Source organism: Pagrus major, chromosome 18 (genome assembly GCF_040436345.1).
Source record: "Pagrus major chromosome 18, Pma_NU_1.0".
Lineage (NCBI taxonomy): Eukaryota > Metazoa > Chordata > Actinopteri > Spariformes > Sparidae > Pagrus > Pagrus major.
In genome coordinates, this window is record NC_133232.1 from 33,237,679 (window position 1) to 33,381,857 (window position 144,179).

The 144,179-nt window shown below is 40.6% G+C and overlaps 1 protein-coding gene across 3 annotated transcripts; it reads right to left on the reverse strand.

Annotated features, from left to right (window-relative positions):
* Window positions 1-3,715: 3,715 nt before the first annotated feature.
* hs3st1 (heparan sulfate (glucosamine) 3-O-sulfotransferase 1) lies at window positions 3,716-70,093 on the reverse strand. Of its 3 annotated transcripts, XR_012180434.1 has the most exons (3): window positions 70,044-70,093; window positions 15,502-15,600; window positions 11,264-11,361 (listed from the first exon to the last, which is right to left on the reverse strand). XR_012180434.1 is itself a non-coding variant. In XM_073487141.1 (2 exons), exon 2 carries the CDS (start codon window positions 5,217-5,219, stop codon window positions 4,302-4,304), a length of 918 nt encoding a protein of 305 aa, XP_073343242.1. In that variant the 5' UTR covers window positions 5,220-5,357; window positions 70,044-70,093; the 3' UTR covers window positions 3,716-4,301. The 3 variants fall into 3 exon arrangements, 2 of the variants coding, with proteins under 2 accessions (XP_073343242.1, XP_073343241.1); XM_073487141.1 differs by lacking the exons at window positions 11,264-11,361; window positions 15,502-15,600 and adding an exon at window positions 3,716-5,357; XM_073487140.1 differs by lacking the exons at window positions 11,264-11,361; window positions 15,502-15,600; window positions 70,044-70,093 and adding exons at window positions 3,716-5,357; window positions 6,245-6,429.
* Window positions 70,094-144,179: the final 74,086 nt, after the last annotated feature.

Sequence of the window (144,179 nt, forward strand, 5' to 3'; positions counted from 1 at the left end):
GACTGAGGAAGCGTCATCGCTGTTATTAACGATTTAAAAAGCTTCACATGCAGGACGGTCTGCACCAGCTTGGGCTACAGCTTTCAACTGCATCGTTTCCCCCCCTTGTTCTTCAAGCTATGAGAATTAATATTATATTAACAGTGGATGAAATGACGATGATGTGTAGTGTGAAAGGGGTCGCCTGAGGTTACAATCCACAGAGATTTACCGATGTAGCAGTGTAGCCAACAGTTCAAGGACAAGAGGAAGAAGTGTTAAAAATGTTGGATCGTTATGAGGAGAAACATCTGTACGTCTGGAGATTAGACGGGAATTAATGTGAGATAAACGGTGGCGGAGGAAAAGATGAGGTTCGTGTGAGACCGATTTGACTCTGAGCGGCGCCCTCTGGTGGTCGTACTGCTTAAACATCCATGCCAACGTGCAGGACGCATTGAAGTAAGAATTCATTTTGTACAGCTGCTCTGTTGTTGTTAGCTGTGCTGGGTCGGGCGTGTATGAGCTGACCAATCAGAGCAGAGTGGGTTTTCTTAAAGAGACAGGAGCGCTTCAGACAGAAGGAGAACTGTATGTTCTGCGTTTCTGAGCAACTACACTTTGATTCTTGTAAGTAACATAATATAGAAGTGGAATTATAAACTAAATAAGTAATGTACAACTACCTCAAATTATACTTCAATTATACTCATCTACTCGGTCTCTTTCTTTTCTTCAAGCACCAAGCTGCCAATTATTTCCAAGTATGTTGTTTTTTGTTTATTGTTCTCCTTTTGTTGCCATCTGTGGTGTTGAATCGAAAACAGGTTCATCTGGAAATTGCATCCGTCCCTGTTTGACCCAGAGTGACACCGCCTGCTCTATTCTGGATTTCAAGTTAAGAAAACTGCATTCCTGCGGGTTCCTCCAGACGTAACCGCTCTGACGGACCGACTGGAGACCCGACACCTTCAGAGCAACACTAAAAGCCGAACATGCCGGTTCTGTGTTATCGCTGCACACGTCGAAATGACGCAAGCAGCTGTCTGATAATCTCAGATCTCCTCCACACGCTCTTTACGTCTGCAGCCAAACCGGTTCTGCTGATAGACGTTGACAGTCTTACTCAACGATATCACTCTGAAAAACACATGTACACTGCAGGCGGATCAGGGAATAGTACTCCTGCTCTCCGAGGGCGAAAAGATTGAGCGAGATAGAAAGAGAAATACTGCTTGGGTTTGAGTTTGAGGGGCACCGAGGTTAACATCCTGTCTGCAGAGTCCCAGTAAGCCCCTGAGTAAATCTAGGCCACATTCAAATATGAAACAGCTACTGTAGGTTTTCACCAGCTTAATGTCTCTGAGTCGGTGCTGCTGATGTTTTCAAAGTAGCAATAAGATTTGAATAAATAATCCTTTTCCTCTCTAAAAAACTAGAGTAAGAAGATCACACCCTTGGGCATAAACAACTTCCTCTTGTGATTTCTCATGGTTGGGGTTGTGCTCGAATTTGAGTTTACCTATCTGCCCACTCCCAAATCTCTCATCCTAATTCATGATACTAAAACGTAGTCGCCCACCCCGATTATTAGAGCAAAAGTGTTAAAGTATTAACGGCTGGAGGGGGCGAGCGCAAATCAGAAACACAACAGTTTTATTTTTGTTTTTTTTAACTACGCATTGTGATCTCCCTTGTGCTGACAGAGGTGAACCAAACAGGAAATTCAAGACAGGAAACACCGCACCATTGTTTTATGTGCACGTGACAGACAGCACCTAGTCAAGTGTTTCAAACCACCTGTGCATGAATGTAAATGTATTGTGAAAGCAGTGCGATCCACAGAGGTGGACGTACACCAACACATGCTCGTGCCTGTTAACTCTCAAAGACCGAGAACAGTTTTGGGACGACTGACTCTCCCGTATGTTTCTGTTTTTCCACCTTTATTCTAGAAGTCACCATCGGTTGCTTTACACCATCTGATTCAGCAGAAGTGGAAGTTTCAGTCCAGCTCGTTTAAAAATAATTTGGTGATTTTTCTTTTGCTGTGAACTCAAAACCACAGAAAGTTTAGGGTTTTTTTTAATTAAAGGCATGTAGTTATATGTTTTATTTTTGTCATCATTTGACCTTTCCTAAACAAGATACAGCCATTTATTATAATATTAGCTAGTGTTTTTTAGTAAAATACTAAAAACAAATCAGGTCTGCCTTACAAAGCCAAAGCGCAGCAACTGAAATTTAACTTTTGACTTTTAAATGTCTGTTTTATCCAGTGATGAAGAACAAATACTTTGTTACTGTACTTAAGGAGATTTTTGAGGTATCTGTACTTTCCTTGAGTATTTATTTTTAGGAACAACTTCTCACATTTACTCCCTACATTTTAACACAAACATCGATTATTTACGACGCTTTACCAAACCAAAGTGTCGCTATTTGACATCCTGGGAATGAAATCAGATATCTTTGTGGGGCATTTACGAACAGCTCGGACAAATCCTACTGATTCTACTGAATTACCCAGAAATGGCCGGTAGAAACGTCCTTCTGAGGGAAACTCTCAGAGCCTGTACTTTCTGACTTTCACTCGAAAGAGGACGTTGAATCAGTACTTCTCCTTTTACCAGAGTCTTTTTTCACACAAGTATGTGAACTTCTACCTCAGTGAAGAATGTGTTGTGTATTTTTCCACCTCTGGTTTTATCTTTTGACAGATTTTCTCAATCTTATCTATATTTAGTGTATATAGATCTAATCTATCTTGGAGAAAAAGCGATGTAAAAAATGGTCTTGGCCTTGTTTTTTCTGAGCTGTGACTGCAGTCACTGCGGTCTGTGACGGCTGTCTATTAATTAATACAGCGACTATGAGAGCATGTAAATCTAAAAATGGGTTCACATACATTTTGCAACTACGCAAAATCTATTAAACCATGTTAATGAGTTAAACCTCACAAAATGTTAGTCGAGGATTTACGAGTGTTTCTCAATCACTCGTCTGTCGACTGTTTAAACATTTGAACAGTTAAATACAGAAATAATCATAAAAATAAGGAAGAAAACAAGACGACTAATTACTGCACTTCCTGTATATCTTTATCAGATTACACAAAGAAGGTCATAACTGGTCATGATTTTTAAAGACATGAAGAATACTTATCTTATAAGAGCACAGCTGCTGTTCTACTTCTAACTCAGTTGGCTGGACAAAACTTTGAAGCCATTTTTCTCAGTTTCACAGTTTGCATTGTTTCTGGGGTTAGCCTTTTGCAGGTGCAGAGGTGTGATCCTACATATCATTTACTGACGTGGCCAAAAAAGTTCAGAGAGTAAACGGGACGGTTATTAAATCATAACAGGTCCTACTGACGACAAAAGTATCTTCATAGTATCTATAACCGCTGCCCGTTGGCCCAGAGGAAGAACCTACGTGGGCTTCCTTGACGAGTCAATGCTGCAGAATGTGATGGCATAATCACGTTCACTACGGAGGCCCTGAATGACCGAAAAAAGACTCATGTGACTCCACTGAAAAAGCTGACAGACTCCACTTTACATGAGATTAGTCAGTGGATGTCTTTAGGTCTTTGAGGGTTAACTAAGTGGACATCGTGAGCGGAGTCCGTCTCCTCTCCGCTTGTCAAAGATCTGAAGACAAACTGCACAGCAGACGGAAACATAATGGATGAACGAAAATAGAAAAAGCGAGGAAGAAAAAACATCAGACATGCTAAAAATAAAAATACATCTTTATTATGGTATTAATTCTTCACTTTTTTTTGGAGAAAAAATTATTTACAGTACAACCGTGATGATCGGCGAATGTTTGATGTGCACAGAGGAGCATTTATATCACCGACTCTTACATAAAGAAAAAGGAACACACGTCAGTTCGGCTCGCGCCTGAAAGTGACTGAGGAAATCATAGCAGCAGGTAAAAGGTCCTTCAGAGCTCTGAATGCAGTCAGATGTTAATAACATGAAGGTGTGACGGTATTAAACTGCCTGGTACCTATCTGTACGTAACACATTAACTGGCACAGTCTAAAGTCTGAATGTCTTTATCAAAGTCGTCTGCTTGGATCAACAGTGACGGGACAGTAAAAATGCATATGTTGACGATGCGGAGGAAAAAAGGAGACATGCACTCACAGAGCACGTCGTGAACTGTAGTCTGCCCTGATATTTGGCTCCATCATTAACCTGTAACAAACGTACTAGTACAAAAATAGATTTAGTTTTAGATTTACATTAGCGTCGTCTCTTCATCTACACTGTTAGTGAGGAGATCGTCCCCGAGCGACTCCACGCTGTCGTTCACTTCCAGCTGAACGTTCGACCCACCAGCTCAAAGAACTTCTTGTTGGGTTCGTGAAAGAAGTGGTAGAGTTTCTGCAGGATGGCGGGCGCCACGTGAGGGTGAGCCCTGCCCTTTGAGTCATGTAAACAGCGCTCTCGCCCGTGGTCTCTCAAACAGTAGAATCCTTTTGTTTTATTGAAGTAAAAGTTTGAAGCGTTTATCTGCGGTTCCAGCTTCAAGAACCTCTCCACCTTTTTCATCTCTGGGAACGGGTCCCTGATCAACTCGTCCCCGTCCACCACGTGGATGCTCTCCAGCGGGAAGTATTTCAGCCAGTTCTGCATGTGAACATAGTACAGGCTGCGATTGAGCGCCTTGTATCCCAGGTTGATCTCGCCGTCCTTCACCAGGACCGACTCGATGGGCTGGTAGCGCTTGTGCTTCTGGAGGCGGTTGTAAAACACCTGCGTGTAGTCCGACAGCACCCGCTCAGTGGGGTCTCTGAGGATGAGCAGCAGCTTGATGTCAGGGTTCATCTGATGGATGCGTTTGGGGACTTTGCTGGAGGTGAAGTAGGCCGGCGTCTTCTCCACCGTCAGCTGGTCGGGGAAGGCGTAGGGCATCTGGCTGAGATACCAAGGCAAGCCCTTCTGAAAGTGACTCTCCCAGTCGAAGAAGTGCACCTCGTTCTGAGCCGCCGCCACCGCGCTGTGCAGGCTGAGCATCTCGATCAGCGCCCGCGTCCCCCCCTTCCTCACGCCGATGATTATAATCTGAGGGAGCTGTTGCAGGGTCCCGTTCGGGTGGCCGGTAGTCCCGTTGTCGGTGGGCGACTGGGTCGGGGTCGTAGGCGGTCCCTCGTCAGCCACGGGCCTGGAGGGGATGGGGGGAGACTGCATCGCAAAGAGCAGCAGCCCGAGGAGCACGGCTGCCATGAGGGAGGTCCTGACCCTGGAGGATTTCAGCCTGGCGAAAGCACCAAAACTGTATCCCACATTGAAAGAGCAGCTGCCTGAAGACAATCGTCCAATTGAAAAGCAAAATAAGTGCCTCTTCTGTTCCAGCAGCAGTGACTGAGGGAAGAGAACAGCTGTGATTAGAGGATACCTGGCAGAGGGACAAAACACCTCTGGAGACAAACCTGCCATTACACAGTCTGGACCACATGTATGCAACACGTCTGATCATCACACGCTCATCACCACAAGGTTAAAGGAGCACTACGCAGTTTTTTGGGAAGAGATTTTCATGCTTACACAAACTAAATAATCAAACTCTTCATTTTCATGACTGAATAAACAAACTGACCTTAGAGGACAACACAATGTGTACCGTTTTACTTTGTTTATACGTGGCGGACCCTGCCACCTTTACCTTATTTTCCTGTGAGAACAGCTTGTTTATTCAGTTATGGAAATAATAAATATTTCTGTGTTTCTGAATGTCTTTTCTAAAACTACATAGTGCACCTTTAAAGATTACTGACATGATTAAACTTTAAACTCCTCCAGATGATATCTAACAGGGAACAAACCACACATCATTTCAGCCAGCAGACGTGATTTAAGGAGTATTAATCTTAAAACAAACATGCTTAATGCTTTCATGGCAATAAAAAGGGACATATCACCTTATAAAGGTGCATTTAATCAGAGGTCATCTGGTTTGAATCTCTGCCTGTGCTGCTTTAACAGATCCATCAAGGTAAAATAAATAAATGTGCTGCAGCAGTGGAAACATCTGCCTTCACCGGAGGAGGACATGTCAAACTGAAACACGCAGGTGTGGCGGATACTGCGAATTAAAAAAAAAAAAAAGGCTGGACAACAGGACGGACAGAAACTAGAGATTAAAAACGATTACGCACGAAACAATCGCGTGTTCTGCGGCTGCTGCCACGCACATTTCCAAGAAAACGCACAGTCTCAGTTTGCCCCCTCCAGAGCAGAAGATCTCTTACCTTTATTCAACTATAATCGTCCGCTTGAAACAGATTTCATTTCGTGCAGCTCTGTCCTCTCTGTACTTCCACAACAGCAGCGGTATGATCCAGCTCCGCACGCCGCCTCTGTGGCTCTGTTTTCCGTGCGCGCACAACTCGCCACGGACCGGGGCACAACTTCACCGGAGCGCCTCCTCTGAGCTGTTTGCTCCGGAGCCAGACGGTCCTCCTGCTTTTTGAGTGTCAGCTGTTGTACGGAAGCCTACGCCTACATTACGCCTGCAGGACCACTCCTCCTCCCCCCTCCCTCCTCTCTCTCTCATGTGACTCACGTTGTTGTAATGTTATGGTGTTTGACAGATAACACTGGGACTGGAGCAGGTGAGGCTCACATGTGGAGGAATTTTGGGGCCAAATAACAAGTAAAGACAGAGAGAAAGTGCAGAATAAACCAACTCTGACACACAGCAGATAAGTGATCCAATCAAGCTCTGATTATTTATCAAGAAACGACCCCAAAAATATTCAAATCAAGCAGTCTGCAGTTTCTTTGTAGAAATTTGTAGCCCATCGAGAGCCCCGCGTCTTCTCAGGCTTTGGATTGAAAAAGGCTTTTCAGCAGAGCCTCCAGGAGTCCTCTCTTCACTCTTCGCTTTCAAGGGAAATCAATGAAAGAGACAGACCAGTTATTCATCCCTGGCATTCTTCTCCTCCTTTGTCCACAGAGCAAGTGCATCTGTGGGTAGTCGTCGAGTCCAAGTCGCAGAATCTCGCCACCTGTTGAGCTGCATTTCTCTTTCTCTCCTTCTTATTATTTTTTTTGTTTAATCTGGAAACGTTCAAATCCTTCAGCAACAACCAACCGATCCAAAATATCTTCTCCGATCCAAACTGCAGATTTTTTTACTGATTTTGGATCGAAGCTCTGCGGAGTTTCACAATTTCCTCTGAGTCACCTCTGAATGTTACAGTCAGTGTGAGAAAGTTAGAGTGACCTCACAGAGTTGATGAGTAAGTGGCACATCACTAATGTCAAATGAATCGCCAGTGTGTGCCACCTGAGCCCCGCGGGGATGAGACAACAGTGAGGAATTCAAGCCAATCGACAGAGGAAGTGTTGGCAGCGCGTGTTTCTGCAAGAGAAGGACCGATGTTTCATTTCACTGATGACGGGCAATAAACAGGAAAGTGTCTCAAGAGCAATTCTTGAAGGGAACAACAAAGGTGCAGCCAACACTGCTGCTGTATTAAATCTATATAGAGGGAAGATGCTGATGACTGCTCTGAGACTACGCTGGATTACTGAAAGGTCAATAACTTCAGGGTCGTAGCGTGTCCAAAGACGCGGCTGCTAATCACAAATACTGCGATCGTATCGACGCACGAGATTCAGCTGCGAGGTAACGGACCAAACCAAATGCAGTGTGGCTATAACTGTGGAAGTGTTTTTGTTCTGCGAAGTGGTCGAAGTAAATGAAACAATGCAGACACACACATGGCTCTGTGAGTGCTTCTGTCATTGATCTGGAGTTTGAGCACACTGAATTATTTATCCATTTTTCTCTCCTGAATTTTTTAAAATAAGCCTGCAGATGACTTATGAGTATCTGCCCCTTTATTAGCTGGAGGAAATATCCAGGCGCCTGAGAAAAACACTGCTCTTTTGTGACCTCAAAAAAAGAAAAAAACGTACTTGAGAGCAAACAGGAGCATTAAACTCTTTAAAATAACTGTGGGCATAAGAAATAGTCAACAACAAGTGATTAGGTGTCAAAGAAAACAACCTATACGCAGAGAAAATTGCAGAAAATGTCGTGAAATTGGCCTTTAAACCAATTTAAATCACACATATATTCACGGATTTGACATTGGGAGGCTGGGGTGTAAGTGGAGTGGGTCTCCTGTCTATGAAATCCCTCATTGGCGGTTGCAGGGCACAGGACGGGCATATAAGCTCCTAACTGGTCATAAGCCACAGATATGTTGAAACTTAACGTTTCAAGGTCATGTTACGGCTCACTGGGTTCTGTTTTCACAAACACGGCTGGTAAGTGACCCGACATCTTGTTAAAAATACCACGTTCTCAGCTGCAAACTGTTGCAACATCTCAACAAAAGTACTGTTTCGTTGCCACAAACGCAGCTGGAACATGTCTTGTTGTCATATGAAAAAAAATATTGAGTGGTTTCATGCTTACGGATGTCAAAACACCGTCTTGAATTGTGGTTGCTTGCTTGGCAGCCAATTAGCCTGTATGTCATGCCACTGCCGTTCCCCTCCTCCTCCTGACATGTAATCAGAACGTGATATGACATAAATTGTAGAAAGGTTGACATGATATGTAGGTAACGTATTTATTTTGGTGACATTATGGTAATATGATTGGAAGAAAGTGTGACAAAGTCTTCACGATACGTTCAAGTGAATCCTGTTTTTTATTTACATTTGCCGGCTGTAATTAGACTGAGGTATAACTTGTTTCCCCTGCTGATATTCAGCCTAAAGCACGGAAGCCTTCAGGGCTTTGCGATTGAATATGTATGTATCCGATTTTACTCATGTTTGCGAAAAATTTCTGCTGTGTAGGTTATTTAAGCGAAGGCTATTACACACATTAAAGTAGAGCTCTACCTGTGCTGCGCGGCTGCACGCTGGAGGTTTGGTGCCACAGCGAGAGGTCAACCCCACTCCTTAAATATATCCTCTTCTGCAGAGAGAATGCAAACGCATGTGCTTTACTTATTCAGCGAGCAAACTATAAGTGCTGATACGGCCGAGAGTTTCCTCACATTGATTTTTATATGCAGTTGAGTAATCCTCAGATTCTGCCTCCGTGTGTGAATTCAGCGGAGTCTCGGAGCCGACTCGTACAATATAATCCCGCTTTGAGGATCATCAGAAGCGTCCGACCACATTAACATGACAATAGGACATATTCAGAGAGCGTAAATACCCTCAGTGCCACCTCAGTGACTCCCCTGCACCCTCAGCTCTAAACAGGATGAAATAACAACAAAACTTCCCCCGTGCTTTCACTGCATCACATCCGCTGCGCACTTCATCTTCAAAGTGCTCAAAACTCATTCTTATTTAACACTCCCAGACAGGTCTAAAGACGGCACAGACAAATTAAGTGTTGCCGCTCACCCAGACGAGTCACTTTAACTTCTGAGGTAAGTCAGACACATCTTGCAGTGTTCCTACATGATCAGCATGCTTGAAAAAACATTTTCTTAAGCGTCCGTGCCAACTGTGTTCAGCATTAAGAAACAGGTTTTATCTGGTGCCGGCAGGCTGAACAGATTCCAAAAGGGTACACAGATTGTTGTGGGTAAATATATGATATGCACGCTTACGTGTGTGTCACGGCTCTGATACCAATCTGTCTTGTGAAAATACAATAAAATGTTGTACCCACTCACATAATAAGATATTTAATGCCACTACTCCCTTGTGTTTTTTCAGAGGACAGCTGTGCATACTCTAACACAGAGCTGCAGACGTATTTAGTATGTATGGCCTTGTGTATGAAATATTTCATTTTAGGAAAGTATCAGTAGCTTCGTTTACATGAGCCGAACATTCCAGTTATAATCAGAATAAAAATGCCTCATGTAAACGCCTCGATCGGAGGAGACTGATCCAATCCAGACTGATCTGAGTGCATTTTCGATCAAATCAAGAGTGGTGGTGTAAAGCTTTGATACTCCGATCAAAAGGAAGATATTAACCAACACTATTCTGATTCTTTTTCTCTGGTTGGGACAAATCATCATCATTTCTGCGTATGCTTGTTGGGAGTAACATCACAGGTGACGTTGCCTCCAGAAGGCACAAAAACATGGCGGGAGCAAAACAAAACTGCTTCTTTGCTGGAGGTCTTAAAGGAGTTAGAGACCGTTGATGGTTCGAAAGGCTCGAAACAACAAGTTGTTCAAACAAGTGTTTCAAGTCAAAACAGCAAAAAGTGGTTCCGACCCGGACAGGCTTATCGATGATCTAACGGGAGAGCGACGATTGGTGAACATGGTTTGTTTGTGGAGTTTGAGGATAACTCGTCTGAGGCTCCTGTTCCTACTCAAGAGGACAGCAGCCGTACTGCTAAGTTCAAACTCACGTCTCAACATTAGCTAATGTTACCTCGATAAACACGAATGTGGAAAGTGTAACGACAGCCGGCGCAAGTGAATGAATAAACTGAATATTCTCAATAGAGTTGGTAAAAACACGTCTTTTTTGTTGAACTTTCTGGCAGATAAGACGCTTCCCAGTGGGCGGAGCCAACAATAAAGTTATATTCTGATTAAATGCTGGTGACATGTAAACGAACTGATCTGATTTCAGTCAGATTGAAGAAATATCGTCCATGTAAACATCTTTACTGATGATCTTTTTCATTTACACAGAGGTAGAGGTGTAACATTACTGTTTTTCTTCTACTAAACCATTTTCTTATTATTAGTTTTTGCTGCACCCTCAGGCTGCAAACGCTGATGTTGCTTTGGCTTTTATTCTCCAAATGAATATTCTTGAGGCAGAAATTAGATTTATTGTAATGCTCAGTTTTTTCTATAGTTATGTATTAAATATTATTCTTCTTTGTTCAAACACCTGAGGAGGAACAACAGGTATTTTTACACTCTGTAGCTGTTATATTCCATAACCTAATTCCACTGTTTAATTACATGCGCTGTGAATCATCATCCGCAGACCGCCCACCCGTGGCACACTGCAGGTCAGCGAGCTGCTTCTATAGCTGCAGCTATTTAATTAAACACTGTACTTTGTTCAAGTGGGTTCACTGTATGGATCATTACTGCGATTATTAATGGTGATAATACAAGATGATGGCGAACGACACAAATGATAATAACAGAAAATGAAGCTATGTGACACAGGGAGTGAACACTACATACAGAAGGTAGATGATAACAATAAAAAGAAACACCTGCAAACTCAATGATTCTCTGAAGTTTTTCTTCTTTATTCGACTTGAGTTCAGTTGTGACAGAAACATAAGAAGAGTGTTTTTCTTTGTCTTACAGCAGAAGTTGGCACGCTCAGGTGAAGCCAATTTCAGTGCACCTGGTGCAGCGTCTAGGGTTGGCTCGCTCAACGAACACTGTGGACATGTCTGGAAAAAAGCATAATGGAAGTGTAACACTGTAAACTGAATAACAAGACAACAACTGAAATGTTATTCCACTTGACTGATACATTTCTCAACAGGAGATGAAAAGTTTTAGCTAAACTCTCATGCTTAAAGGGCAACTCCACCAATTTTACACATTAAAGTGTGTTTACAGGTCTCGGGGAGTGCTACTGCATGTGTGGAAAAAGTAGCATAAAGGCTTATGTTGCTCCAGAAGAAGCTGCATGTATAATCTGATAAATTACCTTCATGCTGCATTGTGGGTAATGTAGGCGCCAGGTTTTGAAAAGCAGTCCTAGTCTAGCATTGCACTCCTTTAACACTGTTGGTCTCATTATAGACAGTTTAGAAACAAACAATAAAAATCAATACAACAGAACCAGAGATATCACCTTTTTTTATTCCACACATTCTTCTTCCTTTTCAAATCATTGTGCCTACATTACCCACAATGCAGCTTCTCCATTGAGTGAGGCACTTTATCAGATTACAAGCAGCTTCCTCTGGAGTCAAAAAAAGGCTTTAAACTACTTTGTTCACATGTGTAGTAGTACTTCTACAAGTAAAACTGGTGGAATTAGTGGCTGAAACCAGGAAATGTTTGACATATCTGCTTGAAAAATGACTTAAACAATTCAAAAATACAATAATTCAAATATCTGCAGGTTATTTTTATTCTGAACGACTGATCATTGCAGCTCTTCTACTGAGCTCGCATGATAACATCAGTGACGTGGTTAAAAGCTCCTGAAAGAAGTTTGTGAGTGAACCTTGAATGCTGATAAATGTTTGTATTAACTGTCGGTGCGTTGGCCGCGGTTTAGCAGGAATATAGAAATCTGACATATGACTCTTATTTATATTTATAAACATAGCAGCTGCTCCGAACACATGGTCCTGCTTCATTTTAAACCTAAAACATCAGTTTAGTAATTTGATGACGTCCAGGATCCTGGAGATCCTGTGAGTCACGCTCATTCATACGTTCGTGTAATGGCTGATTCACCTCTCCTGAGACTTTTCCCAGGCTTAAAATCTGCTCGGGAGAGAACAGAGCTTTTTTAATGTAGTCTGGGTTTTTGAAGCAGTTCACTTTGTGTCTGTAATATTTTATTCTTCATTTATTGAATCTGGTGGAAAACAACAGCGTAGGTACCCTGCAGCTGCTCGGCTTTGCTCTGTTTTTCTGAAGAAGTCTGTTGTTTACAGTTTACAACGTGTGCAGCTGCAACGACAGTAGTCGTCAACTTTTTTAATTAAATGCCAACTATTTTGAAAATTGCAGTCGAAATTCTCTTATTCCAGCCTCGTCAATGTGAATATTATCTAGTTTCTTTTCTCCTCTATGACGGTAAACTGAGTATCTTTGGGGTGAGGACAGAAACAAGACATTTGAGGATGTTATCTCAGGCTTTGGGAGACACAGAGCAACCTTTTTTTCACCATTTTCTGACGTTTTAAATTAAACAACAAATCAAATAATCGAGCAAATACTCCCTCTCTGCTGACTGTCAGTGCCTCACATACAGTATAGGCCGGAGGTGGATCATCACACCCTCGTTGATCGTAACTCTCTCCTTTTTAAATCAAGATCTTTATACATTTTGATATTTTTGTCGCTCACCGTCTTGTGTGGCCTGCCTTCCTCCAGTTGTCCTCCTGGAGCCACTTTCTTCATGCATGTATTTTATAATCTACGTGTATTAGATATTTTGTAATCTGTATACTCTGTGATGGCTGGGTGATGATAGAGATCCCTCCTCTGGGGCTCCTCCTGAGGTTTCTTACATTTTTTTTTCCCCTGCTACAGTTTTTCCTCACTCAAATCGAGGTGAGGACAGATAGTGTTGTACACTGTACAGACTGTAAAGCCCGCTGAGGCAATGAGATTGTGATTTCTGGGCAATATAAATAAAACTGACTTGATTTGAACACTTTTTTTGGATTATCTTCGACGTGAACATTTCTTCAAAACATATTGCAGATATGTTCTGTGTGAATGTCAAACTTCCCTCCAAAATGCATGTTTTGTAGTTGCACACAATGATAATCCTTCCAAGAAAAAAGCCTGACTGGAGCCAGAACTGAGTGAAAACCCAGTCTGAGTGTCTGGCAGGTTGGGAGGAGTGTAAAGGAACAAGAATTACGGCTGGATTAAATCAGTGTGTTCTCAGGATGAAGTTATTAAAATCACATGATCCGTTTCCAGAAAACAAGAACGCACATCCTTTTAAAATCTGTTGTAACGTGTCAACTGAAGTAACAGAAAAAAAGTTCTGTGTGATGTTTTAATTGATTCATTTGTCTGCTGGTACGTTGCCTGTGTATCACAATTCCTAAAAACCCTATCTTTTGTAAGACGAGGCGAAAGCGGGAAGAAAGGGGGAGGAGGTTCGGGCTCGATCATCATGCCAGGACACGCTCTGTGACGTAAAGTCATGGGAAAGCAGCAGTGGTGCCACATGAGAGACGGGAGTGTTTGGTAATGACTCATCTGGGCTTCCATACGGACGCGTGCAGGCAGGGAATGTGCAGTAAACTCTACCAGTTTCCTCTTACACCTTCTTCGTCATGTTCGACATCAATATTATCTATTAAACTAAAGAGTTTGTTGATCTCTGACAAGCATTTTGAATGAACCGCCTTTTCCCCGTCACTCCAGCTGTCACTGTGCTTGTTTTTAAACAGCTTTTCATTGCTAAGATCTTCTCTGCTCAGGTTTTTACTTTATTTACTGGGTAACACCGTATCTGCACTGTTATTTTAGCTCCTCATCACCAATTAAACAAACAGATCATGAACTGTGTTGAAACAAATAAGCCTCGCTATTTGTCGACATTTATGCACAAAGGCGGAGAGGAAGCGGTTGTTCTGTAGCGGTAAACATCATTATCAGTCAGGCGCTGAAGTGCTGTAGATGCTGCATTTTCCGTGGGTTTACAGATGTGCAGAACGACGAGGGATTACTATTTATAACCCACAGTAAAGGCTAAAGGTAAGAGGAATCTCTCTGTATCGGTAATTACTGCAGAATGCGGCATCTTTGCCAGGTGCAAATCCTTGGAAATGGCCTTCATTACGGGGAAGCTTGCAGACTGTGGCTAAGAAGTGAGGATAATGACAGTGTGGGATTAACCCTGCTTTCCAACTCTCTTTACTCGTCTTCCTCCGAGCCCTCCCTCCACCGCCGCCGCCAGCCAACCCCACCTCGTCTCTCAAAAGAGGCCCTTCTCTCAGACAATGCAAAAGCTTGCCGAAGGGGGTTTTGATCATCCTGTGATGCGGCGCTGTGTGACAGGCCTCAGACACAGATATTTAGTTTCCCACTCAAAGATCCCCAACTCGGGAGATTAGTGGAAAAACTTCTGACACAGCTGCAGTTGAAATATTTTACTACGCTGCAACCAGCCGTTACCTCTATCTCCACCTCAAAGAGGGAACGGGATGCTTGGATGTGTTTGAAAGTGAGTGGTGCTTGTGTGTGTCTGTGCCGTTTAAAATAAAAAAATAAAAAATGTTTTTCATCTCCTCTCGTTTTTCACCGGTACTTATGCCCCCCCCCCCTTCTCAAAGTCAGGCCAAGGTTTATTATGAGGTCTGAATCAGCCAGCTTTTTCTATTTAAATCGAAGTTTTCAAGCATATGAAAAGGAGGGATTAGCGGTTATTTGGTGTGGAAAATGTTTTGGAAAATCCACTTGGGTGCTTTCTAAAACTCTCCCTCAATAACAAGAAAAGGAAATTTAAATAACAGGTCTCGCATCTGGGCATTTTGAAAGCAGCGAAAGACTTTTCTATCTCTTATCCAACTCTGCTTATTGAGCATGTTATGTGTTCATTAAAGTACAATCCTGCAAGAGTGTGCTGTCATAATTAAAGGTGAAGGTTTGTATTGTACCTGGATCAGGTTACTTAAAGGTTTGTTTGTTTTGATTTTTAGAAAGATAATATGGAGAATGTTTTGCTATAAATCAAATAATCCACAGTTTTGTAAGCAGATGATGGTTTTACAGAAACAAAATGTTGGAGGAAACAAATTACAGTCCCAAAAAAGGGGTCATGCAGAGAATATAAGGTGCTCTGAAAATGTGTTTACAGGTGTTTCAGTTCACAGTGTAAATACCTGAAAACATGAGTCGACCTGTCAGCTTGAACCCGGAGCAGATGTTGAACTCAGAAGTCAGATGTTCAGCGTCAGCGTGGTCGCCTGTAAAACGCATTTCTGTGGAAAAATGTGGAACACCTCACGACTGTGAAGTTTGAATACTTTTTTTTATTCAACTTATCTCTTTAAAGCGTTATTTGCATAATTTTGTTCCAACGAGAACAAAAGACTCAGCCGAGAGCAGCCACAGCACAGTAAGTCACTGTGTGCACAGCGATGAAAAACAACAGCATGAAGGAATTAACACACACATCGTATGAAGTTGTATTAAACCAAAGTCTTGGTTCATATTACGGTACTTTGAAGTGCTTGTACTGTATATATGTATATTTATATTTATATGTCTAAAAGCCCAGCGCAAGCAGCTGATAACACAAATCACAAACGGATCAAAACAAAAACAAAATATTGAACACAAATATTTGAATCATGGAGCGCCAATAACGTCATGTGAAGTCAGTATTATTTTTTATTTGTTCTCTTCATCTGACAGGTAAACTTAGGGGCTTTTAGAGAATATTACAAATGTATTGCATTAAGTTACAAATACAAAATCTTCGGAGAAAAAATGTAAAAGTCATCTTAGATGTGCTTGAACGTCAGATGTTTGTATGAATGTGTGTACCAGGCACAAGGCCTGCTGTTACCTTCCACTCAGTATGTTATATTTTGTCTGTTTTTATGTTTTTTGTTGTTGTTTTTCTGTCAAAACGTTCTGATGTTGCGCTGAGCGTCTTCTACCCCTCACTCAGCTAATCGCAGATAAACCAATCTAAGTACGGAGGGGAGATGGTGACAATTCACGTGTACATGTTTACTTAAGGATTTGTAAAGAGTTTATCTACCTGATATTGTTTTATAATCCAATACAAGGATGATCACTTCTAGGTTTAAATGTTCTGGTGAAATAAAAGCAACTGAAAACAATTAAAACTCCAAGCAAGCACTGAAGGTTTTGAGTTTAACAGAATATAGAGTACCATTGTTTTTTTTTAAAACAAGTTCGTAGCAGGTTAAATATAAGTTCAGGAGCATCGTGCAAGAAGCTATGTTTGTTTTTAATCATCCCTCCTGTCTGCTAACATGTCTGTTCCTGTCACAGGTATTAATAGTTCCTTAACATGTAACAGATGGTTGTCGGAGGCAGATTCAAGTGGAGGAATAAAGCTGGTTTTTAAAGGATCATGATCTACGCACAAGTGGGAGGGAAGAGTCCAAACCGATGTCGGGTTGTTCTTGTTTTGTCTCTCGTTCAAAATTCCTCCGCTCTACTTTCTCCCCCTCCCCTCCCCCGTCATCATCATCATCATCATCATCATCATCATCATCATCATCATCATCATAATGTTTTAGCAAAACTTTACATAGTGTCGCCATGCTGTGTGATACTTCTGCTAAAGCACTGTGGGTTGCACTGCAAAAAAAAAAAGCCCGTGACTTTCAAGGCTGCCTGTTTTTTAAAGGGCAGGAGGGTGAGTGGGGGATTGTGGGTACTTTCTCTTTACATTAAGGAAAATGTCTGTAACTGAAATACAAAGTTGTGGCTTTTAATGTTGTTCTTTTTTCTCCTCATAGAGTGTGAATGTTGAGGACAAACACAGAAAAAAATGTTTCCATGGATCGTGGAGCTTCTTTCGGACTATATTAATAAATTACAGACTTTTCTTGGCTGTTACTGTGTGTCTTGTCCCTTTTATTTTTAATGGGCTCCTAGTTCGCTTCACATATGATTCAGAATGATATTAAAGTACTTTATTTTATTTTTGTATTGCATACTGAATATAAGCACAGTCAGCCAGCTAAATACACATGATCCATCTATTATTGCCCTAGAAATTAACAAGAACAACCAAAAAACAAAACAAAAACCCACCCTATCTTGCAATGTTAAAGAACTTGAGATAAAAATTCCTGAATCTGTCCCAGATTCACTATAAATGCCCCTTTATCCACCTCATTCTCATAAAAAGTTTGTTTTAACACGTTTGAATTCTGAGCTCTTCAAGTCGGACATAGAGATTGTAAAAGTCCAGGCTCATGGCCCTTCACTTTTTTAATATCTGGCCCGTCTAGAGAAGCAGTTGAATTGGCCCGGTTTATAGGATCTATTGTGTTTCGTGGAAATCCGTTCAGAAGTCTTTGTGTAATCCTGCTGACAAATCAAACAACCAACCACACAAACAAGTGGACACTGATGAAAAGGATTGAGGTTTTTATTCGCACCCCGAGGGCTGGGTGAAAGTTCAGTATTTTTAAACGCCTACTTTCGGTTAAACGGTATTATGACATTTTAATCATATCATGTTGTTTCTAAAATAATTCTGTTGTCCAAATGAATTATTTCAATCACAGTAAAACCTAGTCCACTTAATTAAGGTTTTGTTTTTGTAAATTTGTGAAGACTTTTGTCATCACTCTGAACATTAATTTAGTTAATTACATTTTTTATTATGTGCAGTAAATACAGATATTGGAAGAATATTCTTATTCATCACGGTTTTAATTTCAGCCATATTGCCCGGCCCTGTTCATGCAGAACTCATGAATTATGGCTCACAGAGGGAGCACCGGGTTGTCACATTCATATTTCCTCCACACACTTCATATTCAGCCACATCTTTACATGACAGCTTGCTTTGTTACCCTTCATATCATAATTACATCTTCTGTCGTATGCTGTTTACTGCTGAACCGCCGCGGCACAGTCATTGGAGTCCTTACAGTATGTCCATGTACGGATGTTTATTTGATGCTTATCAAGGCCTCAAAGATGCTTATCACGGCTTGTGATAAAAAAAAAAGAAATAAAAGAAATGTGTAGGTAAAGCTCATCTGCCGCATAGCTGACATGTCTTTGCCTGTCACTGCATATCAGGTGGATTGCTGGTTTTAGATGAGCTGTCCGACTCCCGTCATTTAAACAATGGATTCCTGTCACATGTTCTTTCATTGTTTCATCAGTCCTTCCTTCCATCCATCTACTCATCCATTGTTTAATTTCTGAAGACATATCCTGCTAATTAAGACATTACAGGTGTCAATCCACAGCTGTCACAGTTGACGGAGTAATGTGTCGACAATTGTTCTTACAATTTAACATGAGGACACGTCAAACGTTCACACAATGAGAGCAGCGGTATTTTGGGACTCGCTTCCCATCCACTTTATGGTAATGGTATCAAGCTGTTTCACATTGCTTGGTACTAATGGCTAGAGTCTGTGGTAATTGCAAACTATTTTTGTAGGAGCAGGGACTGCCGGGGTGGGAGGTCCAGTTCAGATTTGTGCTAAAAATGCATTAATGCAGTGATGTGGGGAAAAGATGAGTGGACATGCAAAGAGGACAAGACGAGCCGCAACAATTAATAGAATGACCAACTAATAATAATAATAATAAATTAAACAGTTTGAGTACGAAGAAAAGTCGAAATTCTCTGATTTGAGCTTCTTAAATGTGAATATTTTCAGATTCTTTACTCCCTTATGACATTAAACTGAATATCTTTGGACATTTGAGGACATCATCTTGGGCTTTGAGAAACTCTTTCCACATTTTATAGACCAAACAACTAATCAATTTATCAAGATAACAACCGACAGATTCATCAACAGTGAAAATAATCTGTAGTTACAGCCCCAGACAACATGGCCATAAAGCGGCACAAGGGAAGAGGCTGTCCACTAACTTTGTGCATAACACGAGTGGTAAAGCTCGTGGCCACCAGCTTCAACACTGACAATATGTTTGTGTGATGTGTTTTGACTCAGACTCCACTTCCTCGGGAGCTCGCTGTCAGTTTCAAAAGATATTGCTTGAATGAAACAAAAAAGCTGTGTCTGTGCATGAAAGCAGCGTTGCACACTGTGCAAAGATGAATTACAGCCTTGGATTGTCAAACATATCAGTCAGTGCGGCGTTTTGATTGAGAACTGAAAAGGATCCTGTGAACAGCTGAAGGTGAAGCATCTCTGAATAATTTTTGTCTTGACATGTGTTAGGATGTAGGTGTGATGAAATTTTTGGGGTACGTGAACATTTTTGCATTGCAAATATCTTCAAAATTAGTCAGAACCGAGTTTAGCTCCAGAGAAGCAAACGGAGGAAAAGTCAGTACAGTGTGGATTTTTATAGAGGCTCACACAGGACGACTGGTTGTGCTTCCTTTAAAGAGTTTTACTGTACACCTGGAGGCGACAGGGCAGGAGCAGCGTGTGAAATTGTCCACATCTTTGAGCAAATAGTGCGGCCACGGAGGGCAGCAGTTAGGAGTCCAGCGAGGCCACTTACAAAGGCCAGCTGTCATACAGAGGTGTGCTGAGACGGGAGAGAAAATCAATGGCCATAATTGCTCGATAACAGTCCGACGATGGAGCAGTGGGCAGGGGGGAAATGGGTCACAGCAGACACAGTGACATGTATTTGCTCAGTGTATCAGTCCGGTTTGCATTTACAGCACAGCCACTACCTCTTTATTAAGCAACAAACTATTAGAACGAACATTATCAGCCAAATTGCTAGAATAAAATGTTGGCAAGTCTAATCTCAGTAGGTAGTTCATTCCAGAGTTGTGGGGGCCAAGACTGCAAAAGCCTGATCTCGTTTAGTCACCAGTCGGACTCTGGGAATGACTAGAAAGCCACCATCTATGGCTGAAGATATACTTGCTTTTAACAACACGTTCGGGTAGGCATGAGGGCTGGCTCGCGTGTACCCTGTGTCCGTTTGCTGTGCACATCCTCAGAAATCAACGCTAAGTGTACGCAAGATGCGATATGCACATGAACTGTAGGAGCAGTGTTGGGCTAGTATGGGGATGTGACAGAAGTCAGGAGTCAGTAAGGGCCAACAATGGGACATCAGGCTAGCGTGTGTCATCTAGTGGTATCCTCCGGCACCGTAGTATATAGGCAAGTATAAGAACAACTACATTCACTACGCATGTCGTTCAACAGCAAGTATATCTCCGTACGTTTTCAAATCAGTGTGAAAATGAATTAGAAGCCAAGTTGAAAGAAACATGACTGAACCATCTTTAACTGGTCAACAAAACAAAGGCTGTAAACTAGAAAAAAACTCAAACTTCCTGCAGGTGGCAGCGTTACAGCTGCACCATGGCAGCCAGAGCTGATCCCTGCAGTTGTAGACAATGCTCGTGTTTTCAGAACCGTCCTTGAAGCGGCTCTCCGCTCCGCTCTGCTGAGAATTTGCGCTGAGTCGATTTTTGACGAAAGCGCACAACAGCTGCACCGAGCTCCATGGAGCAGATCGAGCCAGGCAGGAAATCAGTCAATGGAACGGCATGGAGGAACTGGTCAATTTTCAAAATAAAGCGCCCTGCAGGATTGGGATCTACAGCGCCACAAAAACAGAAAAAAGACTAAAACTATTTAACTGCATAGCACTCACGCATGGAAGATCAAGGAAACATGATAAAATAAATGCAATCTGAGCTACTCAACAACTTCAGGCATCCACTTGGACGACTGACAGACGATACATAGTCTCTTACCACGATTCTAATATAATTATAACTTAAGATTACATTAAGATCACATTAAGAAGGGATCTCTTAATGGCCGGTGTGAACAGAAGGACTGACTATAAGGAGAATAAACTGTGCACATTAGCACCTCGCTGTGTTAAAGCAGACCTGAAACATTGCCAGCGTCTCCTTTCAACTGAAACCAGCTGAAGGAATGTGGTTTTCCTTTTGCATAAAGTTAGGAGTTACTTTTACGTTATTACCACAGCTTGTGTTAATTTTTCACAGCCGTCTGCGCCACCAGTCACCCTGATTTACTCCGGAGCCAGAAGAACTGGTATCCTAGCAACAGAAGCAGATATCCCTACTTTGTTTGTTCTGTCACACAATGTGTGTGTGTGTGTGTGTGTGTGTGTGTGTGTGTGTGTGTGTGTTGATGTACATGGTGTGCGCGACTGTGTGTGTGTGTGTGTGTGTGTGTTGATGTACACGGTGTGCGCGACTCTGTGTGTGTGTGTGTGTGTTGATGTACATGGTGTGCGCGACTGTGTGTGTGTGTGTGTGTGTGTGTGTGTGTGTGTGTGTGTGTGTGTGTGTGTGTGTGTGTGTGTGTGTGTGTGTGCGTGCGCGTGCTTTGGTACAATGAGCATGTGCATGTCTGTATGCATACAACAGAGCGTTTGCATATGCAGGAGCTTCACTATAGAAACTTGCTGTTAGGATGCAAACCGACACCTCGCTCCTGCCTGTAAAGGCTCAGGATTTATCGGCATGTGGGGAAAAAGCTGTTTACAAAGTGCCCTCCGCTGTTACCAATGGCCATGATAATGCTGTCAGACAAGGCTTAGTGAGCCCATTCCTCTGTCTCACCTCACTTGATAGTGTTTACGCACTAACTTTAAAATGTGCTCGGCAGCACTGCATGCCAATTCTGATCCGGTTCGACAACAAACCTCCCCCAGGTCACTGGTGGAAGCACGCCTGCTGACCCTATACAGAACATTTCAACATTCCCACTGCGGATGTTTAAATCCACCGAGCAAGAATTTGGAAAATCTAATTTACAACAACTGGATCTAATAAAATGTAGAAGAATGGATGGAAGGCATCCAGCAGTCCCTGTGAGGGATGCTGTGTGCTTTTCATTCAGTCTAATTAAATTACTGATGTACCCTGTGGAACCTCTTTAGATGCCTCAGAGCTGCCCTCATGTTATACATAAACCTCCTCAAACATGATTTAGATTTATAGTATTAATATTCAACCTCGTACGTGGTTTCATAAGCCGACTCGGCTCGGGTATGTTCTTTATATAAGACGGGGAAGTCGATATAAACTTTCACAAGGCAGACCACTTAAAGACGTAACTCATGTCAAGATAAAGTGAAACAAGGGTGTAACTGTTACAGTAAAAATGAGACTCGCTGCTTGTTTATCACGGGCACGTTGTGGTTAAGACAGTGAAACCAGAGATTACATAAAATGAGGGAGATGTGCAATAAAGGCCTCTGTCCAAATTCAAACTAGGGACACTGATGCTGTTCTGTTGATAGCGGCGCCAGGACGGAGCATGTGACGTTCTGGAGGGAAGTAACTTACAAATAACAACATATTTAGGCCAAACCATTATGTTTTCCCGAACCCTAACCAAGTGGTCTTTGTGCCTAAATATAACCAGAGCACAAGCACAGCTATGTGATGAGAGAGAAGTGGAAAATTGATTCCAAACAAAGGTAAAGTCGCAACATAAAGAAATGTACAGCGTGAACTTATCTATGGTTTTGCAGGAACATACTTTGTTACATTTCTTCTGGCCATTGGGTCGGAACCGGAGGCAATTCCGACAGCGTCAGAGATGCTGGGTTCATTTTCTTTTCAGAGATCCTTCATTGATTTGTTTGGGAAGAAGGTTTACTATGGACAGATTTGGGAACAGGAACTTTGTATGAAGCTGAATTTCTAAGTCAACAGGATAAAGTCAGGCTGCTGTTGTAAAGTATGCCTGAATTTTAAAATGTCAGGGCATAAAAACAATGATGTGTCCAGATTCGATAGTCTGAAAATAATCTTTAAATCAAAATCCAAATTGAATGGTGGATTTGGAGAATGTGTTGGACCACACCCATCTTGGATCTTGGCCTTTATTTTGATCTCAACTACACACCTGTAAAGATTATTGATTGTATCTTGCGCCTGGCAAGTACAAAAGCGCTTCTGTGGTAGTTCCCGGTTTAATTGGTGTCTCCAAGACCACATTTTGCCACGATGAAACACATCTGCACAGACTCCCAATATGAAAAACACAGCCACACTGTTGCGTCTGGTAGTAATTACCTTACACATGGTGATCCTGCAAGCATCAGTGGCCAAAACATAGCAGAGAAGAAACAGCTCGTACTATTTACAAACTGCAGAACCAAATCCTTGCAAAAAAACAAAAAACAAAACAGGGTTTGAGAAGATTTGTGTAACCATAGAAACTATTGTATGATGTGTATGTAAATAGCAACCATGGGTAACACTGCTAAACTGATACTACGCAGCCGTGTCTGCTGTAACCAAGTAATAATGACTTCGATAATACATCAACACGAGCAACACCAAAAACATGTACATGAAAGTTGCCCCAGTCCTCAAACTGAGCGGCGTTCCTCTTTAAAGATGGTTTCCAGATAAAGATGTTAACACAGCTGGAAAACAGCCAGCAGGCATCTCTATTCACTTGGACCAGTCGTCTGTCTCTATCTCCAGTGCCACCCTACTCCAAATCCCCGTCCTCAACACAGAGTTTGTCCTTATAATTGAAACAGTGTGAAGAAATGTGATTTCTGATAAGGTTAATCTTCACAGTGATTAAGCTTCTATAATCTTACTGATGGACGGCGATCACACGTTTGATGCCTGAGATAACGGGCTAGCCCACGTGTTGTTGCTTTTTTTATCCGAACACACCCACAGTGTGAGTGAGTGAGGTGATCTCGCTTAAAATGTAGCAGGGCATGCACAGTAGGATTGCTAACATCTGTTCTTGTTAAATTGCAAAGAAGTTTTATTGATCTGCTGCTGGGGCCACATTCCTTTGCAATTTACTGCAAGGGGAGGAAAAAGCAGAGGGTGTTTGCTTTTAAGGAGGATCACTAGTTCAGGTAGTTAATGCCCATGGTCTCTTTTATTCCCCTTAAATCTACCAGGAGGGGCATGTGAAGGGAATTCAAATGAAAACTGACTCCTCGCTCTGCCTCCTCTATAGTCCAGTCAGCAAGGTCTGGGAGCTTTGCGTGATTTAAGGATCATTGTGCAAGGGCCAAATTGGCTACAGATGGGTAGGGGGTCTACAGCTTCATAACCTCACGGCTTATATGTATGGATTATCTGAGGTAAGAGCACCATAAATTACGCATGGGAGCTTTCTTATACTTGTGACCTGGCAACCCCGACCATGCCTGGTGTAATGGGATAGCTTGCAGAGCTGGTGGTTTCAATTAAGGAATGCTGGCTTGGTGATATCATTCTTCTACCACAGGACTCGTACCTGACTCCTAAACAGGCCCAATGCATGTGAAGTGGCTGCTTCGGTTGAGTGTTTGGCTCATGAGGACTGGTTTCTCATTCATGGATTGACTGTGTGTTACTAACATCTTTCAGGGGGAAAAAGTGCCTGAAGGATAATTTCACCTACTGTTTCTTCTTTGACGCATAAGTATTGTGCATTAAGATTAAAACCAAATAAAATAACAAGTCAAACTTTTTGTGTAAGAGAATATAAACTGCATAAACTGCAGCTGATGCACATATTCTTCCATTAGGATAAAACCACACTTTTGTGGAGACGGGCTCTAAGCTTCAGGCGTCATGGAAATTAATTTTTGAGAATGTGAACATCTATCAGTCACTGACAGATAAATGTTTAAAATCACCAGCCACTCTATAGTAAATCACTATGTTGTGTCTATAATCAACCAGCCGCTTTCACATTTTATCAGCAATTGGCTGATGGCCCACCCGCCCGCCCACCCTGGCTTTTGGCCTCTGGCTGGGCGTCTCCCTTTGCAGCAGCTGACTGACATTTAAGAGCCAATGTTGCTCTTAAAATACGCTGTCAACGTCTGTGGTGAGCTACTGACTGAAGCACATGAGAGTTACAATACTGGAATTTGTAAGTTCAATGCAATGCCTTGAGAAATGTTAAAAATTCGATACCATTTTTGATACCATGGGAATAAACTGAAACAACACTGAGGGCATAGAGTTTAAGTTTGCTCTGATGTCGATTAGTTTAGCTTAGCTTTGAGAATTAAAGATCGCTGTTGGTCCAACAACAGGACAACACTTTTATCAACAGCAGTTCACTGGGACATCTTGTTAAATACTTAAGTAATGTTGAAACTGTAACTGTCACAAACCTCAGCGTGTCAGTCCTCCAGGTGTTTTGCTTAACTAGTTGTGCTAGCACTTTTTGTCAGCACTGATCTGTAGCATTGCTTGTATATATGGGCATGCTTGTTGTATCCTTTGTTTTTCCTTGTTTATTTGCCTTAAATGTGAAGTATTTCCAAAACAGCACTGCGGCTTGTTTGCTTTGTCAGCCAAAACCGGTAGTGGAGGCTCTGCACTTGCCATCTTTAATGAGCTAACACTATAACAAAATGGAGCGAGTGATGAGAAGATGGTACTTTGAGTATGTGAAAGGATGTGGTGCTGTGTGGGCTCGACAGTGTGTGTGTGTGTGTGTGTGTGTGTGTGTGTGTGTGTGTGTGTGTGTGTGTGTGTGTGTGGGCACGATGGTGTGTGTGTGTGTGTGTGTGTGTGTGTGTGTGTGTGTGTGTGTGTAAACTCGCTGTCGGAGAAAAATAGAGACAGAGAAAGTGCAGCTGATACGAGTGTATCAATCCTGTGGAAAATGAGGAAACCATTTAAAATATCATATTGAATGGGCTACAAATTATGATCCAGGACATTTTGCCCCCGGTTGAACCAGTCCATGTAGTGTAGAGGGCCACAGTGAAACATCCAGGTTTTCATTAAAGGAAGGAAGGAGGAAAGGAAATCATGGAAAGTATAACCTCAGGAAACGAATTTCATTTATTTCATAAAGACAGATGAAAGCTGGTGGAACAGAGGCTGCAGCTCTCTGTAGAGAAGAAAAGGGTTTAACTGTCTTTTTCATGGTTCCAGATGTGTTGACAAATGACCAGACTGTCAAAACTCACAACGACGGGGAGTCCAGCAAAATCAGCACTCTGCAAGTTACCCCTGTGATTCCAGTCACAACATGGTAGTAACATGGGGAGCACTCAAATCACAGATGGGACCAAACAAGGCTCAAACATCGTCCAACCTCCCCTATTTTCAGTCATTTTCTAGTGCCTGGCAGCACAGATTTTACACCACTTAAATTAATACCAACGTTGCCAGTTGGAACAGAAAATGCTCCCCGGAGAACACCATGTAGGGGGTGCTGTCAATGCAGAAAAATAGATCATTTCTTGCTAATTGCATTTTGACCGAGTTGGTACACAAGTCAAAATGAAACACTAATGATATACTTCTTTGCAAAAATGTATTTAAATTTCAGTTTGTCTACAGTGATAGGTAAATCAGCGATGATTGTTTGGGTGATGAGGACGACTGTGGAGCAACATGGGCCTCATTTTAACAAACACGGAGCCTTATCAAGGAAGTTTAGGAGGCGAGCCAGACAGCCCATGTTCCTGGTGCGAACTGGGCGCTGGCAATAAATCATTGGACTCCTCTACCCAGTTTGGGTCCAATCATGCCAGGAAACAGTTGTTTCCTTAAATTCTGCTCAGTTTGAAGCAGAGAGAGGACAAACTCTTCCTACTGCCAACAGCTACACTCAGAACACGGCACCAGGAGTTTATCGCAACGATTTGTTGAAAAGAAAAATATTTGCAGGAGAGTGATGAAAAGGTTACTGTGAAAGGTTGACACACAGGCGAAAGAAAACCGCAATAAATCTGAAAGCTCAGAGCAAACTTTTCACAGGTTATTGCAGGTTTTATGGCAATGTTTGCTTAATTGGATTTTCTCAAGGTTCATTCCAAACAGCATGTTTGAACCAAACTTCTGTTCCAAATACTTGAAGTTTAATTGGCACCTTGTGTTGAAAGGCATTTGATGAATTAGTAAAAATACCTTGCATATTCACTAAATGCCTCTGAAAATTCAGTTCAGGTCACTGTGTTATTGATAAACACAACCTAATCAGAGTATATATAATGGAGGACTGCATAATCTAAAGTGAAAGTGTTCTTGTAAGATCAAGGTGCATTATCCAAAATTAACTGTTTTTGTTTGGAGGACAGCAACGGCTGGAGCCAAACCCAGCTGACATTGGGCGAAAGGCGGGGTACACCCTGGACTAGGGGTGTAGCGATACATCGATCTGGATCTATATATCGATTCAATGCTCAATGATCCAATAGCATCAATGCAAAGTGAAAACATCGATTTATATCGCTGCCATGGTTCAGACACGCCTTTATTTTTAAATTGAAATTGAATCGAATCAACATCGTATCGTGGCAGATTTTGTGATATCAGCAAATATCGCATCGGTGTCCAAAGAAAAAGCGATTTACACCCCAACCCATGTCTTTGGACTGCGGGGTTAAGCCGAAACACCCGGAGGAAACCCACACAGACACAAGGAAAACATATGAACTCCTAAGATCAAGGTGACAGGTTAAACTTGTATCATTTACAGTAATTGCAACCACAGCCTAGACTCGATAGCTCAGAGCAAACATGTCAGCCGAAGTGTGTGTCTGCCTCATTATGTATGATGTGCCAGATGTCATGAATGTGCAGAACATTTTCGGAGGGAAAGGCATATTTTTTTTATCTCTCTGTAGAGATGTGTTTAGCAACACTTGGCATAAGACTAGAAGAAGAAAGGGGGGAGCTCCATTAGAGCTGTTGTGCTCCAACAACAAAGCTGTTTGTAGTAAATGTGTAGAAATGAAAACAAGCCTCATGTTTTTAAATCAGCACTACTTGGTTTTTATCTGATTTCTTGAGCATGTTAGGTTAGGGGTGGGTGACATCAATGCAATACTTTCTCCTTTCTACTATTCATACGACTCATACTAACCAAACGTTCAGTAGATCTCTGCAAAATTACAGAAATTATTCCTATGTAGGCTGTCTGGCTCTGAAATCTCCTAAGATGTGAGTTATTGCAGGGATAGGACTGTGGAAACGTGAGTAAGAGTTGGAGAGAGGAGTTCGTAGTTTACCTAGAAGTACAGCCAGCACAAATTTATTCAGTCATGACTGATTGTTTAACTGATTTTGACAATCTAGATGAGGCAACAACTGTAATGTGCCACAAAAGCCAAATCCTGGAGAGCGGAGAAGGAGCAGCTGTGTGGATGCAGGTAGCAAAAAAAAAAAAAAACATTCATTCAAATGTTGAAGAAGAGCGGCTGCCTGAGTGTGGCTGAGAACACAAAGACACACCACAGACAGACGATTAGAAACTTAAATGCGATGGCCCGCACCCCCGAGCCACAGCCGCCCTTATCTAAACAATTAAACGATAGATAAACTGCTTTAATTGTGCTCCATTTAAACCTCATTCGCAATATTATCAATTCCAGGATGAGACTGGGATTTCAGGATTCACGTAAATGTTATTGATATCAATTTCATTATTAATTCTCCTTATTGAGCCCTGATCAATTTTGGTCCAGCTGGCTGTAGCCCTGGAGCTAGCTGTAGCATCGGTCTGTAATACAAAACAAAAACACACTATTGTTGCGGAGTGAATGTGGCTGGAGTCTCACAGCCTGGGGAAAGAGCTGCTGTGTAGTCTGGTCGTATGGCAGCGTATTTTTCTGTATCTATTTCCAGGTGGCAGCAGGGTGAACAGACTGTGACTGGGGTGGGTGTTATCTTTTAATATCCTTTGGGCTCCGTGCAGACATCTCACTTTACAGCATTTGTTTTCATTTAGATTTTTTTCGTCAAAGAAAAAAATCTGCCCTCAGTAACGAGCGTGCTGCTCAGTCGGGGAGTAGTGGTACTCAGGTGTAGAGTGTAGGTTTGGGATGATGAACGATGCCATCATCCATCCTACTAATCCCTGACCATCGTAACACCATGATTCAAAAAGGCTTCCCACCAGAGAGCACAATTAAGTGGAGTGTCCCCTCAGAGTTGCCGTAGGGAAAGAGTTCTTGTTATTTGTGATGTGGGGAGACTAAATGAAAAGAAGTATGTTACTGCTCAGTGCACTAACATCACGTCTCCATGTCACGTGTGTTTATTATTTTCTTATTAAACCAGCTCAGTTAGGAGAACCCAAGACACTCGGTTAAATTTAAGGCAGCAGTGTTTCTTTTCCTGCTGTTTCTCTCAGTCATGCCGTTTTTATACAGTTTTCTTAGCTTAGCTTCCTTGGCTAGTCGGCCAACGTTGCTTTATGCATATGAGGCTGAAAAAAGCTAAGTTACGGACATGTGGTGCAGAGACAAGGACACTTTTAGACCTGGCACAGGGATGTTTGTCGGTGGTAACGGGATTTAGTTTCCTCTGCAGGGTGAGACAGTTGGAGATTCATGTCAGAGCAATGGTGGGAAACAGCGGCGGCTACAGTGGTGAGCTAATATGCAACTGCTGCCTCACGACAACACTGAGGGGACACACTGCCTCAAATTCGTAAACAACGATGTCATCATCCATCATGTTTCCACTTTTTCTTGAAATGATCAATTTACTGACATCACAACAAGAACTGCTGTCATCCCTCTTTTTTTCTCTGCCTTGTTTTTGTAAGTTTCCAGTCGCGTGGACTTGAGTTTGATTTCATTGTTTTGCAATGCGCAGCTGTCAGAAAAAACATGCCTCCATTGATTAATGGTATTGATAAGCCTGTGGGTGTACAATTCCAATTCCCAATCCCCACCCTTACGCTCTCATTGTAAGGAAGAACGTGGTTGTTTATTTGTGCATCTGGTGAGTCAAACACTATAACTGTGCTAGTAATCACCAGTCAGACCACTGGGGATGTCCGTCTCTTTCATGGCTGAGACATTATGATGTAATACCTCTTTAATGCATGCATGCATGATGTATGTGGGTGCGTCTGTGTGTGTGTGTGTGTGTGTGTGTGTGTGTGTGTGTGTGTGTGTGTCACATTCGACTTCAGGGACAACAGGCTGTAACAGCATGTGACGTCTAATTTATGACGAACAGGGGCGTCGTGATACTGAAAGTTGGATTACATCATATTCCTTTCTCTAGAGATTCAGAGCTGTGAGCTGCAGAGTTTGTGATTACAACACCACAGAGGAATGTACTGACATGCCCTCAACCTCTCCTCGTCCACAGTCAGTAAATTAAAAGAAAACAAAGCTGCAAAAGTATGTCACAATACAGACATGTTGTTTTGTACAGATCCCCCACAGTGAGTACTGCATAAAGTGCAGTGCTGCAACATGAAAGAAAATCAAGATTAGGATGCCGCTCAGCACACAGGTGTAACAAGATTCAAACTAAGCAGTTGGCAAAAGCGCTCAACTAATCATGTTCATTTTAATAAAACAAGTAGCTGTGGGCTGTGACATCGCATGTGATTTGTCTCCGTTACAGTGATGGAGCGTTCGGAAAATAAAAGGTCAGTTTCGGTCGGGTGATCATTTAAATCTATGCAAACTGAACACGGTTTAGAAAAACAAAATGACATCCTAGCCAATTGCAATCAATGTTAAGAAAGTAATCAGCGCGTGATTAGATGTAACGCTCCTGGTATTGATCCCCCCCTCTGCACCAGGAGGCCGCTTCAAGTGCTCTGAATGAGAAGCGCTCAATCACCCGGTGAGGTTAAGCACAGACTGTTACCACAGAGTGAATTGCCTTGGACACGCGGGGGGGGTGAGATAACTGCCTGTGATTCCTGGCTGCATCAACGTTTACCCTTTTCTGCCAACGTGTTGCTGATATATCCGTCGGAAATGCTGTCAGGTTTTTCTCTTTATTCCCTTTTCTGTGTCAAAATTGATTATTTTTTTCAAGTGCCTGGCAGACAACGCTTTGACACAGAAATCTCACTGCTGCTGTGATTTGACAAGACACTGCAGAATAAAGTCTGGCCAAAAAATAAATAAATATTGCTGTTATGTTTTGATGCTCCTGGATAGAATGATTTACACAAAGTAATTCACTGCAGCCGTGCTGTCATAGCGGCAGGTGTGAGACACATTAAGCTCATACATGGCAGTTTCAGGCTAACAGCTTCTCACATGGTGATATTCATCACATTGTTCATCCCGTGGTTCACAAGCTTGTGTCGGTCCTATTGCTTATAATTAACAAGTTTCTTATCCTAGCCACGAAATCACACCTTTATTAACAAGTGACAAAATCTGTCAGTGCAGGGTGAGATGACTTCGCTTTTTCTCTTAAAGGAAACGTTGAAAATGTTTTTCAAGGCCTCATTATTTTAGAAGAATGTCACTGTTGAACGAGGTAAAACTCCTGCGGGAAGAAAAGTGACAGAACATCTCACCCCACTGCCGATTTCATCCACTTGATTGAACGGAAATACAAATAGTCCACATTGATTTAAATAATAAGTGGTGTAAAATCACCCCATTATTACTCAGTTAATGCAGCAGCCTTACAACATCACACATGCATCAACTTGATGATGGACTAAATTTGACTACAGCTGAAACAATTAACAGATAAGTCACTTTAAGTGGCGGTATAGATGGTGGTGAACTCGCTGATTGGTTGATTCATTCAGACCTAACCAGTTTGTCATTAACAAAAAAACAAAATGGCAGGCACACACAGACAACTGACAGGAAAACATTTTTTGAAATATTTCCCAGTCGCTCAGTTGGTAGAGCACGCGCCCCACGTACAGAGGTGTTGTCCTTGCTGCAGCGGCCCAGCGTTTGAGTCCAACCTGTGGCCCTTTGCTGCGTGCCATTTGCAGTTGCATCAAGTGACATGAATTCATGTCATCGTCCATGAAACATTGTTATCAGAAAAATAAGCTGAAGAGTAGCTTAAACCTTTAAAGACAGGACAAACCACCCAGAAGACAGCTTCACCAACTTATCACAGGTTTGGTGGAAACCAAAGGCCAAGAATTGGTTGCCAGTATCTCAAAGTAATTGCCAATGACAATCTCACTCCCAGCGCAGTGCAGATTGCAGTTTGCTTGTTTTATTTCTCCCGCTCACACAAGGTTCTGGCTCCGAAGACTAATCAGACTGAGAACAAATGATTTGAAAAGTCAAAATCCTTCTGAGTGAGTGTCCACACCAGCTGACCCAGAGTGGAGCAGACTCGGCCTAGTTTGGATATGTTATTGAATGTATGTTAAAGTTATTAAGAAATTTAAGCCCAAACATTCAAATAACTAACATAAAGGGGATGAAGAACAAATTTTCCACATTGCTTCACAGTTTAAGGTTATTCCTGAGAGTTTACAGTCTTTAAGTGTATTAAAGTGTACGGACACGAGAAATAGCAGGTAAACCTGTGAGCCACTCTACACTTCTAAGCCGATTCTGTTGAAACTCCTGATCTTGCAATCCTCAGGACCTTGTTCAGACCTCATCAGCCCCGACACACACACACACACACACACACACACACAGAGCATGACAACCCGCCCCTCTTCAAACGGCCCATATATGTCCCCTATAAGGCGAGGCCGTTCACCTCATCTGAGAGATTAGAGCAGGCTGCAGAAGTGGGATTGGTCTGGGGGAAAAAACTCACTTTTCTCAGTTTGAGGTTGAGTCACTGCAGTTTATGGAGTAAAAAAAAAAAACCCTGTGATGGTGTCTTTGAGGGGTGTCCACTAGCAGATGGCAGCATGCAGTGGGGTGCCATTTGCCTCGTTCCTATCTTTGCCCTGCACAGGTGGGTGGTGGTGCAGATCTCTCTCCCTCTGCTTTCTCCTCTGGGGAATCTTTAGCTGGCCGAGGTTTGATATGGCAGAGCCCCAGCCAAATAATCACAGCTCAGACAGAGGGGGGTGTGCAAGCCTTTACCCCCAGCATCCAGGGATTTGGGAAAAGTTGTCTCAAGGGAGGGTGTGGGGGGGTGGGTGGAGGTTGGACGCCTGGCGAGTATCGTTTCATAGACAGATGATATATGTGGAATGGGATCAAAAGGGAGGATTTTTGGCCGAGCGGTGGTTTTCACAGTGGTGTGCGGCTGAGTGGCTCAGCTTCTCAGCGCGTCTGTGTTTCTGTCATCTTTTTTTATCTCGTCTTCAAAACTCTTAGTCTTTGTGATCTCTTCCTCAATCCACTCCTTTTCATCTGAGTTATTTTTCCTTTTATCCTCGCCCCAGTTTTTTGTCTGTGAGAGGCGACAGTGTCGGGGCTCAGGGTTTGTCCACGGGCATCAAATCAGCTTTACTCAATTTTGCTGACGGCTCACTCCGAACTGTCAACAGTTGCTTTTCTCCTCATCCAACAACACAGTCAGTAATTACCCTCATCATCGCCCTCACTATTATTATCATCAACGCTATCGCCATCATCTTCAATCATCAGCCCTATTTTGGCCATTAAATCTGTCTTTCTTTGAGAAAATCCAAGCACAGTCATTTTCACAGTATTACAGACTGAATCTGACTATAACGGCTCACAGAATAACAGGAGGCAGAAATGCATTTCCAGATCTCTGAGCACCGCTCCAGATCAAAACAACAACAAAATAAAGGGTTGTGTGCAAATTGCAGTTTTTAGCAAGTCTAGGCAAACACTTTTAACTACTCCACACTCAACATGTGCTGCACCTGTGGAATCTTTTTACAGCTTTCAGACCAGCAGTCGAGATGACGAGAGGTGAAATCATTTGGCAGTGCGGATAAAATGGCACGTGCTTTCGCTTCGTGCTGCACTCTGCGGGCAACGGCGCGAAAAAATTAACAAATTAGCTCTCTGTTGTTGCCTCAGGTATTTTCCTGCTCGTTTACAACAAAGCTTTGTGTGCCATTATAGCGCCGGCTTATGGGGGAAACTGCGAGACATTAGTTGCTAATTTAAGACTGAGCCTCATCCAAGGCTGAAATGGTGCATAATTGCACAGTGGGGAGTGTTTTAGCAGAGAGAGAGAAGCAGCTCTTCTATCAGAGCTGCCCAGCTGAGATCCACATAGTGACATTTCACTGTGGTGTCGTATTATGAAGGATTTATGAAACCTTGAAGTTCATTTATGGCATCCACATACAGGCATGCATGCTTTTAAATGTATTAATTCATTATTTAAAGCTGTTGACTTTTAAAATGAAAAGGCTGCAGATCATTCATATTGTATTTCAACAGATTACGGACACCTGTGAATGTTTTAGCACACAGTACACCGGAGCAAGACACTGAAAATAGTGCCTCCTTTTTGAATTGAAAATTGATTCTGTACTCAACTGGACACCCGAGAATCAGAATCAAATTGAACAGTGAGATTGAACAAAGATTCACACCCCTACATACAGTACCTCCCAACATTACTGTTTTTTGCTTGAATCTCCTCCGATTGGTTATTTCTCCCATTAATCTCCCAATTTCATAGTAATAGAAATAGAGTTTTGTTGTCTCTGTGTGGGATATGTGTCGTGGTACCTGGCAACCCAAAACCAGATGTCTTAAACTGAATTCCAAAGTGGTATCAAAAATGTCTCAAAAAGTCTTTTTTTGGTGGAAAACACTGAATTCTCTAAAGAAAAGGCCGACAAAACTGATTTTAAGCTTAATACACCTGAAATAACACAAGTTATTGACATTTCTGTTGGACTGCATGTGTGAAAAGTTTTGTCTGACCCTAACTAACAGAAACACAGAGTTGTCCTCAACATGACAAAACTCGAGCTTCACGTCCATCAGCAGATGGAGTCAGCTCAGTTGTCATGGAGATTGATCTGTCATCACATGAGCTCAGTAGCTGTTTGGACTTCATCCACACCGCATGGGACTTCTCATCCGTGTTGAGTTGAAAGTAATATGAACCTTGTGGAGTTTTTGACCATGACCGGTGCTTTGGAGCAATGTTTTTAGGGTCGGGTCGCCCATTTTGAAAATATAAGTATCCGCAATTTGTCATAGACAGAATTTTATAAAGCTTCTTCTCAGTCAACAACTCACAAATTCGAGTGATTTTAAAAAGGGAGTCTGTGGAATTTCTCTCTCTTCATGTCCTTGTTGTTGTTGACTGCATAGTTGTGGCTGTTTGCAAAAAAATGTTTTCAAATTGTTGTTAATAACTATTAGATAAAAGTTGTCCTGGTCTGTCAAATTAATAAAAGAAACATGAACGCTGCGCATCATTTACTATGACGTCCTTATATATAGACTGACCTCAGCACCCCCACCTGCGCCTGACTTCCAGCGTCCCAGCGGATCAGGATAGGGGCCAATAAAACTTGATTGGTACGTCCCTAAATCCAAGTCAAAGTTCACTTGGATTTATATTCCAGTCATATCCCCGGGCCCTAGAAATAAAGTAGACCTTTAATGGGTTTACAAGAAAGAGATGCAAGTGGATACCAGGAAGAGTGGCCTGAAACACTGAATTCATTTTACACAACTGCAAACAGGGGACGTTTTTCATACTGTTTCCATTGTAAGAAATGATCATAACAATTTGTGTTTGTGAATAAACAACAGGAAACGCATGAGAACCCTGAGCTAGCTGCCGAGTTGTACTCAACACCTGTTGTTCAACAAAGATGCATGAAATCACAAAAACAAGGTGCGAGCGGGAGAGAAACAAGCCACCAGGTAACTGCAGAGCAATTCAGTGTTGTCTGCAGCGGCAGCCATTCCCTCACTTTAGAGGATAGATCATTTGATATGGCAGTGTTTTAGATAGATGTGGCTACACAAACAGGAGGGAGTCATTTTCCTCACAGCGGGGAGGCTCTCACTGCTCAGAGACCAGCACTATCCATGTGAATAATACGTCTTCATTAGCTGATATATGTATCTGTGCCGGACCATCGCCTCGTTCACATCGTGGGCTCGTCACGGATGAACGATGGGGGCTTTAAATCTGGTCGTTTCATAAATATTACTCGGGAGTGATAATATGTGTATTTATTGTGGATGTTGATATAAAACAGCTCCTTTTATGCACAGGAGGGGCACGCTGCGTCTTTACGAGGCTGCACCGCTCGTCTCTGTGATTAAGGACATTAGACTATAAACTTTTACGGCTCAGGAATAATTGCCCGCTGTCTGTAGGAATATGACATCTCTCGAAAGAGATCTAAAGAGTAAACTGGCCCAGAGAATGAACCTGCAATGAACAGCGTCACGGCTCAGAGCTTTGTGATTGTTTGCTGCAAATTCCAGACATACGTCACGCAGCACACGAAAGCTTCTTTAATGTGGAGAGTTTATGACACGCCGTTTATTTCATAGGATATCAAAGACCACTTCATTATTGTTATTTACACAGTATTTGCTGGTAACTGACAAACTGCTCTCATCCCTAAAAAAGACTAAGTTGTCCGATTTAATCCTCTGCATCTGACTGTACGGCCCCTGAAAAGATTGATGGAGACGCACCGCATCATTCAGGTGTATGCTGATTACGGTTTGACTGTCTTTTGTTGCTGTACTGAGGGAAAATATTCCTCCAAAATGATGTGAGACAGCTCAAGAGTTACAGCTCGTCTGATCCCCAAGATGAAAAGAATCTAGTCCTCACAAATTGCTTAATCCCCAAAAATCCCTTGAACTTGTTTCATTTGGCGATCATTACATGTAACCAGATGACTGAGCTTCAAACTGTGTGCTCAACGGATCCTCAGCCTGCTCTGTGTTTAGACTCGAGCGTGCACAATAAAATGACAGAAACAACAGTCAATTCAAAACCTAAATATTTGGTCTTTGAAACTTTTGAGTCACAGTTGGCAACAAATTTCCTGTTGGCTCTAAAAATATTATGTCTGCAGAGAAAAAATCTCACGTTGTGGTTTTGCTTTGACCGAGAAAACAATACACTTTCATTCATGAATGGAAAAAACGTCCCATTTCATAAGAGCGTCATTTCTCTTCAGGGTGCAACCACAAGCGGGAACTTTGAACTGTGTTGGTGGTTTATGGGTGAGAAATCTTACCTGGTGAATAGAGGAGGACATATCACACAAAGAGTTACACGGTGCTGACATTTGCGGTGCAACACGGTTAACAACAAGCTATTGTCTGAGTCACAGTGAGCGAAGGCCCAGCAGTCTTTGCATACAAACAATAGTTCTGGCAGAGAATTACATCACGGACAAGTTGATGACAGCAACTGAAAAGCTTCCAACAAAATGTTTGAAAACAGCACTTTCTGGACAATGAGTCGCTTTCATTGTTGGTGCTGAAGTTTAGCTTTGAAGTCATTCTTTTGAAATTTGATACTTGAGGGTTTTTTTGTGAAATGATAAATTTCAGTTCAGGCTTTGCTCGAAAATACGAAATGAATAAAGGCAAGAAATAGAGATTGACAGGAGAAAAAACAGGATTCCAGTCGACAACTGAATAATGAAAGAATGGTTTATGCTCACGCTGTCCAAAAAATCTCTTAATACTTTGCTCACAGACAGCTGTCTTATTTGGATCAGTAGTTCTACCAATTTTTGTGGCCAATACTGATATTTAGAGTTTAAAAAAAAAAAAATAGTACAATGATTTTTCTCTTTCCTTTGTCAATAATAGGACAAACTCTGTAGTGTTTCTAAATAACATCCAACATATCTTTGGCATTTCTGCAGAGCTGCAAGTCTATTCATCATTTAATCGCCAACGTTTGATAAACCATTAATTGTTTCAGTAAGTTTTCAATTATAAAATGTCAAACATTTTCGTTCCTGCTTTTTAAATGTGAGGATCTGGTGAGTAAATGAAGGGTCTTTGGGTTCTGGACTAGAGGTCTGACAAAAGAAGCAAGTGAGCACTTTGTCAGGACTTTTAAAAACTGAATCGTGCAAATAATCTGCAGATTTATCAATAATGAAAATAATCATTTCTGCACTGTTTCTGCATAACTGCTACAAAATATCTGCTTTGGTAATTGTGTTATTTGACTGTTCATTCTTGAGTTTCTGTGATTCTTCTCATCTCTATGACTACACATCCACGTTGGCTTAAAAGTTGAGCTTGATAGTTCTTTCTATCGAGTTGATTCTTGGAAACAAGGGGCCAGATGCGTAAACAATGGATGAAACCGTCTACAGTCTGTGTCATTATGAGCTTTATGGATTAATCATTGATCATCTTTCTCATATTTAATAATCATTACTGATGAGCGGGCGCAGCGCTATAAATAGCTACAGCCGTGCGTAATGGTTGTGTGTAATGACAGCTGTTCTGCTCTGGTTGAATCGTTGATGAAACACAGACGGTTGAACTGCACTACACTCCTTGTTTCCTTGTTTTCTGTTCGAGGTGTAATGAGTGGTGGAAAGGGCTCAAGTATACGACGTACAAACGGACGTTAAGGGCCATCTCTGGATAAATGTGCGAGTGGAAATGAAGCTCGTACACGTGCGCTCGTCTCCACAATGACTCGGATTAGTGAAAAAGAATCAGGCGTTCACACAGCTTCATAAATCTGAAGAAAGGAAAGCGTGTACACTTCTGTCTTTGTGTGCAGTGTGTAGTTGTGAGCTCCAGAACAAGCGAATCAGTCGACCTTGAGTTAAGCGTGTTTTGTCAACAGCTGCTTTTTTTTTTTTTTTTTTGACTACTTTAAGATAGTTTTGATTCAGGTAGAGCAGCCAGCAGAACAAAATGAAAAGACAGGGTATTTGAAGAAGAAGCTGTTGTTTATCATTTGTTCCAAGAAATGTACGTTCCCTTCTCCATTATTTATCTTTGAATGCAGGAGTCCTGCAAAACCCCTCCCCTCCCCTACCACTTCCCTTTGTCTTTGCTTTTCTCTCCTGTTACATACACCCAAATATTTTAAATAAAAGATTGTCACCAGTATTTACCTACACAAAAAAATAAAAGTAAAACATGAATAAGGCACGTGTGTTTTTGTGAACACTTTGCAACACGAGCATGAATTCAAAGCTGAAGGAAAAAAGCTGCGATTAATGAATCCATTTGAATTCCACTGGTGCAACGTGTTGTACTTAAAAACTTTTAAATGGCCGTGTTGTGTTACAGACTAAACACAATAAACGTGTCACAGCTCCACATGAAGAATATTGCATGACACGCACTCATTTGTCTCCCTATAGAGACGCCTCTAAACAGGTTGCAGACAAGCTGCGGTTCTTCTGCGGTGCATCGCCTGGGACGCCGCCATCTGTTTGTGCATACGAGCTTGTATCTCTTTGTTGGAAGACAAACTGGTGCCAGAGATACTTTATGTTGTAGTCAGTGTCTGTATAAAGCTAAACAACTAAAAAGTCAACAGAAACTTCTCATTTTACTGAACTTGCATTAAATCCAGTAACTGTCAGCCTCATCACTGCAGAAATGACTCACCAGGTGTGTTTTCTTAAGATTACATTTTTGCAATGCCGAACATGTTTCTGTGCACAAAAATATGGAATTAATATTCTTTGGTGCAACGCCCAGCTGACCTCATTTCACACACCTGGGATAACAAGTTTCATTTAACCTCTATTATGTTTATGCTAATAAAAGTGTAACTCATACTCGAGCTGCATGACCAACCGATATTGGGCTAAACCTGTAACTAGAAAAGCAATCAGTAGAGCGCATACCTCTGCCAAGACCCATCTCATTCAATCAAACCTAATCCAATTTCAGATAACAAATTTAAATCTGCTGGATCCGGATTTTTTGTTTAATCAGGATCGATGCATTATTCCCAGAGAAATTAACAAAAATGTCGACAATCTCACAATGTCAAAGCAACTGAGAAACAATGTGCAGATCCGTCCCTTCATCCAGATCCGCACCAAAAGATAACGGGGTCTGCTGAGCCAAGGCTCATCCTCCATCCAAGTTTAGTGGAAAAGTCCCTCAGTAGTTTTTGTTTTATCCTGCTGACAAATCAAGATCAAGTATCAAAAACAACTTTTTATCAGCAGCGATCTCCAACTCTCACTGCAAATGTTTTTGGGAAACAAGCCTTGCCTGTGTATCAAACCTCTGCCCCTGGTACAGAGTGTTGTGAGTCTAATATCAATAATGAAATACAGCTGAGAGACAGTTCCAATAATTACCTTCACCCCACTTCTTATTCAAGAAGCCAGTTCTATAAAAAGCCTGCTGTCATTTTCATCTGCTGTCATGAAGTCAGAGAGGCAAACCTCCATTTACCACCAACCTGAGCTTGATTTTAGACTTTACCTGCTTCTCACATTTATAAATCTGTGACCTTTAAACATATTAAGCTCCATTACATTCATAACCCCGTACACTTCTGTTACTGAGTGCAGTCCATGGTTTGGATTAACCTTGTTTTAGAGCCACATGCCAAATATTTGCTGTTGGGCTCCCTCGAGTACAGTACAATGCATGCAGCACACTAGACTGGGAAACTTCGTGCCCCAGCTTTTCTCTATATCAGTCACTGACCCAAGTGAATGGACGGACGGGCTTGCATTTCTATAGTTCCAGTCTACTGACAGCTCAAAGCACTTTACAACACTTCCCGCATTCAACTGCTCATCAGGAGCAATTTAGGGTTCAGTATCTTACTCAAGGATACTTCGACATGCAGCTGGGGGAGCCTGGGGATTCACACAAGCGACCTTCCGATTACTAGATGACCCGCTCTACCTCCTGAGCGACAGCCGCCCTACAGTGCCTCAAAGCTTTTACCGTTGCCATGGTAATTGATGTCTAAATTACTCGTCGAAGGAAGCAGTCCTGATGTCGGCTACACTGAAAAAGAGGCAGAAGACTGATAAAGAGAGCAAGAAATGTTGCTCCTCGCTGCGCACATACAAGATAAAATCATAATGCAGGACCCAGTCGATGTTGTACTTTAAATGCAAATTCACAAACAAATTTGCAAAGTAAACAGAAGACAGAAAAACCAACTGCACTTTCCACAAATACACTTTACCTGGGCAAGCCGCCCAGAGTCTAAGTATATTTGGCGACCCATTTAAGCATTTTATAGGATACTTTTTTTGTTTGTTTAATCCGTCTGTGAGAATGACGCTATCTGCGATCAATACAGGTGACAATCTGCCCTCGCTCATCCCCTCCTGTCCACTGTCAATCACACATGCTCTGTAGACAGAGGCTCCCTGGTATTACATCCCTCCTGTGATGTTACCTCTCCTACATACAGTAATGAAGACCTATTTATGCTGCCGTTTTGTACAGACTTGTACGTCCACCTGGTTCTTGCGATGTCCTTTGATCGGCTTCATAATTAACAAGCTTCCTCCACACGTGGTAGAGAAACAGAAAGGAGAGGCAAGCCAGTGTGCATGCATTGAGGTGGATAATTAAAGCAACACTATGTAGGAATAATATAGGCAAACTCTTAAAGCGATTGAGAAGAAATTAGATTTTTTTAGTTTAACTCTCAGGTCTGAACCTGAGGCTTTTTGGCAGTTTTGTTGTTCAGAGAGACACGGTTTTCCAATTTTAAAGAAATGAAACATTTGTCATGGCAGGAAGACTTACATGGCTCATAGGAAACTGAAAAAACATTTATTTTTAAGTGTATTTATTATGTTGAGACAGAAATAAGTCTCAGGGTTTTTATTGTGGAAGCCTTGACATTTTTGTGGTCGTTTGTGGTTTTCTGCTCTTGAGATTTTATGTTCTTCTCATTATGTCAAATACACTAAATGAAAAGCTCTGCTGCTCGGGCTTGCATTACTGCTCGCGGCTGGAAAAATAAGAGTCTGTCCTGTTTTTGTTTGAGTTCAAGGTAAAATTCAGTGATGTTTCAGTGCTTTGACTTGTGTATTGCAATACATTTGTTTGAATGTACAGCACGGTTAATTTATTTGATCAGCAAACATGTAGTTCAAAGTTAATTTAAACACTGGCACACAAACCTCTCACATTGTGCTCAGACAGACATATTGTTCAATAAAAACATTTGTTATATAGATGCATACCAGAAATAATCTACTATATTTCCACACTGCAAATAATCAAATAATACAGGAAAGCAAAGAACTACACATCTGCATAGGCCACAAATAGACTGTCTGACTTGATCAGCCATAATCAGGTCAGAAAGATTTTTTTGGGCACATTTACATCTAAAACAGACTTCACAATATCTTCACATCACCTCCCCTGGTCGACCTGTTTACTATAAAAAGATCACAAACAGGCAGATGTGCTACATGACCACTTCTTCTCCTTAATGAAGGCCGCAGGAGTGAGACAAGGTGGGGGGAAAAAAGGGAATAAGTTTTAAAAAGCAAAAAGAAGAAGCACCTCATCAGCACTGTTCTGCACCCGGTAATGACTCCATGAAAGATCACACAAACGAGAGACGGCCCTTTTTATCAGATGTTTCAAAGATTCCTGAGATACTTGTGGTTGAAGCAGACATCTCGGTGATAATTCATCATAATTCAAAGGTCTTTATTTGATCTTTAGGAAAATGCCAGAATGCAACACCCTCTTTTTTTAAAAGGCGCCCTCATTTTCAAGTCTGTATGCCATTAACTAGCCTTTTAGGGGAGAAAAGGAGAGAGTAATAAAGCTGCTCCAGATAAATTAGGGAGATTTTGGCCTGTGCATTGCAAAGTATTGATGAGGTGGTAGTGATGAAGAGGTCCAATCAGTCTTTTGATCATTTACAACTTCCTGTACACGGAGAAGATCAGTTAAAGCCTTTCTGGCTGTCTGATGGTTGGAGTTGATTGCTCAGTGGATAAAGGGCCTTTTTCAGAGAAGACATTTTGAAATGTCACAGTAGAAAAAATACAACTAAGAGTTATCAAGTTAATGATGTCTGAATTCCATTTACACTGATCAGCCACGACATTCAAAGGAATTGAAGTTAATAACATTGATCATTTCGTTACCATGCTGGGAAACCTTTTGTCCTTGGCATTCATTTGGGTGCCACTTAATGAGCACCACCCACTCAAACACTGCTAAAGACCCAGTAACACACCCAAACGACAATGCAGTGGATGCCCCAGCAGGACAATGTGCTCTGACACAACACAAAAACTGCTCAGGAACGGCCTGAAGAACATTTCAAAGAGCTCAAAACTTCGACCTGGCTTCCAGATTCTCAAGGTCCCCATCTGATCAAGCATCTGCGAGCTGAATACATCTTTAAAACTCAGGCTTCATGTTTCCCTGTGACCATATTCAGTCGGTCGCATACTCCCACAAGTAACCTGTAAGCTTGTGCCAGGCGAACAATTTTTATTGGACCGAATGCCTAAATGCCAAACTATTGAACAAAATTAATTTGGAAAGGTTTAGCATTTCTGGAAATTTGGCTTTGCTTTTTTGATCAAACTTATTTGGATGATGGACAGTTGAAGTGTAGTGTAGGGAGAGATGACCGACAAAATGATGGCATATTTTTGATTTCATCCCAATGCTGATAGGGAATCTGATAATCTTAATGAGAGAGGAGTTAGTTACCTCACTGAGAAGTGGGTGGTGTGCAGCTGAAAATGACCGTTGTTTTGCTCTGTAGGAACGTTTTTGATGAACAATAGTCAGCTGGATTTCTGACTATCAGCTGGTCACTACACTGCCCACAGTCCAGAGTGACTTCCACTTCCATTCTCTTACTCTACAGTCATACATCCATGATTTTCTAAAATGTTATGTTTATTTGCAAAGCTCTTGTGGCAGCCGAAAGACTGGATCTCACATTTGCTACCCTGCCATTTCAATCTGCTAGTTTTTTAGTTATGTCTCATGAACTGCTCCAATGCATAAAAAAACATAATGCAACAAATAACTACAACAAATTATTATAATAAATCAGTGAAGGACATGTAACAGAGCAATGGAAGTCGGGGCACACAGAAGTAGATACAAACAAATTAAGACAAATCAAAAAGCTTGTAAATGTAAAATGCACAAAAAAACATCATTCAACTCCCCTTGATAGTCATAAGTCCTTGCAATTAGAGATTCAAATGTACAATTAATCCTTTTTTTGTTGAAAACACTTTTAATCCTTCACATACACAAATAAATAAATGTATTTTTTATTTCAAACATGTAGAAACAAAAGAAAACAAACGGTAAAATCAAAGCTTTCAAAGACAAAGAAAATGAAAACAAACCGTGAACCTATACAACAAACTCTTATTTAATCCTTCCCCTTCTCCACTATAGTTATCTTTTATAATGTATACAAAAATAAAACTCCTAAATTATCTCATAATCTTTTATAAACATATATACAATCCATATATTAAACATATACACATTTCATATGTATACCTGCACATACAGTACAGTACTCTTTCATAAATACATATTTAACTTACTTAGCTTAATCTTATGTTGATATATATTAACTCAGCGATTTTTTTTTATTTTATCTAATGTCAATATATATATTGCTCATTAACTAATAATCTTCAGGTTCAGTAAACATCTTTTCCACTTTGTTGCTCCACGTCTGAGCCTCTCTGTGACTTTGTACCAGCACTCAGTGTTATTTTCCCTGCTGGCTGGAATCCACCAGAGGATGTTATAGGAGTGAACACCTATCCTGTGCATAACTTGGCTTCCTCTCATTTACTGCACATGAAACATTTTTGATAACATTTTTTATCTTTTCTCCTCTCACAAGTCGAACACAGCCTTGTTCCTCTCAAAGGGTACCATTAGGATGAAGTATTTGTGTTGCTACATCCCTGTAACTGCAGTGACTTTGAAAAGTTCCTAAGTTGTTTATGGCATTCTGCTCGAAACTGTATCTCCTCTGAGCCTCTGCAAATGAAAAGAGAAGGTGAATTATTGCACTCAGGCTGAGTTTTATAAATCCACGGACTGCCAGAGTGTGATGGCTTTCTCTTTTGTTTTCAGATCTATTTGAGTGATTACATTATATTTCACGCGGCGTCCTTTGATGCAGGGTCAAGGAACGGCACAGAGGAGCCCGTCTTTCCTCTCCAACTAAAGTGGGCTCAGTGTATCCAGCTTTTCATCGCGGATGCATCTTTACTAATGGAAACACCTCTGACACATTATTGTATCTCATATCACCGTGGTGGCAGACTGTAAACCATTAAGTAAGGGTCACAGTGTTATTTATACTCTGAGCACTAAGAACAAAAGCAGGGGTGGGAAAGAGGGTTTTCAAGGTGTCCTTAATGGCCCAAACTCGTGTTCACTCGACGGTAACTTTAGATAGGTACGTTTTGCTGCTAATTGAATTAGTTTTACTCGCACCCACGGCTAAAAAACAAGTCAATCTCTATACAGTTAGTGCTGCAGGGGGGAGAACAGAGAAAAAGATATCTCTCTGCAACCCTTTAAAAGCCAATATCTGGCATCCCACTGATAAGTTCATGTCAGAAGTCACTCAACATATTTCCTCTGTAAAAAGCAGTAAAGTAAATGTGAACACAGTGCATTTAGGGAACTAGGAATGTCTTTCTGTAACTTTCAGTCATAATTTGTTATTCATCGTCGGTAAGATAGCTCTGAATGGGCGTCAGACAATGGGAAGTAATTTCTCAGAGAGAAAGAGCAGTAATGACCGAGGCTTCGATCGGCAGCGGTGGAGTGTCAATGTTTTTCCTCACTAACGGCTTCCTATAGTGTTGTTTCAGCAGTCCCTGTCCTGTCTTATCTACCTCACAAGCTATTGACCAGACGGGAGGTCAAATAGTATTTTCCAATAACTCTCAGTGTTGGTTTTAGATTCTCTGGAGTAAGTGATGGGTTCTTTTTGCCAGTTTAAAGCATGTAAGAAAACTGAGAGTACATAAATTCATTTTTCTGATATACTACAGATTTTTTTCCAAATGTTCTCAACACCTATGAATCATCATTTTTATTTCCTAATAAAAGCATACCCTGTAATCTTTTGTTGACACACAGTGAAGAAAAGACGCTTTCCTTCCTCATTTTCTGACACCTTTCTACTAAAGCCCGACCGACTCACAATTTTTGGAGGCAATGCCCATACGAATATTTGTAAGTAAAAAATGTAATATATCTGCAGATATACACACATTTTTTGTGACGATCCCTCAAATGTGGTTGTAAAACACTTGACAAAAATATGTAACAGAGGCTAAATGTTAAAAATGACCCCAAGTATCATATTTTGCATTATAATCTCTACAAAAAAGTATTCATATTAGCGCATATCGGACAACATGTGCACCGATGCCGATTATCTGTGAAAGGCCAATATTGGCTCATAATATTGGACTCTACTTTCTACTATCTGCGGCTCTACTGCTGCAAGTCTGGATGATTGCACCTCTGCTCAGGTTGACATTGGGTACAACTTAAGTCAAAATTATGTCACTAATATTCTTTATCAAATATGCGAAGGTGTATTTTGCTCATTTGCTTTCATGTGTGCAGAGTAAACAAGACAATCAGCTGTCAATCAAGCACAGTCTCAACATGACCGTGCAGCACTGAGAAGATCATTCAGTTGTAATGAGTGAAAACACCTGTGTGGGTGGACCAAAGGTATGTAGGGCCTTTGAGTGTGTAACAATGTGTATGAAAAACACACTTTTGTTAATTATGTGAAAAATTATTTTGGCTTTTTCTGGTTGGATTTGAAGTGACTTCCAATTTAAAGGGATATGAAAGGTGAAAAAAAAAAAAGTTAATATACTGCAGCTCTGCTATAGTAAACACCATGAGTCCTTAATAGAGGCGATTAATTGACAAGTCGATTGACAGAAAAATAAGTCACTTATTTAAGAAATGATGCCACACTAGCTTGTTCCAGCTATTTTCTCTGTTAATATTAGTGCTGCACAATCACTCAAAATATAACTGAAATCTCAAAATAGCCATGTGCGAAGAAGCAGCCATTATTTGAAAAAAGTAAAGAAAAAATGTGTGACAAACAGCCTTATAATGAAGTACTGCAGTGCTGCAGAGACTCCCAGCCCACACTGTTTGTTCTCCAGATGTAACAAAACATGCTTGTTTGGTACAGACCCCAATGACTCATCATCACGATTTTAATAAAATAAAATAAAAAATTGTGACGCATAAATCTTCATTGAATCATGTCACAATCAAAATATCTGTCAAAATAATCGAAATATGATATCATTTTTAAAGTTTTTGGTTTTTTTGGCAGTTGATCTGACGAAATAAGCAGTTTGACGTCACTTTCAGCTGGCTCATTTTTCACCATTTTATACACTAACTCCTCAGTTTATGAAATAAATCATTTGAGTCTTTGATAATGAAAACAATTCATAGTTGCAGCACTAATCCTGAGTAAAATGTTAACAATGCTGCCTTTAGCTCCATGAAGCGGGAGGGTCCATATGGACTTGGGAACTGGAGGGCGGCTGGTTTGACTGCAGTCTGTACGAAGGCGGTAACTGGAGAGGTGCCAGTTCACCTCTGACGGCACCACCGCTCTGACATCTCTCAACAGTTGCATGAGTTTCTGTGTGTGCGCTCAGACTTGTGTTTATGTGTGTGTAAAATTACTAATCAGACGGAAAACAGAAATTTCCCCGAGGGGACAAATAAAGTAATTATTCATATTATTATAATTATGATGTTTTACAAGCCAGACTGTGTCTGATCCAGTGTCAGACAGTTAATCTATTATCCATACCGAATGGACGTCTATAGAGCTTTCACTATGAGAAGATGAGTCGATATTGCCTAATACTCAAAACTGCCGACTCATGTTTTAGTTGTCTGGTTGTCCTATCAGACGAGAAATTACTCAGAATTTCACCTGAGGCTGAGAACGGATGTGTTGGCACGTAAATCTATCTGATGACGGATATTTCATTACAAATCAGCTCAACCTGTTCTCACATTATCGGCTGCAGTGGAGGTGCAACACAAACAGCGACACTTTTTGGAGATGATTCCTGTAAATGATGATAATTTAACTCGTCTGTAAGGAGGAACGGAAGCTTTGAGAAGTGAGATCCTGTTATGCACTAATCCAACCCCCGGGGCAGAGGAAGGAATTGAGGCACCTTTGCCAAAAACTCAGCTCAACCAGATCATCTTAGGAAAGACGTATCGTATTTCTACTCTTCCCCCCCGAGGGAGAGTTGTAATACATTTTCATTTTTCAGTATTTAAGCTTTTAAAATGCTTTCAACCAATATTGACCTTGGATTAAATGTACGTGCGTTTGATGTTTTTAATGGTGTGCGGCATGTGACACAGGCCACTTACAAAGGTACTGAAACATGCAAAATATGTTCAAGGACTGCTTCAAGGACTCGGTCTCTTGGAGTGTTCCTTTGTAAATGTGCAGTTTGGGGTAAAAGTACTTCCTCTTCTCCAAAAGTGTGCTCTTGTGAACAAAAGTGTTGTTCAGGGAGGTTTCTGCTTTATTTTGCTTTCAACATATTTACAAATCTACATGGAATATCAGTAAATACTGCGTGGTCTCTCTTTTTAATGACCGATTTGACGTCTCGTCGTAAGTCCAGTCGCCAGAATAAATGTTACCAAGTACGTTTCTGCAAAACCTCAGATTAGTTGAAACTGAATTTTTCTTTATGATGCAACTTTGCATTTATTTAAGTTGAATCTTGTATTTCTCTCCTGTCACAAGGCTGTGCTAATGTTTTGGTGAGGCACAAAAACCACTTAGGGTTAGGAAGAAATCATGGTTTGGCTTCAAATACGTGTTTTGGTCATCACAATCCTGGATGTAGATGGTCTGACTTCCCATTTAAAATAGCCAGTTTTGGTCGCCACAAAAACATCTGGAAATGTCTGCTGGTTTTCTCATTAAACACCTGGTTTTGTCGCTACAAAAATGGCTGGATCTCTGTCTCAGAAACAGCTGGAAACGTCTGCAGACATCATTAAAAATGTCAAGTTATATGACTCGAACAGCGGTCGGCCCTTTGCAAGCCTTGTTGGCTGGTACGTGTGAAACCATTGGATATTTTGTGTTGGTACAGTAACCACAGCTTTTCAATGTTTGTGGCGACAAAACAAAACAGATATTTTTGAGGGGTGACCAAAACGGGTATTTGAAGCCGAAACATGCTCTTTTCCAAACTCTAAACAAGTGGTTTTTGTGCCCAAACCTAACCAGAGCGGATCATAGCGCTGCAGAATATTGGTTGGTGATATTATTTACTGTTTATCATCTGAAATGTGCAGATGGAGTGTGAACCTCTTCAGCCTTTTCATGTCACATTAAAAATGATGTTTAACGTGCACAAGAAATATCAGTCGAGGCAGCTGTGGAATGTACCGGTCTGTTTGTTTAGTATATGTTGGCGTGTCTGTGTCTGGGCCTGTGTGTTTTGAGTGTGTGTGTGTGTGTGTGTGTCAGAAGTGCTTTTCAGGCTGGCGGGAGTGAACGGCTGGGACCTTTCAACACAGCCCTTATCAGGGACACACACGCTCACAACAGGTCCAACGAGACTCTGAAAGCTGTGGGTTCTCCAGTTGCCATCCTTCTGCTCTCGTCACATTCTGTTCCTTAACGCTGCCTCACAGTTTTTCAAACAGCAGTAAAGTTTGAGCCACAAACTAAACACCAGAAGATCAGCTTTAAAGATTTACAAGGAGAGTTGTCCCAAATCAACCTCTAAATAATTGACTAAACAATGATTCACGCACTTCAGGTTCTTGGCGATTAGATTATCAGGATGGATGGGACTTAAATAACTTCAGGCGCTGAACTCTTGAACTCAATTGAATTATTCTCATGTCAGCCAATTTATTATTACCTAGTGCCTCAGTAGGCGAGATTTTAACAACAGCTTCGCTCTCCAAAAATATCTATATTTTTCATCCTCTGCATTTCATTACTTAAGAAGAAATAAGCGTATCCTCTAAAACAGCACTAAAATAAACTCCTTCATCTCATTTGCCGTCCCTTTTTTCTCTTCGTTCCATTTTCAGCACACAGTGAGCCGCTTCAGAAAAAGTTCACTTGATGGTCAAAATGTACACAATCTAATATCTCAAACTCATATTCACACAAGTGTGACTGTTCCAGCCGGTAATTGGAATGAGCTATTTTCATGTGATTAACCCAAATCACACTTGTTTCAAATTCTATCAGAGAGTTGAGGAGGAATATATTTACAAGAAACCTGCTCATGTAAATAATAACCTTAGGGGAGTATCTATTGTTGGCACTGTAAGTGTTGGCAGAGCGTGGACTGGTTAATGCACAGCTGTGGCCAATTAAAAATGTAACAGTGTTTTGCTTCTCTTTATTTTTGCTTGCATGATCACGGAGGACGACACATTCCCTGGGCGGAAAAAGGCGAATAAACACTTGTGCAGCGTGCAATTAGATTAGCTATTTCTGAAAATTGTGCACAACGACCTCCGAGACTCCCAAGAAATGTCATTAAAGTAAACATTGTTTAAAATGTTTAAGTGACAAAGCCCTCTGGCTTGAGCAAAGGAGGAAGTAGTTTGATGTTATTATAGAACAGGGTAGGTTTTGGGTATCGGGTTGTCTGTCTGTCCGTCTGCCTGTCCCATTCTTGTGAATGTGATATCTGCATTATTTGGCACAAACATCTACTTGGACTCAGGGATGAACTGTTATAGGTCATAGGTCACTCACAAAACAGATATTTGCCAATAACTCAACAACTCAACAACTCAGATGAAGTTCTGATATTTCATATCCGTAAAATGTCCAAGGTCAAATTCACTGTAACATCGTAATATTCTGCATAAAAATGTCCTGGCCATTATCAAATGCCATAGCTCAGGAACAGCAACTTGATTGGTGCACAGAGGCATATATCCCTTATCACCATTATAGACCGATATCACAAGAGAGCTGACATCTGGAACGGCGCTAGTGTGTGGGCGTGTTTGTGTTGTGTTTTCACTCAGGTGTCGCCCTCGTTCTCCCCCCTCCTCCTTGCCCGTGAGTGGAGGTCCACACCTGATCCTACTCACCACTTAGGCCCGGTGATATAAAGTGCTGCTGGTGCCAGTGTGCTGGGTGGCTGTGGTGTGCAGGAGCCAGAGTGACTGAGCTACAGACCACATTTTGTTTTGGAGACAAATCTTTTGTTGTTGATTTTTTGAGATTTAAGTAAAGGTTGAATTAATGAATGAATTTCTGAACCTTAACCAAGATGATCTGCATAATGACAAAGGTTCCCTAACCTTATAGGAGCTGTAAATGGAGTTGTTATCATAATAATGTATCAAACGACAATGTGACATGTTTTTTTTGTCTTCGTGATGTTCATAAAGAAAATCATAAACCAAATTTACAGCTCTCTTGGACTTCTTGAAGCTTAATTGCAGGTTTCAGCTCATTGTTTAGCAGCTGCTTTCAAGAAAACTCACTGTGCACTACCTGCTCAGCACAAAACAGCAGACGGAGATGTTAGTGACTCGCTGGTGAACAGCTTGGAGCATTTAGCAGCTAGAGAGTCAAATATTTCCCTTTGGGAATTGGTAGAGATCAGAAGATACATTTGTGGAAATGACAGATGGGTGATAAGGATCGTATTTCAGTTTTAAAACCTCCCAGACTGTAATCTAGTCTCTTCCAGCCTTTCTTCGGCACTCCTGAACATACTTGCTGTACTGATTAGCTACAGGGAAGCTGAACACTCAGCACGCCCTGTAGACTGATCCGACCCTCTGACTGCTTTTCACTTGATCTCTATCTGACAGTGCTTTGAGCTGAACGTCCTGGGATCGTGTAATCCGCTCATGTCAGGCAAGAAATACTCGCTGTCAACTTCGAGTCATTTTCTGTTGAGTATTTTTAAAAGTTTTCTTAGATGAACTTAAGACAAGCGTTCTCATGAGATGCAGTCTGGAAAACAATCCCAGTTAGCACCTTTTTAATGGCTTGTGCATTTTGATAGAGCTCTTTTGATAGAAAACACTCACTGCAAAAGTACAAAAAATGTGATGTCAAGGTTCTGGATGAAATCAGCAACAAGGTTCTGTTTGGTAAGAACAAAATCATCAGTGTGGAAACACTCTTCATCTCAGTAACAGACCAGTCTTGTAACTACTGGTAAAAGATTAGGCAGAATTTGTTTTTCTGCACGACCAAATGACCCAATTTAGGTACAGGTAGGTCTTCCTATACCCCTTTTCCACTGGTCAAAAATCCCACTTCAACCCACTTAGATCAGGCTTTTGTGTGTAATGGGAACGTGTAAGCTCTGCATTTACACCTGGGTCAGTTGACTCTGCAGTAGGCCTGGGTTTTTCTCACCTCGGCTCGGCTTTGATCTAAATGCAAGACCGCTTGAAAGCATATTCCTTTGAAAATCAGTACAACTTGTACTGATTACCACCCAGTCCACTGTTCTACGATCAGACATATTTGGAGGTGACGAGTTGTTGCTGGGGAAGGAAAGCAGCTCAGGGGGATCTGCTAATGAGAAGTGAGGCTCGCTCTGGAGGACCAGCAGAAATAACTTGAGCCCCATGCTCAGCTCAATAAAGATTGTATTCTTTCACTGATTCAAGTCACTTGAGATCATCTAGTTGATCAATTCTTTCCTGTTCAGTTGGAATGAGACTGTCAAGTTGTCACGGCAGCACAGCAAAATGTATATCATTGATTTACTCAGGACAATTTAGACTGCTATCTGAGAAACCATTGACCAAGGCCTTCCCTGCAAATTATACCTTTATAAAATAGATAAATGATATACTGGATCATTAAATTGGAGCCTTTAATGACTTATCAATAATGCTTTGTATTCCATCAATTGACTTGGGCTGAGAAAGAAATGATTAGGCTTCAGGTGGATAATCAATACCACATTACATCCATGACATAATTTTAATGAGCTGGGGAACAGCTCTGAAAACTTTTTAATTGTAACTGCAGAATTGTTCTGTTTAATAATGTTCCTCTGAAGACAAAAACACAATTCAGTAAAGTCATTCAACATTTAAAGTTCCTGAACTCGTGAGAGAAATATTCAAAGATTTGTGTTGAACGCCTGTTAAAAGGCCAATTATTTCTTGTAAAACGTAGTTATACCTCGATTCATATCATTTCATGAAATGAGCATGACTCTTCAAAATGCATTTAATGTGTTGGCTAAATTATTACATGGAGGTGCCATGACAGAAAAAAAAAAAAAACTGGCAGCAGCTTGACATGTTAATTATGAGGTAGAAAATTGTCCTCAGTTCATGCAGCCTAGGTTCCAGTTCCAACTCGTTAAAATACATTTTATGCACAAAGTTTTCATGTACAGCTCTTATTTTTTTATGATCAAACTAATTTGAGCCATTTTGTTCAGCTATAGTTTTACTAATTATTTGAAAATCAATCTCCTAATCTGTGCTTTTGTCAGCTACATGTATTGTTGAGGCTCAGCTGCAGTTACCGTCATGGTAAACGGGTAACTCTCCAGCCGTGAAAACAATAATATAAATATAGATATCACTGTCTTTGGTCTGTGGCACAGGCACATGCAGTTTTATTCATAGCATATTGTAGCGGCACATTAACATTTGGTTGCTTACACAGTTGCCTTTGGGCCTGAATGAATCTGTGGACCCTGCTGGACATGAACAGCTGTACATGTGGGACGCTGGGACTTTGGGCCTGAGTGCCATGCACTATATTTTCAGTGGCAATTCTCAGTTAAAATGCAGTTTGGCTTGTTCTGTTCAGAGCTGTGTTTACGCTGCGTGACCTCAGGCAAAAAAATCAGAACAAAACAAAACCTGAAACCAAAACCCCTGCGGCTGTTTACCTGAAAACACAAAGTTATAAAAGATTTAGTGAAAATTAGAAATAAAGACCAAAAGCAGTCCTAATCCACCTGAAGTACACACAGCTCAAAGGCTGATTTCAAGCTCCTGCTAAATTCCCAGAGACTGTGATGAGCAAAACTCCATTGTGTGGTTAACTGACCTTTTTTTCCCCACTTCTTTCAAGCTTCACTCCATTACTGAAAAAGAGTCATTTAGACCAATTCATGACTATCATACCAATATCCAACCTTTTATTAATAAAACCCTTGTATGATGTGTGCCAGTCTGGTATTAGAGTGAATAATAAGACTGAAACGGCTGAAAAAGTAGTCAATTATCAGCAGCAAATCAAATCAAAAACCTTCACTGAATCCTTGTAGAGCCCATTCGGCATATAAGCTTTGTATGTTTCAAACTAAAATTCAGGCCATATCTGGCAAATAGCCTCTTTAATAATTCCCTTACTCTGAGGAGGTGTTAAATAGCTCATACTACATGTTTAACATCACAACAACTGCAGCTTTAAAGCCTCTTTAATACATTATGTTTAATCTCTGAAACATATCACTAATTCTCAGGCACAGATTTCTCTCGCAGCAGCCGTCAGTCATTTGCCACGACTCTTTAAGTCTGCATGAAACAAAATAAGTTAAAGCCCAGTCAGTCTTCATAACTCACCTCAAAACTTCCTAAAGTCACTCAAACTCGTGTACAGTCTGAGGAGAAAAGTAACCTTCAGTTGCATCAGTCAATCAGAAAAAAGATGGAAACTTCTCATCACAAGCAGTGATTGGGGTCGTAACATGTGTCCGGTTTGAAACACCAATTACACAGAATCTGTACACAAACAGCTCAGGGGAGAAATTTAAGGTGAGCAAAGCCAAACTTTCTCCCTCCAACAGATACATTTGAAAACACCCTTCGAATGCCAAACTCTTTCTGCACAGTGAAGGTCAAACACTGAATTAACAATAAGCAAAACACATTTTTACATTTATTTTTTTTTAGTGGAGGGGGACTTTAAATTTGAAGCTGCTTGAAAGGATGTTGTTCGAGGGGGATATGAGAATTTGAGGTTTAGCCGAGGAAGCATTATGGTTTGAAATTTAAAGTAGAATGGTGCTCAGTAGAGCAAATACCTCCGCCAAAGCCCAGCATTCCCCTTTAATTTATCAAGCCTAATCCAACATCAAACTCGATATCCCTGTATCACTGTAAATTTGAAACTTTCCCATAACTGCTTAACCATAATTTAAGTGCACTAGATCTAGGATCTGCATTAAATAGATACCAGCCACTTACATATGCCAGGTTTTTTTCGTGTACATCCACGCATTATTCCATGAGAACTTAATGAAAACGCCCTTTCTTGCATTGTTAAAGAAGGTGAGAAAAAAGTCCTACATCCATTCCTTTGTCCAGATCTGCACCAAAGGTTAATGGGGTCTATTCTGGGCCGAGACCCAACCTCCATCCAAGTTTCGTGGAAATCGTTTAAGTAGTTTTTGTGAAATCCTACTGACAAACCAACCAACCAACCAAAAAAACAAATGGACACGGGATGAAAACACAACCCCCTGGGCTGAGGTAATAAGGTGCAGCACATGTAGATTATTAATAGAGGGAGTGAAAGTTCCCCCCTCCTCTCTGCCTGATGACACTGATGTTTGTTGGTGTCTGTTGTGAAGCTCGGCTTCTCAACCTCTAAGTCTGTACAGCGGCAGCAGATGCAGACACACAGCTGATGCTGCACAGACTCACAGCTGGGTTTCACATTGACGCTGTTGCTTTCCGAATGAATCAGAAACAAACCGGAGAGCAGATCATCTGGCATCAGCTCAGGTGAGTTCAGAACAGAAAGCAAAAACATCCGGATTGAAAGTAATTATGTGAGAATAAGTGTTCTCAATCAGTGATTCACAATCTCTTTGAATTGTGACCCAAGAACTAAACCATTGTTACAGGTTACAGCCTTATTACAGACGTTAGTTTTAAATATTTTGAGTGAACACTTACACCCCTTTAATATTTTAAATATCTCCTGATATGTTGGCCTATATCAATTTCAAAAACTCTTCACATTTGTGGCGTTGACTTATAAAATAATGTGTTAACTAAAATATTACATGGCTGAGACATCTTGCAACTTGACATGGCAATAATAAGGTAGAAAACCGCCTTCAAGTTTAAAGTCTGGGTTTAATTTCTAACTCAAATACATTTTAAACATGGAGTCTTAATTCTCAGCTCCTGGTTTTTCTAACTCCTTCCAGACATTTCACTTTTCCTGAGTTTTTTAGCTGCTGTTACTGTTTAAGCTGTTGTGGTCTGCTTTAACTTGACATCATAAAACCAGTTCACAAATGTGAATGAGTGAATGCAACCTGAACTTCGTTCATTATCACATTGGACCCAAACCGAGATGCCTACAGGCGCAAGTGGCTAGACCTTCAACGAATCGTGGCAGCAAAACATCTGACATAGCACAGAGCTTGGCCCGATGTCTCGTCAAAAAATATCCAGACTTTGTCACCACAACGTGGCTGGAAATTCTCCCGAGGTCACCTTCAAAATATCCAGTGTTTTCATGTTTACGAACGTTACAATGCAGTGGTCAATGTCTATAAAATACGTAGCCCATGACACGTTCAAATGTGAATGATGGTGTGTAGAAACATTAACTGCCCACATTTTATCCTGGCAACTGGGCAGGTGAAGTATGGAAACAGAAGTAAGAGGATATGAAGTGCTGTAGTCTCTACGATTTGCCTGAATGTAGATTGTGGACGCCTTCAAGACTGATCAGGATCTAAAAATGTCAGACAGTAAAGATTCTGCTGCGGCTTTTCTACACTCACCGTCCCTCACTCTGATCTATAGGCCTGACATGTAAAACAGGTCACTCTTTAGCTGTGAAAACAATATAGATATCACTGTCTGTGTCACATGCAGTCTTATTCAAAGCATATTGTAGTGGTGCATTAACATTTGGTTGCTTACACAGTTGCCTTTGGGTCTGAATAAATCTGTGGACCCTGCTGGCTGTGAACAGCTGTACATGTGGGACGCTGGGACTTTGGGCCTGAGTGCCATGCACTATATTTTCAGTGGCAATTCTCAGTTAAAATGCAGTTTGGCTTGTTCTGTTCAGAGCTGTGTTTACGCTGCGTGACCTCAGGCAAAAAAATCAGAACAAAACAAAACCTGAAACCAAAACCCCTGCGGCTGTTTACCTGAAAGTTATAAAAGATTTAGTGAAAATTAGAAATAAAGACCAAAAGCAGTCCTAATCCACCTGAAGTACACACAGCTCAAAGGCTGATTTCAAGCTCCTGCTAAATTCCCAGAGACTGTGATGAGCAACAGTCCATCACAAGGTTAAAAGGCCTTTTCACTCCTGCGTGACCTGAACAATCCAGCCTGAATGTTTTTATGAGAGAAAACAACTCATGATTGCTTCAGTGTGTCTCCTTCAGAGCTCCTCCACAGAATGAAAAGACCAGAGGATGGATATTTTTCATCTTGTATCGTGGGATTATTGTATATGTAGTGTGACCATTCTGCAGGGATTACAAGCATGGGGAATTGGTTTTAGCTCTGGGAAGAGAATTAGTGACAAATTCAATGTCAAATATGGAAGTGAAAGAAGTTTCAAATGATTTATGAATACATGCTGCTGTGGAAATGCAGATTGAAATTGTATTTACATCCATTACACAGTTAATAACTATAAATACATCTTACCCTGAGGAGGGGATAAATAGTTTGTACTACACGTTTCACGACAAAAACAACTGAAGCTTTAAAGCCACTTTTAATACGTTACGTTTGATGTTTTGCCCCTAAAACATGTCACTAATTCTCAAATGCCAATTTCTCTCACCGCTGCTGTCGGTCATTTGCCAGAACGCATTAACAGTTCTGACTTCTTTCACGAGACATCAAGCAAGATCTGCTGCGTGGAACAGACACGGGGTCATGTTGTGTATCGCTGCAGACAGTGAAGACTTCATTCTGAGTTAGACTTTCACTCCTCATGTTCACAGACATCTTTTATCAAGAGGTTACTGGGAATGAAGGTCAAACTGAGATCGTAGCACTTCACAGTAAACAAAACTGAGCTGGATAACAATAGTTTTTTCTTCAGCCTCAAGAAACAAAACAAGTTAAATCCCCTGTCAGTATCTTTATAGTTCACCTTATATACAACTGCCAAAAGTCGCTCAAATTCTGGTCTACACTCTGAGGAGATAGGTAATCTTCAGCCCCATCAACCAATCAGCAAAACAGAGAAACCTCTTATCACAAGCAGCGGTGCTGGAGGGTTATAAAATGTGTCTGGTCTGAAGCGCCAACTGCACAGAATCTGTCTGCAAACAGCTTAGTGAATCGATACAGCACCAGCAGTAGAGCAGGCGGAGTGGGTCCGATTGCTTTTTTTTTGCATTTCTCCACTGTAGCGCTGTTATCTATTGAATCAGTATTCCACTTAACCCGGTATGATGGGGCAAAAGAAAATTTCTCTCATAATTGCTGTGACACGAGTACAACCTGTTCACCAGATATGCTGTGGTAATTATCTCTTTCATTTCTCCATGTTTAAGGCCGTTGTGGTCGATGAGAAGGAAAAAAGCAGGGTTAATGGCAGGACTGGCCCAAAAGGCTCAAAGCTTCCACCTTTGCCATTGCAATCAACATTTACACTATTCTTGGAGGAAGGAAGGAGAAGTTGTGACAGCTGCACTGAAAAAGTGAGAAAATGTGAAACGGAGCTTTTCTATCGCGTTAAGTATTCTCACGATCAATGCACTTGAGTTGCAGCAGGATACTGGATTCCAGATATACTATAGTATGAAAAGCTATTGTACTGTATACATTTGTTTATCTACAGTATTGGCTTCTACCGTATTGCTGCTATTTTATTAAAAATGTACACTACCAGTCAAAAGTTGGACACACCTTCTCATTCAATGTTTTTTTCTTTATTTTTATTATTTTCTACATTGTAGATCAATACTGAAGACATCCAAACTATGAAGGAACACATATGGAATTATGCAGTAAACAAAAAGGTGTGAAAGAAACCAGAATATGATTTATATATTTTATATTCTTTAAAGTAGCCACCTTTTGCTTTGATGACAGCTTTGCACACACCAGATTCATGAGGTAGTCACCTGGAATGGTTTTCAATTAACAGGTGTGCCTTGTCAAGAGTTAATGTGTGTCTTAATGTGTTCGAGACCATCAGTTGTGTTGTGCAGAGCTAGGGTTGGTACACAGTTCAATACAGTGAATTTGGACTCATGATAGCAGAGTATATATGTACATAACTACCACAAGTTTGATAGCATGTACTGTGCTCGCCCCAACCTGAATTTCAAATTAGCCAAATACAGACTTTCCTGTCTGGCTGCTACTCATAAACACTTTCTCAGTTCACTAGAAAATTGGCTATATCAAGACACATATCAAAAACAGCCTCATAAGACAACACATAACCCCCACAAAACCCCTGCAAATTTGCTATCAGTCAGTATTTTTGTTGGTTTTTTTTGTAACCCCACTTTCACACCAAATGTGAGATGTCAGAGGTGTGTACGGGCTATTGAAACATCCATTCCTTCATTCCTCACCGACTCCGACCTCTATTCAGCCTTTACTGCTGACTAATGTCTGAAATACCATCAAAACTATTGATCTGTTCTGGACAGATTTCAAGCGAAAGCGTACTGTACAAAAACAGATTGATGACTGATCTCACCACAGCCCCATATAGTGAAAGTAGAAGGTCATCGTAGTGACACTGGGACATTGGATTATTGAATGAATATGTATATAATCAACAATGTTTTCACTGTACACAAGTCTGACATTATCCAGCTTCCCACAACTTTCTCTCCCTTCTCTTGTTTTCGTTCTACCTTTTTATCCACGTTTTCAGTGCCAGATGATTGTCACAAATGCTTGACAGGAAAACCCGAATAGTTGAGGTGTTTGACACATTCACTGCATCACCAAATAGGATATGGCAGCATAGTGTCACTACTACTGTAGTTAACCAAAAGATGCTTCTCTTGCCTTCCAGAACTGCAGGCATCACCCTACCAACATGCACCCGGGGCGGCTGTTGTGTAAGCTAAACTCTTGGCCTCCCTGTGTAGATGGATACAAGTAAAAATGATTCTGTCTGTCAGGGATTAGCAGAATATCACAGACAAAAGTTGTGAAAGACGGTTTGGATCTAAATGAGAGTGCTGCTGGCATAAATCCTCAACAGATTCCTCCTGCCAAAATAGTTTCCAAAAATCTAACTTGGCTGTTTTCCTTCACAGCCCTGAGAGACGCGTCTTACAAAGATTTCTCAATGATTCCTGGATAGCCTTGAATCGTCTTCTTTTGACCCCATCAGGCAGGTCAAACGTGTGGACAGAGTCCCCGATGACGCAGACACACTAAGTGCTTTTAATTATTTAAGACAGAGCGAGAGATACGCGCCAACGCCATAGCTTGAACAAGGTGGATCTGAGTCCTTTTGTGGACATGATGCACATAAAAGATGCTCCCCTCCTCATGTTACAGCCTGATGGTCTCACACAAATCCAATCTGACAGGGATCTCCAGGGTTTTGAACGGAGGAGTAGCTGTGGTTTATCGCCTCAGGTTTACCGAGGCCAGATCATCTCCGCATCAACGTGCACTCTTTATGTCTGAGACAGTATGTGCTTTCCAGACACTGAACAGCACAAAAATATATCTATGAAGGCTATCATAATATCTAGATAGCAGGTTGTTTAGAAAATGGCATCACAGTTAGATGTTGATAAAAAATAATAAGGCCGATACACAATTAACAAATTATTCTCACGCTTGTATTCCCCCCAAAAAGTACATGACACTGACACTGTCATTGATTTCGATTGTAGCCAAGAAGCCGTTGTTTCCAAGCTAAATGTGTCGTGTTAAATTCCCCTGAGACTCATGTAAAAATCATGCACAAGACATCTCCGATTTTACATGCGATGTAATGATGCAGCTATTAAAAATGTAGAACGGTGAGGGCTCGCGATTCATATCTGAGGCTTCAAAAACATAAATTAAACAAGTAACATGATTACATGTTGTGATCCCACTGAGTATCCTCGTCAGGCAGACAATAGATCAAAATGGCATCTTTTATTTGAATTTTTCATTCTTTATTTGTGTGATATATTTAAGCTTTAATAAAGTAATGGAAGAAACATGATGTCAAACTGTTCTACTGAAAGTTCTCCTCCAGGCATGTTTCAAGGCATACTAAAATAATCCGCTCCATTGAACACGTCGTATACTGAGATCAGTGGGTGCGACTTGTTTTAAACAGTGGGGAGACAAAAATGTAGGTAGTGTTTGATGACATCCTCTCATGAGGAAACGCCGTGCACCACCTGAGTTTTAGGCTGTTTTGAGTAGTTATCGCTGTAATAGCCTGCAGGTGTGGGGAAGGTTCCAGTGTTTCTGCTGATAAAGTTTTACACCGCAAGCAAAATAAAATCGCAGAGGAAAACCAGTTTTTAACACTCCGGACTGCTATAAGGGATGCAGGAGGATGCTTTGGGAACGCCGCATAAACAAGGGACCCAAACCCAGCAGTTACTGTTGTAACCAAGATTTAAGGTGAGCACGGAGAAACTTTCTCCATTCCCCAGATGAATTTGAGACAGCCTCCCAGTGTTTGAAGCTGCTGAAAAGGATGATTATGAGTTAATGTGGGAACTTGAGGTTTAGCTGAGGAAGCATTACAGTTTGAAATTTGCACCACATGTATTTAATTTATACAGCCAGATGACACTGATGCAGCATATTTGTTGGTGTCTGTTGTGGAGCGCAGCCTCTCACCCTCTGAGTCTGAACAGCAGCAACAGATGCAGACACGCAGCTGCAAGCCTGTCACAGCTGGGTTTCATGTCAACACTGAGGCTCTCTGAATGTAGAGAAAGGAAAAGTATGAAATACTTGACATGAAGCAAGGAGAAATAGGTGAAAAAAAAAGCTCAATTTTTTTTTTCTTTCTAATCCCTTTAAATTATCTTGCAAAATATCCCAGGATGGCAGCTGCTGTCCTTAGTTTTATTCTCATGAGAATACGCTTCTTTTTTCATAAAGTAAAAGTTGAATTCAGCCTATATGCATTTAAAAAATGTTTGTTTTTTTAAGTTTTGTTGTTGTATGACTTAACTGTTTCCTTTATAGTTTTTACCCTGTGCATTGCCTGGCTTTGTAATGAACAAACTGTGACAGAAAAGTTCTAAAAGTAGACTAAAAATAGAGACACGTAGACGGCCGATAAGGCACGTCTTGTATAATAAAAGGTTTTCACATTAATCAGCTGTAAAACAGCGTTCTCATCAGCTGCCAGCACACTTGTAGTGATTGTTTTGTTCACAATGATTTGTTGAACTTACTCCGCCTCATAAAAATGTTTCTCAATGATGTTTAACTCAGAGTCAGGATGCTGTTAAAGCAATTCAGGTATGACATGAGAAATGGATTTTAAAAAGGAACAAATCAGCACAACAAAGTGGGTAGAGAGTCAATTAACATGATAAATGGCTAAACACAGATGAGCTTTAAACAAAAGCCTAAACATTAAGTGTGCCATTTCTGTTTCATACATCAAGAAGCGAGCTATAATGAGCATCCAGGTACAAAGCCACCATCTTGAGCCTGCGGTGAACAAACCAGAGTGTGATTAATTGAGTTTGTCACTCCGCCTCGTTCCCCTCGTGCTCCAAAGAGTTGCTCTGAAGTGATGACAGTCTATCCATTAAAACCAGTTTTCTAAATGGCAATAATTTCCTCAAAGAAGCATCTGCTTTGGTGTCACATAATGGCAGCAATAATGAGATTCTCCTTCATGAGAAACTTCTGTTGCTGGGGAGATGCAGACAGAACAGCCTTTTAATCGTTTAAGCCGAGTGTTAACGCCTGTGATGTGACTCCTACAGCACTTTGTGTCTCAAAGCTTTTAAGATCTTTCATTCCCGATGTGTAGCTTTATTATTAATGTCTCACTTTGGAGTGAAGCTCATTCTGCATATTCATGTTAAAACCTTGGATTTACACTTTTCTCTCGAGTGCCTTGATACTTTCTTCCCGAACACTTCACAAATACAGTGATGCCGCAAACTGAGCTGTATTGAGTCTTTAAATGGTTCATTCAGCTTCACTTGCATTAAAAAATTTTATACAGGACCTAAAACTTTTTCCCTAACTTCTTTGCTGTGCCGAACACTGATCAAACCAACATTATTAGATCATCATTTTAAATTCTAGTAATGATCCAAAAGTTTCCAAAAATTTACAATATGTTCACTTATTGGGGGAATACACAGTACGCCAATCTGCCACAACATTAAAAGGACGAACAGATGAAGTGATTAACACTGATGATCTTGTTATAATGCAATGTCCTGCAGGGTAACCGCGGGTCCTGGCATTCATGTGGATGCCATTTGCAGCTCGTCCTCATCAGGAAAATGACCATATAGGTCGACAATGAACCCATATTGGTGTTTGTTGTTAGGCAGTGACCTCTAGCGGCCAGAGTAATTATTACGGCAGCAAAGGAGGAAGTGAGGAGAAGTAGCATAAAGTGTGAAAAGTCTGCATAGGGAGGGAGGAGGTCAGGGTGGACGGTCAGGATAAACTTGTTCAGACTTCACCTCGACCCTGCATAGCATTTTCTTGTGCAAACTTAACCAACTGCAACTTCCATGTTGTTTTGGGAATGGTGATATATGTCGTTATGGGAGCCACTGGCATCGACCCATTCAGTCGTGTAGGTATAAGGATGTGTTGGCCATTTGAAACTCACCAAACACCCAAAACAAGTAAACCTTTGGTCTCGAAGGATCCGCCACCCACACCCTGGTCCCAGACACCACAGGACAGTCCCAGAGGATTTTTGTCTATGCTTTGATGGGTCAGAGCCAAGTCTGATCCACGATGGAGCCTTCTTGAATCCAACTTTTTCCTGGACGACCAACAGACACTCGATCAGATTGGAATCTGGAGAACTTGGAGGCCAAGTTAACGCCTTGAGCTCTTCGTCATGTTCTTCAGACCATTCTTGAGCAGTTTCTGCAGTGTGTCACGGCACGTTATCCTACTTGAGGGGGGCACTGCCATTGGGGAGTGCCATTTCCATGAGTGGTTGTACTTGGTCTGCAGTGTGTTTTATATTTTTACAACCACACAATCCACACAGTTTGATCCAGCCTCAGCATAGCCTCCTGAACTGTCCCACACACATGTGGAAGAGTAAACCAGGCAGGATTTAAGATGTGCATTGCTGTACTGCAACTCTGAGTGGCACAGGTGACTTTTCATGGGAGAGAGGCATGTTGGCTGAGGATATTAGCCATCATTTAATCAGCCTGCCGGAGCATCTGCTCTCTGGTTTTTAAATAGATCATGTAATGAGGGGAAGAGTACTCCTCTCTTCATGCCATCCATTCACAGCAGGCTACAAAACAAGCCACACTGTATGTATGGATTGCAGGTGCACACTGAATTCAGGCGGGATTCTGGAATGAAGGTCGTGATCTGTGCAGTGGCCAAGTCTGGGCAAGGAAATGATGGTTTACCAGATGGCAGCTTGAATAAATGAGACACTGAATGAACTTATGCAAAGACTAGATTGTGGGAAGACGTTCAATCCTCCTTTGGTAACTTTGTCCATAGTGTCGAGGCAGTGAGGGAGTCCTGATGTCCTGCATGACTGCGACTTCTTGGCAGAGCATAAACCTTTTCTCCAGACAAATAATGTCCACTGGAGCAGGTGCTGGAAGTCAGTCATGATGGAGGTTTGCCTCCAGGGTTTCTCACAGCTGTTGGTACAGACAGTGTTCAGTCTGCAGAAGACAGTAGATTGATAAATACTGTCAAAAATCTCAGAGCACAAGAGGGATCTGTCCTCCTTTTGTTTGCCTTCCTCCAAAATAATTTCTGTTTTAACTGTAGTTATTAAAACTAAACCGCTAATTTTCTAAATTAGGGTTTTAAGGATACCATTGTGTTGAAGTAATCTTACAGCATGATAAACATAATGATCCATATAGTCAAAGAAATTTAAACATACAGGCTTAAACAGGTATGGGCTCATTACCACTTACTTTGGTGTTTATTTCAACATGTTGTTAATAATGCTTTCTAGACAAATGATCCTCCTGTTTTCATCAGAATCAGCACCTGTCAGTACTTTCTTTCTCTTTCCCTCCACAGGTTGATCGCTGGTTATACGCTGCTCTGTGCACACCTTTTTTTAAAAAATGAGAAAACACTCGATTTACAGGTAAAAAAGCAGCCAGGAAGCATGAAAAACTTCTGCACAGCTGCACCTGTGGATGTGGAGATAACATGCAGCCTCAGTCTCACAACTAGAGCTGTGTCCCTATTTTCCATAAAGTCTATTGTGTAGTTGGTTTGAGACTATATAAGGTAAGTCTGTTTTGTTATTGTACTGGTTATGTTCGGCAGCTTCTCTAATCTTTTAGCTGAGGTGAAGGAACGTAGTCACATCAGAATACATGGGTAGAAAACCATATATGTCTTTATCATTCAAATTTTTCGTACTTTAACCAAACAAAACACAATGCATCCACAGCCACTCGAACAAAAGCTGTTTAATACCCGTCCCACACTGCTGGCAACACAACCACTCTCAGTTTGACAGTTTTGTTGTTGTTAGAATAACTTGAGGGGACTCTGCTGCATCATGAGCAGCTCATTTTGATTTTTCTCTCTACATCTTTCTTTCTAGGTCATTTACTTCAAAACTATGGCAATCAGCAGAAAGCGCAGCAACTTTTAGGTGTCTTGGGACATAAAGTACAAATGAAAAACAACTTAAACTAATAAGATTTAATTTGCTGTTGTCAAAATTAAATACTGTGTCACACATTAAAACTGATTCTCATACCTCGATACGATTGGTTTCATCCTGTTGTACAATGAAACGAAAAATTGGGACAATTGGGAAAAGTGTGTTGGGACAGTAGATGACATTGTCTTTTTCTGTGTGGAGATGAGGAACAGAACACTCTTTGGACAGAGATGAAGGGGTGGAACAAATGCTGGGAGTGCACTGAGCTCAAATTTTCCATCCTTGTGGCGATAATTAACTTTGACTGCAGGAACGAACTGTACGACAGAGAAACCTCTGACTCTGTGATGGTGAAATGGATGCTCATGGAGATTTTCACACCGATGTGCTGTATGTGCATTTTTGTAGAAAAGAACATAAAAATCATTACTCAACCTTTTAGTTTGAGTTATTTATATCCTCTAAAAGTCTTTAGGTACAAAAGCCTGAAACAGTGACAATATATTTATAAAATTGGAATATCTTTCATTTCAAAAAGGGGCAGTTCATCCCAAAATCAAAATTCTATTTTTTTCCTCACACCTGTAGTGCTATTTATCCAAATTGATTTTTCTAGTGTGAGTGTCTGAGTGTTGGAAGTACTAGCTTTAGAGATGTCTGCCTTTTCTCGAGTATAATTGAAATAGACTGCACTGGTGGTGCTCAAAGTGCCAAAAAGAACACATTTGAAAAACTCAACAGCATTGTCTCTTTCCAGAAATCCTGACCCTGTAACTCAAGATAATCTGCAGACCTTGGTGTGAGCAGCTTCATCTTGGACCTATTGTCTTTCTCCTGAGCAACACCCATCAATTAATCATCGCAAAGAGACAAGCCTACATCTACTAGTGGATGAGGGGCGAGCTAAGTAAGCAAGCTAGTGTAACACCTCAGCCGAGGAGGGCGCCATTTATGTTTGCATCCCGCACTGTCTAAATCACTAAGCTCTGTGTAGAATGATCCACATTACTCAACACAGTGAAGCTCCAAACTTTAACTGTATGATCAAGGAGAAAAACACATTTTTGACTGGAGAGGGACTGTGTTACTTTTTCTAAATAATGGGGGCAGCTAAGTTCGTAACAAAGAGTGCTGGAACAGAAAGGTTCACTCTGTTACAAGCCTGAGGGACTACATGATGTCAACCTAAGAGGCCTCAAACTTTGTGCTGAGTGTGATTTATTAGGTCCTTCACAAGAGTGTCCCGTCTGAGAATATCCATAGATCAGGCGTCAAGGATAGAGCACATTGTGAGAACAGATATATCTCTAGTGAGACCATTATATCCAATATTTCATCATGAGGGCCTTGGACCTGTGCCTGTACACAAGAATCATGATCTTATGACCTGAAACTCTCAGGACATTTAGATTATCAACAGCACCAGCCCTCTGAAAACAAAAAAAAAAGAAAAACTCTACATATTCACATCGTCTAAAGTAATTTACCTTCAGTGTGTGTACTGCCAGTTTTCTTTTTTTTCTTATGTTTTTTGTGTGATGCCAGAGCCTAAATGGTTCTGTTTGATGTAATCATGTGGTTCAGATTCACTTACGCCACATTTGGAATAATAACATAATGTACCTTCCTGCACAAAGCTGAGACTCCCAGGTGTGTGAGTGCGTTTGTGGTCGGCAGTGCCTGTGCAAGTGTGCTTGTGTTCATGCATGTGTGCATATGCACCTGCTGAAATCTCTAAAATGAGAGGTGTGGGAGGGAGAGGGAATCTATCAAAACCATTTAACCGTACATAATAGTCTCTGCTGACTGCTGGCTGGATCTCCCATCAAGATCATCTTAACATGGTTGTTACTATGCCTCATTTGCTTTTTCGACGATATTAACACACTGCCTGGAAACATTTTCAGACATATTGTAGATCACATTTGCTTCTGCCTTCTGTCTGATTCTCTTAACCTCTACTTCAAAGGTCAGCTCTGAGCTGCGAGGGATATTTCATTTGTACACATTACTGTCACTGGTAGTACGCTCTTAAAGTAATGTCTGCTACATTTTTCTGCATATTTATGCATTCCTCCTAATTTATGATGCTTTTCATTGATAAGTTAGCAATTTATCATGGCCATTCTGGCCTTTACGAGATGTCTCATGCCATTTCACAAAATATTTGAAAAGTTAAAATGTAATTATGACAAACCATACAGTGATAAACAATGCTTTCACATGGCATATGTAATATACTGTTTTATATAATAAGACTAATAATGCAATGCAAGAATCATGACCATTGTTGTTTATCATAAAGCAGTGTAATACTGTAAATGTCATGAACAGCTCTGTGTCCTAGAGGCGAAAAAAAAAGCATTCCTGTTACATTGCACCTTTTCTTATTAAGGTTAACCCAGATAATTTGAAAATAAATGACCTTTTGAGTAGCTGTTGTCAAGATTTTGGATGAATTATAAGTTACATTTTGGAAAAATGCAGTAACTACATGCACGTGCATTCAGACACTACCAAGTGATGTAATAACCCTCTATCTGTTTACGCCTGAGATTCCTGGGGAGGTTACTGGGGAAACTAATAATGGGTGATACTTCCTGTGCTTGGCAGTACTACTGTAAATACCATGTAAAAGCCGTCTCATGCATCATGAGGGATACAACCGTTGCATCCTTCGAGGCCCACCGTATCCCAAGATTCATTGTGCGTTGGTGACGGTTGGATTTGTTTTTCCAAAAAAACAACTGTTGCACACAGAGCAAAATGGCAGCTGAATACACGTTTAAATGGAAGTATGGCTTTTCAAGTCACTTGAATAATTAACGATGCAATTACTTAAAAAAACACACAAAAAAAAACACAAGGGACCCTGATACTGCCAGGGCTGCTAGGTGACAGGAGCGGCACTTCATGACGCAAGGGTAAGGTCAAGGGGGAGTTGGTGACGTATATGGGAAATTCCTGTACACAAGATCATCTCATTTAACAAGGATGCAGCCGCCGAATTGAGACACCACAAGTAAAACAACAAACAGAAAATTAAAGGTTAGCATTTGCCCATTTACCTCAGAGAGCTAGTATAATTGCTAGCTTGCTTAGCACCAAAATGACTGAAGAAAAGTCTAACATATTCAACATCAATCAACAAAACAGCTGCCAGAAATAGCTACCCATAAATAATGATTTAATGAGGACAAGGGTGGATAAAAAAAAGGCCTGTTAACGTTTGACACAAAATGGCGGATGTAACAATGTCAGTTGCAGTCCAGCTGTTACAGAATTGTGCTAGTTGCTATAGCAACACAATGTTCAACCTCAACCAACTGTTGATCTGTTTATCTGTGTACATAAATACACAGATAAATGACATGTATATATAAAAGTACGCAGAGCAAAAGGTCCAGTTACTCTTGGTCCTATAAGTACCTCTGAGACACGCACAGAAAAATAGATTTATGGAGAAATGTTTGTAAATCAGATTAGTGCCTGAAATTCCATTTAAAGCCGGGGAATAAATAATCTGTAACAAACTGGGATTAGTGGAGCAATAAAATAAGGACGTTTGCTCGTTTTTTTGTTGAAAAACCTGTTTGAGTGAGTTTAATTCTGGAGGTTTGTGATGGACACAGGGGGAACTCAACTGCTCGCATTCTTCCAGTCTATTACTCCTGCAGTTCATGCCTCTGTTAACTTCTCTCCTGACTGATTCAAGCCAACAATCCTTTCAACCATCAAATCCCAAATCACAGGTTAGTTTACTTCACTCAAACAACCCCCACTCCCAGAGTCCATCTGTCTCACTCGCTGACATCAGAGCATGTGCACTGTAGGGGTCAATGCTAAATTGATATTCTGAAGCACAAACAAGAGTTCAGGATGGAGTTTTAGAGGTTTAAGGTATTATAGTGATTATTGTTAACAAGGATTTTTCTATTTGGAGGTCACCATTGCTTCACCCATGTAGCACAAGAGCACCCTACACTGTTTTTAGGTTTCTCCTCCCCCTTGAACTTAAACTTAAAGCTGGGGTTTGTAATTCTGTTATTCAATCTGGGTAAATTGAAGAACATATATACATACTTATATCTATACAGCTGTATGTAAAAGCCTTCCCTTCTGAGAGCTGTTTTCCCACTTTCTCAGCCCTTTTATCTTTGGGAAACCTAGATAATATGATAAAAGTTAGCTAAGCAACTAACAACAATCAGAGTAGTTAGTTCGGGGCAATTGACTTCTTCATTGTTTCACCGCGGGAATTCATAGTACTATGCGCGGGGCTATCCACAAAGTAAGCATATTCTGTTCTCAAAATGATGTTGTAATGACCAAATACAATCAAAAGTAATTGTTCAGTCTTACCTGTGAAAGGTAATTTCATCTCCAAGCAGCACACGAATGAGGCATCTCCCCCGATCTCTCAAGTTTGCCACATCCAATATGGCGGCGACGTCGACGTACGATTTAGCGCTCAATGCGGCGTCTACGTATATACGTCACAGGTCTGTAAAAACGTCGTCCAATCAATTTCAGCGGCCGAAGATATTGTATGGACAGTTTACCTGTCAATCAACCTGTCCTTACGTGCCGACTCCGCCCATCACTCATTGCGCGTGACCGGAGTCTACGCACCGCACCGAGCTGCTAACGGACAAGAGGCCTGAAGACGGCCGCCATGTTAGCTGTGTCTCTGTGGGACAGGTAATGAGCTGGTTTGTTGTTGTTTGGGCTGAAATGTGTTATTACTCTGCATAATGTAGTCAACGTAGCTAACGTTAGCTCCATATGTTGTTATCGTATTTATTTGCCCATCGTTCAGCATCGTCAGCGTGTAGCTAACGTTAGCTAGCTAGCTATGAAAGACCACTGCCGTATGAAACGTATCTTAACACGCAGGCTAATGTTTACACGCACTGTGGATCTGATCCACACAGCAGTGTTCACACATGCACTGCTACCTCAACCCTGGGCTGTTTGGACATTATCCTGCCGAGCTGTACGTGAGAGCGGGCTAATTATCCTGCGCTACACGTGTGAAAGGCCAAGTCCACTGTTCAGAGGTCATGGGGGAGATTATGTATATCTGTGAATATGGTTTGCATCGTATTTGTAAGCAGATGTGGTTAGATGGTGTTTATGGGACGTTCATTCATATAGACTTTGAATGAAACGTTTTACAAATGTGCTGATTTCTCCTGTTTCTGTGTCCTATAGTTATGAGAGGGACGTCAGCTCATGACAGAACCATGCCCTGATGTTTCCACTATTTCTGCAGTCTCTCTCTCTGACAGGTGAGTGTAACTTGATGCAGGTAGCAACATGGATCAGACCACTGTTATTCATGTAATATGTATCTTCGATGGATATATTTCATATATATATGTGTCCTCTCATATCATGTTGTTTTGCTTTATGTGCATGAATGTGCTCTTTAGCAGGGATACAGTACGAAAAAGAAATGGCATAATTTCATTAGCAAGTATTGGTCCTAACAGTCACATGTTAGCCTACTGCTTGAGACTATTACATATTAGTAAGACATTTTTTTTTTTTTAAAGAAAATAGACTTTGCATTTCAATTCATGACCTGACTGTCATGACTGTAGGATGTGGGAAACACAGAATGCACCTAACAATCCCTATAAATAATCACTTGCCACCCATCACATAAGCTTCCCATCCCCCATCCTTTTTTTTCTTTTTTTTTTACATAGCAACAGTCCTGTGTTGTCTCAGAGAATCTGAGTGCAGGGGTTTACTGGCTGGATACTTTCAAAATCTAGCCTGGGCTTGATGGTTTTTCCAACTTACCGACCCCAGCTTTTACTGCGGGCAAAACTTAAATTGGTTATATGCAACTAATTTGTATTAGCAAATACTGTATCTTTTGTTGGAGATGTAATGCCGCCTGGATTCTGTTTTTTTTTAAAATCATCTCTTTTATAAAAGTAAAGTCAAGCAACCATAAAGCATGTCGAAGCTTTAATAGCCCAAAGAAATTATTGTATATTTTTATATTGTATTTATAGTGTACCATAATTTTGGATTTGCTTAATGGTGGCCATTACCAAGCTGAAAGCCTAATTCAAGGTCTAAATAATGACGAGCTCTGACAGTGGCCAGTCCTTGAGACAGGACAGGCGCCACCTTCAGCCTCCGGGAAGACACTTCTCATTAACTCGCCTCAGCATTTTCACAAGACAAAGGCCACAGGACTTCTCATATCTACAGAGACAATGCAGAGGTGGCAGTTTGCCTTGCCTCTTTTCTCCTTCAAAGTAGATTACATGAAAGAAAAATCACCCGGTGGACAAAGCTAATCTGCAGGTTATGGGGGAAATGTTGAGCTGTGCGGAAAGTGTTGCCTTAGCAGACAAAGCTTCAGGAAAAGCACTTCTATTTTTGTTCTCTTTTACAGATGTCATTAAAACTATGCTAAAAGACTGAAGCAAACAAAGGGTCATTGATTCATTTGTTAGCTCAGTTAGCTCATTTAACAGCTGAAAGTCAAGGCTCTGCAGTCTCTGGCAGATCATCAGCTGGAATCATTGGCATTTAAACTAGTATTATGGTAACTTTAAAGACTAAGACTATTTGATGTATTTACATGAAGAAATATGGGGTTATGACCAAATGATTGACACCTAAAGGTTACAGTTCACTGCCACACAGTAGTGCATATTATTACCAGCATTTTGCCATTAATGTCGCGTCATGCCTTGTTTTGTTGTACATAACGCTTCAGGCTTTCTGGTTTACTGCTGCGCCTCCTCCTGCTGCAAGCTTCTCAATTTTTGGCATGGACATTACTAAACAAACCAAACTCAAGTCGCAGTGAGTATACTTTCATATGCTCGCAGTGTAGCTCTTTGACAGCAGTTTGACAGCCTTTGAGTAGGTGCCAAATTCAATTATGTTTGGAGCTGCCTTAAGCAACAAAATCCTCAACTGATCACAAATCAAATCTAATTTCTCTTCCAGAAGGCAGTGACCCAAGTTTGAAGTCTGACTGCATGCTGAAAGATAAACCCATGTCTTACTTTATTTGCTCCAATAAACATTCAGGATAGACTCTTTAAATCCCTTATCAAAGCAGGCAGGTCTACCACTGTAGCGCTCTGCGCTATCAAAGTTGTCAAGTGTCCTGCTGGTGTTCATTTAGGCCACAATGTGACCATTTCTCTCCTGGTCTCTGTCTGTCCCTGCAGGCTTTGGAGCCCATCTTGCAATTACCCACCTCAGTCCTGCAGTGGTCCCGGAACAATCAATAACTACAGTTCAGTGGCTGAGGCGTCCAGCAGTTTTACAGTTCTGGCGGTAAGTACTGCAGCAGGTTGGCTGAGGTGGGTTTGAATCAGGTGGAGGCAAATTCTGTGTCAGGCAGGATCTGACAATTTGAGATAGAGAACGTAACATTTGTTTGAGATTAGTTTTAGTGTTGTGAACTGTAGAGTTTCTTATTGTCAGCAGCTCTTTCTTCAGAGGTGTTCTACAACCTCCATTTTTACCTCGGAGCATGTGGTTGGTTTATTTGCAAAGTCACGGATGCACCAAAGGCAGCCCAGAAAGGAAAATATCAACTCCAGCTGGAGTTTTGCTCACTACTGTTTCTTTTTCTACATCAGTTTGCAGCCACATGAAGTTGGCTGTGTGTCATGCAGTGTCTTTCAACAAGAGGATTTTAAATTGATACAAGTAATGCATATGTGTGCAAAGGTAGCTTCTGTTCTGTGTCTCATAGGTTGAAGGAGAGTTCAGTTCATCACCTGGGCAGAACTTTGCAAAAGACTAATGTCGTGATGTACAGGCCTTAACACAGGGATCAAGTTAGAAATGTAAAATATTGTCACAGATTGTAGGACAATGAGGCTAGTTTTTTTAGTATTGTAGCACATTTATTTCATGAATATGCAGTTTTGGCTAATTGTTGCAATACTGAATCAAATTAAGGAAAAAAGAAATAATTCATTAAGATATGTAGATTAATTTCTTTGTGCACATCCTCTTAAAATAGGTGCCGCTCATGCCTTAGTGACATAATGACTACTCACAGGGCTTTATTGAAATTAATTGATTTCGCTGAAACACATAGCTGTTTTAAATGCTGGTGTGAGCAGGCCTTAGAATTGAACCACCAACTTGTGTTACCAGTGTTTTGTCTTGGTGCTCTATCGTTGTAGTCCAATTTCAATCTGTACACATGAATTGGTTCTACTTCCAAAACACTGAAACCCTAAAAACCCTACCTTTGGAGAGTTATACTGTTGTGTGGCAGGCAATCATTCAACTCAGTGGTGAGAAGTTAAAGTGCACGGCCAAAATACAGCAAATAAAGATACAGGAATACAGAAACTATGACACAACACAGGAATATAAACGGGCTATGACCATTATTATGTATTAAAACAAGATCCACAGGCAGTGTTTCAACCCTGAGTTTAGAGCTGGGTGCCAACCACTGCAAATCAAAAACAAAGGCTGTGGTCATTATTTCCATGGGGTCACTCACAGGCGGGCCCTCTACTGGACAAACACACCCTGAATGTTAACACACAGTCTGGGATACAGATGAGACACACTGAACCGTTCCGGTCATGTGAAACAAATCACATTCCCTGTGTGGGTTTTCAGAAGTCACCGCACAGATGTGCCTCGTGATTATTGTCCAGTTCATAACACACATATTCATCACTGGAATGCTTACAGATGAATAGAGCTTAATTCAAAGTGATGTGAAGAATTAAATGGTAAGATGATCATAATAGATTTACACTGTCTAGTGTGTGTAATGAGCAATTTACTGTGACACTGCTGTGGAAAACTTCTCAGGGATAAATTATCTCAGATATATTTTCAGAAAGCTGTGAATATTTTTAAATAATGAAAATGAAATAAATGATTTGAGAGGTTTTTCTGGGTCTTTTAGGATAGTCCAGATTTTCTGCTGGGTAAAAAGCAGTTTTTCACAGCCCCACCTTTTGGATCTTAAATCATTTCAGTGTGACAATATCGTATACTATGCTGTACAGCATGTGAATACATTCAAGTTTGATTTTCACTATTGCATTAAATCTACCAAATGCAAGGTTGCGGTGAGAATTATTCAAAGAAGAGTCCAAACAACAAAAAGCATCATGATATGATATGAGTGCTTACTGCTTTGACTTCCCTCAGCAGAACGGCATCATTTTTGGGGTTGGGTGAAAAAAAATCAATGAGTTTAATCGTAAGTTGATAACGTCATCTTGAGAGTGCACTGCTGCACCTGTACAGTGTACAGCGCAGACATACCAGAGTAATCATGTAGTTAATCTTTGACAAAGTTAAGCATCTGGGCGTATTTTGGAATTGAGTCAAGAACTGGCTTTGCAAGACAAAGGTGAGATATTTTGTGAATAGTTTTGGGCGCCCCCCCACATTCTCTGAGTGCAACACCACTGTCGTAAATACAAATCCCAGATCTGTGACAGTTTGTCAGGTGCTCACCGCAAACAAAACTCATGTTATGTCTTCAAAAATTGAAAACATATGTTAAACTTGAAAACAGCTGTAATGCTGTGATCCTACCCTCATGCTGAAGTTATATAGTGCAGAAACAAGTGATAGAGACCGAGACACCGTTCACCCTATTACAAGACACTCTACCATTAAAATGATTTAGACACTGTTATTTTAAGGTAAAAAAGCTACATAATGTATTAACTTATACATTGATATAAAGCTGATTAAATGTAGGAATGTAATGACATATGGCAAACACTGTAGAATAATTTGATTTCCACAGTGCTAAATATGCTGCACCTGCAAATGAGACAGCTGCACTCTCAGCTCCAGATGCAGTTTTCTGATGATAGTGAATTCTGCCAAATTAAACTTCATCAGCAACATTAACACAGTAATTTGTTTTCTCACACACCTTCGCCTTTGTCTCATATTGGCTTCCTCCTACACTGCGCCATCTATTCTTATCTCCTCCAGCAGATGTGTATTTTTAAGGGCAGAAATTTCCAGTCATTAATATTTTTCTGTAGATCTCTTCTAGACCCAGGGGAAAGATAAAGCAGTTTTATTCCGTAAACGCCTCTCACACATTATCATCATGAGTATTACATGCAGTCTAATTAGCATGAAAGCTAGCAGAGCACGCAGCAGCAGCACCACAGGCAACATGACAGACCTCGTCTCTTTATCCTCCAGGTTTTAAACTCCTCCGTATCCTTCTCCAAACATCCGTCCCAAATCCAAATAACCAGGTTCACGCCTTACTTTTTCATTTTTTTTTAATGTTGTGCAGCCGTGTGTGGTGGGGCTCCCCTGATAATCCAGGTAAGGTAAGATTAAAAGGCCTCACGCTGTGCCCTACTTAGAGCACCGCTCATGTAAAAACAGAAGATACCTCTTCCTTAAAAAGGTACATGCAGTTCTAAAGGGGTTGAGGCGTTCTGTGATTGGAGAGACAATCACAGAACAAATTTCAAGCCCTGATAATGTGGAGTAGAAAGCCTCTCTATTGAAGTTCAAAGTAGATAAAAGAAATTAGGCTGGAGAAGTTTGTGTATGATGAAATGTATGTTAAACCTGCAATAACTGACTTTCTTGGCCACCTGGGGGCAGTAGAAACGAGACAACACTGACGAAGTTTAAGTTAACACATCCAGTAGTCCTGGAGCAACATTGGAGTTGTGTTTGTGGCAACTTGATAAATATTCACTCAGCTCAGTTTTTGGTCCCCACCAGCTCCTAAGGGGAATATTTGACTCTTTAGCTGCTAAATGATCCACTATGTCCACCAGCTAATTGCTTCAAGCTTTGTTTTCAGGCCTTAGTAAATATGGGCATTTTTCTGTACACACGACACGTTCTTTACAAGATGAAGTAGTTTCCTTTATATATAGTTTGCTGCTGCGGCCCGCCAGTAGGAAATTATTTCTGGCGCTGCTTCAGAATCTTATGGAATGTAATGAAGCTGTAACACGATTCTGCAGAGCTATCTGCGCCCGTGAACTAAAAGGAACGATCATCCGCACTCTTTCCTCTTTGAGCAACTGGAACATTGAGGATGTCAATCACTCACAAAGTACAGCATTTTCTCCTCAGACAGTGGCAAATGGATAAGGACAGGATTACATTACTGGAACAAAAGAGGTAGAATAACTAGCTAATGTCCATTTGGTTGTTATCCACCACACTGACGGGTATGTTTGTACCAAATAACGTCACGTCATAAAAGTCTACGGGAGTCTCTTCCTTGTTTTGGTGTCATTTACAAGTGTCAAATCAAAACTGCATGTCTTTGTATGGCACTTTATGTTGCACCTCCTAGACTCAGAAATGTATTCTTCAAGGGCCACAAAGGTTTTGTTTAAATAAAAAGAATGAAATACTAAAGTCATACCCAACATGCATTTTGGCCAGTAAAACTATGCTCCGGTTGCATGTTGTTTCATCTAACAGTCAAAAAGTTACATTCAGACTGTGCCATGATGTGCGCACCATCCAGGCCAGGTACAATAAAAACCCTTCGCTCAACTGCTGAAAAATCCTAGAGGAAAAACTGGGTGAAATACATTTGCACCTTGTTTTCACAGTTCAACTTTGATAGTTTAACACACAAATTGGCAGCAATGTCCAATTCCAGACCATTTTGACAATGCCAGAGTCCAGAATAGAAGCTGTTATATTAGTTGTGTTCTGCCATCCAATTTGAGTATATAACACTGCTTAAATATGAACCGCTCCAAAGGAGCGATGAGGCATCATCTGCAGTCAGTCGTGAGACAGGAGGCAAACATACAAAATCCTTCCCTAAAACTGACTCTGTTGCTGTTTAACTTTTACTGCCTGGTAAGTTTACACAGCGATGAGGGAGTCAGTATATCACCAAGCTTCAAGCACCACTGATTCCACCAATTAATTTTGCTGTGCAACTCTCTGGAATAACCAAGGCACATGGATGCACAAACATATAAACTGCAGACAAGCCAGAAGTGGCTGTTTTTAGGTCAGTTTTTGTTACGATTCTCAGCAGAGACAACTACAGCAATTTAGCAGCCACCTGTGCAACGCTTGAGTATTACCATTTTATCCTGAATTTATGATCCCCACGCCACTTTCTGCCACAACATGATTGTGCTCACACACACACACACATGCACAGAACAACAGAGCCGACATTGAGTTCAGGAAGCAATTGTCTTTCAGCCTGAGAAAATGAATGAGCTCATTTGGTGGAAACTTTCACAGTCTGAAGAGAAAAGTACTTTAGTGACGGAGCGTGTGCATCCTTCTTCCATCAACTGGCTGCCATTTTTACACCGAGCTGCTTCTTGTTCACTAAGGTTTGATACTCGACTCGAGTGCATTGCACTGCATTAACAAATCATCTCTCCTGAAAGGTCAGCCGGGGAGAATCATAGCTAAGTGTTTGCTGTTCACGGCTGATTAAACAGCTTATGAATTGCATTTGTTTTTCTCACCCTGCTCTTTGTGTGTATGCATAAGCAACATACTCGACAGAAAACAAAAACCTCACCTGGATCAAAGCTGCACAGTTGTACAGTTAATAAAGCTGCTAGTATAGTGTACTCCATTAGAACAGCTTGGGGGCGGCTGTGACAATAAGACATTCACACCCACTTCACGCCTTGATTGGCCAGTGAAGGTGAGAACGTAATGTTGGAACTTCTCTCTCCAACTCTTTTTTCATTCTTTCCACACCTATTCTGTCACTGTTGGTGTGTACAAATGAGTGCAACCCTGTGACTGTCTTTAAAGAGAGACTGCCTGAAATTGTGAGCTGTAATCACTCATGTTGGGCCCGATCCAAAAATCGGTATCAGGTTCTGATCCTGATGTATAAGAACTTCTTATCGAGCATACCGTGGCCCTAAGATGGACTCACATTCATGACAACTGTACAGGGTATGGATTTTTATATATACTCGTTTAAATTATATGAAGACTTAAAGTTATGCATAGTAAAGGGCATGGCTACTTTGAGTGAAAGCTAGCTGCTAGCTCTCTAGCTAGCCGTCAGCAGCCAGGCTTCATTTGGCCCACCTCACCTCCACCCATGCTTCACCTCGACAGCCTGAGCCACCTATTAAGTAAAGCCTTTGTTTCCATTTAGAGCCTAGTTTGAAGTCTTTCCCATTTGTCCTCCTTTGGCATTGACACATAAGGTGACATCTGTGGAGAATTAATCTCTTATAACAGTGAGGTAAAAACAATAACTTTGAGAAACTGACACTGTTTGGGAAAGTGGAATGCAGTTTTGTATTTTTATGTCCGTTTTTGTGCTGTTTGGATCCACAGATTTGACGCTTTTCCAGACTGCAACTCAATTAAACTGTGTACTCGCTTGTGTTGTTGCACCAGCGTCTGTAAAGGCTACGTTTAAACTCAACCAGTGATATTATATATACCTCCAGCCAGTCAAAACATGCAAACGATTAAACGTTTGCAGCAGTTTTGGATCTGCAAGTGTGGAATAAGTTCCTGCTTGTTTACTTTTTCTCCAATTAATTCTTCTTCTCTCTGTGCGTATTTGTACCTCCGCCAGTTTGACAGCTGCCGCATCTCCATCCAGTTTATTATTTATTTGTTTCACCATTAGCCGCTGCCCAGGTAACAGCTGTTCCGTCTGAAGCCCACAAAGCATTAACATTACTGCAATTTGCAGATACACAGAATTTAAATAAGACTCAAACACAACATGTGGCACTAATGACACCTCAGAAGGCAAATTCAGCTTCAAGATAACCTTCAAAGTAATGGTATGTTTTCTTCTTTTAAATGCTTTCCTTATGTTTATTAAATTCACAAATGGAAGGCAGTATACTTATTATAATTACATTTTTTTAACTGTAAATGCATTTTTTTCACACAGTCACCCAACAATGATTAAAACATAGAACAATGACAGAAACTGGGAGGTGAGAAATGCAGATTAAATGTATATTAATTGGTGTGAATCGTAATGAGACAAACCGTACAGCAGTTTGAATTAAACCTGCGTGTTACTGTTGCTTATTTTCTCATCCTCCTTCCTCTGACTGACAAGCTGTTCAGTCTCCCCCGAGGAGACCTGTTATGGTCCGTGTCACCATCAGGGCAGATGAATTATTTGTCTCCTCCTTCCATTAGCGGGGTGGGGATAATGAGACATGGCAACCGAGAGTTCAACACGGTGGCATAGACATCGCCTTGAATCAGGAGGACTGTTAATCATCACAGAGCACATTTCCGACGCTGCTGTCATTCCTCCGACTCCCCTGATTTGTATGGAGGGAAAGGCTATAAATGACTTAAATGCCTCTTAAGGCCCATTATCAGTAACTGGAGCAAACAGCGTCAAAGGTGGATTTTTTCTTTTCTCAGATTCATACCACTGCATGTCTGACTATAAAGGAGGGCGTCTTTGTCTGTCTGTCTGTCTGTCTGTCTATCTGTCTGTAATTCGCACATCTTGAGAACTGTTCATCCAGTCTACTTCACAGTTGGCAGGTTTGTTGATGAGGAATAGGGATACAAATTTTAAATTGCATACATTTTCTCATACCATTTTTTTTTTTTGATTTGATAAGCAAGTAATTGTAACTTGTAACATTACTTTTTGATGTTTTTTTGGCCCTTAAATGTTTTTTTTTGTTTACATTATGAATAGGTCAAATTCTTAACGGTGATTAATCATTAATCATTGAAATCCCTTCTGCAGTGGGAATGAAGTGCAGTGTTGAGTTTGGTGCAATGTGGACACTCGACACATCCCATATTTATACATTTTGAATGAACGGGGAACAACAGTCTGGGCAGCAGCAGGGCTGGGCTTTGGTGCTCTGGCTTCATGGCTCTGCAGACTGAAGCTGGGCTCACACGTGATCCTTCTTACGTGATCGCGTGGGGAAGCGGACATAAACAAAATGGAGATTAGCATGGTGCAACAACCTGCTGTAGTAACGTGTGGCAGTGAGAAACAAACAGAAGCAGAAGGTTAAACGTGTCTGGATGGGAGGGGGGACGCGGTCAACACAGGTTTTCCATTCTTCAGCGAGAACTTCAGGTGAAGTTTTAAGTTTCTGTCAACAGTGGTATGCTAGCTAATGTTAGCCTGAAGGGCTAGAATGTTTACTGTTGCTTGGTAGCACCGTCAGCTGCTTCAGGATGCCTCTCACTGGTTGTTATGGTGGTCCAACTTGGAAAGTACCGATGATGTTATCCAGATTTTAAATCATAAATATCAAACATGTTTAATATTATCGAGGTGGCCCAGATGAGTCTGTGAGCAGTCCAGGAGGCTTAAGACTGGATCTGTAAACCCCTCACGTTACCAGATAATCTGCTGAACAGCATGTTTTGAACGGGCACTGCAGTCGTCATTGTGAGTCGTTTACTTGCAGGGACAACCAATGAGCATTCTTCTATAAACAGGCTGATAAATGACATATTTACGCAAATGTGATTAGGTCTGAACACCTGGCAGAATCATATGACATGACATGCAGTTTACTTCTTTTTGTTGGCTGTGAACAAAGTCAAAAGCATTTAGTTCTCACACCAGCTGTCAGAGAATTATTATATGTCGTATGCCATATGTCGATTCAGAAGCATGTATTGACATGACCTGAGGCGTCGTCACGTCACTTTCCCGTCTTCAGTGACATGCCAAACTTTTGATTTTTGCAACATTTTTCAGCTCCTGTTTAACTAACAATACTGTGGCTCAATTTGCTTCTTTCACCTTGCATATACTTTCTGCCAGTTTGACTTAAATGTTTTACATCAAGCCACCAGCAAACTTTCACATACACGCTCTTGTCCAATAAATCTTTTAGCACTGTCCTTCTGTGGTGTACTCAGCTAGGTGTGGGCACTGGGAATTGAATCAGCTTACTTCACATGCCATTAAGTGGAGAAGGTGAGAAACAAATCCACCTGCCTAGTTGTTGCTAACACAATATGCACTCCATCAAACAGGTCCAGTCGGGGCACAATTTAGAAGGTAGAGGACACATCTTGTGCAAATCAAGATTGATATTGCAGGGTTGTTTCCACTGTTAGCCGTTGATTGCCAATGTATCTTGTGAGAATCGAATGTAGTGGCTGCAAAGTGTTCAATTTCATGCGCTAAACCTGCTTTGCATACAGTCTGCATCCTGTTTTCTCTTGTACAGCTATTGTCCCCCAACAAAATTAAGGATTCTAGACATCTGCACTATGTAAGATTGCGGTTTTGTTTCCTCTTCTTACCTTTCTGGCAATTATTTATTTACATGCAGAGAATTTCAGGGTGCCACACAATACATCACTGATGTCTTTACTCCTTATGTTAAGGTAATCGTATTGTGTTGCCTTTTTTCTGGTTATTTATTACTATTGAGGGCTGCGACTAACAATCTCCCTTGTTGATTAATCTGTTGATTATTTTCTTGATTAATCAATTAGTTGTTTGGTCTATAAAATGTCAGAAAATTGTGAAAAAAGTGTGTTTCCCAAAGCTGAGATGATGTTCTTAAATGTCGTATTTTGTCCAAAACCCAAAGAAATTCAGTTTACTGTCAATTTTAATTTAATTTGATAGATGACAACTGACTGATTAATTGTTGCAGCTCTAAGTATCTAAAAAAGGATTCTCAACAATAATACAGCCATTTACTGTGTACACTACTCTGAATTAGTCATGAGTATGCATGTGCATATATGTGGATGTGCAGTAAAAGTAAAATTAAATGTGTTGCATTATTTTTGGGGACCAAAAATATTAACAAAAATAACAAAATAAAAATTCAGATATGTGACAGAATAAACAATCAAGTGAAATACTAAAATCTCCCTAACTAATCCTGAGTAGTGTATATTACTGCACTGGCACACTAATGTAAGAAAAGGCCCTGCCTGCCAAATACTCCAACTCCACCATCATTTCCATCTCCTTTAAATAAGAGAGCAGTCCCATGCATTGTGAGTCAGCCAGGTTGGTTGCACTGCGATCATCAATTAGGATTCTGTACAAGGTTCCCAAAGTCAGGATCGGTCATGCAGTCGGTCTCGTATTATTAATTCAACACTAGGTCCTCATCAGACTGGTTCTGACACTAGATGACGGCTATTTGTTAATCTACGCCACGTATTCAGTGGTTTTTATTCATTCAGGATTCTACTCAGAGCAGAGATCACAATCGAGTTTGATGCTCCCGAAGTAAATTTATGGACCGAAAAGTTTTTTGGGACAACTTTTACTAGTGTCGCTTTACAAGTCCAGTAATACTGCATAGTATTTCCTTCCTCTTGCTTTTATTAGACTGAAACTACTTTTAATCACAGAGTCATGTGATTTGATTCCATCTCAACCCAGTCACCTGACAAGAATCTTTATATTCGACGTTTCTGCAAAGCCGACTGAGCTTTTTAAATTCCTTCTTCTATAGTATCTGAGTCTGGCAACAACTATATGGTTGTTCAAAGATAGTGGTTGTGAGAAAGAGACTATGGGTAAGTAATGTTGCAACTAGTTATATATAAAAATGGCATATTTTGCAGGTTTGTGACAGGATGCAAATTCCAATCCAAGTATCCTACAAACTATGTACATATTGGACGATTCAGCACCTCTCAATTTATGTCCAGGTGCAATGCAAATCCGAGTATTTGAGTTGTACCTGCAGGAAACCTTCACCATATGTTTATTTGCCTTTGCTTCAACCACTCTTGCACCTTGTTTTACTGCATACGAGCGTCTGATGCGTCACTCCGTCACGTCATCGATACAATCTGTGTGGCTGACTGACTGAGAGCTCAAGTGAACTGATAAATGTACGATGAATCTTGACCGAAATGACGCGACGTGAGAACGAGCCAGGCTGTTTCCCCCTGCTTCCAGTCTTTGTGCTAAGCTATGTTAGCTGCTAGCTACTGGCTGTAGGCTCCAAATTAACATACAGACACAAGAATGGCAGCCTATCAACCAACCTTTATACAAGAAAGTGAATACGTGCATTTAAAAAAAAGCCTTTCCTTGAAACAAAACTTGGTCACCATGCTCAGAAGTTAAAGACAGCCAGCATTTTAAAAACACTGGCTGTAGAGCTCCAGTCCTTCCATCCTTCACTGCCGTACTTCTCACATAAAACTGAAAGTTGCCACTCGATGTAAATTGTGAAATGTGGAACTTTACAATATGAACACATTTCCTTGGAATGGTGGGCTACTATATCAATTAAAAAATGACACCAAGTGTAGGAGATGGTGTCTGTAATTACCAGAGTTACAAAGTTTACTTTTTCCAAATCCTTTGTGCTGACAGTGTCTCTTTCTTGGCCTGAATCCTCTGTATCAGTTAAATGGACCACATGAAGCTGCACATTGACAACTCTGCCGTGTCGCTTAGTTTCAGTACAATGTGCTCCATTAATATTCTGTAAACAGTGTCCCTGCCTCATAAATAACCTCGATGTGAGCCGTACACTTAAACTTAAATTCCAGTTAATGTTTATTCTGAGCAGAACCACCAGCCCCATTCCATCTAATCCACTCTGCCCAGACTGACTGACTCAACTTCACACTGTGGTTGAGGAGGACTGACTTGTCTGTCAAGAACATGTCCTTGACAATTATTTTATTCCTCTCCAGCATACGGTATAAAGACATAATGAGAGTAAGATGTCTAAAAATAAGCAATTTCCTACAATCAGTTCCTTTCTGTCTCTTGCAAATTAGCAATTTTGTCTGAAAACATTTCCCCTCCTTCTCATTTTCTCCAATTAGTCGGATAAGAGGATGAGTGTTTCACTGAGAGGAATTGAGTTCTACAACACAGTTGAGACAATGTATTCATCTTTGCACAGTATTCAAATTCAGCTTGGATTTCACCGAGTGCAAAGCAGTCTTACTGAGCAACATACCTTATTAGATTTAATAATGTTCCAGCATTTGACCAAAACAGTATGGGCTTCTTACCCCTCACAGCCTTCAGGATTAGGTGTGTGTCACCTTGTCACTATTTACAAGATGCAGAAAATGATCATGTCTTGTTTTGCAGATGCATCTTCGATGAACGATTGCTGTCAGTGCCTCTGAAAAATAAATTGTTTTACCTGCGAATGCGTCACAATAAAACCTACTATGCTTTTAGGGGGAGTAGCAGTAAAAATATGCTGTGTTTGCAATAGTAGTAACTTAATACAACTCTGATACGACTGTAGGGGACTGAACTGTAATTATATAAAAAACTATTTGTCTGGATTAGGTATATGTAGAGATTGCAATGGTGTGAGATTTTCCAATGCAATAACCATCTCGGAAAATGTCATAATATCAGGGTAAAAGATATTACGGTGTATTCAGACAGAAAGTTAAGTGAATCTTTCACACATCTAGGCTACGAAGTCAATATAAAAACATGAGTAGACAAACCAGGTGACACAGATGACGCGGCGCGAATACGAAAATACAAAATTGCAGAGCGAGACCCTCTGGAGGAATAAACACCCGGAGTCATGTCGGATTCTGGTGTGAGCCGGAGTTGACTGGTAGGAGTAGAGCTTGGAGATTAGCTTTTTCAAGCGTAGATTTATCTTCACTCCCATTTATCAACCTGACTGCAGCAGCAATCCGTGGAGATGACCTCCACTGTCAGGTGTTTATGCTCTGCAATGTTAACTACCGACAGGAGCTGGAGATGAATTGTACCGGCTCAGTTAATTTAAACGCACAGACACACACCCCATCAGTTTGTGCCACATCTCACTACCTTATGGTCACTGTACATTAAAGTAATCTGGCTGTTTTAGACAAATGAACACAAAAAAAACCCTGTTATTATAATTTCACAAAATATGTTCTGACAGACCTGAAACTTGATATAAACTCAAAATACTATTTTTTTAATAAATCTGATATTATAGAATTCAATACTGTAGATAATCTAATGTACACGGTATGATAATCGTTACATTTCATACTACCATACCTGAAACAGGATTTAAACACATTAATTGGCAATTGCTGAAAAAATGGCAAACATTTATAACTTCAAGCACAGTTTCAGTCACACTGAGAAACAATTTTTCAGCTTCAAAAGAAGTTGAGATGAGAATCAGAAACTTTTACCAGGCACCAAGTTCTAGCCTGAGAGAAACGACAACAAATCCTTCCTCACTTACTGTAGGACAATCATAACTAATTCACACATCTCATCTTATCTCTCAAGTCTAACCTTTAAGGAAAGCGCTCTAAGAATGAATGACACTCGGCGTGAGCTCCTCTTTTCACCTGTTCACTGAGTGACGAAGGTGAACTTTTGTGTCGCGCTCATAAATACCTGCAGCAGCCTAATAGCGATGCATCTATTCAACCCCCCAAAATGGATGAATCTGGCCCTTTGGGAAGACATTCAATAGCTGCAACAGCACAATGAATGGCTAAAATAAAGAGGAAGCAATTTCACATACACCTACCGGAAAATGGCATTTGGATCTTTGGCAAATGACATTTACAAAAAAAAGTCAGCAGCAAAATTACAAAGCGCACTTTAGATACTCTGATCATTCAGCTTGAGATAATTATATGCCTCGTTTTGTTATTATAGCAAGAAGTAGACAATGAAAGACTGACAGTTGGAGAGTCTGGGAGATGGAACGGAGAAGAAAAGGGTGGTGATGTGAATTTTGGTTGTATTGTTACTTTCCAGGTCGTTGTTAGCGGTGGCTGTAATAATAGCAGCTCTCCAGGCTACAAAAATCAAAAAGCTTTTTAAAAAAAGCCCTGAAAAATCTTCTTTAATGCTGAGGACCACAACCTTAGAAAATAAAAAGCCTCTGGGTTTTTAAAATTAGTATTCCTTTCTTAGACACCTGAGGATGTTTTGAGTAATAAAATAATAATTACTTTGGAAGCAGAGCTATTTAAACTCCTTTAGTATTTTGGAAAACAAATCCTTTGATGAATTTCCTGCAAGTGACTTTCTCACAATTTACTTCTTTGGTTGTTTTAGGGGCACGTCTGCATTCATTAGACAATTTTAAAGAGACAAGTGAGGCTGGAGGACACCAGAGGTGACTTTTGATGAGGATTCAAACCCAAAACATGCAGTCGCAGACAGACTTTTACAGCTGAAATAGAATCACAGCAGTTTGCCTGTGTTACTGCAGGCGTACAGAGTTTCAAGTCAGGAAAACAATGATAAAGGTTAATCCAAAGTGGTTTACAAAGGGATAGATAAAAAAACGAAAATCTAAATGAAAATCAATCGACAAATAAAGACGTGAAGATTCATTAGCGATGGATGGAAGCATAAAAAACACAATATACATACTGTACTGCATAAAAACTATTGAATAATAAAAAAAGGTTTCACCAGAAATGTCTTCATAATGACTTTCATCGTGACAATAAAAAAGCTAAAGACAAGAGTTGAGTCTTGGACAGATTCTAACACTTCTAATGTCCACCTATGTATCATCAGTGATCAGTCTTTTTTGTGCTTTAAGTTTTGAACACAGAAAACACAAAACAGAAGTGGGTTGTTGTAGCATGTTTGTGTTTACACTCTTGCAATGTTGCTGATTAGCTGGTCAGTCCAGAAAACAATGTGTTTTGAACGAACATGAATTTGTCAGAGTTTAGTGCCAGTTTGTGAAGTAGAATAACATTCACAGACTTACGTTTTGTTTGTCTTGAACCTCAGTGTCCTGAGTCCAAGCGTCAACCTCTGGGGCTAAAAAACTGCAGTTCCTCAAATAGCCACTTGAGGCTGACTTGTTAAAATGCCCAACTTTACAGCGTGTTTACAGCCTGGCTGCTTTTAGTCTAAGCTCTCATGACAACTGAACCGATGATTATATATGTTTTGTGAAAGCATGAATAGTCATCCTTACAATGTTGTTGTAGCAATACGTCAATATTACGGCGTTTGGTCAAAAATATTTTAATATTTGATTTAGCAGCTATTGCCTCGCAATTATGAAGTGCTTTTGATGAGATTTCAAAATATCGAGATAAATATTGTACCAAAACTGTTATGATATGATTGTAAAGGTGTTATTGAAAACATTCAGCCACTAAATGTGTCATTCCATCTCCGACTTCCATCGCATTCACGTCACAACACCGCTGTTGTCAGAATCATCTGCCCCCTCAGGTGGTTGCCAGTTTGTGCTCTAGCTAACACAAGCTCTGTAGGTATATTATTTTTTAAAAATGTCTGCATAAAAATGTTATCAGTATGACCTTTAAGGCAATATTAAGCCCAGTCCTAGTTAAATTATATTAATGCTTGAAGTCCTGCATAGGGGTGTGAGCACCTTGAGTTACAAGGTCCAGCTAGCTGTCAGCAAACAGGCTTCATCTGACCTGACTCAGCTCCACCACGCTTCACAATGGTCACAATCATTTAAAGATGATAGCCACTTGATAATAACGTGTGTGTTCTTATTCCCAGTCTTCTGATGTGTGTACCTCTAGAAATAACAAACATTTTGTCTTGTTAAATGTGAGAGAGTACCAGACTAAAAATCCTGTCATGTTTTGAACTAACTTCAGACATCAGCAAAACCAATAAACAATATCCTGCCAAGTATGACTCATTTCAAATTGCACCATATTTTCCTTTTCACTCTTCATTCACAAAAACAGTTCTGGAGTTTTGCTCTTTAAATCTAAAACAGGTTCCTCTTACATAAGCAAGAGGAAGCACAGAGACCACATTTAATCACATTTATCACCATGGTGAGAAATGGGAAGCTGGAGAATATTTGGGGTCCGTAGTGGCCAGTACAATGTGTCTTTTCTTGGATGAGGAAGAATGAAATGTGATCTTTCACTGCCACATGAGCACCAAAGACGCCCACCATGTGGCCGCAACCTGTGAACCTCAGCCTCTGTTGAATGAGCAACTGATTTGAATAGAAGATAGTGCAGGAAGGATGTGCACTACATAACTGCTGCACAAAAACCTCAATTAAACTGGATTTGACTGTGCTGGTTTGCTTTCCAGTTTGTGGAGATTGAATAGAATAGACAGTCGCCATAAATCAGGAAATATTTGACCCGTTTATTAGATTGTGAAAAGCTTTATTCAGAAACCAGAACATCAGAAAGACATAATCTCAGACTGAAGAGAAATCAGCTGTCAAATGCAAACTGGTATGACCGAGGGGAGTGAAATCCATTAACAAGTCCCACGTCATTGCGGTTTTATGGAGCCAGTAACCTTGAGCTGAAAAAAATATATATATGTTCAAAATTAAATATGGATTTTTGAATAGGCAATGTTTGTAGATAGGAGTCTCGTCTATTCAAAACTGTCAAAAGCAGCTTAACAAAGGGGATGTCAGGGGTGCATTAAACATTAAAAAGACTTTTCTTGTGACCTTCCCATTTTTGTTTTGTTGCCACTGAGCCGCTGTGAGATTTATGCCTTTATCTAAAACAACTCGACATGAATGATAAGCTAAACTGAGGCAAACACAACCTCTGCACCACGGTGAGAAAATGCCCGTCCGAACGCTTTAGCTGTAAAAACTGCACTCTTACCCTGCCCTCTATCACAGCGAGGTTTGTGCCCTCTCATCGTCACTGAGAGAAAACAGACACTGAAACACATCCACAGGGACAAAAAAATAAAAATCCCCTTTTGACCTTTCGGAAATGGCATCTGAGAGTAAATACTTGAATAAATGCCTGCACAAGTGCTTTTTGTTGAATGCCACAATCTGAGATGTTGGGTAATTTTATTTTCACAGATCTCAAGGGAGATGGGAGCCAAATGGAGGTGTGCATAATGCACTTTGTCGCCTTTTCAAACCGCTGACCTTGACGCCGGTAATATAACCTCACACATCCCTTTTAAAATCCGGTGAAAGCACGCTGCGATCTTGGCTTTTGTGCTCTTTAACCATTTAATCATAGACACTCTGACAAGAGTGACCCTATGAAGATGAGTGTGCTTCTATAGAAAATAAGATGAGGGCAGATCATTTCAAGAGGGTGTTATTTACGCTCATGTGACACAGACTATAACCACAGAGCAGGAATATCATCTATCAGCATGTTAGGCTTTTTTTTTTATCACTGAGCTCCAACAAACCAGACTACCACAATTGTTCTAGTACAAGCAGATAAAGCCTGAACATCGAACTGCTTCTCTTAACCTCAGATGTACAGATAACTGCAAAAAACACAGCAGATATCTACTTTATTAAATGTCTCAGGATATAAACTCGTACTGGTGAATTAATGGAACACGTCACAGACCAGTGGTGTAAAAAGTAGTCTGATCCTTTACTCAGCTACAAGTCCTGCATTCAAAACCTTAGTTAAACTGACACTGGACAACTTTTTTGCTTTAACGCTTCATTCTGAAGTAAATACTAATTAGATTTACGGATTGATTGCTATAGAGCAGTGATTCTCAGACTTTTTCAGAGTAACACCACTTAACAAATAAAGAAAAATGTCACGGACCCTGTTTTACTATTATGTCTCTGGATCAATATTACTGCAGCATGTCGAATTTTACTGTAGATGTTTAAGTTTAAACTAATTTGAACTACTCTATATACTGCTGGGCAGTTTAATCTGCAGCAATGCATCATACTCTATAAGATCATCATATGCTCGTAGCATCACTGTCTTGTGGGAACCAGGCATCTCTTAAAAGTGTGATGAGCTCAGAAAAACAGCTACTGAACGATATGAAATCTTGTGAAAGTAACTACTTACTAAAGCTGTCAGACACGTAGTGGAGTAGAAGTACAATATGTTCCTCTGAGATGTGGTGGAGCAGAGGTATAAAGCTGCATAAAATGGAAATACCCAATTAAAGAACAAGTAACGTGTACTAGTACTTAAGTCAGGTACTTGATTACATTCCACGACTATGTTTCATGACGCATGACACGCTAGTTATTTGTCTTAAAAGTGTGTGTAAAAATAACATTGTGCGTCAGACAGTTGACAAACTGGCATTTATTCTCTACACTTAGATTATATTTGTGCAGCTCTTTTGCAGCCGTCTCAAAATGTTGTCAGCTGTCAGTGTGAACCATGACAGTGTTTAGAATAAATAAATAATATTGTAATGTAAACATGACTGTCAACCTTGCAGAATTAATAACAGTCGCGTCAACCTCAGCTGTATGTTGTGTTTAGTGTTAATTAGCAAGTGTTAGCATGCTGCTAAACCTGTTGATCACATTGATTAGCCTGTAAGCATCATCATTGTGAGCTGTATCAACATCAGGGTCAAAATTACTGTAGACAATTTCCTACACAGATGAAATACATTTTAGCCTCATACAGTAGATTTGTGCTAAATTCCTATGCACAACTCAAGAGCTCAAAGAAAAAAAATAGTCACATTTATACAACAGGAAAATAGTTTGAAATATTTAATGTTTTACTCTTTTTGATTTGCTTAGGCTAAGCAGTTCCATGGTTTCATTGCAGCATGATTTATAGTATTTTGTTATTATTTTTTTAATCCTGTATTTGAAGACGACAGTTTTCAGCCAATGGTTGAAAAGAAGAACATGAATTATAGAGTTTTTGCTGAAGCGCACATCAACTTCACAGCTGAGGTGGGAGTTTTTAGGATGAGCAGAACCAAACTAATTTGATTAGGGATTTTCAGCCGATCATAATTTATATTACTGGGCTTCACAGGAACAGAATTGACAAGGGAGTCATAGCAGGTTTCCTTGTTGTGTTTTTAGTGGTGAGGTGACCGTTTATGTTTTTGTGGTTTGGATCACAGATTGTGCCTTCTTAAAATACGACCGCTGTGTTTGGAATTTTTGGCAACATCTTCGTTTGCTGCTTTGGTGTCTTTGAGGTCAGTTTGTTCAGGTTGTTTTTCCCCTCGTGTGTCCTGCCAAAGACGCATCACGCCCCCGTTTCCTGTTTGTCAAACGATTTTCCTTAGAAAAACCAAGCGGTCACTGGGCGTCTCCGTGGAACTGTGCAGTAAAAGCTTCCATAAACATGGCTGCGGGTCGAATCATCTTCTGTTTTTTGAAGTGGGCAAATGTTTCAGATAAGTACTTTGCTTCAAACTGTAATAAAGTTTTCAAATACAACCTTTCCTCATTGAAAACTTTCGAGAACCATGTCATGACATTTTCCACTAACAGCCCAGGAGAAACGCTCCTCTGCCTCCCGCTGCGATGAGGCCCATTTTCTTCTTCGTCTTTTATCTTTTGTCGTGGCTGCGCGTCATTCTTCTCCTTTCGTACTCGAGATGAAATACAGCTGTAATCAGGTGATTTTTGTTTTATTAATAAAAAGCCAGCAGGCTTTTCTTGTATCTTCAGAAATACTGTGTACGGCAGCACATATGAACTGAAATCTACACTCACAGACGAGTCTGGGAGACTTTATGTTTCCATAATATGCTCACTATACCAGGACGCTGTCGTATTGCTGTAATACTTTCAGTGGTGAAACAGCTGCTGCACATTAATCCAAAGATAATAGAGTCTTTCTTTTGTATGTACACTTCATTCCAGTAAAAGAACATTGCATGTGCTCCCCGCTCTTGTTTTGAAACAGAGGAAATGAATAGTTGTGGGTGTTTAATGCATTCACGTTCCCTGTAAATTGACTTTTAATATATAAAAGATTAAAATCCAGAGGAGCCATCAATAATTGAAAGAAGCATTAGGCAAACAACACGCACAAACAGTGAGATCAAGAGAGAGACGACACGAGAGACACAATTAATGATAGAAGGAAGCAGCTGCTTTGAAGGAGAGGAAAAACTGAAAGTCGACAAACTGCAGAAATGTTTGAGAGAGAAAGAAAAATGATGGGGTGTATCTCCTCTTACTGCTGCTGTTATTTTAATTGAATTCTGCCTTGTTAATTTATAACATGCCATATTTATACAAACATCTTTCATGTCCTGTAGATGTGAAGGAGCTGCTTCCTGGCCTTTAATAAGACTGCGTAACTCTGTTTTATCAGGGTGTGTTAAATCATTAATTTCACACCAGCGTCTCGCACATGTTCATCTGTTAGGTGGACACTTTTTGTTTTGTTCTGTTTTTTTTGTTATAACTGCTCGTTTAGTGATGGTAGAAACAGGTGAGCATTGTTGTGTCTGGTAATCTGTGACTATTTAGGCGAGTATTTCGAAACACAAAGCTTTTTCTATGATTTTAGGTCTTTCATACACAAAAAAACACATTTCAGGTCACTGAAAACTGACCTTTTAGAAAAGTCCTTCCAGGGTGAAGATTATCAGAAACTCTGTTTTTTTGGTGTTTATTATCTGGACAGGCAGAAACTGTTTTAACAAAGCAGCGTTATCCAGGAGGTTTCACAAGTCCCTGCCCCGAAAAATTGCCGTGGTTCCAGCCCTGGCTCGTGTCACATATAGAAACTAGGGTGGTTGAGGTGCTTTTTGCCTTTCTCGCAAAAGAGTTAATGCACTTAATGAGAGATGGAAAATCATTTCTGAATGAGTTCTGACACAGAAAAACAAGCTGCGTCCGCTGTCTGCATTTTCCCACATTCCCTTTGATTCCCCATTTACAGGTTAAATCCCATATTCCCTCGTCAGTGGCCAAGACGACTGGTTTTGTTTTTTCTTCTTCTTCTTGCGACTCTTTCTTCCTCTGCTCTATTTAATACAGCCATGTGTCCCATAGCCTATACCTCCATCTTCTGATAAGACCAGGCATCACCTAGTTTATTTGCTCCAAACAAGTTGATGGAAACATACCTAGCTTGAATTTCTGTTCGTTTATAAGTTGAAAAGTCACAAACTACATTTATTAAGCTTTAGAGATGTTGGTAGGTGGACTGAGCCCAGCTAGTTTCCTGCTACTTCCAGTTTTTATTTAAACTAATCATCTCCCGACTCCATCATGAATGATATCAATCTTTTTGTCTTAATCTCTGAAAGAAGGCAAATAAATGCTTTATATATCAAGGGTCTTGTTGTGATTTGGATAATACAGTTAACAACAGTTAACACAGTTAGCAACAAAAAATCTTAGTAAAGGTTTGATGACATATTGGTTATTTATGTTATATAATATGAAATAGTAGTTCAGTTAAATGTGTTTTTAATGCTTCAAAAAGAATGATAAAAAAACAACTCGTAGGGCTTTTAGTTCATTCTTAAACAGTTTATAAAACTGTCAATAAACTGTTCGTATACGTGTTTATAACTGTGTGATAAGCTTCCAATAAACAAGTTTATTATGTTGTTATTATTAACACTCATGTAGTCTTACTGATGTTAATAATCATCCAATAAGGACGTCTAAGGGCTCTTTTATTTACCTATTAATTAAGCAAATAAGCATTTTTGTTTTTTTCAAAAATGTTAAACTTTTCCTTTAACTACACATGGTAAATATTTAAAAACACTAATAATTTACAGCCAAAGCCGACATCGTTTGATTTCTGCACTTTGTTTGCTTCAGACTGAGAAAACGATTTGATCTCAAGCTGATGAAACTGTTTCAAAGCTCCACTGAACAAACTTAAAACTCATCTAAGTCCTTTAAAAGTTAACTTTTTTTTTCTTTTTCTTTTTTTTTTTTTTTACCAGCCAGCACCTTCAGTGTTAATGCTACTTTTACAGCATATTTACTCGACAGTACTCATTACCCGTCTTTCCCACTTTCTGAGGTGAATTGACTGGAGCTGACAGGCAGTAAAAAAGTATTGGCGTGCAGAGCCACTGTCAGTCTTCGTCAGCGGCGTCAGAACACTGAAGTCAGTGATGTAGGAGCAGATTACAGTTTGCCGATGGACCATTGATGGGCCTGTTGATGTGTTAATGCGGCTGGCCTCTGGGATGACGTGCTCATGTTTTTGTTTTATTTTCTGCACGCGCTTCTAATCTAATTTAAAAAGACAGATGGCTATGTTTATTAAGTAGCATCAAGAGAGACAATTAGAGAGAGAAGTGAGGCTACATGCAGGGGCTACTGTAGTGAGTCCTGCACCTATCGGGAATCAATGACCCCACACACAACGATTTCAACTTGTAACAAACTGTATTGATTCTTGACATCCAGCAGACTTTATGGTTTTGTTATCTCGAAATTATTTTCTCTTTCAGAGACATTGAGATGCTTACGGAGAGCCATAAATCTGAGCTTGACACTTGTTGTCGATGTGGCCGTGAAACATCTGTCAAAAACACTGGACTTTTTTCAGTGCAGCTGGATTTTTCGATGGGGATCAAGTAAACACAATGAAAGCCGGGAAAAGTAACTCAGCACTTTCTGTCACCTCAAGGCCGCCACGCCTCGTACTGCCTGAGCAGCTTCAGCAGAAAGAACTGCTGCGACAATGAGTGATATGTTGAAATACAATACATCAGCTCAAAGGAGGCTTTTTATGCTGCGGTGCCATTCAGTTACAGTTACTGCTGCATGCTCCAGCTTTGATTTAGTACATCCGGAAAAAGGAGCAGAGCAGTAACACCGCCACTTATGTCAAACAAAGCTTTTTGAAATATTTTTGTTTACACCGACAGAATGATTATGAGAATATCTATGTTCTGACCCGAGACTCGTTTCTTCATCGCTCCTTCCATCACAGCACACATTGATCGTTATCGTCAGACAGGCATGAAGACAGCAGCATTAATCCAAGCTGAAGTCTCTCAGGCAGGGTGCAAAATTAACTTTTTTGCCAACCAGCCAAATTGCGAGTGAATCTTCAACTTTCATCAGCTACTTAATAGATAACCATTGTTTCTCTGGCTGGTAAGTGAAGCAAACCTGCCAGCCACTTGCATATTTTACCAGCATTTGGCCGGCGGCAGGTGCTAATTCTGTGCCTTGCACTCAGACCTAGTTAGAACATCTCACTTTGTGTCCTGCATTCAATCTCATGAAAAGAAATTATAGCCGACAGCAGTACACAGCAGGTACGCCTGACCCACTTCCACGAGACAATGGATGATGCACAGTAGCAAACTGCTACATCGTCATGATAACTTATAAATGGACACTTTCAGTATTTAAAGATGAAGCAATTCGCTGGAAACCAAGTCAAATGTTAAAGAGGTAAATTTGTATGATGCAAATAGTTTTTAAAACCTCAAGCTAACATGACACGTGGGAATTGAATGAGAAATGGCAGCTAGTAGCAGTGATGATGCTAACCCAAACTACAGAGAATTAGCTCTTGTAGGTAGTGAGAAAACCTCAGAATCCCCCTACAACCAACACACATGGATAGATAGGTATTTTATATATATATTATATGTATTATGCTTTTAGTATTATTATATTCATATCTCAATTGTTAAAGCTATAATGACTGTTGTGGCTTCTGTGCTATACAAATAAAGATTGATTGACTGAGACCTCAACCTTATGAGGAAACTGGTTGCTGAGGTAATAAATCAAGTGAGAAGTAGGGTCGTTTTCTCATAAGCTTACATACAATCAGACTTCTTTTTAAAACCAGTGGAGTCGCCCCCTGCTGGCCATTAGAAATAATGCTGGTTTAAGGCACTTCTGATTGGCATCACGTTTCAGGCCCGGAGGCTGTGTCCTTATTTTATAAGGACAATTATAATAACTCAAATAGCACCTTTTTACAGGCAAAATGTCACTCATAAGAAACTGTCAGTACAAGATTTAAATGTTATTTATCAGCTGAAGGGGAACATGAAATGGGACTCTTGTGATTTAATTGGTAAGCATAAATGTCATGCATTTTCCATCCCAAGTCATCAATCATCCTGTCTGCACATAAACTCTAAACATACGTAAAGGTGTCTTACCTTAAAATCTGCGTTTCTCCCACACTCTGCAGAATTATCAACCACCTTATTAAAATTAAAGACTCTTAGATGTTAATAACTAATTAAGAGCTAACAAGGAGGGACTTTCCTGGAGTACATTTGCAATTTGTGCAGTTTGTTTTGGCACAAAAACAATTTTGCATGTTTGATTTTCACTCTCACTAATTCTGATTTGTTTTCTGTCCCATGATGACTTTGTCTGTAATCTGTCTATAGATATTTCCAGTTTTTAGGTGACATCAAACTCTCACACAGATGTCTCAGAGTCACAACGAGTCCATTTGCACATGAAGCGCTCTCATTAAGCACCAGATGGATTTTGTCTCACAGGAGAGGAATAATTAAGTTGAAATCAATATGAGAATTACAGAGGTGAAACTAGGAGCTACAGTACATTAGCTGTAAAGTATTCCCGCTGCAAAAATCCTTATCTCCACTCTGTGACGACCCTGTAGGGAAATTGACTTCATCCTCAGAGGCATAATCTCAAATATAACTCTGCACCTTAAACGTGGCAATTACAGCCATTTACAGGCGAGCGCTGGAGTCTTCAATAAGAGCTGTGAAAATAATTGACTCGAGTGTCTGATATTCTACAGCTTCAGAGATATACTGACACTGCAGAACTAACTGCAAGATGTTAAAACTTGAAGTAATGGCAAATACATGTACACTGGGGATGATTTAGAGAGTTTAACTTCAATTTAAAGCAGCTACATCATTTATTCAAGATACCATTTTGAGGTTTCTTTTAAGACTTTGCAAATTGATAAAAGAGAAGTACCAGTTTCATATAAATCATACATCTACAGTAGTGAAACAAAGAAGTCTGTTTATGGCGTTTGCACGTCGCTTGACAGATTCAGAACAAAGAGACTGAAAAAACAAAAGTCTGAGACTCTCAGATTTGATCCCTGGAGATTGAAGGATGAGCCCTCAGCCTTCAGCCCCTTTACAGCTCATTCTGAGAGAAAATATTATTTTAAGAGCCACAGCCTCCTTCATATGATTCATATAGTATATGATATGATTCATAGCTTTGACCACGGCCTTTCAACATCATCTGGCTCTCATGTGTTTCACGTGCATCAGATATGAAATAATCTGTTTTCATGCGTCTGTCCGTCTGTGAACGTCTTATCTCAGGAACACCTGGAGGGAATTCCTTCAAACAGCCACTTGAACTCAAGGATGAACTGATTAGATATTGGCGGTCAAAGGTCAAAGTCAGTGTGAACTCACAAAACAGCTTTTTGGCCGTGACTCAAGACTTAATCCACTGATTGTGACAACTTTTCACACAAATGTCTAAAAGGATAAAATGATGAAGTGATGACATTTTATATCATGACTCTGTGCAAAAACACTTCTGGCCATTATTCGACTCATATCCACAATCTAAGATGATACATAGTCTCATATCAAGATAACATACAGCAGCAGCCCAGTCAATGTAAACCACAACTTGACCAGTGCAAACAGGCAAACAGCCACGACAACATGTTCTTACTACCAACTCCTCAAATGCTGCATTTAGTCAGTGGCCTTGAGCTTCAAACTATGACGCTCTCCCTACCTTTTAACATGAATGGCAAAACTGGAGCTGACGATGGTCAAGTTAGCGATAATAGGGACGCCCTGATAGCTCACTTGGTACAGCATGTGTCCTTAGCAGCGGCCCACATTTGATTCCAACCTGAAGCTCTTTCTTTTGTTGTCCCCTACTGTCTCTCTCTTTCCCTTTCACAAAATAAAGGCACAAAAAGCCCCAAGTTGTATGAGGTACTTATCCCTCGTTAGTGTTTTACCACTGTGTGTAGAAGCTGCGTGTAGTGCCGGCAGGAAGCAGATCATTGTACTGCTGTAAACTGGACCAGCAGCAAGACGTATTTTAGCCACGGAAAACAAGTACCACCTAAAAAACTACAGGAGTGAGAACGGGCCGACAAAGAGGCTGTAATTCTAGTTCCAGATCAAAGCTGGTAAGTAAGATAAACTGGATGAGTAAATGAAAGTGGCTATAATCACTATTTTATATATTTATACAAAATATATCAAAAGACAAAGTGAAAGTGTTCCCTCCCAGTGATGAACCTACAGGGAGTTATCACCTGAATCTGAGGCTCGGCTCGGCAGCTGTTTTCACAGGAAAAGTTCTCAGAACCTGCTGCACCAAGTCGATTTCTGTTTTGCGACATTTCAAAAGTTATCTTCGAATTTACTTGACAATTAGATGGAGACGCCGCTACTGTAGATGGCAGAGGAACCAAACTTAAACTCTTAAACTCATTCTGTCTCCATGCCTGCTTACACGATCACTGCACTCCTGCCTGACATAATGAAGATTCAGTCAAACATATTGGGGCTATCATAACTGATGGACCATACAGGAGAGCAGATTCAGTTCCTACCGCTAATATATCAAAGCAGATGCGTCCTGTCATCAAACTGAATATAATAACAAGACAAACTGAATTAAAGCTGTCGAAGTTAGGAGCAGGTTGATAGAGCTGACATTTTAAAAGTGTTAATCAGCAGTTCTCACACTGGAATACAGTAGTACTGGTATGCCAAGAAAGTTAGAAGTAGCACGTGAGAAGAAATGAGATGACACTGTAGCAGAAACTTGGGCTGACAGTACTCGTCACAGCTGACAGCTGTGACATCTGCGCTGCTGTTCAGGAGATAAATCCGAGTGCGTCGTCCTTGGAAAGTGAAGGCGATACTGATTCTGATTCAGCAGTCACAAACACCCAAATCCCTTTAGAGACCCGGCAAGTGGATTCACTGTCAAGGTCCGGTGGTGACAACAAGACTAATTACTCCATAATGGGAATCATCCCTCTCTTTCAAGCTAAGACAGGAGTCCTGGATCGCTGAGAACTGGCTGGCTGATTACAATGTGGCCTCATAAGGATGGACCATACATACAGATTAACCATGGTCCAATCAATCAACGCGGAGAGCTGGTTGCTTCCACGGTGAGTTAGCATGCAGTTCCATCAAAATGCCCCCCTGGACGATTTTGTCTGTTCTTGACTTTGTTTTCTTGAGGGTCTGTGAAACGGGCGCTTACATATGGTGATACATATTCAACAGCCTCTAAGTCATCTGCAGTTTTTAAAATGAGATGAAAAAGTTTGAGGGAACTTTTGCTCTTTGATGTGTTCACATAAATCTACAGTAGGTCCGCCTGCATCTCTTGTCTCATCCAAAAGAAACCTGCCTTTCGGTTCGGCCACATTACAATGTAGATTGGCACGCAAAAGGCAAAGTTAAATCAGTTTTGTTGTTTGTTTAATTTAGCGTGGCTGGTATTCAAAATATAAAAAAAAGACGTGTGTCGTACGCAGCAACTTTAATTGGTTTTTAGAGCTAAATTAAAATAAAATAAAAATCTAAATCCTCAGGGTATAATCAAGTTTATTAGATTGGAGCATTTATGCTAACTTTGTCTGCTAGTACCATCTGCAGGATAACATGCAGGTGTTCCAACAAAAGTAAGGCCCACAGATTAGTCAAAAACAAGTGTGTTTTTCTTGAAATTGGATTTTCATTCTGTATAATCAATAAATATCAGCCTGCATTTCCCAAGACAACAAAAACAATACCACATCTGAATAATTTTACCTTTTCAATTTCAGCAGAAAGAGCTGTTAGCTGTCAGAATATTATTAACTTACTTCACATTTATTCAACTGAGAGTTTTGGCTTCTCATTTTTCCTGCTCCGGCCTCACAGCCTCACAGCCTCACAGCAAACACTTAAATCTTCCTCCAAAATCAATTTCTTCCTTCAATAGATTTCTCCTCGAGAGTTGTTTTTTGGTCACATTTTAAAGCTGTTTGTGTATTACTCAGTGTCAGCTGACAGCTGGCATGAAGTGTCGACTGACATTTTGAGAGTAGATAGACAGCCTCCGTCCACGGTCGCGAGCACGGGAGACAAATGTGACGAGCAGTGAGGCAGAGAACGAAGCCGGCCCGTGATTGATACAGGTGCCACTGCGAGAGGTCAGAGCCATGCCTCAAAAAACGGGGCCATCGATTCTCCTGCCCTTTAAACAAACAAAGGGACATCTCTGCAGCAGCCTCCTCTGCCATTATAGGCTCTGACTTCTGCCAGCCCCTCTGAAATAACTCCTCACATCAACATGCAGCTTAATGTTCAGCTGTGATCAAACGCGGTTGAATAACAGCTCCGTCATTTTGGGTATTTGTCAGTTTTTTTGCATTGTCACCGTGCTCCGTGCAGGGATGAAACCCAGTTTTTCCTCACTTAGTGGGAGAAAAATGCTCCACTATTTTTAGCTTTAATGCCTTCCTCTATCTCCATTTGCCTCGTGTCTTTTTGTTGATAGAGCGCTGTTAGGAGTTGCTGGGGCATTGCCGAACTCTATTCCCCTCCTGCTAAGGCAGAAGTTTAGAGGCTCTCATTAATAAGAGGGGACTGTAAGGAAACCAGCATGAAGAGCAGGGCTGCCTCCCTCCCCCTCGCTCCCACAATAACCCCCATCTCTCAATCTGAGGCGAGTGAAACCACAGTAAACACAAGAATAAGGGGAAAAAAGGCCTCACGTCCTCGCAGCCTCTTGGTGGGCTAATAAAGTGAAATGAGGCCTATCATTTATCACGTGTGTGCGCCACTGGTGAGATCCAAAAGAACCCGCATGTGGAGGGCTGGACACATATTTGTGAGGTGATTATCTCTATGAACGCAGAGTGCGTGGAGCAGTTGGTGGGCTGCAGTAAAGGTCAGGCTTCAAGAGTGAGTGCGAGAGGGTTTTGCCACTTCAAACGTCCGGCTTCACAATGTGCACACGGCTCTGTTTTACGTCCGCGTCTCCCTGCAGTTCAGCTGGCATATGTTAGTGCCAGATAGCCTCAAATACAAAGACTGCAATCATCGGTTTTTCCTCTTTTATGCTCACCACTCAAAACAATCTCATATCGGAAATATGCCTTTGTTGTATCCATGTTGGTGCCATATGAAAGTATATCTTTTTTCAACACGAAAGCCATGTTCTTGTCGGAAAATCCAATTAAAAATCTGTTGCTTTAATTATTGCATTTTCTAAAGTTTATTATGGGGATATAAGAGGTGCTGCAGCCTTTCTCCTGCTGAGCTATGCTTTTGAATTTCATGCCTTGCTTCCTGTTTATAATTAATACCGAACAGGATTGACTTGACATGTCGAGATTTGCAGTTAAAATGTCAGACACAACCTGATGTTTTGTTTTTGGTTACCCAAAAGTATCTACCACTTTACATTCTGAATGATAGATGAACAAGTCGATATTGTTGGCTAGTGTAGGCTCATCACAGTATCAGCTTGTAATGTAAGTTTTTATCTCTGCAAAGCTAAACTGTAATAAATTAGTTCTGCAAATAAAATGTATTTTCATGATGGATTAACTGACTTTTTGTCTGTTAAACTGTAACATGTCGAAATCTAGTAAACATTCAATGATAGAGCTTCCAGAGGCCAAGTTGCCTGGTTTGTCCAATGAAGAGTACAAACCTCACAGTTATTTAAAGCTGCTACGAGGAACTTTCATTACTTGTTGATTCTGGCGACAAAAGGGTGACGAAACAAAGTTTGTTTTAGTGCCGTACATCCATTTCATTTTCATCATTGGCGCTCTGACATAAAAAAAAGTTTTAATTGACTTATTCAACCGGCAAAGGTTGCTTAACAAAACTAAACTTAACGGCGGCTGTTTGATGGTGTGATTGCCACCAGAGACGAAAGTTTGAACGCAGGATAATTTCTCTTTATTCATCTTACTTGTAAGTGTTTATTTGCTCCAAACAGCCTGATTAGCTGCTTTTCTTTAGCCTTTTTTAATTCAGGTCTGTTCTGACTAACCTCAGCACTCACCAGAGACTCCAGGCTGTTCTTTTCCCCTCTCCTCTCTGTAACGTCAACTAAAGTCAAAATTACAGTACGTAAACACCCTGACAAAGGAGTTCATGAGTTTATTCTTCCAAAACAATCTGGCTCTGCACCCACTGCTCCGCCTCGCCCACCCCAAGCAACTGAATAGTAATTCAATCAATAAACATTCACTCCATATGAAAAATAAATGTGCACTAATGGTTTGAACAGAGAGCGTTTGATGGCATTTAATGAAACAGATTGCAGCATTTCATTCTTATTATCCAGCTGGCTGTGGTATTTCCACTCTGGGCAGCAAACATTAATTCCCTGTGATTAATTCTGCTGGACTGGATCGGTGCAATTTGCTAAAAAAGAAATCTAATAAGACCTTTGAGGAGACGAATGTGCGTTATTTACCTTTTATTGAAATAATTGTGTAGTCATTTTCAGTATGTTGCTTGTGCAAGGAAGGCGTTTAACAGGGTTTGACTACAGAAGTTCTTTTAAGGAGTTTAGCAGCTCCTCAAGGAAGGGTTGGTGACATTTTAAATATTAGATTTACAGAACAATAAGTCAATTTAACCCCAATGCCACAATTAGCATTATGTCTAATAAATTCTTACATTTGCATATAAGTGCACACACACACACACACACACACACACACACACACATACACACTCTGTAAACACCTCCACCCCATAACAACTGAGCAAGCGTGCCGTGCAGGAAGTAACTGAGCTGTGCCTCTGAGTGTTTTGTAGAAAATAGAGGCGAACTCTCAGCGGGGCGTCGGCTGCAGTGATGTAAGGCACGAGTGTATACAGTGAGTGGGAAGGTCATCAGCGAGAGACCCATAAATCGTTCTGACACTCAAACACTCGGGCACATGTTTCTAATCAGCTCGGGTTCAAATAATATTATGGTTGAAGAATTCACCGCGGCAGTCATTAGCCGTTATCAAAGACTAGCTTTAGAGTGGCGAGACTCGGGGGGGCCTATGGTTTTAAAACAACTGGAAACTCGAAGCATGAAGAATAATTACGTCGATTCTCGGTGAGTGGTTCAGGCAGGTGGAATTGTTTCCGCTCTTCTGCTCAAACTTGTGTTTTCTCCAAGCTGATCAAATATTTTAGGTAAAACGTCAGCCCACGAAGGGAAACATTTTGGAGCTTGTTCTCACCCTCCCCTCTCACACACTCGCTCTCGAGCTCCTCCAGCTGGATCAAAACTCTCACACACACTTAAGCCAACCACAACTGCGAGTCCAAAACCCTAAAAAGTTAGTTATTTGTATCCCTTCCTGTCCACCACGCGACAAGCAATTATTCCACTCCATATATCTCACTGAAGACTGTTTGGATACTCATTCTGCACCGGGGGATGAGCTTGGCAGCAGTGTGTTGACAGTCATTTCCACAATGGACTCCCTCTTTTCAAATGACTCCAGCCAGTAATTTGCTCATACATCTTTGGGAACAGCTCACCCAACCATAAAAAAAGCCTTAAAACCGGGAGCTAAAACAAGGATTCAGCGCTAAAGGAGATTTTCCTTGTGTTGTTTTGTTGTTGGAGTTATTGTGAGATAGAGGAAGTGAGGCTGTTTCGAAGGCAACGTGCACTTCCTGTGTGTGCTGGTCTCTGAGGTTAATTATTACAGTACAGACAGTAATTTGCTCTTTGTATTGGTACTTATCTCCCCTCACAGCTGGTGTGTTTTGCCGAGTGGACGGCCATTAATCAAACCTTTCTCCTGCAGGAAGTTGGACTATCCATCACCTCTCTCTCTCTCTACCCCTCTGCTACCTCGCCTGTCCCACCACACACCAAACCTTTTCATTGTACATGCTGCAGCCTTGAATATAATTTCAGCATTTTCCTGTAGTGATAGGTTGAGTGAATAATGTGCGCAAATGGGAGCGCTTTACAGGAAGTGGGTGTGATTGGTTGAAATGGGCTCTTTGTCAGTCACTCTGGAAGGCTGAGGAACGCAATCATTTTACGTCCACGTGGCTGACACCGAAACACCTCCTCGCAGTCTAAACTATTAATCATTGAGCTGTTTAACTTTGCTTCATTCTGCTTGTCAGACTGCTCACAGGCCTTGAATTAAAACGGGACAGAAACACAGCTGACGTTATGTAAGGCTTGTTTTTATGGATCACCAATCCAGCCTGTATCATTTTGTTTTCACCAAAGCAGAGAAAAGACTTCCTTTTCTGTATTTTCAGAGGCCAAAGGGCGGTTTACAGCTGAGACTTGACAAGCTTAATTAAGATTAATGTTTGTTTGCGTGTGTCATACCCCTTCCTGTTAGTACAAAACACAGAAGTACATTGTCTCTTTGAGTGCTGACTGCAAAAACACTTGACATCAATAAAACAATATCTGCAGATGTTTCAAATTAAAGGCCTACCAAGAACTGAAGAGTTGTGTTGAGCTACTGGGAGGCGCAGAAAAGTGATGAATGTTACACGCATGGAGGTATTAAAGACCTCGATACGAGGGCAGCGCTCAGCCCTGGCGATTAAAAAAAGACTGAATGGACACCATCTAATACATGATGGTTACATGACTGTATATTAGGACTGTCCCGAATACCATTTCTTTGGTAGAAATCCACAGCAAATAATCAAAGCTTCGGTCGAGGGGGTGGAGGGTTTGATGTTTCAGTGAATTAAAGGCAATAATTATTAAGGATTCATCTTCCAAAAGGTTTGGTGTGTGTTATGCATGTTTGTAATCTCGAGGGGTTTAGTTAAACAAGGTCTTATCTATCAGTATACATTTTTTGTGACATTATAACAGCTACTTTGCAGTTAAATTTATTCGTAGCCTAAAAAACACAAAAATAAAAAAAAACATCCCCACAGCAACAAAATCCCGAATCCCAGAATTTGAAAACTGAATACCTACCCAAAGAAGGAATATCTGAATAGTTGAATATTTGGGTCCAGTCATATCTATATAAAGATGGACGATGTGTGTCCACCTCCACCTGCTGTACAACTATAAAGCCAGAATATCCCTGATATGAGTGCCGCAATCTTGCACTGGTGATGTCATTTGGAGCCAGAGTCTTCGTGGTCGTGATCAGGCGCTGCATGCTCCCACCTATACAGTCTGTCAATCATGATGTCACACCCCTTTTTTTATAGCATTTAATAACTAATTTAATCAAGCTTATTAGAAAAATGAACACTTGAATATCCATCTGCATGATAAAAATGATGTAAAATGACCGATGTTCGATGTGATCTTTTAGTTTTTAATTTGGCCCATGTCCCATCAACATGAAGGTCAGCCACCAGGGGGCGATCAAGATCCTACATCTATCAAGACAACAAATAAACATGGAGGAAGTTTTGAATTTCCATTAACAGGAACTTAAAAGATGCTTCTTACTAAATAAGATCATAAAGTGTACTTATAAAACTGAGGATATTAAAAATAAAGGCCTGTCTCTTAAACCCAGTATCATGCCAAAGTGTGTAATAGATCCACCATCTGAAAACAACACAGTCTCATTCTGTCATTAAGGTGGAAATAACCAACATGCAGCATCTGGTAACACTATCAAAATAAAGGCACAAAAACTACTTTAGGGAAATATCATGATTTGGCTTAAAATAACTGTTGACTTAGCACGGGACATTAACTTTAGCTTGGTCACCTGTGTGAAAATCCTGTGATTTAACGTGCCGACCGACCCCAACACCCCGGGATTAGGACTTTTTGGCTCTTTCTACTCCATTATTATCGCCTCGTGCTGGTACGGCACGTGTACTTTTATCACCTAGGCGAAGCAAACCATCACACTCACGCTGGGATGATCTGTTACATAAACACACACTTCAGAAAAAAATTAAGGAAGGAATAAAAAAAACTTTATACTAGCCACACACAAAGCCCTGTTTCCATCTACTTCATACAGAACGTCACTGGCCTGTCCTCACCACCCACTCTGCTTTGTTCCTCTCTGCTCTGCCACTCTGTAGCAGATCTGTAAAACAGTGGGTGATCTGCCAGCTTGTACCTCTAAAGACCCATCCAAGTCTTTTGTCTGGGATGCAGCTCACAGGCAGAATCTCTCACTCACATGCACGCACACACACACACACACACACACACGAACCGAGAATCCTCATTAGGTTTATGAGCTGTAACCCTGCTGCATCATAAATAATCCAATCTCTTCAAAACAATGCAAAAAGGAGCCTCCTAGGTGTGATGGCTCCATGTTTCAGGGTGCAACCAGATAAAGAAAGCCTCGTTAAAAAAAAAGATGCAAGAGAGAAAAATCGAAGCACATTCTGTGGACGTGGTACAGAGAGGATTTCAGTAACAGAGGTGGAAAACTGAGGCAGAACAACAGCCTTTCTGCAGCTCTGCTGCCTGACTCTGCTCTTGCCTCAAACCAAAATGCACTTATTCTATTTTTTGCGTGAGCAGAAGCATAAGGGCTCAAGCTGAGTAAAACAATGATTCAAGGTTGCGGGTGATAAATGAGCGTGTCTGCTCTGATAGCAGAAGGTCATGTGCATCGGCCCCCAGTGTGCATCTGCCATCTAGCACGCAGCAAGGGTGCACTGTTGGCATGCCACGACACGACAGCGCTTTTTTCCCAGCTCCAGCCATCGCCACGGGCCAATTTCATTGTTTTGTGCATCGGGCTTGAGGCATGCTTAGGATGGGCTCGGGACACAGGCAATTTAGCTTAACTTGTCCAGCAGATGTTGGATTATTATATTTTTTGTAGGCTTATAGAATGAAAGCAGGACTCAGTGTGTTGTGCTTAAGGAGGAAGCTTTCACACCACCAGCTGCAAGGATCAAACCAAGTGAGTTTTCAGTGAGAAACAGACTGATCAGAAACTGTTATGTATAATTTAGTATTTAAGGGCACTGAAGAACCACAAATAAGCAAATTAACATATTAAGAGATTGCAGGGTGCTAGTTGCACTTTCTCCCTTTATAATCTTGGATTGTAGGCATGTGTTTTTAAGTGATTTAATTAAATATCTGCAATCAGATTAATGAGAGAATGATGGACGTATAATAAATACAACTTTTCTCTCTGGAATATATTGTTTACCAGAGTAAAGCTGCAGTAATTAGACGACAAGTCGAAGGACAGAAAATCAATCGCCAACAATTTGGATTATCAGTTCAGTAATTCTTAAGGCAAGTGCCAAATTTTCATTTGTTTAAGTGGAGCTGCAACAAACGATTTGATTTCATTATTGATTCTTCTGTCAACCATTTTCTCAATTAATTGATTAGTTGTCCAAAAATGGTGAAAAATGTCAGTCATTGCTTCCCAAAGCTGAAAGTGACGTCCTCAAATGTCTTGTTTTGTCCACAACCCAAAGATATGCAGTTTAGTGTCCTGAAGGAGTGAAGAAACCAGAAAATATTCACATTTGAGAAGTTGAAATAAGAAATCATCTTTAAAAAGACTCAAAACTGAGAATGTATTGATTCAGCCCCGACTTCTCAGATGTGGAGATTTGATGCTTTTCTTTGTCATATATGATAGCTAACTAAATATCTTTGGGTTATAGCACTGGCTGCTGCGAGAAACAAGTGATTTGACTGTCAGCTTGGGCTGTTTGAACTTCTACAGTTTCTAACAAAACCATTAATTTATTAATGAGGAAAGTAATCTGCAGATTTAACAATGAGGAAAATAATTGTTAGTTGTAGCGCCGCACCAGTGAGTGTTTCACTAATGTGAAGCAGCTGCCTTCATGTTCATTTGTAATCAAATGAAGCTAATTATTTTACACAAATATTACCTCCCTCTCTTGCCTCTCAACCTTCCTTTTGTGCCACTTTGTCTTCTTCATTTTCATACATACTTGAGCTCCATCGCCGCCTCTTCTCTCTCGGGTACAGCTCTCCGTTTGACAAGTGCTCTACCCCTTCCTGCTTTTCTTCCACAAACAGGTCAGAGGAAGATCAATAATGTGTGTGGATAGGCTCTTATCTCTGTCCAAAGGAGGCCTTATCAGACGCGCTTAAATGGTGTTTCATGGAAAATTCCTTGAAACGTAATCCTCCTGGAGATGGAAGACAAAAGCAGAATGGCCCTCTATCAAAATATCAAGAGTGTTGATGCAAATAACTTTCACTTATCTTCCTGCTGCATATCACAACAATAGAAGCTGGGAAGGGGAAATCACTCAGGTGCAGAACTGAATAGCTTGTTGTGTTGACGAATAGCCTGAAAGTGTGATACACAGGAGTGTATCTTGAAGAGTGTACTTGACTGGAAGGCAGCTGGAGGAATGTGCTGATAAGCTCTATGTATTTTCTATTAGAGTCCACTGCAGGTAGTACAGCAGCCCAGTTACCACGATATAATTTTAGCAGTTAACGTTTCCGCAAACCACAGATATGTCTGAGGTGTGACATTTGTACCAGACGTGGCATATCACGTTCACATTATCACGTTATTACAAGCTACAAGGCTGCCAAACGGGCGAAGCGCCGTTTGAGTCTGAGGGCACATTTCGGACCATCTCCAGCCTAGCTATTGCCAACCAAAACTAGCTTTTTTCACAGGAGGTCGCACCATCGCCAGGCATTTTTTTGGCGACCAACACAGGGCACCTTTCATGGGAAGGTGAGCCATCACCAGGTTTTTAAAGGCGTCCAAAACCAGCTAATTTTTTCTCAAGAATCGGACCATTTCCAGGCATTTTATTGGAGACTAGGCGTTTTTAGTTGTTTTTGCTACCAAAATAGGGTAACTTTCACTGAAAGGCAGACTCTCTCCAACCTTTTTGGGGGACCAAAACCTGCTATTTTTCACAAGACCACACTGACCATCTCCAGGCAACCAAAACGGGTATTTTAGGTCAAACCATTTTGTTTTCCTAAACGATAACAGAGCATAAGCACAGTGTTATGATAAGAGAGACATAAAAGATTTAACCTAAACATACGTCAAGTTGCAACATTGCAAAAAAAGTTAGATTTAAACTAAGTTGCTTTTTGCAGAAATGTACTTAGCTAACATTTATTCGATGGATTAGGTTGAGTACAGAGCGGAGTATCAGAATGGCAGGGTAATGTTGCAAAGACGAGAGAGAAAGAGAAATGCTTGTTTTATTGATGAAATTGGCAACAAACCACCAAAAAAATTAACAAGCGTCCAAGTTTCTTCCTAAACTTTCTTCTGAGCGTTTAGCAGCAATTACATTGGTTTCATTAACACTGTAGCTGTGTTGCATGCTTGAACAAATGTCTGTAGGCTATAACAGGTATATCATTAAATGGGCTAAAATGGGGCTTTTACACACGGGTTACAAGCTTTTTTGGCATGAGGTAAGAAAATCACTTTGCTCCTCCAATTTAAAATGAATAGAGACAGTGTGTTCAGGTTGTTTTTAAGTATCAGTGGTCCCATATGGAAAATATCGTCTTTTCATCTCAAAGGACATACTTATAGCAGCTATATGTCATTAATTACTCAGAGTTTCTCTTACAGCTGTCTCTCAAAAGCAGCTGAAAGCAGCTTTTTTCTAATTTCAGAATCATTTCTGTAGAGTTCAGAGGGTTTTCAAGGTTTCCAAAGAGCCTAATTTTAATATCAATGACACTCTGGTCCAATGTGCCTCTCCATGTCTGACATCTTTTCACACTTTAATACAGTGAGGTGAGTCACTCCTCAGCCATTGAGACCACAACGGCTGGGAGAAGTCATGTGCTATTAGACACCAGGGTAACGCTTCATTTTAAGCCTCTCTGTTTCGTAACTACAAGCTTTAACGATTAATAAAAGATTTATAACACACTTAGATTCAGTTTTTAGCCGAGCAGACATTACTGCATCTAATGATACATTATTTATCAAAGAGCCAAATATTTCATCATTTAATTTTGAGTTGAGCATATTCAGTTTACAGAAATATGAAGGGAAGCAGCAGATGCTCATGATTAAGAAGCTAAGGCTCATTTTCAATGAAAAAACAAGATATTTTATTCTAGTAAAACTACTTCCAATGTCAAGAATGAACCTTCAAGCTCAACTTCTGAGTTTTCATCATTTATAAATTATTTTAAACCCACCTAATGATGTGCAAATGTTTACAAACACTTAATAAACACTTTATAACACAAGATTATCGTTCATGTGTGTAATCATAGATCAATATATGATTTGTATGATAAGCTATAATATAATTGTTGACAAATACATTGAGAAATAACTGAAGAGTTTGATATTTACAGAAGAACATTGATACCATTCTTTTTTCTGTACACCAAACATGAAGCTACGAACAGCAGCCGCTTAGCTTAGCTTAGCATAAAGACTGGAAACAGGGTAATTGTTAGCCTGGCTCTGTCCAAAACTAATACAATGTGCCTTCAGCGGCTCTTCAGCTCACTGAATTACACGTTATTAACTGTTTGAACTGTACAGTGTGAAAATGACAATTTGCCAGTCAGCAGGGGGTTATAATCTGTCTTGTGTACCCATTGGTTGCCTAGCGGCTGATACTGGTCGAGAAATAATAGGCCCATAACCCCCCTCTGTGGCTGCAAATTGCTGTTTTTACACTTACATTTTTGCACACGTGAGATGAAATGGTGTTCATTAGTGAGTTTAAGAGATGCTGGAAGGCAGATTCTGTTACATTATCTTAGCTTAGCATAAAGAAGGAAGTCACTGCTCCCAGCCAAAAAATAGTTACGTACATAAGCCCTGTAAACTCACTAATTCTGTTTTTACACTTTGGGTTTGGTACAAACTAAACAAACAAGACATAACGTGATACCAAGTGAGCTTTAGAAGTGCTGGAAGGCGGATTTTGTTACATTAGCTTAGCTTAGCATAAAAAAGGAAGTCACTGCTCCCAGCCCAGAAATAATCCCGCGCATTACCCCTCTGAAAAAACAGCTCTCTTTTTTTAAATTATGGTTTTGGTAAAATTGAACAAACGAGATATATCCAGGTCTTTGTACTGAACTAAGCTAATCGTCTCCTGCCTGTAGCTTCATATTTACTGTACAGATATAAGAGTGCTGTCAACTCATAGGAAATAAAATCAATAAGGATAATATTACACAATTTAATATTTAACAATAAGCATAGTGTTTACAACTACAGTGGATTATTTGTAATTCACTATTTATTAATACTAATACTAAGTATTTATTCACTGCTTATAAATGCTGGCTAGGAAATGTGTTAAATGTCATGGTTAATAGTGAAAATGTGTGTGGAAAGATGATCAGATAATAGAGTTGAATCTAAGAAAGCTCCATATTGGATTGCACACGATGTGAATACAATCTGTTAAATTTCAGTTGCACTTCCCTCTGCGTCTCTCTGCACTCCAGGCAGCTCTTTGCCGGAGGCGTCCTGCGCTCAGGAAGCTTTGAAACGGTCTCATCCGGGGGTCAGCTCTTCAACTCTTTTGTCTTAATCTGCAGAACGCTGATTTATCTGATCACTCGTGACTATTTGTATGCAAAACAGACAGAGATTTCTGTCTGTGCTTACAAGGCAAGTGTGTCTGTGCACTTTGATATCACTCCTCACAGCAAATGTAGGCTTTTAGATTATTGTTCTGGTGCTTCTGCGTGATTAGACGGTGTAATAATACAGTGCAGAGTGACAGGGAGAGGGTGTAGATGAAGCGCAACACATTTTAGAGTCAGATTTAATCATCTATTTAAAACCTCTGCCCCTTTTATCTATTTATTTTCTGATTATCTGAAACAGCCATTGAGCTATAAAAAAAAAAGCACATTATAGCATTTAAATCACTTTTACTTTTATAGCTGCAATGTTTAAAACTTATAAGTAGCTCTTAATGTGGATGGAATATAGCTTGACTGATTAGTTTGAGAGTTCTGCATTTTACATGATTTATGGATGAATAAATTCGACCTTAAATACTTAAATTACTTCAACAACTGTAGTATTTACAGTATAGTTGCAGGAATGGCAGTGCTGGTGGTAGTACTGAGCTCATCAGTGATAATGTAGCTGTAGTGATATTTGTAGTGATTAGGGGTAGACTGATTATCCGGGCCAATATTCAGCATTTTTGGATTATCGGTAATAGTGATTTTTCTGTAAGATTGCCGATAAAATACACTTATTTAAAAAAATGTGCCGCTTTGGCTCTGATGCAGCCTCCTCTCACACTCTGTTAAGGATTATTTCATCAGTGGTTTTTCAAATTTTTGACAAAAATAGTTTAATTTTTACTGCAAATAATATCTTTTTTCAGTTTCCTTGATTTCTGATCAGAAAAGAAAAAGAAGTCACATCAAGTGCTCAATAATGAACATTATACAGTATATAAAAGACCGACATACATTCACAATATACAAACATCATAGACATTAAGTTTACGTTAAAGAAAACAGTTGCAGGTGGTTTGCAGACTGCCTCAGTTTGAAATTAAAATACAACAATGCAAGATTTTCCACTGACAGCAGAGGAAAGCCTTCAGCTCTGATGTTCACTTGATCTTCTGCTGTCAGCTGATGTCTCCCTCTACTGTCCGATACATTACAGTCTGACACTGACATCACTACGTTTTTGTCTTTGTTCTGTGGAGTCTTAAATACATTTATATATATATATTTCTTATATTCTGTGGCATATTATATATTTATTACTTATTACACGATTTATGATATATTACTAAACTCACAATATAACTGCTTATACTTACATCCCACCACATACTATATTATGTTAATTGTTTTTAAATAGATTTTATACTTTATTATATTTCTATACTAAGTATCATTACTTAATCATAAAGTAAATGGCATCATATTACTGGTTGTGTTCACACTGTGCTCAAGGTCCACCTCTGTTGCTGACTTAAATTGCTGAAACAATGATTGTTTCACTAGTTTTTACATTTCTTATTGATTTAATCTTGAACTCTGCTCAGGAGCATGCTTTGATTTTTATTAATGTCTGTTCTGTTGACCTTGTTTTCTTTTGCCTTTATGTTTGTAAAGCAACTGATGTTGTTTTAAGTGGCACTGTGTAGTCTTTGGAGAAGAAATTCAAACTCAGACTTTTTATATTTATAACACAAACTCAGATGTATTTGTTTTTTTCCATACCTGAATAAACAAGCTGTTGTCAGAGGGAAAGAAGGTCCCCAGAACAGTGTTTGTGGCAGGGTTCGCCGCATATAAACAAAGTAAAACAGTATGAAATTGTGTTGTCCTTTAAGGTCGGTTTGTTTATTCAGTTTGTTTAGGCATTAAAAAAAAAACAGTCAATGATGATCTTTCTCTTCTGATTAAAATGTCTTCCCCAAAACTACATAGTGCTCCTTTAAATGCTCCATAGAAGTAAAACTGATTTGACTTTTAATCACATCACTGTGTCAGATGACAGTATTACACTTTTACAGTAGGCTGAGTTCAACACTTTCGTGGTATACGAGTTTACTTGCTCTTGTATAGGTTCTGTTTTTATTTGTATTTTATATACTGCTAATTATTTATGGTTTACTTTTCTCTATTGATTAAGTCCTTGAGAGGCTGCAACACCTGAATTGATCCTCTGGGGATCAATAAAGGCTTATCTTATCTAATCTTTTTCTATGAAGGTTAAACAGACAATTACATATCAGGCCAACACACTCTTAAATCAGTTAATCCTCCAACAGTGGAGCAGCTTTACTGAACATTTCCACACAGTATTCCAGTTGAATAAATTATAACTATTGTTGAGATGAAGATCATTTCTGTGTGTCTCATATGAGAGCATCAGCTAATCTGAGTACTTTGGCCCCCTCTTGTGGCTACATTTCATATTGTGAGCACACTGTCTGCAAGCTTACAGCACAATCTCCTGTGGGTCTAGACATTACAACCCCTATGTGCTTTGAACCTAACTTGTATTGCAACACATATTATTTGAATTAATCCCCAGCTTCAAATGCTTCCTCTTCTAAAGCTAATATAACTCTACAGTCTCTTTAAAGCTGAATTACAAGGCAATTTCAAGTTAGAACAACCAACGATGGGATTTTGTTGAACAGCAGGGAGGCCACAGTGTTGTTCTCCATGTAATTATAAAAACACCATTAAGCCATTAAGGAAAAAAACAACTTGCACATTTTCTTAATTTATCTATTAAAGTAATAAAAGTTACCAGCCAGTTAACGCTACTTTTATTATGTCGTTTTCTGAAATTACACGTTGAACAGGGAAATAAGGCTCCCAGAGAGGCCCAGACGTGAAAATACATAAAGACACTGGAGAGTAGTCGGACCATAAAAATTATTTAATGACTGATTCTAGCTTTATTTAGGAAAGTGCTTTCTGTAATGCTGTTTACAACAACCCTCACTGATTGAGTGAACAGATCACAAAAACACTGCTTGGATTTCAGTGATTATAGCAAAGAAAAGACATTTTCATGTTTTATGTACCTTGTGTTTTATCAGCTCTGAGTACGGTTCTTTAAAATAGCCAAGTTTCGTCAAGTACTGCTCTTCAGTATACATTTGAGATACTGAGTGTACTGAGATACACGTCAATATTCATACTTGTACTCTACTACATTTCAGTGGGAAATATTTTACTTTGACTCATTTTATGTACAAGCTATCATTACTACTTACTCTTCTGACACGTACGTACAGAAAACTTTAAATTATGATGCATTGCTGTATCAGAAATGACTTACCAGGATATGTAGTATAAAAGTATGGTGTACTATGTAGTAGGTACCTAAAATGAGCTCCACCTAGACCAGCCACAACCTTAAAGCTTTGACATTAATACATTTGTAATAATTATCCCACTGTACAATAGTACAACACCCTGAATGGGATCAATCTGCGATACTAGCACCTTGATTTTGGATTTGTCTGATCATACTTCTGTATGAATGTGTACAATGTGGTTTAGTAACTTTTACTGAAGTAAAGGATCTGACCAGTTCTGTCCAGATGTTATTATACTAGATTTCAGTATTGGAAATAAAGTATTTTATATTTTAGAAAAGTGGTTGATTTCTATGCACATGTTTCTTGTAATGTGGGCTTGAGCATCATCTATGTGTTGATGTTATAGTAAAAAATAATATACTCAGGCTATGCTAACTAAAATATCTACTGTCAGTCTTGAATTCATGTTTGGATTTCAATTTGTTCTCAAGTTTTTCAAGTTTGCTTAAACAGATAATTTGTAACATTTCTGTAACAAAATGTCTGAAAACAACTTTACTTGTGTTATATTTTTTATGTATTTATTTTTTTGATTGGCGAATTGAGGTTTCCAACGATGTTCAAGCCAGAGAAATCTGGAATTTTATTCAAGGGGACGACGTTTCATTTGGTCGCTAAAACATCTGGGGAAACTGACCGACTGAAATATTTCCTCATCTGTGACATTTCTGCCTGACTCATGCCAGATAGAGTTTTGTTGGCAATGGTGGTTTGACAGTGATGACAGCAGCCACCATGATCCCATGCTTCTTCACAGTGTCATCGAATAAAGTCCTTTGTTTACACTGTAGACTCCTAACAGAATATTACATATTGTGCTTTTAAAGAGTGAGCAGCTTATGTTGGTAATATTACTTTCAAGCCAGTAAATCTTACTGTATGCCCTTTCAGTATTTTTTATTTTATCCAACTTTCCAGTTGTCATTTTGTCATCTGAGATCAGCTGCAGGACACATGTAAATGTACATTTTTGGAGTTGTATCACTGAAGATGATGTTGAGTAACTGTGATAAACTGATACAAAACAAAGGGAGAAGATCTGGCACTTGGAATATTTTTAGCCCGTTTTTTCTTGAACAGATCTTGAAGTGCTTATCTTATTGTACCAGTTGTCAAGGCCAAAACCATCCAGTACGAGGTCTCTCCGTATCTACGAAAATATTCTGTTTCAGCACACACATAAAATCATTCAGCGTTCATCTCAGCCCGTTCTGCTAATAAAGACTTGTAAAGAAAATAGCGTTTCTGTCTGCGCGGTAAGCATTCCACTTTGAAAAGATAATATTTGTCCCTCAAAAAAAAGTGAGGTCATTTGTAACAGCGGAGTCGATCTGCCACCGATCACAGCGAAGTTTAACAACATTCATCACATTATTCATTTATCATGGCGCTCGCTAAACCGATCCGTCAACACACAGATCTGTTTGGCCCTCTGCTGTTATTTCAGTTGATTACTGAATCAAGACCTCCTTCACTTGGCAGGGCTCTTCTTCTGTGGTGCCGATGACTGATTCTTTGACAACGCTCAGAAAATGAAATCGGAGTGGGAGAGCAGGTTCATTTCCACTGTGTTTACTGCCAAGAATTACAGAAATGCTTTACTTAAATAGAAGCAGATATATATTCTGTCATGTGATATCGCTCTGCAGAAGGTTTCGGTACTTTATCCAGAACTTAAGTATAAGCATAGAAGCAGCCTTTAGTTTTCATTGGAATAGTTTGACATTTTGAGAGTTAGATGAGAAGATTGATACCACTCTTGCTTTTGCTGGATAAATATGAAGCTACCACCTGCAGCCAGTTAGCTTAGCTTAGCTTAGCTTCACACAAAGTCTGGAAACAGGGGGACACAGCTAGCCTACCTCTGTCCAAGGGTAAGAGAATCTGCCTACCAACACCTCTATAACTCATAAATGAACACATTTTGTAATACTTTTTTACTCTTTGGCGGGGAGAGGGGACCTACTGTGCTGTTAATGTATGTGATGAGAAACCAGCTGTGGTTGTGATATAGTATTTAACACACAACGAGGGGATGAGACCACTTAACATCTCCCCTCTTCTTCATCGTGAAGTGTTACACAACTCAAAACACTTCTGGATTAGGAGCTCCGACTCCCCGTATCTCCATCTGTTATCACTCTGCTGGTGGAGGCATGTTGGTGCGTCAGCCTTCCCCAGCAGCAGCAGCAGCAGCACAGCTGTGTGTGGTATTCAGTGGGTGGTATTTCGCTGTTGAGCCCTTAAATTCATGGATCAAGTGCGCTGACTCCCGTCCACTGCGGTATGTTACAATATAGTCACCCCTTTAACATCTCTGCAGTTTTCAGCACCCAGCTGTGGAGGCTGTGAGCATCTGCTCGCACCGTTTCAGGGTTACTTAAAATGAGACCTGCTCTTAATGCTAAATTAACTCGACTGCTCTGTTCACCTCCTCCCTCTCAAGGAATCCACGGAGGAATCTGAAACACTCATATGTTTCTGTTTGTGTCGGATCATCAGCGAGCTGTTTTCACTACGGTCTGACAACATAGCTGCAGAGGAATTTAGCAGTTTTGAAGCTGTGTTGCAGCTGGTGTTTTGCCCCTGTTCGCAGGGTTAATAAATGGTACAGGCGTAACATTTTCTCTGAGTTCCCACATTAACTTCAGTTCATTCATGCTTGTCGTTCTTCATTAATTTTGAAGGCCAGAATTTGACGTCATGTTCACCTCATTGTTTTTGTTCATTCGATCCTCATTACCTGTTTTAATTACAGCATCTACTTCTCTCGGGCTCAACATACTCTAAATGTTTATCTGAGTGAAAGTGGCACACGCATCATTCAACGACCATCATCACAATGAGGCCAGGCAAGTGTATTTGTACAGCACCTTTCAACAATCCAAGTGTTTTACATAAGACGTGAAGAGGCATTCAGACAAATACATACAAGAATCACAAGGTGATATAAAAAGACAAATATAAGACTTAAGAGGAGTACAGGGTGAACAAGAGAAGAGATGAAGCTGAATAAACAGAATGAAAAGAAGTTAACAAAGAAGTTCTCGGTTTAATTTAACAAAAATCAAACGGAGAAGTTTCAAAGGTGCAATATTCAAGAATTCGCTACCTCTCAAATTCATAAAAAAGGACAGGCCGGAGCTAGCTGGTTGGCATTTAGTGGCAAACCTGTCCCAGATGACTTGTCTGGATGGTTTTTAATGTAGCATGAGAAATATATTTTGGTCTTATTAAAGGAGAAATTTGACTTTCTTTTCTTTGCTTTCACTAGAGTAATAGAGTTTGCCTTCATCTTGCTTTTGCTCTTGTTCCTAGCTCCAGGTGTTACCAGATGTTCCTCCAGGTGTCGTCACTTTGCTCTTTTTGTCGGCTGATCATTATAATGTTTAATTTACAAATCTTTTAAGGCCAGTCTCTCCTTTTCAAAGACCTTTTTATCCCTCCTTTTCTAAGACCCATGTTTTCCATCAAACAAAAGTAATACATGAATAATAATGTTAAAGCATGGCTTCTACTGATTGGTAATGTAGATCATGAGTTGATGTTTCAGGGGAGTTAATATACTGTATGTTGCATGGGGGAGAGCTGTGAGCTGCCAGCTGGAGATCTTGTTCTTAAGTTACAGCTGGCTTAAGTTGCACAGCTGCACTGAAATTGAAAGTAAAAATGCGGGTTAAGATCGGGTTACATCTGAGGCCAAGCTCTGACCCAGACAGTCTACATCACCCAACCAACAAAGCAGCCACTTTACAAGGTTTATGACCTTATTCCTCTTTCTGAGCTTCACAAAACAAAAAGGAAAACGCTGTTCGGGCAAGCATCAAAACTTCTCCAAGTACTCGAGTAACTCTGAGGTGAAACTTTTCCATTGACACCGCTCGGTGGTTTATGTAACTTTGGAAGATCACATGCAGTCACGGACCACATTCTTCACATCTCCCTTTTATCTGTACGAGCGGTAATGTAGGTCCAGTAAATCACAGCTCGCTCTTTGTCTGTGTGTAGACAGAGCCGTCCACTGAGCCCACAGCCGCCTTAGCCGCCTACTTAAAGACCTTATTTATGCTCTATGCCTCGCTGCACACTTTTCCCAACACGGCCCATTAATCTGAAGAAGAACTGGAAGGAGCTGGCTCATAGGGGTGCATTATATCTCCCGACCCTTTATCATCGCTGGAATATGTAAAGGAAAGTTCATCCTTTAAACGCGATCCTTTATTGCTTCCTTATTTTACCTTTTTATGCGCAGATTTCAGCCATTAGCAAATACTGCGGCTTAGAAATTAGATCATTCAATGACTTTACTCAAATGAATCATACTCAGTGCTAGTTAACAAAGGATGACGAACAAGCTTAGACATTTGAACAAATAAGCTTACAAAGAAAAATACAGACAGTGGCCAGTTCTTGGATTTTTTATTGGTGAGAAACAAAGTGTTCGCCCCTCTTTTCCCACTCGGCTTTATTTATTTCCAGCCGATTGTCTTTCTGCACCGTATTTTACGGCTCTCCCAGCTTGTGTCTTTATGGAGCCGTAGGAAAATACACTATGTCTCGCTTAATCATCAGTCAGCCGGTGGAGAGGAGCCATTTCTCCTGTGTGGTCCTCGCTGCAGCGGCCGCGTCTAAAAAACTCCACCAACGCCGCTGGAAAACAGTCATCTCTTTGGCCGTCACACTCGAGTGACGCTCTCCTCGTCACAGCGCTGCGGCACATCACATGTCTGGCTTTAGCGCTGGAAGTGCCGGACTCGAGCTGTGGAGGCGTCCTGGGGGTTTGGGTGTGGGGTCAGCTGCTGGGTCGCTGACATCTTCATCATGCAGCATCTATCAGGACACCTTTCTATTGACAGACTCTCTGAAGCAACCTCTCTTTGTGTCTGTTGGATTTTGAGATTTATTGGCTGCAACATGCAGGTGTGTTTCAGAAGCCTTCATAGTACAAGTGGAGGAGCCCCTGTTCACGTACCTGACAGTCTAAGCACCCATTTATAACTTTTACGTATTTTCAGGTGCCAGAGGGTCAACATTTATCAAACCAGCTAAAATATGAGAAAAGGTCTGAACGAGGCATTGTTTGACTACAACTGCCTTCGTCTGCACGTACACAGACGAATCTTTGGGTGTTAATACGGGTCCCGTATCCAGAACGCCTCCATCCAGTGATAGATATGTGTTTTTGAGAAGATGTGACATGTGTAAAGATTGAGTAGGTGCCAGTTCCTAATGGAAAGCCTTAAAATATGATACCCAGTGTGATGAAAGAACCACTTGGTCTGTTTATGATTTTTAACAAGTGACCATTGTCACCCTGTTCCTCTGAGAGCTCCTGCACTGCTTTGTAGAAAAAGGGAAATGGTAGCTTGATAAATTATCGTCATATGAAAAAAAGACTTGTGCTTTGTACTAAGTTGAATTCATGACCATTTTCTAGTCTTTAGTTCAACTGTGAGGATTTGGGCTGCGGGTTCTTTCACAAACTCTGTAGCCTCATTACCCCGAGGCACTTGGTAAATCTGGAAATTATCGAGTCTGAGTCTGTAGTGCATTTTCACATCTTGCTGTTATTTCTGCATCTTTTTCTATCTTTCCTATCGGCGCTCCCTCTTGTGTCTCAGACCTCTGTCATCATTTTTGCTCATTTCTGACTCAGTTTCTTTAATTCTTTTATCTGTTTTCTCGATCCATTCCTTTACCGGAAAGGTGGACATTACAGGTTTGTTCACTGATGACTGGGTGCCATTGTATGCCTCTCGATTCTCACTAACTCTTTGAGAATCGCAGACTCTAAACTAACGGCTTGCTTGTTGTAGTTGGTGGACGTAGCTTGATCGGTCAGAGCCTCTAGTGTAGGTTTTTTCTTTAACCTCCACAGAATCAGCTTTAGATGAATTTACAGGCTCCTCCTGAAAAACTTTTTACTTCTTGCTGCTGAATAGTTCTGTTAAAAAACGTTCTCGATGGTTCGGCCGTGCGGGAGAATCAAGCTGCTACTTTGTTCATCACACAACCAGAAGTCCCTCAAGAGTTTATTTTTCATTTTTGGTCAATCAGCTGATTATTTTCTCTATTGATCACTTGTATTCACGACAGTAGTGATGCCCTCAAAAACTGTAGGGGGGGCGCCAGGCCGCTCAAAATGCCGATTTTTCTACATAATGTTGCTTTAACAGGTTTAACATCTTACATGTTCATTATTTTAGTTCAGCCTTCTAATATGCTAACATTTGCTAATTAGCACTAAACGTAAAGTACAGCTCAGACAGTTGGGGCTGCCATTAATTTAACAGCTATTGCAGTATTGGGTGATAAAATTTGGACCTGATGATGGCGCAAGATGAGATATTAAAGGCGACATGAACTTAGGAACCATATGACTTGGCGATCCATCCATCCACAGATGTGAACCTCATGGTGGCGCTATAGGAAAAGTCAGAGAATCACCAAAGTAATTAGGATTTACCCACTGAGGACCATAAATGTGTTTTTATTGCATTCTGTCAAGTAGCTGAGTTCAAATATTTCTGTCTGGGAAAAAAAAAGTGGTGGACTGACTGACAGACTGACATTGCCATCCTCAGAGCAACGATACTAGCATGGTTGAAAATGATTAGTTGATATAAAATTGAAACAGTTGTGGGAATATTTCTACTCATAAGATGAGACAAGAATACACCTAGATTAATAACAAAGTAAAAGATACGAGACTCTGTGCGGTAGAGTAAGACTGACTGACATCCGTAGAGCCTGTAAAAAGTGAAGTCTTGTCTCAGTTTCGGCGTGTGTGGCGGAGACCTGATCGTGCAGAAAAGCAGTAAACGGCGTGGAACTGGGATCGAGCACTGAAGCTCCGCGGGAGCCAGAGAGCAGCTGAGTACATAAAAACCCTCCTGAAGATCTCCAAAACAATGACATTCCCCTCGGAGAGTGTTTAGTCTCTCCTGCACCGGCCCAAACTTATCTGTTCCCCCACATCACTTAACCCAGAAGCAGGGGAGCTCATCAGGGTGGAGGAGGGTCGGTTGATCTGTAACGTGGCTCCAACCAGGCCAAGAATTAATTCATCTGATCATGAAATATTAAACTTACAGTAAAAAGGCTCATCTGGGTTTTTGCATGTTTTAGCTCATTTACTAGAAATCATATAAACTTTATATTTTTGCTGAAGCTTTTCCAAAAAACTCGACTTTTGGCTTATTTCTGTATCAACATGCAGAGTTTAGTATCAGTCAGTGGTTCCAAACCTCTTTTTGAAAATGAGGCAATGCAGTGGCCTCTTGTTACGTGTTTCAAGTTTCACAAGAAAAAGGGAGACGTTTCAGAAAAATCAGCTTCAGCAGTCAATTACTAGCATCATTTTGTGTAGCAGAAATACATTTTCCCCTTTTTTTTTCTCGACTTTTTCAGAGAACGACTGATCTAGAATCATAAGAATCATAACGGCTTTTGTTTTAGTAAAAGGTGCAGTCCTGTTTCAGTCAATTTCATGTATTTGTTTTTAAAAGTCTTCAGGTTGTTGTTGTGGAATGGGAAAGCTAATGACATTGTCCTCTTCATGATCGAACGTTGGCTAAATTATTGTTTTTGGGTTTAATTTTCCAACAATATAGTTTTATGTTGGACTTTGTTCTTTGCTGCTGAAGGTATTTTTGCTCCTTTATCACAAAGTGATGTGATGTCAAGATAAGAAAAGTCCAGTTGGACGTCAGAGAATGTTTCTAATTATTTTAAACAACACGCTGTACATGTGGGAGAAAAATGTTTCGAGCAGTGCTCGAGCACATATCTCACATTTTCTATACATGAAATGAACCTCAAAAACATAAATATGCCGTTCTTAATCAAAACAACTCAACACCAGTTTGATTACAAAACATACAAACATATGAATGTGTTGACGCTGTGCACCGACCTCCTCGAAAAACAATCAAAATCACTAACTGCGCAGTGTCACAGATGGGTGAGGGGAAGGAGCGTTTACAAAAATGACAAAGAAACCACTTTGAGCGATTCGGTGTTTAGCTTTTCTTCAAGTGAGACTTGGATGTAATGTTAAAAATCTGAAACGTGTTGCCAGGCTGCACTTCAGTCTCAGACATGACTTAATTTTTTTGAAATTTCACAGCTCAGACAACCCAAAAGCGACTCCCCGACCGGAGAGAGCGGCTTCGTCTTGTGCAACACGATGCTTGTTTACATCAACTCACATCGTTTATATGACCTGCCACTTTGACAGGAGCCCTATGTTGGGATACGTGTGTGTGTGTGTGTGTGTGTGTGTGTGTGTGTGTGTGTGTGTGTGGAGGCATGTTTGTGAGTGTGCATTAATGTACAGTTTGCGTGTTTATACAACAAGCACACTGTAGTGTATATACAGTACGTACACTACACTGCAGGTGTGTGCTTCCTTGAGTTCTTGTGCATGAGGTGTATCTGCATGTATTCATTAACCGGAGGCGATAAAGTGCCTCATCAAATAAAGACAAAATGTCCCAACAAGTCATTTGTAGTTTTGACCTTAGAGAGAATTATTATCTGAATCAAAAGCTTTAAAAACTCACAGTCGACCTGCTCAACACCAAAACAGCTAGCTGGTGAACATGAGCAGCTACAGGCTCCTATTAAACGCAGCGTTCAGGGCGGGAACGCTGGGCCGTTATTCCACCTCACCGTTCTATATGAAAGGTACAAAGACAGAATGGGTTGTTGTTCTGCCTGTAAAGTGTGAGGCAGCAAGAGGACCAATCGACATCGAGGATGGGACGGTGGTGTGATGTGATGATAGTGTGTTATATTGTGACCACCAGCAGAGGATTTAAAGAGCAGCTAGCAGCAGTTAGCAACCAAAAATGACTGTACATCTGGGTGACAACGAGGTCCAGGAGCTCCGTTCCCTTTGAGCAGAGGATGAGATCATTTCTCACAACTAGAAGAACATCTATTGAAGTAATAATATCTTCCTTTGATATTTGTATCTCGTCTCAGTCTCTGGCTCTGTTCACGCTGTAGGTGTGAACTCTCAGCATCAGACACTTTGGACAAATGCAGCCTCTGGTCTCCTGCCAGGCGTCTCTGTCTCCATCTCTTGTCTCCACAGTGTCTCTCTCTGTGATTTTGGAGGCATTGTGCTGATGTAAAAAGGCAGTTGTTGTTTCTTGCCGTCCAGCCTGGCGTCCCCCTGCCTCTCCCATACATCCCCGAGCTTTTCCAGGAGGCTGTTTATGTGTTGAGTGCAGCACTCCGTGGAGCTTAGAGCCTAATGGAGTGTGAGAGAGGGGCCTGGGCTTCTTCAGCTTGTGTTCAGCTGTACAAACATGCTGCCACACGGCCGAGCGAGACGACTCCGCCTGAATCACCGCTTCACCTTTATTTCTGTCTGTCTGTCTGTCTGCTCCCTCCCTCATTTCTTCTTCCCTTCAATCTTTCCTTTCCTTTCCTTTCCTTTCCTTTCCTTTCCTTTCCTTTCCTTTCCTTTCCTTGCCTTGCCTTGCCTTGCCTTTCCTCCCCACCTCCTTTCCTTCCCTTCATATCCCTTATCTCCCCCACTTTTTTCTTTCCTCCCTCCTCCTCTCCTTTCCTGCCTCCCCTTCCTTCTTTCTTTCTTTCCCCATATTTCCCTTCCCTTCTCTTCTTAGCTGTCTTCCTTCTCTCCTTTCCTGTCCTGCACTTTCGCTTCTCTTCCCCTTCCTTCGTTCCTTCCTCCCTCCTCCTTTCGTGCCTTCCCAACCTCCCTCCCTCCCTTACGTTCATTTCCATCCTTATCTCCCCCATTTTTTCTTCCTTCCCTCCTTCCTCCCTTTCTTCCTTCCTACCCCTTTCAGTGCCTTCCTCTCTCCTCTCCTCTCCTCTCCTCTCCTCTCCTCTCCTCTCCTCTCCTCTCCTCTCCTCTCCTCTCCTCTCTCCCACATCCCTTTCTATTTATTTCTGTCTCTCTCAAGCAGCATGATGTCAAGAAAGGTAAAACTGAAAAACGAGCTCTGGTTTTCCTCTTGCGTGTCCCTTTAATGAGGGTTAAGATGTTGAGTCAGGGGGCAGCGCTGTTTGTGTGGAGCGGTATGTTGTTGTTTATTTGTTGTGTTATGTATTGATTTTGTTCATTCCTACCCGTGAAATCTTCTGAGCGTGAATGCTGTTCAGCTTCCTTCAGCTTGCCTAAACTTACTTATACCTCAACCTTTCATTTCAAACACAAAAAAGTCATCAGAAAGAAACACTCATATCTTGGTTTAGGTGTCCCGAATGAAATAAAATGTTTAACACAGTAGAAGTAAAGTAGTACATCAATATTAATGAATCAAAGTACGAGCGAACGACAGGGTGCCTGCATGAACAGGAAATAGATCCACAGCGTGATTAACACCCCGCTCGATGACCTCACAGGTGTTAACGGGCCACTGTAAATTAGGAGTCCGCATGTGTCCGTGTTTATATGAACACTGCCATCTTCCACGTCCTGCGCTCTCTCCTGCCCTGCAGCGTTAACCGACCATGTCATGATTAATTGTCGCATCATTATCCACCATCCATCGCCAAAACCCTGCCGACACACACCGCCTTCCCAGAAGTCTGTGCTCTGGAGAGAGCTCCGGCTCTGCGGAGTGGAAATCTCCAAGGTTGTGGCTCACCGTCCTCCAAAGTACAAGCACCTGAAAAAATAAGCTAGCCTCCGCCGGCCTGTCCAAGCGGAGTTAAATATAGATGTAATATCCCTCCCTTTCAGCTGAATCCAAACAAATTAAAGATGTCTTTCTTACAGGACGGTTACCACAGAGAGCGATCGTAAAATAAAAAAAGAGGAAGGGGGTTATGCAGAATGCGGCATGGCAGCGACATTTGAAACAAAGCCCTTAATGGTGCATTTATGAGAGATTAATCCTACCATTAATTAGTTTGGGCACATTGAGAGCTGCTGCTGTGATTGGCAGTCTGAAAGCTGCTGGACAAGCAGAGCAGGTTTCTTTAAAGCACTTAGTGGGTAACGGAGGGAGCTGCGCTCAGATGTGGCCAAAATGGGCAGAGTGGAGAGCTGGTGAGTTCAGGAAAATCCCACAGTGGCTCAATAACAAACAAAAAACAGAAGCTCAGGGACGAATTTCTGAATAATCTGACCTCTAAATACAGACATGTTAGCGTGCACTGTGGCCGAGCAGAAACCTGGATCTGTGTTTTCCTGTCAGGCAGAAATCAAAAGAAGCTGCTTCATCCTCAACATGCAAACTGCTGCAGTTACTACGACTCACAGTCGAAAAGTCATGCTCTTACTGGCTTTCATGCCAAGAGTTAGATGACAAAATCAATACTACTCTCGTGTCTGTACGCTAAATATGAAGTTACCATCCTGTCCTCATCACGAAAACGACCATATACGTCCACTGAGACCTCTAGTGGCCGCAGTAGTTATTACGGCAGCAAAGGAGGAAGTCAGGTGTAGTAGTAGAGCAACAAAGTCTGCCTAGGGAGCAGGTCGGGCTGGACAGGTGTGTTAAACAAGAATAAGTTATCCTCGTAACATACATATGTTCATAAACAAATTCACATTCACAAGTATCATAGTTATTTTAACCCACAACACCATGTTTTCCTGAACCCAACCAAACTACAGTTGTACAACTACAGTACAACTATGATGAAGGTCCAGTACGCCTGTCTGTGTTACGCTGCACTAATCATGTTGTTTTGGGAACGGTGATAAATGTAATTTACTGGCAAACGACCTGTTGACTCATTTAGGAATGAGGATGTGTTGGAAGCTACAGCCAGCGACCAGATGGCTTTTTCTCCATCCTGAAGGGTTATAGAAAACAATGGGAGGGTTCATTTTGAACACGGATCTGCTCTCAGCTGACACAACTAGTTCACCCTAAAATGTATTTAACTTATTTTTTCGTAACTTCTTAATTTTTCCAGTGAAGTGGAAACAGCCGCCTACCATCCCCTATAAAGCGCACTAAATAATATGTTGTTTGTTAATCAGCACAAAAAGCGTTGTCTAAAAACCTCTAGAAGTTAGTCGTCCCAGTCGAGAAGTAGTCCAACATATAACATCTCTAAAATCTCCAAATTGTTCTTTAATACTATGGTTTTTATACAGATTAATAAGTGGGCCTAACAGGTTCTGGTGGGTGGACTTTGTCACCCTTGGTCAGAGCCATGGCTAGCTGTTTCCCTCTGTTTCCAGTCTTCACACTAAGCTAAGCTATCTGGCTGCTAGCTGTTTCTTCATCCAGACATGAGAGTGGGATTCATCTCCTCATCTAAATCTCTGCAGAAAAACTGAAAAAGCATTTTTCCTAAGATTTTGAATTGTTCCCTTTAAGTCCTGGGTGTTGAAGAACTTGTTGGTCATATAATTATTTTAAATCTCAGGGCTTGCAGTTAAACTATGGCATAAAACACCAGGCTAAAACAAATGTATGAAATCATTTCAACACAGTTACCAAGATTTTCATCAAAATTAACCAAAGAAATGTAAATGTGCCAAAAGTTCATGTAAATGTGGTCAAAAACACCAGTTAAACACCTGTTGCTTGAGTTTTATTTGGTCAATCTCTTCTCCACATGTCCCTCCACCCAGTAAAAAGGACTTGAACAGCTTCTGTAATTACTGCAGGAGCAGCCCGGTGACCAGAGCGCACAGATTCCCCTCGCTGACAGATTCACTGCTTCATAATGATGCATTACAAAGAAAAACACGTTTGAAGTTCCATCAATCCTTCGTGTGTGCGTGCGTCATTTAGAGCAACCCCCGTCCAGAAATGTATTTCACTCCCAGTATAGCTCACAATGGAGCAGTTTCATGGTACTTATGCTACATATTTTCCATTTTACATGTCCCGTCTGTTTCTCAAACTTCATTACATCTTCATCGACATGTTTTGCTCCGGCTGCAGATGAAACAGCGGGAGCTGAAAGTAATGATTTGTGAAATGAAATCTGATTCAGCACATGATGCTGTAACAGTTTTATGAACTCATAGAAACAGTTTGTTCCTAAAATGAGGTGTGGTCATAAAAACAAGGCATGTCTGATTGTCAAGGAGTGGAGGAGTCGTTGATACTGATTGTGTTTGCTCTATTTCACTGTCCAGTAAAAAAAACATGCATCTACAAAGAGTTCAATGTAAAGCTATTTATTAGCCAAAATAAAATGAAAATGAATCGGCACAGAGCTCGTTTTCTAAGCTCCTGAAAAGTCTGTATTTTGGAGATATGGTCGGTGACAATAATGTAATATTGACTTTAAATTGAGAAATTGTATTTTTGCTTTAATCAAATTGTGCACGAAAAATATGTAAGAATAAACAATTTGTTCTGACTTTGCTCTGAAGTTTTAGTGTCCGGGCTGCCTGAAAAGTTTAAGTTCACTGAATTCAAGAAGACAAGTTGACATAATTGTTTTACTTACTTAAATCTTTAAGTTTACATAACTTAAAATTAATTCTCTAGTTGAGTCGACACAATCTTTTAATTTCTTTCAAATTGAATTTGAAAGCTGAAGTGGTCTGGAATAAATAAAAACTTGACATTTTTAGAAACGATTAAAACTTCTACATTTACATAAACTTATTGAGGAAATATTAGTTGATTCCACAGAAATATAAGATTGTTATATGTTGTTTACGTAGAGTACTTGGCTGTGAGTGTCATGACTCGAGACAAAGACAATCAAGGACCTTGTGTCCAGAGAAAGTAAATTTCAATTAATTGTGAAAAGTTATTACAGTCAAATAAACACAACAAATGAAGAAGGGAACTCATATTGTATTTGTTCAGTTCAAACAAAGTTATCAAGTATTGTGTCATTGGAAACTAAAAACCTGAAAAGAAAATGCAGTGATGCTCATTTAAAACTTCTCCATCATCGTCGTCACCATCATCCCACTGCTCTGCTACATGTGTGAGGCAGAAACCAAACGGGCGAAACGAGAGCCTGCAAGTTGAAGAATGTGTAAAACGCTTAATGTGTAAAACGCTTAACACATCCTGTGCAGGATGTCAGGGGTCATCAGTATTTCCAAGACAACAGGACCTCTGCCATACCAGGCACATTGTTTAAAACTAGTCTTCAGATGTGGGAACAGACGCTCAGAGGAGTCTTTGTTTTTACTCTGCGACTAAAGTTTAATAAGACGCTGCACTGGATGTAATCGCAGTTTCAGCAGCGTATTTAGTTACTGTAAAAGCTCAGGTATATATGGTTTTGAAACTCTAATTCAGAAAACAGGCAGACAAGAATCGGTAAAATGTCAGCAGCTGAGGGCATCCAAAATACAACTGGAGGTTTCTGTAGTCAATTAATCAGCAATTCCCACAGTCAGCAAGTCATTTTTATGCACAAATGCCTAAAATTCAATGTCTTAAGCTCGTCAAATGTAAATATTTTCTGGTTTTCTTAGTCTTTTATGATAGTTAACTAAATGCTTTTGGGGTTTTGAACTGTTTGTCAACAAAGTAAACAATTTCCCCCCTTTTTTTATTGACGGTTTATAGTTATATTTATGTTTACAAATGATTAATTGAGAATTCATTGGCCATTTAATCAATAAAGGAAAAAATCATTAGTTGCAATCTTGAATAAATAGTGAGTTATCTAACATAACCAGGACACTGGAATTAAGAAATCCACCTGGAAAGATGAGTTGCTGTTTTATAAATTCAATTTTTTTTAGTTGAATCAAATTTTATTGAAATCAAATCTCTCCGTGAAACTAGGAAATAAAACCAGAATGACCTAGAAGTAAGAAGTAAGTCCACACAACTTGTCAGACTGTCAGTTTTACAGGACTTGAAGAAGAAATGTTTGTCACCGTCGTGCTTTTGCAATATTCATTCATTCATTTCTAAATGTCACACTCATTATAATCCCTCCAGAACACGATCATCAGCTCCGGTACTGAACATCAGCCACAGTGTAGAAGGTAAAAGCGTCCAGAAGAGGGCACTCCATCTCTGTTTATCCTCCTGCAGCTTTAACAGAGCTCTCCTTCTCTCCTCCACCGGCCGACAAGAGCCCCTCAGTGTGACAAGTTTACATAGACCATCTGCAGACCTCCCTACCGCCATAAAAACACTAATCACAAGGTCATAAAATGTGACTCCATAACGACACCCAGAATGCAGCGAGTCTTAAAATGTTGGACCAAGCGCAGAACGCCAGCGAGTGACTGGAGCTCGACATGAATGTGGTTATTGATTTAGGTATTATTATCAGTTTTAAAGCTGCTTCTTGCACACTGGTGACATGCAGCTTTTTTAAAAAAAACTAGATTTGGGCTGCAGCAGCTGTCCTGTCACTAATTTAGTGTCTGATTCAGTCCCAAGTTTTTAGCAACTACGAGCTAGTTTCAAACTAGTGATTTATTTAATCTGGTTTTAAAAACTTAGTAATGCAGCCTCTGTATGGGCATCAGTTCAATGTAAACATAAAGTTACTGTGGCGTCTCAAGCTGTAACACAACAACACTTTTAAAGGTCCAAACAATATATTGGACTTTCTTCAATTCTTTGTAAATGTAGCTGTGACTTCATTTTATTCATATAAGTACACACAAAGAAATATGTCTGTTAAGATAGAGAGTAGTAGGCTATTTATTCAGTCAAATACCAGAAATACAAAACATTTAACATAATAAAGTCAGATGTGTCAGCCATATTCCACTAACATTACCTTTTCTTAACTGAATGGCTAATATATTAGCCTGCTAATGTTAGCATTATCAGTTCTGTTAGCTATCAGAGCTTAATTGTAGATATTTAAAGACAACTAGTCCCCATATAAGAACTAGTCTGTGTGGTAGAGGAGTATTTATTCAGTTTGGAATGAGAGGGAAATACCCGTTTATGCTAGGGTAATGTCGTTGGCATATTTTGTCAGTTTAAGGAAATGTTTGCAGTATCCATTATTCAAAGACATTTTAATAAGGTCAGATATGTCAGCTATATTCCATTAACGTTACCTTTTTTTAACTCCTCACTCTAAACGACTAATACATTAGCAAGCTAACCTTAGCATTGTCAGTTAGTTCAGTTACTCATGTGACAGTGACTCCTGGCAATTAGTGATAAAAAATACTTAATATTAAACTGGCAAACTTTAATGCTACCCGCTGCTTGAAAGGCAGATTGTGTTTTACTTCTAAGTCAAGTTAAATTTGCAGAAAAAAGAGGAATCTAGGCTACATGGTTTCCTTTAGATGAAAAGTGATGGCTTTGATAAGACGGAAGCATTTTCACACGTGTGTCTTCCTGTTGTTGCTAGTGCAGCTTTTAAGCTAACTGTGTCAGGCTTATAAGTGACGATGGGAAATGCTAAAACAAAGAGTAACAGTAGCACAAGGACAACAGGAGTCATATATCGGTTAAACATCAACATCTGTCTAAAGTCTGCTTACATTAGTCATTTGATGTAGTGTAACAGTAGCATAAGTAAAGAAGAGTTTACTACTGCCATATGTAGCCTACCTAAAGTTTGCTAGCATTCGCTATTGCAAGCTAATGGTCATACCATAACCAAGTGAGGCTGTAGCGGCAGAACCACTTGAGCTGAGCGGGGGTGCTCTTTAGTACAAATAAATTAAACTTTTGATTTGTAAGAGGAAGAGCATTTTATTATTGGTAACATAGTCTCATTTTAACTCTATGTTGAATTTGTGAAACAAGCACGACTGCAGTCAGAAGAAATATTTCTCGGAAATAAAAGCGTGACCTCAACATCTGCCTGTACGGGACGACCTCTTCCTCCCTTTTTCTCGATCTTTCAAAGGAGTAAAGCCACGGGAGAGCGGTTGACGGACATCCACCGCCGAGCCAAAATTTATTTCAACAACAAGCTGACACATTATGGGAAATCAAACACGGTGGGATGTTATCGCGGTGAAATCACTGTATACCACCCACTTTGTTCCCATGCACAGCGGGAGAAAGTGGGAGAACAGAAGGAGGAGAGGCTCTCTGATGGATTGTTTGGAAGGCGAAGGCGCTTGGCTCATCGGCAGGACCCCGAGCTCAGCGGGCCGGTGAACGGGCACTTGTCATCTGGAGTGTGAGGCAGCTGGGGTTATCCTCAGAGACACGGTGAGGTGAAGTGGGTGACCATGTTTGAGGTCCGCCCAGCTGTTATTGCCCCTAATATTCAACAGATGTCTGGCCCGCTAAGTCCTCGCACATGCCGGAGCAGGGAAATCAAAGCAAAGACCCAGCAGCCGGCTGAGCACCATGACACACACACACACACTCAAACAGCTCTGTGTGTATTAATCACTGTCATTAACCATTTAGTGAAATGATAGAGGCAATTAACATCAGGGTTGATTTTTGGAGGGAGGATCAGTAAGCAGTGTGACTTTTACAAAACACAACTGTTCATATCGTTTAGACAAAATTCATTCGCTCCTAAAGTGAAGCTGCTCGTGTTTAATAGCAAATAATGAAAATGTTTATTCCACGTCCATGTAAACTAATTCTACTTAAGCAATATTTATTGAGCTCTAGCTTAAATTGAAAGTGCAGCTCCACAAAATTGAAACAGTGCGGAGCCAGAACTCTTATCAAATCATCTCCAAAACATTGACTTTAAATGTGTTTGTGATGGCAGTGTCTCCTGTGAAAATATTTGTCACACTTTGCCTGTTTGTCGTCCTAAAAATATTCTAATCATGTCAAGCCCTCCTTCTCAGGGAGCGAAACCCTACGCTTTCAAACATGCGAGCAAAAAATCGAGTTAAATAAAAAGCACCACTGTGTTCAAACACATAATCCATGCAGAGGCTCTCGTTTGAGGGCGAAAATAAGAAAGTGGAGAGTTGCTTTGCTCCAAGTGGTCACAAGGGGGTTGAGCGTTTCGAGGCCCGGCTCACGCAGCTCGCTTACTTTGGAGAGCGCTTCAGGGAAGGCAACATTAGATATAATGAAACATTCACTGACCGGCCCTCTTTCCAGCCTCCTCTCTCGTTCGCTTCCATACAGCGTGTTCTGACTGCAACCTTTCTGCAAAGTCCAGCTCAGACCACGTCAGAGCAGCACGGCGAGATATGAGAAGAAAAACACTCGATCGTTCGTTTTCTTTGTTTTTGTACTCCATGTCGAGGGGTGTTTGTCCCAAGTGCTTTTTAAAAATCCTTTGTGACTGTGAATAAGAGAGAGCCTGTAAAAATGTGGCTTTTGCTTCCTTGAAAGACCTTCCTTGGTGACATTAACCACGTCTGCTACACGATTGAGAAAACAGCCTTGCTGCAATGGTAGTTTTCAGGTGTTGAGACTTTAAGTGCCTTAAAAAGAAAGAAAAAAACAGAGCGCTATAGAAACTAAAATAAAATCACACATGTTGAATGTAGATTATAACCATTTTTGACAACACAGGCTGGACAACATGACATAAAGTTGATCAGAAACTGAGCAGAATGAGTGTTTAATTTTCTGTTTGGTGGCCTCCGGTTGGTCAGCACTTGCCTCGACATATTTCTACACGGAAAGGGGAAGTATAGAATTTCATGATGCTGAATTACTGCTGGAGAAGAAGTTCACATGTGATGTTTTTCCTTTTTTTTCTCCCCTCCCTCCTCCTCAATTAATGCCGTTTCCCTGGTTTCCGTTGTGGTGCTGCGTGTGTCCCACACTTGGCCACAGCGCCGGCCGTGGAGACACTCCCAAGTATATAAATTCACTTACTCGCTCTGAGACACATTGATTCGTACCCAAATATCCAGTCAACTGTGAAAAAGATAGACTCCACAAATCAAGCCCCGGCTCATAACGAGCATTTCTTGCCATCTAAAGAATATATTCATGATTTGGGGACCTTTTATGAGGAAGGTGATGGCAGATTGACACCAGATGTGTCATAAATTATCAGCAGAGAGATGCCAAGCTAAACAGTCCAGCATAAATATACAGTGACTCCAAATATACTGGTCGCTTCAAATTCAAATACTGCTCGTCTGTGAGAGTCTATTTCGAACTACTGTGACGTCTTTGAATATTCGTACTATGACACATACCTACACATTCAGACACACTCAGAACATTTATCTGTCGTTTAATATCACAAAACATTTAAATGTTACTGCTTCATTTCAGCATTGTTGCCACACTTGAAATAACTGAATTGTTTGTGATATGTAAAAGTTCACATTATTGTTTTTATAAGCTCATTAATGCTTTATCTTATACAGCTTCTACACATTCTGAGTTTAAATCTATTTTATCTACCTTATTTATCAAAATGACCGGAGCTGAAACAATCAATAATTAAGAATAGAAACACAAGCAATCTGAAGATGTCACTTTTGGATTAAGGAGACTGTGATTTCCTTTTTTTTTAATTTGCATTTTTCTGACATTTTGTGAAAATACTTAAACAGTTGATTACTTAATCAAGAAAGTGATTAATAAAAAATAGGGTGATTTTTTTTTTAGGGCTGTAACTGGCGATAACTTTCACTGAGAATTAGCTTTTTTCAAAAAATTATTCAAAAGTGTCACTAAGACATGAAACATGTAACACAACTGTATAAAATAATGTTTATGAGCAAAATTATGAACAAAATCAAAGTAGAAATACTTTGAGGTCACACCTCTTTTACAAATGTGTTTAATAAGCAGCAGAATCGGTCTTCAAGCCTCCTCAAAGCTCGACTGAAACTATAAAATCCAGTCTGACGTTTAATTTGGTTCTGTGTGTATAAAGTGTGTCTGATGTGTGGCCGCTTTGATCCTGAAAGTTTAATATAACCTGATGCACAGAGTAGCTAATAAACTAGTGTTAAATGTAAAGTGACACACTCTACTGAAAGTGTTTCTGACTGACTGCATACAAACCCGGGCCACTTGCTCCGACGTATAAAGTAGGTAAACAGTTTGGAAAGCGAGGTTGTTAATTTTGCGACGGCCATATCTGAACTGTTGCGCTGCAGTCGCACAAGAAGACCTGGTCATTCAATTTGAATAATCCCTCTGACTGACCCCACGGCTCGTGAACACAGTTTCTATGTGCAGCGGCACCGGTGACGTCTCTCGGCAGGAATGTGTCCCCCTGGTTAGAGTGCCAGACACTGGGCAGTGTAAGTGAGTGTGAACGTAAATAAACCCCATTATACCAGCCATCTCCTCGGCTCCTGTCACACACGAGGTAAACACAGAGCTTCCTGCAAAATACTTCTGGTGCTCTTGCAATTAGATCAGCCACAACAGCACTAAATCTCACCGGCTCCGTAGCAAAGAGTGATGAAAACGAAGATGTTTGTTTGTCACCGCGTCGAGTCATCTACAGCGAGACAGTTGCTCAATAAAGTGCGTCTGTAATATTTGTGTAAATACCAACAAGAGCCTCTCTGAGAGTAGATGTCACCTGGGTAAGCACTTTGCGAAGTGGTCGCCGTGAACTAATGAAATGTGACAAACTGTTTCCACACAAACACAGAGGTGTTCCCACCGACACACACGCATGTTGTTGACGTGACTATTTCGTCATTGGGCACACCGGTGTGGAGCTGAGTGGACGTCTGTGAAGAGGGAAAAACAATCTTTAAACACAAAATGCCTAAAATAACAGTATGAGATTTTCATGGCACGATAGCCGTCTCAAAAAAATATCATGGTAGCAAGAAAAGACACAAAATATTAAATCCTGACAGACATGAAACATGAATAGTAACTTATAATGTCTTAATAACACTAATAAGGTAGAATTCAATACTGTACATATCATAGCCACATTTCATACCATTATACCTTGAAACTAGTACACTAAAGGAGACATAATACCAGACAGTTTGTCTTCTTTTTATCTACGACTAAATATTAACAGTGTTAATTTATCTGGCAAGTCACAAAATGATAAAACGGCATCACTAATATTCACTGATGAAGCGTTTCATTTGTTTTCCCCACACTGTCTGCTCGTAGTAACTACATCGTGATTAAACGTATCTTTGGGAAACTCAAAGGACCTGGTTTAGAGTAGGGAAAGGTATTTAAAAGCTTAGCAACATGAGGCATCATTTTTTTACGTTACTAACATTTAAATGAAACCCTTCATTATGCTTAACCAAAGTGCTTTTGTTGTCTGACGAGATGTAAACTGGTGTCAAAGTCCTGCATATTGAACAGCAAACACCATAAACACCTTCAAACATTTTTTGTGCACTACAAGAGCTTAATACTTCTTCAATGGCAAAAATATTCCCACCTTACGTCCAACCAGCAGTTAGCTTTCTCTCATTACTTACCTGCAGCCCCAGACCCTCAGGATCCCTCCTGTAGTTTACAGTGAGGCTATTAGTTAATTTGTTTAATTATTGATATGAAGGATCATATTTCAATTCCTGTTTTTGAACCTAATTTTGAGGCGGTGTTCAGAAAAATCTTGTTTTAAAGCTCCAGTGTGAGGGGTTTAGTAGCAGACTGCAACAAATATAAATACCCCCCACCCTCCCCTACGGTGGCCACAAAAAATGCAACAAACATTAAGGGCCCTCGCTAGAGTCAGCGTTTGGTTTGTCCGTTCTGGGCTACTGTAGAAACATGGTGGTTCAACATGGCGGACACGGTGGAAGACGACCCACTCCCTCCGTAGATATAAAGCTTCATTCTAACATAACAAAAACACAACGCTTCTTACTTTCAGGTGATTGTACACTAATGAAAACATTTATAAATTCGACATTAATATCTTTAATATCTTCAATATATCAGTTGATATTGTGCTTACATGGCGCATGTTCTCAGCAGAGGCCCACATCTCACTTTTTGCCCAAGCGCCATGTAGCAGGTTAAATACGGCCCTGCTATTAACATAAGTGGTAAAGCAAATTAGTAGGATGGAGGACCCAACCTCTGATAATTAATACAGGGTAACATTTTGTCAGCATCATTTACGTTGTGACATTTGTGACCAAACAGTCTAAGGAGGTTTTGACAATCGAGTGCTCGGCGTGAGTGCATGTACGAGTGTGCAGACCGTCCACAGAGAGCACAGGAGGAGATTCTTGTGGTAGCTGGTTATTCTACGAAGACAGCGGCTCTGACAGGACCACCTAGGCCCTCTGTTTATTGTTTGAGAAAGTGTTTTGGTGAACAGAAGCCGGTCACTGCTCTTAAAGATGTCGTAAGTAACCGATTGAGGCAGATCTGGATCGAGGGAGGCCGAAGACAGTGAAAACGAGAGGCCGAGGTGTAAGAGTGTGCGTGTGTGAGGCGAGGAGGATGAGTTTTAGGGGTTTTCAGGGGTTGGGGGGTTGGTTTCAGGCCAAGAGGGCACATGGGAGCCGTGGCCCGAGGATGGATCCCAGCCGACCCCCTCCTAGGTGTCAATGTTATGACATGTGTACCGCTCCACTGTTTTCTCTCACAACAAGAGCACTTCATCTTCCAGGGTGGCCGGGCCTCATAAAAAAAAGCTTGATTTACATGCTGGGGATCAGACCGTCCACCTTCTCCTCTTCCTGTTGCACTTACGCTTCACTTCCTGTGGGCCAGGGCCCGACCGTCAGGGGTGATAAATAACCACAGAATGGAGTGGGGAAAAGTTGAATTCCCACTCCGATGTGAACCCAAATGAGAGGAATGCCTTTTCTTTTTTTTTTTTGTTCACGGAGGGTTAATGTAGGAGATAATCGTCCCTTTCAGAGAACAATCGGAATGTTTTGTCGGTTCTGCTTTGTTATATCTACCATGACTGTTCCTCAGATGTAAATCAAGATGACTACATTGTTATAATGACGTGTCGCGCTAAAAACAGGCTCGCTTGATGTGGAATCGGAGTTGAACGCTGCATATGGAAAACATGATGTCGGTTAATAAATATCATACGCCGTCTTCAGACTGAAGACGACTGCGGTTGTCGGCAGGGTTTTACGACATGATATTTATTGTCATGTGTAATGAGTCATCAGATTTATACAACTCTGCACAATGTCTGAATGTTTTAAAATATTCAGAAGGCGGCCCACATTCGTCTTGATTAAAGGAAGAGGCACAGAGGCTGGATGTGACGTGTTTTTTGAAGATTTTCTCTCAAATACTTCAAAGAAAGCCTCGTATCTAAACAACAAAACAGTTAGTCAGTCCCTCGCAAAATGACTCACGCGAGAGTTTTTCTGATCTGCCACTCCTATGGTTAACATGGTTAAGTCTAGGCAATAAAATGTATTTGGTTATGGTCGGGAAAAAGATCACCCTCATGGTTAAAAGAAACCAATGTTGACTGTTGGTCTCCAGCGTCACACACTTTGTACGTCCCAGTCACCCACGCCGACCTCTTCACGACTTTTTGTGGCAGCATATTAACGTCACACTCCTTCCATGTTTGCTACTGAGAGAGGACAGTCACTACTTACTCAATTACAAGCAAGAACAGAACATTAAATTGCTACTAAATGGTGACATTTTGTTTCCGAAGGCAAGATTGAAAAAAGTCCACTGGCAAAACTCTGTTAATGAAGACCGTGTGAGCTCCAGATCAGCTACTAAATGGACTTTGTGGTGAGATTATTTTGTCAACCAAGTGATTTAAAGCCTTTGAACAAACAGCCTATGGGGAAAGAATCATTTCACTTAGAGTTTGTCACATACTGAATTTAAATGAAAGTATAGACGACAGGGGAAAGGATTCACATCGGATAGAAGGTCTCCTTTGTGTTTTATTCTTCTGCATCACTATTGTGCCGTTACTGCACATGAAAGAGTCGGTTCACAGATTGAACAGTTTATATCGGCTCTATCTTTATGCCAGCGAAAGTGGGGATGCACCATTTTGATCCGCCAGATGGATATCTTGGACAGTCCTGAGCATGTAAGGCTGACTGATCCACATTAAAAACAGATTCTTCATCAGTGTCATTATAAAGTTCAGTGTTGCCACCATCAGTTACCTTCATTAAGTCACCGCGAGCCAGTGGCAGCAATCATGAAAAGAATTTAATTGACAGTGAAGTACGGAGATTTTAAAATAGGATTAGATTCGGTGGAAACCCTGATGGACTGGAATCTGTATCAGGAGAGAAAAATGTAGATTGTTATGAGTCAGTTTACTAATGAAAACTGTGAAAACATGATCGTCTGTTCGTTGGACCATCCAAAGTAACAGGAGGACAGTTTCTGTGAGCACCTCCTCTGTATTTAGGTACATTTCATAGCTGTTTCACACTGGATGAAAAAACCCACCAACACCCACCAACATCTGGCTTTTGTCTTCAGTGGGAAAGGGTATAGTCAGCATTCATTACCAGGTGAAATGACTCTGCAGTAGTCATGTGGCTGTGGCTCAGGAGGGTAGAGTGGTTGTCCACCAATCATAGGGTCAGTGGTTTGATTCCTGACCTCTGCAGTCTACATGTGTCCTTGGGCAAGATACTGATAGCGATCTGTGTGAGTGCGTATGAATGGTTTTTGCTCCAGATGAGGAGGTGGCGCCTTGCGTGGTAGCCTCTGCCACCAGTGTATGAATGTTTGTGTGAATGGGTGAATGCTGACTCAAGAGGCAACAGGCATTTACCAAAATGAGATGTCCGTGCTTCGGCGCCCTCAATTAAAATATGAGGTTTGGCACAGTTGCATCATCGTCACCACAGTTGATATATTCCAGTTATGTGTCATACTTTTCTTCACTTCATGGGTGCTGAAAAGACAACTCCAGTTGCATTTTAGGAGTTGAGGCATCCTTCAAGATTGCACACAAGATCGATTTCTGGATCACAAGCAGGAGGACAGAGGAGACAAGGAGGCACAAATCTTGTTTACTTGCAATGAAAGAAAGTTTGAAGGTCTAAAAAAAAAACCTGCATATACGTGCTAATTTTGGTGTAAAAATAGTTTGAGACCTGGGCAAACAAAACAAAAATGACGTTAAGTGAGAAAACATGTTTCTTGTAATTTGATTGAACTGCCCATTACGTGTCCGGAGCATTTTTAAAAACATTTCCATTCAACCAGTGACGAGATATTTGACATTCAAACACTGACAAACGATCACTCCCACGTTCTTCCCCCTGACGCCTCATCCTTTCCTCTCACTGAATCCAAGCACCTCTCATTGTCTCTAACACTGAGAACATTATTCAGACGTGGCCACTGTCAGCACGAACAGGAGGTCACTCATGTAATCGGCTCATGGTTCACATGGCCTCTGGCGCCAGCGAAAGAAACACCCTCTCATCTTGTGGCACAAATAGGGAAACCCTTATGCCCCGATGCCACTGCCAATATATTCAAACCATGATGATGTTCCCACACAAATATCTCGCAGCATCCAAGACTCACAGTGTGTGAATGGAAGAGGAAACCTGCGTTGTATCACTCTTAAAAGGCAGCCGGCTTAAAGTAAACGAGGAAAAGTCTCTTGACGCACCCGACCAAGAAGGGCAACGCTCCTAACACTTTCATGTTGGAGTTTTTCTTCACCAGGCTCTCCGCCTCTTTTTTTTTCTTCACAGCAGCTGAACTTCACCCACATGAGGCGGGCTCTGTTTCCAAAGATAATTGAAGTGTTAATTTTAATAGCCAGTTCCATTTCATTAATTAAAGCAAACATTGCCTCAAGTGCCTCTTGAAACAGTCCCACAACATCCACGAGTGTTTCTTAAATATGTGCACTATATGCACTGAGGCGTGTTATAAATGAGGTTTTCTTTGCTAAGTGTCCCGGTCTATTTTTGTATGTCACAGCACATGATTGACTGCGCAGAAAAAGAAAACATCTTAATGCGTGTGATGGTCAAGAGTTAAGGTATTTATTCCAATTTTCCAATAAAAAAGGGCCTTTGAATGTGACTTTTATCTCGCCCACTGAATATGTAAATTCATAAAAAAAAGTGCATAATTAGAGTGTAAGAGAAATATAAACAAGTTGAATTATTTAAATGAGCTCAGCTGCTGCAGCACATTAATCAAAAGTTTATTACCACCGAAGAAGAAAAACTTTTCTCTCTAGCCTAAAAACACAGGATGCTCACTCTGTCTAAAATTAAAAAGCTGTTTTCTGAAGTCGCAGAGATAACTTATATATAATTTGACGTATAATGAAATGAAATCTTTATCACGGCCTGTTGACTCCCTCTCAGCAGGTGCAGGTCACCTAATAAAGCAGCACCCTGTTCATAGCAAATCAATTCAACACCTACATCAAATAAAAACCTACAATATTTTAAGACCCATCACTTCTTATTATCATGAAGTCTGATATCTCAAGATCTACGAGGAAATTCTAATTTGAAATAAAATCCACCATTTAGCCGCCGGTTTGTTGAAAAGCTGGCGTGAGATACAAGTTTATTTATACATCACATGTGTCGGGTCCAGCTCACAGCTGGGTGCATTTCTTTCTATCAAAAGCTCCCTTTTTTACTCTTTTTTCCCCTCTTTTTCAAGTTCATTTTCACGTCTACAGTGTGTCCACTCAGCAATGCACACTGGAAGAAAACATTACTGTAAATGACCATCGGCTCGTGTTTTTACTTCAGCCAAAAACAGAAACACTCACTGAGGCTCACGTTTGTCCTGTCAAAACATATGACCGGCCGACATTTCAAAACATCAACTCCACATGTCAATATGTACTGTAACACAAACCGTGAAGTGACTACATGTAGCTGCTGGACAACAGCCCACTTTGAGAGAGCGGTCAAGCAGCCGAGGAACATTTCCAAGTTTTTCATTTTTAAGTTCAACATCAAATTCTTGCAAAACCCAAGTTGACCTGTGGTGATAATGAGATAACTTTCTCGTCAGGATTTAGCACCTACAGCTCAAGTAAACTGTAAACTGAACATGCACACAGACTTGCAGCTAATCTCATGTTTGAAATGACACATTCTTAAAGGAGCAGTTCACCCAAAAAATGAAAATTCAGTCATTATCTACTCACTCCTATGATGATGGAAAGTTGGGTGAAGTTTCGCAGTCCACAACAACCCTCAAAACCGGCCGAGCTGGTGGACCCACTTCAGACAGGATGTGCGCTAACGCTTTTAGCTCAGCAGCTATAGTGAAGATTTCGGCTTAAAAAATTGATAAAATAACATCTTTTCAAATCAATTTGGGATCTCAGGGCTTCCGTAGAGTTGAACTATGCTGGACGAGCTGTATGGAGCCACATTATGTTTTTCTCTGTTGTTTTTTTTCTCCATCTACTTCAGTTGTTCAATGCTTCAACGCTGTTTCGCTCTGAAGCTCCAGAAATGTTTTGTGGACTACATTATCTACTTGACTTTCCATTGGCATGACGTTGAGTAGATAATGACTGAATTTTCATTTTTACTCAAACTGCTCCTAATAACTTACGTGAAGTTATTCAAACCAACAATGCAGCCCAGTTCAATAAACGCCAACAAGTGAGCACTAAAAAAATGACCTCATGTCTGTTGGCTTATTAGAGGCAAGCAGCGTGGGACTCCATGGCGAAGAATCATGGTTTCCCTCTCTGTTTTGACAGGGAGAGTTATGCCTCACAGGCACCAGATTCACCACCAAGCCTCATAAGCTTGTGGAGAGCATTTAGGGCGCCACAGGGGCCTCTTGACCTAAGAGGAAGTCGGGAGTATAAAAGGTGACAAATTGGTTTGTAACCAAACAAAGACATATGCAGACACCCTCATGCTGGAACATAACTGATTACACAAACACCAGTTGGCAGAGGAGAGAAACTGTCAGGAAATAATTCATTTTTGCTACTTTCTTTTAATATTAATGCCAACCTTTGGACCTCTGCCACTCCAATTACAGGAAATGTAAGAGCAGTAGGTCTCCCTACACCAGCCTATGATGAATGGAGCACTATGTGGGGGGAAAACCAGCGTGCTCGTTTTAGAGATGCAAAAACTGACCAAAGTCTTTTTATAAGGCAATAAATGAGAGGGGGGGTTGTATTCAGATTTGCGTCTCTCTCGGTGTGAGGCAGCGAGAAGGGCTTGATTATGTGATGGTTCGCGGCACGTGGAGGCAGCAGTCGCACGCGGTAAAAGGAGTCGAGGTGGCTTGTGGTCTGCAAAAGGTGCCACTTCTGGTCCATCCCTTAACTCCTCACCACACTATTCAATTCATGAGGCCGAGGCTCTGAGAGCCCCCCTCGGGATGAAGGAGCGCGTGCCTCTCTTCTCGTAATTAGAAGTTTCCCGCCCAGCCCAGATACTTATTTCTCTATCATCCATCACGGAGGTTGTTTCCCTACTTCTTTGGCCTTGTGACTCTGCTGCACTTTTCCTCGTGTCATACTCAACAAGTATGCCTTTATAGAATATTTAACCCTCCAACGCCAACCTCTCTACAGCTCAATTCAGTACAGTGGGGGTATTGAATGTAAATAGCGGTGTGTATGAAGATGTCTCCGCACACCTTCACACAGACCAAGAGAACAAACTCCAAAATAAAGTGAAACACGCCACCTACATCCTCCTTCACCCAGCACCCGCTCTGTTTCTCCGCCCTCAGGGAGCGAGGATAAGAATGCGGTCTGTCATTTCATCTACCGATCACCTTGGTGGTCTTTTGGCAGAGCTGCTGTCGGGGAGTCCCCGGTGTGCGGCTGACCTCTTCCCCCAAACCTCTCCACTCATCTGCTGGAAGTGAACCAGGCCGAGCTGCCTCTGCTGGTCCTCCTGGCTGATGAAACCTGAGCAGGTTGCTCACTTTGATCCGAGTTCAGGCAGGAAGACGTGCCTGGTGGTAAATTCATTAGTGTGGAGAAGCAGCTTCGTCACGCTGCTGCTGGTGGAGAATGTGCCGACTCAGATGTTGCTAAACCAAACAATTTCATCTTTGAATGATGATTTTTATTGTGGTTTATTTCCACTTGGGTCTTATTTTCATACTTTTTACTATTTCTTGATGAGTCGATCTTTTGGTCTATATAATATGCATGTTACAACTTCATCAGTGGCCAAGGTAGTGTCTTCAAATTGTTTGTTTTGTCTGACAGTCCAAAACCCAAAGATATTACGTTTACAATAATTAGAGCCTAAAAAGAATAAATATTCACATCTTTAAAAGCTGAAACCAAATAATTTTTGACCTTTTCTGCTTAAAAAAAATGACTTCAGCACTCCACTTATTACCAAATTGTTGCAGATTAAAGGTTAAGTTATCTTGTAAACAAACCGAAACACATTGCATGCAGAGTATCCTTGA

What these genes read in the sequence shown, in the direction of transcription:
- hs3st1 (XM_073487141.1), bottom strand. Translation starts at nt 5,219, where the DNA reads ATGGCAGCCGTGCTCCTCGGGCTGCTGCTCTTTGCGATGCAGTCTCCC.